The sequence below is a fragment of the Oncorhynchus gorbuscha genome, linkage group LG02, assembly GCF_021184085.1.
Source record: "Oncorhynchus gorbuscha isolate QuinsamMale2020 ecotype Even-year linkage group LG02, OgorEven_v1.0, whole genome shotgun sequence".
In the NCBI taxonomy this organism is placed as follows: Eukaryota; Metazoa; Chordata; class Actinopteri; order Salmoniformes; family Salmonidae; genus Oncorhynchus; species Oncorhynchus gorbuscha.
In genome coordinates, this window is record NC_060174.1 from 65,339,093 (window position 1) to 65,483,271 (window position 144,179).

Genomic DNA, 144,179 nt, shown 5'->3' on the forward strand with positions numbered 1-144,179 from the left:
TGTTTTACTTGCTATATTGTATTTACTTCGCCACCATGGCCTTTTTTTGCCTTTACCTACCTTATCTCACCTCATTTGCTCACATCGTATATAGACTTATTTTTCTACCGTATTATTGACTGTATGTTTGTATTACTCCATGTGTAACTCTGTGTTGTTTTATGTGTCGAACTGCTTTGCTTTATCTTGGCCAAGTTACAATTGTAAATGAGAACTTGTTCTCAATTTGTCTACCTGGTTAAATAAAGGTGAATATATATATATATATATATATATATATATATATATATATATATATATATATATATATATTATATATATTTGGCCAACATACCACAGCTGTATCCAGGCACTCTGTGTTGAGTCGTGTATAAGAAAAGCCCTTAGCCGTGGTATATTGGCCATATACCACACCCCCTCGGGCGTTATTGCTTAATGCTATAATTTCATAATTTCTACATGAATTAATGTTGAACGATAATAATATATTTGTATTCCGTGGTTCCGGCCAGGAGCAATCAACCATAGCATTTCAACCATGGAATCCCATTCTGTGAGAGCCCTCAGTTGAGGATGCTCATTCTTCTGGAGTGAATCACGTACCGGAGGTAAGAGCTGAGAGAAAAGGCCAGCACTAAGGAAGACGAGGTGGGACTGATGTTGGAAATTGTGGTAGAGGGCCGTGTGCTTTCTGCCACAGGCTGCAGAGGCCTGTTCTGTTTGATCTCCACCCTCTCTGGGGTATACTCCCTCCCTCCCTAACTCTCACCTCCTGTGCCTCACTCTCTCTATATACATCCACCTCCTCCCCTTTCCCCTCTCCTCTGGGGTTAGCTACAGCAGTCAGGCCCACAGCAATGGTAGCAGGGTGGTGGGCCCCGTAATGGAGTCACATGTATCACATACCCTGGCTGAGGATGGGATTATCAACCGCAAACACACATACTCACAAAGGACAGACACACTCATTATGAGAGCAAACCATGCGCTGTAATCATGGACAACAACATAAAAATGGTGTTTAAAAAACCCCGTCAAAGAGACAAACAAATAATGATTGATTTAGACTACCCCGACCCCACACCATCCCTCACACTTGTGATGCCCTCCTCCCTCTCTAGGTCCTGTCCATAGTGAGTGGACAGAGGGGGGTTTAGCTCAAACTGCTGCAATCTGCAGAAAGCACCCCTGTGTAAGCAAATGTGCTGGCCAGAGTCTGGCTGCCAGTAGCACCCTGATATCATGCACTCAGCTCTTTCCCTTTGTCACAGTGGATTGTGGATTGGCCATCTGTTTAAAAGAGGGGACCAGGTAGGGGCGGGACAGGAGCGGGAATGGAATGGAGGGGCTCTGGGGGGATGGGATGCTCTATTGAACACTGGTAAAATGCTCTAGCTTGTTTCAGTCTACCACAGATAGAGAGCGAGAAACACAGAGTGAAAGAGAGATGAAGAGGGAGACAAAGAAGGTTTGGAGGTAGAACAGCATGGTTGTCCAAAGTGGGTTGGTGAGACATTCCCAACAGTGACCAACATAGCAACACACAAGAACAATAGTGACGACTTTGATCATTGTTTTGTTTAGACCATTTTGGCTACACTGACACACACACTCATCTGTCATGTAGGTGTGCTCTGCTTCCTACTAGAGTCATTATACTGTGTTCCTAGTCTATTTGTCAAAAGCATAGGTGTAACGTTTCTTATAACTTTCACTGTTTAAATGGAGCAAGTTCTGCCACTCTCTGTCTGCAGTCATTTTAAGACTGTATCATAAAGGTGGATGCTCATGTTCTGAGTTAAATACAGTGACTATCCTGCCTCATCCTGCCTCATCCTGCATACAGGCTCCTGTGTGACTGAGGTTGTTTTCTGTGTGATTGTTTCCCTTCGCAAATAAACTCAACTGGAGAAAAAAAAAGTGTTTTACTGAAATGCATAGGCCTTGGAGGGCAACAGGTTTGTGTTTAGGCTACTGTTCATTGACACACTATTGGGGAGTGTGCCGCTATAATCACACGATATTGATCAGTTGCTATTTCTATGGAGGGTGGAAGGATAGATAAATAGCCTATGGTCCGATTTAAGGGAGAAAAATCGATTTGCCAGGAGGATCATATCGATGTAGACGCGTCAGAATCACACGTTTTGCGATAGTTCCAACACGTGATTCACATACGTATTTTGATCAATTTAGTCACTGGTATAGGCCTACCTGACTCATTACACACAATGTTCAATATTCATCCGCCCCCATAAGAAAAAAAACGTTTCTCTGTTCACATTTGCAGAAAGGATACCGTGTATGCATGGGGTCCACAAAGGAGCCCAATATTGCGACTAATAAACGGAAATTGTTGGGTTGGAAGGCTGAAATTATGAACCAGGGACAGCACCACTCTGGAGGCTTTGCGTGTCTCCGCGGTATGAATGTGATTGACTGAGCGTACTCACCCCCCCCCCCGTATCATTCATTCTTTCTTTCTCCCTCCCTGTTGAACGAGCGGAATTAGGGGACGACCGTCGGAGGTTATCTAGGAAACTGCAGACATCTCTCCGATGCTAACTTATCAACGATTTCGTATATCCTTGCGAGTAGCCTACCACCATTGCTTTGCCTTTACTCTGTCAAATGTAGAGGACTGCCTATGTTTCTGTCAAATGTAGAGGACTGCCTATGTTTCGTATCACGCCGTGCTGCACAAGCAGCGTGAAAAGATCTGACTCAAGGATGCGGATTTAAACAGAAATACACTGCCAACTGGGATTTGAAACATTCACATTGAATTAAGTCACTAATGCCAGTAACCAGATACTCTTTATGTTCGTTTTATATTTGATCAGTGACGCGGTAAAAATATCGAGAGCCAACCACCAACGAAGATAAACCGCGAGAACGGGTAAGCGTGCTTTTTTTCTCTCTCTCTCTCCAACACAGCATCACCTCCGTCACCCAGAACCAGCTAGCTAGCAAACGTGGGCTAATCCTAATATACAGGTAAAGATGTTTTTGGGGGTACCCTTTGTCACTTTAAAAATCGACCGTTGTCTAAAAAAAATGAGCCATACATTAATAAAGCATTTGCTCTCAACTTGGCTATTTAATGTGTATTCTATTGGCTACCTCGCCATGCTGTGTTGCCTTTGTTTGAGTCGATGTTCGCCAGTTAGCTACTAGCTTGATAGCGCCCCTCATCTTCTCGATCGAGTCCGCCAGCCATCCAACCTGACCATATTGTCCAACCAGGCGCTGTGTGACTACCCGGCGTCCCACTGAACATGACATTAGCGTTGGGCAAGGTATCTCGCCCCCAATTAAACTGTATGCATACCCGACTCAAATTATATGAAGCATCTTCATCAAATGTGTGTTTGTATAGCTTTGTAAATGTTCTACTGAGTGAGCTTCGTAGGAGTTTTGATATGTCATCGTAGCTATGGGTAAACCTGGCTGTTGCGCTGTCTCACGACGAGACCAAGGAAACGACACGATCGTTCTTCTCTGGGGGACACTGAGGTAGCCAGCATCATCTGCTGCTTGCTCACCATTGCAATGTTAATTGCCTGTAGATATAAACTACAACCGTTATGCTTTCAGATGGCTGGCCTGTTAAGATCATATCTGTAATGCATAGCTAGCTAAGTGGTGTATTGATGTCAACCTCCAAGTGTTTTTTGTTTGTATTTCTTCCTGGACCGAGCCCGTGTGGTCTGTACGAGGAGGATCAGTTTAGGTAACTTTGATGAAAACACCACGTTGTATATGATTTAGTAGGAAACTAAACCTGTGTTTTGTCAGCTACGGTTTAGTCACCATTTGAAGTATGATTATGACCAGTGGAGACCTGTCATTCAGGGCAGGTTTTGAGCCCTACCCGTTTAGTGTGTATATATATCTTGTTCAAAAGTTTGGAGTCACTTAGAAATGTCCTTGTTTTTGAAAGAAAAGCATTTTTTTGTCCATTAAAATAACACACAATTGATCAGAAATACAGTGTAGACATTGTTAATGTTGTAAATGACTATTGTAGCTGGAAACGGCTGATAAAAAAAAAATGGAATGTCCACATAGGTGTACCGAGGCCCATTATCAGAAACCATCACTCCTGTGTTCCAATGGCACGTTGTGTTAGATAATCCAAGTTGATCATTTTAAAAGGCTAATTTGATCGTTAGAAAACCCTTTTGCAATTGTTAGCACAGCTGAAAACTATTCTAATTAAAAATAAATAAAACTGGCCTTTAGACTAGTTGAGTATCTGGAGCATCAGCATTTCTGGGTTCGATTACTTATTTCTTCTGAAACTCGTCAGTCTATTCTTGTTCTGAGAAATGAAGGCTAATCCATGCGACAAATTACCAAGAAACTGAAGATCTGGTACAACGCAGTGTACTACATCCTTCACAGAACAGCGCAAACTGTCTCTAACCAGAATAGAAAGAGGAGTGGGAGGCCCCGATGCAACTCTGAGCAAGAGGACAAGTACATTAGTCTCTAGTTTGAGAAACAGATGCCTCAAGTGTGTAGCTCAGTTGGTAGAGCATGGCGCTTGTAACGCCAGGGTAGTGGGTTCGATCCCCGGGACCACCCATACGTAGAATGTATGCACACATGACTGTAAGTCGCTTTGGATAAAAGCGTCTGCTAAATGGCATATATTATCAAGTCCTCAACTGGCAGCTTCATTAAATAGTACCCGCAAAACACCAGTCTCAAAGTCAACAGTGAGGAGGTGACTCCGGGGTGGTGGCCTTCTAGACAGGGTTCCTCTGTCCAATGTCTGTTCTTTTGCCCATCTTAATCTTTTCTTTTTATATGCCAGTCTGAGATATGGCTTTTTCTTTGCAACTCTGCCTAGAAGGACAGCATCCCGGAGTCGCCTCTTCACTGTTTATGTTGAGACTGGTGTTTCTGGCCTTTTTTGAGCCTGTAATCGAACCTACAAATGCTGATGCTCCAGATACTCAACTAGTCTAAAGAAGGGCAGATTTCTTGCTTCTTTACTCAGAACAACAGTTGTCAGCTGTGCTAACATAATTCCAAAAGGGTTTTCTAATGATCAATTAGCCTTTTAAAATGATAAACTTTGATTAGCTAACACAACGTGCTATTGGAACACATGAGTGATGGTTGCTGATAATGGGCATACGTAGATATTCCATTAAAAATCAGCCGTTTCCAGCTACAATAGTAATTTACAACTTTAACAATGTCTACTCTAAACTTCTGATCAATTTGATATTTTAATGGACAAAATTTGGATTTCTTTCAAAAACAAGGACATTTCTAAGTGACTGCAAACTTTTGAATGGTGGTGTGTATATACAGTATAAGTACCAGTCAAAACTTTGGACACCTACTCATTCAAGGGTTTTTATTTGTACTATTTTCTACTTTGTAGAATAATAGTGACAACATCAAAACGATGAAATAACACATATGGAATCATGTAGTAACCAAAAAAAGAGTTAACAAATCCAAAGATTTTATATTTGAGGTTCTTCAAAGTAGCCATCCTTTGCCTTAATGACAGCTTTGCACTCTCTTTGCATTCTCTCAACCAGCTTCACCTGAAATGCTTTTCCAACAGTCTTGAACAGTTCCCTCGTGCTGAGCACTTGTTGGCTGCGTTTTCTTCACTCTGCGGTACAACTCATCCCAAACCATCTCAATTGGGTTGAGATCGGGTGATTGTGGAGGCCAAGTCATCTGATGCAGCACTCCCAACACCCTTTCACAGTATGGAAGTGTGTTGGGTCATTGTCCTGTTGAAAAACAAATGATAGTTCCACTAAGCGCAAACCAGATGGGATGGTGTATCACTGCAGAATGCTGTGGTAGCCATGCTGGTTGTGTGCCTTGAATTCTAAATACATCACAAACGGTGTCACCAACAAAGCACCAACTATACATGTGGAGATCATCCGTTCACCTACTCTGCCTCTCTCAAAGATATAGCGGTTGGAACGAAAATTCTAATTTGTATTAATCAGACTAAAGGACAGATTTCCACCGGTCTAATGTCCATGGCTAGTGTTTCTTGGCCCAAGCAAGTCTCTTCTTCTTATTGGTGACCTTTTTTGCAGCAATTTGACCATGAAGGCCTGATTGTCTTTGCTTATCTGAGCTGTTCTTGCCATAATATGGACTTGGTCTTTTACCAAATAGGGCTATCTTCTGTATGCCACCCCTACCTTGCCACAACACAACTGATCGGCTCAAACGCATTAAGAAGGAAATAAATACCACAAATGATCTTTTAACAAGGCACACCTGTTAATTGAAATGCATTCCAGGTGACTATCTCATGAAGCTGGGTGAGAGAATGCCAAGAGTGTGCAAAGCTGTCATCAAGGGAAAGGGTGGCTACTTTGAACAATCTCAAATATAAAATGTATTTTGATTTAACACTTATGGTTACATGATTCCATATGTGTTATTTCATAATTTTGATGTCTTCACTATTATTCTACAATGTGGAAATTTGTTTTTTTAAAAGTGAGTATGTGTCAGAACTTTGACTGGTACTATATACAGTGGGGCAAAAAAGTATTTAGTCAGCCACCAATTGTGCAAGTTCTCCCATTTAAAAAGATGAGGTCTGTAATTTTCATCATAGGTACACTTCAACGATGACAGACAAAATTAGAAAAAAAATCCAGAAAATCACATTGTAGGATTTTTAATGAATTTATTTGCAAATTATGGTGGAAAAATAACTATTTGGTCATTAACAAAGGTTATCTCAATACTTTTTTATATACCCTTTGTTGGCAATGACAGAGGTCAAATGTTTTCTGTAAGTCTTCACAAGGTTTTCACACACTGTTGCTGGTATTTTGGCCCATTCCTCCATGCAGATCTCCTATAGAGCAGTGATGTTTTGGGGCTGTTGCTGGGCAACACGGACTTTCAACTCCCTCCAAAGATTTTCTATGGAATTGAGATCTGGAGACTGGCTAGGCCACTCCAGGACCTTGAAATGCTTCTTACGAAGCCACTCCTTCATTGCCCGGGCGGTATGTTTGGGATCATTGTCATGCTGAAAGACCCAGCAACGTTTCATCTTCAATACCCTTGCTGATGGAAGGAGGTTTTCACTCAAATCTCACGATACATGGCCCCATTCATTCTTTCCTTTACACGGATCAGTCGTCCTGGTCCCTTTGCAGAAAAACAGCCCCAAAGCATGATGTTTCCACCCACATGCTTCATGGTAGGTATGGTGTTCTTTGGATGCAACTCAGCATTCTTTGTCCTCCAAACACGACGAGTTGAGTTTTTACCAAAAAGTTATATTTTGGTTTCATCTGACCATATGACATACTCCCAATCTTCTTCTGGATCATCCAAATGCTCTCTAGCAAACTTCAGACGGGTCTGGACATGTACTGGCTTAAGCAGGGGGACACGTCTGGCACTGCAGAATGTGAGTCCCTGGCGGCGTAGTGTGTTACCGATGGTAGGCTTTGTTACTTTGGTCCCAGCTCTCTGCAGGTCATTCACTAGGTCCCCCTGTGTGGTTCTGGGATTTTTGCTCACCGTTCTTGTGATCATTTTGATCCCACGGGTTGAGATCTTGCGTGGAGCCCTAGATCGAGGGAGATTCAGTGGTCTTGTATGTCTTCCATTTCCTAATAATTGCTCCCACAGTTGATTTCTTCAAACCAAGCTGCTTACCTATTGCAGATTTAGTCTTCCCAGCCTGGTGCAGGTCTACAATTTTGTTTCTGGTGTCCTTTGACAGCTCTTTGGTCTTGGCCATAGTGGAGTTTGGAGGGTGACTGTGAGGTTGTGGTCAGGTGTCTTTTATACTGGTAAGTTCAAACAGGTGCCATTAATGCAGGTAACGAGTGGAGGATAGAGGAGCCTCTTAAAGAAGTTACAGGTCTGTGAGAAATCTTGCTTGTTTGTAGGTGACCAAATACTTATTTTCCACCATAATTTGCAAATAAATTCCAAAAAATCCTACAATGTGATTTTCTGGATATTTTTCTCTCTCATTTTGGGTGTCATAGTTGAAGTGTACCTATGATGAAATTACAGGCCTCAAGTGGGAGAACTTGCACAACTGGTGGCTGACTAAATACTACTTTGCCCCATTGTATATATTATAATTGGCCTATTTTTGCATGTTATTTTTGATATGTGTTACATATCAGTTTGCAAAAAATTGAATGAAATACAAATCCTTCAGTTAATATAGCTGCATACATGCATGGTCTCTTGAGTAAGGCAGCTGCAAAATGCAGGCGTTTCAGCTGAGCTCAGTGCTTTCTGTGGTGGAGGGGCAGCCAGCGAAAGCACAGAGCGTAGGCATTGATACTTTTCTCTAGTTGTGCTGTGATTGGCTCAGTGTTCTGTCACTCATGGGGACACTGTCATCTTATAATCTTCAGGGAGAGCTTGGCAGTTCAAGCCCCGTTGGTTTCTGCCATAGATTTTTTTTATTAGAAGTGCCCATTCAAGGAGGCTTATGGTCATTGGCCACAGATAAAAATGATGTCAAATCACCTTATCTACCGTAGCTTTGATTGGATTGATCATGTCAACATCATACTTTCAAAATCTTAAGAGACAAGCAGTCATCATCATGAATAACATTGACAATCTACTGACAAATCCTTTTCAATCCTTCATATGAATACATTTTTCTTTAACGAGGCAAGTCAGTTAAGAACAAATTCTCATTTTCAATGACATTTCAATGACAAACCCAAATGCTGGGCCAATTGTGCTCCACCCTCATGGAACTCCTGATCACGGCCGGATGTGATGCAGCCTGGATTCGAACCAGGGACTGTAGTGACGCCACTTGCACTGAGATGCAGTGCCTTAGACCGCTGCACCACTCGGGATTGAACATTTTAAGAGGAAATTATAGAATAAATGTATCGGTGCGCAACGGCCATTGGACTTTAAACATTACACAATAAGTCATAAAATCGCAAATTCACCAATGAGTGGTTTGGAAGGAGTCAGTGGTTAACTGCAATCACTATTTTGCTTCCCCTGCCTGCTATTTGGTGGGGAGGGTGTTTGGTCCAAGTCTGGGTTTAAGGATTTAAAATGTCTGTCTGAAAGGGTCTATTTTCCAAGCTTAAAAGGATAAACATTCACACTCGTGCACCATGGGCCAGAAAATGTTGAATACATTAGCAATGCTGTCAATCCAGCATGACTTCTGCTGGGTTCAAAACAACTGTGAACTCAGAACTGGGAAATCTCTGACTTCGGTGCGTTCAACACAACTGGGAACGAAGGAAAAAAATGAGCTCCGACTGGGAAAATACATTTTGAACGGTCACCCAACTCGGAATTCCAAGTCGGGAACTCTGGCCTCTTTCTAGAGCTCTGACTTTCCAACCTGAAGATTGCTGACGTCATGATTCGACCTAGTTTTTTTTCCTGAGTTCCTAGTTGTCTTGAAAGCACCACAAATCCATAGAATGCCAGACTTTGATGACAGTTTGCACACAAGAAGAACTGCCGTGCCACCTTCCTGTTCAAGTATAACAGTGCTAAAATAGGCCTATGTCTTGTATGCTGCTGTATAAATGATGTAATATGCCAGGGATCTATGTATACTGTAGCTAAGTAATAGTATGTGTATGTTGTGTGTTAAGCTGTTAGTAGCCCATGCTAATTTGGTCTATTTACACCTCTTAATTTAGCCTATTCTGATTTGGTGGTGCACATGTAGCCTATAAGCAGTCTTGGATTCATGTAATCATTGAATATTGTAAAAGCGTTCTTTGTCTCCTTATATGCCCTCGTTATTTATCATACGTTTCTAACTTGGTGTACAGGGAGAATACTGTAAGAATACGCAAATGTTCTGAAATCTGTTGCTGTTCATTTCAAAGTGCTGAACAAATAGTTATATTGATTACGTCCATCTCGCTCATTAATGTCATAATTGAAATTACTCCTTGCCTCAGATCCCCTCATCGTTCCCTTGTGTCATAGTTTGTACTTCTCATGTCAGAGTTAGTCATTGTTGAAGGATGCGGTTTTTATCGAGTTACACAAATCCACAAGGAGTCAGTAAAAGCCATATTTATTTAAGCAAGTCAGTCGTATCAGCTATGGTTTTTAAAAAGGCAGTAAATGAGGCTTAATGAACTGTTTGGCTGCCAGACAAGGCCCCGCTGATAGCCAGGTGTAGCGGTGGTAAGGATTCACTTCATGGTGCCGAAATCAAACAAAGCTCTGATGTTGGGACCGCTTTATGTGGGCACCATTATAGTTACATTTATGTATTGCTTAGTGTTGTGTAGTGGCTTTGCTGGCATGCATCTAAAGAAATTGTTACATTTGCTCCACCAAGATTTACATGCTAAAATCGCCACTGATTATGACTGAATGACCACTTACGGAGAACCTTTATGGGCCAATGACAAAAACAGCCTATCGCAAAGCTGTCTTATAACTTTCAAAACCATACCCACCCTTGTGCTCCCCCAGCCTAGACAGACCCACTATTTTCCACTAACATTTTTATGAGTACAGTATTGCGAGCTCTAGATGGATGTAGTCCAGCCATTGGTGCACTGGTGTGTTAATCAACAGGATTTGTGAAATGTAAATGTTTGCATGGTGCATCAGCCTAATTGCCGATGTTTATTTTGTTTGAATGTATTTGGATGTAGCCTATTAGTCATGCTGTTGGGAACCTGTTTATCCTTTACATGTACAGTATATGCTGTTGAGGGGGGTATTGACTAAAGGTCGACCTATTAATCGGCATGGCTGATTACATTGCAATCCACGAGGAGACTGCGTGGCAGGCTGACCACCTGTTACGCGAGTGCAGCAAGGAGTCAAGGTAAGTTGCTAGCTAGCATTAAACTTATCTTATAAAAAAACAATCAATCTGAACATAATCACTAGTTAACTACACATGGTTGATATTACTAGTTTAACTAGCTTGTCCCGCGTTGCATATAATCAATGCGGTGCCTGTTAATTTATCATCGAATCACAGCCTACTTAGCCAAATGGGTGATGATTTAACAAAACCGCATTCACGAAAAAAAGCACAATCGTTGCACTAATGTACCTAACCATAAACATCAATGCCTTTCTTAAAATCAATGCAGAAGTATATATTTTTAAACCTGTTTATTTAAAATAAATTCATGTTAGCAGGCAATATTAACTAGGGAAATTGTCACTTCTCTTGCATTCAGTGCAAGCAGAGTCAGGGTATATGCAGCAGTTTGGGCCGACTGGCTCATTGCGAACTGTGTGAAGTCCATTTCTTCCTAATTAACCGTAATACATTTTCCATAATTATACCATTTGAAGGTTGTGCAATGTAACAGCAATATTTAGACTTGGGGTTGCCACCCGTTCAATAAAATACGGAACGGTTCCGTATTTCACTGAAAGAATAAATGTTTTGTTTTTGAAATTATATTTTTCAGATTTGACCATATTAATGACCTAAGGCTCGTATTTCTGTGTATTTATTTTCTGTAATTAAGTCTATGATTGATAGAGCAGTCTGACAGAGGTGACAGGCAGCAGCAGGCTTGTAAGCATTTATTCAAACATCACTTCCTGTGTTTGCCAGCAGCTCTTTGCAATGCTTGAAGCACAGCGCTGTTTATGACTTCAAGCCTATCAACTCCCGAGATTAGGCTGGCAATACTATAGTGCCTATAAGAAGAACATGCAATAGTCCTACGTATATGAAATACAAATGGTACAGACAGATTCCTATAATAACTAATAACACATTGCATTTTTACTTGTCCAGCACTGCTTTTGTATTTATTTAAACAAAATTGAACACGTTTCATTATTTGAGACTAAATTGATGTTATGTATTATATTAAGTTAAAATAAGTGTTCATTCAGTATTGTTATTGTCAATGTTATTGTCGATTTTCTATATTTCTAACGGCTTTTCTTGGTCCTCCCAATAATCGATATCGGCGTTGAAAAATCATAATCGGTTGACCTCTAGTATGGACTACTTCAGATCTATGGATAGACTATTGGATGGGTTAGGGAGTGTCTTCAGTTGTCGACCCTAGGTGGGTGAGGAATGGATGGATGTTTGGAGAGCGCAAGTTATATGGAGGCTGGGGAATGCAATTGTGGGCCCCCCCCATAGTGCTGATGCTCAGAATCCCTCCCATACAAGCTTGTTTCAACTCCAGCCACTCACAGGATCATTGTGCTGCAGTCATCCATGTCAGTTAAGCTAAGTCATGCCATTATCACTAACAGTGTTATTGTTCTTATCAGATGTGCAGGTCCTGATGCAACAACTCATTTAAACTTTATTCTGCCAAGTGAGATAAAAGGCAAATAGCCTTCAGTTTTTTACCCTTCTGTTTCTGCCTATTCTTTTTTTGGTGGGTGTACAGTATCAACTCGAGCACCTCTTCACATTTCAGTATTGCTCTCAGCCTCTTCAGCAGGATCAATTTGATCTGCCCAATGAAGATTAATGTTATGACATCTCAATATTCACTTTAGAAAAAACATTTCGTTTTTTACAAGGTTGAATATGTGTTGTCATTAGTCCACACAGCTAATTGAAACATTGAGATGGACCAAAATGAATGCCATGGTCTACCTGCATGCTTAAGCTACTTGAGGACAGTGATTTCCTCATTGTCTGGGTTTTGTATGGAGTATTTGAATTGCTGGGCTGTTTATAGTGCTTCAATAAATTGTCCTCTGGGCAATTCCACGTTAACGGACTCAGGTTTTTCCACATAAAATGTATTTTTATTTTTTTATTTTTAAATATATATAAATATATATATATATATAAATCTAGAGCCCTGTAACAATTTACACTGAACATTTTAAATAAACCGATGCAATCCTTGGTAATGTGACCATGTTTTCCAAAAACTCTTAACCATCTGCTCCAAATTAAGATTCACCGATTTGGCTGAAACAACAGGGTGTCAGCTATGACATGACACCTTTTCAATTTGAAAAATAAATAAATATTTTGCAGTGTTTTCCACAAGTACATAGAGTAGCCAGCAAACAGAAAATGCACTCTATTTTGGTGGCCTCTGGAACATTCTAATGACTTGATTCCACCTGAAATACACAACAAAATGATTGAATAATTATTTTCTTTACCTCCCAGGTTGGAAAAATGTGTTGTATTGTCTAGAAAGACATGCCTTTTACAATTTTAAATGACTGACCATTTATGAATTCAGTGTATTGTTGTTTTGGATATTGTCTTGGCCTATATTATCTGTGCCCGATCCATAAAGCATCTCAGTTTAGGAGTGCTGGTCTAGGATCAGGTCCACATCTGTCCATATAATCATATTCATTATGATCTAGAATATTAAACTGATCCTCGCACTCCTATTATGAAACACTTTGTGGATATGGGCCCAGGACTGTTTTCTAAGGGACCTTTTTACATTTAACCTGTCTTCTCTTGAGATTAAAGTCATATTTACAGTTTTACTACACAATATGAATTGCTGCTGATGTTTGTTCACATATTTTATTAAAACAGAAAAATGAAGTAAATATCCCACATTATCATGGAAAAGAAATGAAAGGTTATATTGAAACAATGTAAGGGTTATATCAGTCTTAAGTATTATCTTTCTGATTTTACGTAGCCCCAATTCATGAAAAAGTATTGTTAGGTAGGGCTCTATAAAACCCGTAATAATTTTTGCCTGATTTTGTTTGGTTCTTTCCCAAATTCAATCAATTTTTAAAATAAAACATCCAATCTTGTTGTTTTTCTAAGTCCACACCACGAAGTGGAAGACGCGAGCACCACACATGCAGACGGGCATTCTCGTTGCTTCTTCAGAAAGTTGCACGAACTACGAATCACTGATTCATTGGGTTCATGTCTTATGATAAACTTGAGCAAATTCATAACATTATTAAAACATTTTTTAAATGTTTAGTTGATTCCCTAAGGTCAATACATTTTTGAATATTGTTGAATTCCGTTTTAATGCCTGGATTTCGTGAAGGCCCTAATTATCATATTTGGACCAGAATGAGGCTCTCCACTGCCTATTGTTTCTGTAGTGGTGATTCACAAACTTCATGGAATGTTATCTGCCTAGGCCTACCTGTAACCTATGCAAATTAGGTAGCCAAATGAACTTCTCTCTCACCGATTCGGTAGTCTACATTGACTGACGAGAGGAGTCACTCACTTGTCATTAATTAAGACACTAACAGCTTACAGACGGTAGGCAATTAAGGTCACAGTTATGAAAACTTAGGACACTAAAGAGGCCTTTCTACTGACTCACCAAAAGAAAGGTGCCCAGGTTCCCTGCTCATCTGCGTGAATGTGCCTTAGGCATGCTGCAAGGAGACATGAGGACTGCAGATGTGGCCAGGGCAATAAATTGCAATGTCCGTACTGTGAGATGTATAAGACAGCACGGACAGCTGATAGTCTTCGCAGTGGCAGACCACGTGTAACAACACCGACACAGGATCGGTACATCTGAACATCACAACTGTGGGACAGGTACAGGATGGCAACAACAACTGCCCGAGTTACACCAGGAATGCACAATTCCTCCGTCAGTGCTCAGACTGTCCGCAATAGGCTGAGAGCGGCTGTACTGAGGGCTTGTAGGCCTGTTATAAGGCAGGTCCTCACCAGACATCACCGGCAACAATGTCGCCTATGAGCACAAACCCACCGATGCTGGACCAGACAGGACTTGCAAAGTGCTCTTCACTGACGAGTTGCGGTTTTGTCTCACAAGGGGTGATGGTCGGATTCGCGTTTAAGGTCGAAGGAATAAGCGTTACACCGAGGCCTGTATTCTGGAGTGGAATCAATTTGTAGGTGGAGGTGCCGTCATGGTCTGGGGCGGTGTATCGCAGTATCATTGGACTGAGCTTGTTGTCATTGCAGGCAATCTCAACGCTGTGTGTTACAGGGAAGACATCCTCCTCCCTCATGTGGTACCCTTCCTGCAGGCTCATCCTGACATGACCCTTCAGCATGACAATGCCACCAGCCATACTGCTCGTTCCGTACATCATTTCCTGCAAGACAGGAATGTGAGTGTTCTGCTATGGCCAGCGAAGAGCCCTGATCTCTATCCCATTGAGCATGTCTGGGACCTGCTGGATTGGAGGGTGAGGGCTAGGGCCATTCCCCCCCCCCCCCAGAAATGTCCAGGAGCTTGCAGGTGCCTTGGTGGAAGAGTGGGGTAACATCTCACAGCAAGTACTGGCAAATCTGGTGCAGTCCATGAGGAGGAGATGCACTGCAGTACTTAATGCAGCTGGTGGCTACACCAGATACTGACTGTTACTTTTGATTTTGACCCCCCCCCCCCCCTTTGTTCAGGGACACATTATTCAATTGATGTTAGTCACATGTCTGTGGAACTTGTTCAGTTTGTCTGTTGTTGATTATTGTTATGTTCATACAAATATTTACACATGTTAAGTTTGCTGAAAATAAACGCAGTTGACAGTGAGGAGGCTTATTTTTTTGCTGAGTTTAGATAACACAAACACATCGACGCAGCAGTCTAAGGCACTGCATCTCAGTGCAAGAGGCGACACTACAGTCCTTGTTTCCAATCCAGGCTGTATCACATCCGGCCGTCCCATAGGGCACACAATTGGCCCAGCGTCGTCTGGGTTTGGCCGAGGTAGGCCGTCATTATAAATAAGAATTTGTTCTTAACTGACTTGCCTAGTTAAAGGTCACACACCACACTGACCAAAAAGGTATTTGATAGGCATTTACGTATGTCCCCATTACCAATAAAACATAATGAGTACCCAATGTTTCAATGTACAGTTGTTCAGTCGTTTCATTCTCAACCAGGATTTCTATGGAATGCCGTTTGGGTCTTTGCATGTCAAAAAATGCATGCATTTACATTTTAGTCATTTAGCAGACGCTCTTATCCAGAGCGACTTACAAATACATGTTATATAACTCTATGTAAAGTGTCAAATAAGCTTGTTGACCAATCAGAACCTGAATACGATTGCACGTCATATTATAACGCGTTCATAAATTTATTTATGTAGTTATTACATATTGTTTGCACATGTCACAGCGATTCATCGACACTACTACTATGATGCTGGTAAAGTTGTCTCGTGCACTTATTGCTGGTCATTAAAAACAGCTAGCTAGCTCATGGATGCAAACAATGTTCTTCCCCAAAAACATAGCAAAACGGTGTAACGTTTCAGTAGCTTTTTTAAAATGTATATTTATTTCATTTAACTAGGCAAGTCAGTTGAGAACAAACTATTTGCAGTGACAGCCACAATAGTGGACTTTGTGGTTACCCTTCAAAGTAAAAGTATGTCATTGACAGGGATGCAAATGAATACTAATAGTAGAATTATGCCGTAATTGAATAGATCATGCTAAACGAGGTTGGAATGTTATATCAAATCAAAAAAATACAATTTAGTTAATTTGACAACTATGTTGAAGTCACACTATATATTCTACTGCATTGGGGGTATACTTATTTCACTGTACCGCCTTGCCTATGGATTGTGGATCAATGACATGGGGTATCAGTCTACTCAGTGACACCCAGAGAACATTAGCATTGTAGCTCTTATTGTGGGACTCTGACCCACATTTATTGTCAACCTATGTGTATTGAACACTATTCCAGAGGAAAAACAATACTGCATGGATTTCTGAGTCTAACTCTGAGGACATTGGTAAAAATGTAGAGAGTAGATTGTTACCCCATTTCATTGCTTCACATTCCAACCTTGCTTGGTCCTTCTGTAGCTCAGTTGGTAGAGCATGGCGCTTGTAACGCCAGGGTAGTGGGTTCGATCCCCGGGACCACCCATATGTAGAATGTATGCACACATGACTGTAAGTCGCTTTGGATAAAAGCGTCTGCTAAATGGCATTTATTATTATATTACTTAACATTATCTAGTCTAAATATGGCATGATTCCACCAATTTGTAACCTTCTGCATCACTTTTAAATAGGTACTTTTATTTTGAAGGCAAGCCTCAAATTCCCCAATTGTGCTTAATTGTTATTGTGGCTAGCTTCACAACACAACCCGGTCAGGTTGAGCCTCACTAGCCAGATGAAGCTAGCTGGCTGCTTATAACATTAGCTTTGGACGACAGGGTTAACTTGTTATGGCTGTAATCCCACTAACGGGGTAAGTGTCATCAACAACCGCTGAATAGCATAAATATTACTACAAATATTTATATTCATGAAATCACAAGTACAATATAGGAAAACACAGCTTGGCCTTTTGTTTATCCACCTGTCATTTTGAAATTATGCTTTACAGCGAAAGCAATCCAAGCGTTTAAGTTTATCGATCTCACTACAAAACATTAAGTACACTTAGCATCAGGAAGCTTGGTCACAAATCAGAAAAGCAATCAAATTAATCGTTTACCTTTTGATCTTAGGGTTGTTTTCACTCACGAGACTCCCAGTTACACAACAAATGTTCCTTTCTGTTCCATAAAGATAATTTTTATATCCAAAATACCTCCGTTTGTTTGTCGCGTTATGTTCAGAAATCCACAGGAAAGAGCGGTCACGACAACGCAGACGCAAATTCCAAATAGTTTCCCATAATGTCCACAGAAACATGTCAAACGTTTTTTATAATCAATCCTCAGGTTGTTTTTAAAATATATAATCGATAATGTATCAACCGCAAATGTCTTTCACAGTAGGAGAGGGAAAAGCAATACCTATCCTATCCAAACTCTGACACGATGTTATCTTTCTGGCTGAAGACTGACACCTTTAGGAAGCGATAGGAAAAGGAATCTGGTTGATATCCCTTTAAATGGAGCAAAGGGAGGCTATGGAACATGGAGTTTTCAAAATAGAAGCCACTTCCTGTTTTGATTTTCCTCAGGGTTTCGCCTGCAATAGCAGTTCTGTTATACTCACGGACAATATTTTGACAGTTTTGGAAACTTTACTGTTTTCTATCCACTACTAATAATATGCATGTATTAGCAACTGAGACTGAGGAGCTGGCCGTTTACAATGGGCACCTTTTCATCCAAACTACTCAATACTGCCCCTGCAGCCATATGAAGTTTTAAGTAGCTGACTAGCTATTTATTTTCATGTACTGAAGTTCAATTTCAATAGGCGGACAACAAGTGGCTACCTAGTTAATGCTTACTCACAAGGATTCCTAAATCGTTGCTAAGAATAATGAAAATGACTGCTGTTTCTACTGCTCATTGTTTTCAGGCTGGTTGTATTGGTGCTAGCTGGGTACCAAGCTAAAGCTAGCTCCCCCAGAAGTTGCAGTCAAACAAATAAAGCTTTATTACCGACACGGTATTGTAAACACATTGTTTGTGGCCAGTGTTTGCTTGTTTGCAGAATATATTTTTTTTGTACGGCTTTGACAGTGCTACTGATAGTAGTGGTGGCGCTTGGCTTGCACAGGCAAGTTCAGAACACACAATATTCTATAATATAACTGTTATTTGACGTCAAATAACACCATTTGACACATCTTTTTTTGACACGCAAAGACCCATGCGGCGTTCTATAGTATGTCGTGAAGTGACGCAATTACTCTATAACTCCGGTAGGGCAACATCTGAACAATAGCACACTTGGTAACGTTAATGTGTACCGCTGCTCAACAAGCTGCGAAAGCCAACATCCCCCCACGGCAGAGAACGGTTGATTGTCAAGGGCAATGAATTCCATTATCTTGGCATTAATGGATTTTGACTTTGAATTGTCTCGCTGAAGTTTTCTTAGTCTTTGACATGACTGCTCGAATTCTTGACTGCTCAAATCCACACAGCAGCAGACATTGTGGACTAAGTTAGGAATGCTGTGTTGCACGTCGCCATTACGTCATGTACCTACGTTATATAGGTATGCACGTCAGCTTTGACATCGGTTTTTCACATCAGCGTTAATCTAGACATCGGGCCGATACCGATGGTGACATTTTTAGCTATCGCCCGATTCCCGATATGTTCGCCGATTTAAAAATATATATATTTATATCGTGCATCCCTAACAAAATGTGGAAAAAGTCAAGGGGTCTGAATACTTTCTGAATACACTGTATGTTTGGTCTCATAGGCTGTGAGTGAGATCCTCCTTTCTTTAATTAGTAGTGCTGAAACAACTTCTATTGAAGGCTGCTGCCGTAGGGGAGAGAGTAGGAATGGGCTGGTATTATATTAACTGTGTTTTTAGAGATGATAAAATTGTTAGGTTTAAGCAATTCATAGATGTTGCCCCAAATGAGATTGTATTACGTTGTTGTTTTGCAATGTTTTCTCTTGTATTGAGAAATGCAGTCCCCTGGCAATTTGCTCTGTTTTGGAGATGGTGATAAGTTTGTCCCCCACAACATCTGTCCAGTTATCCAAGGCAGGCAGGAGTTTTGCCGCTCAGGATAGAGGGGGTGGGGGATGTTTTGCAAGTTGTGGACATATCCATTTGCCCTCACGCCTCCCGGCCTTGTGAGTCCAACATTTGAACATGTGTTCCTAATTTTTCCCTGTAGAGTCCATGCTGGGCTTTTGGAATTCTTCCTAAACCCCCCCCATCCACAAGTCCGCCAGAGCTCCTTTTTGAGCCATCTCAAGTAAAGAAGCAACAATCTGTTGAACTGATCGGTCGTCCATCCATTGCCTTAAATGGAGAAGGGCCTAAGGTTCAGAGTTTAGGCTGGGAATGATTGACTGTAAGGAAATCTGCTGAAAGAACCCTATGTTGGGATCTGTGAGGTTTTCTGTGACCGTGAGTAGGCTGGAGGTCTCTTACCCAAGGGGAGCGCCGACCCTGAACTTTCTCCTACGCCTCATGATCCAGGCCCTGTGGGTGGCATTTGTGCTGCAGGTCATGAGTGCAATGGAGTACATTGGATGGCTCACTTCTGCCAGTTTGGGTAAATTACAAATTCTAACCGAGAAACAATAAAAGGGAGGAGAATTGAGAGGATGAGAGTTTCTGTGCTCATAGCTTCATACTAAACTTGAATGTAGCCTAGATGGAGATAACACACAGATGTTGCCCTTTATTCCTGGCCAGTCACGCCATAATTAGCCTATTGCACAGTCATGCCATTTCTGTTATCCAGTGTTGAGTAATGAAACCTAGCTTTAGTATAGTGTTCTTATTGCCTGTCCCATGTGGATAAATGGCTTGTGTGATATGTCTATGTATAGCCAGGCCCATCCTGTACAATATCGATTTGCTCCGGTCTCCCTTCTCTGGGCATTTGAATAAATTGCAGTTGATGTTCTGTGGCTGTAGCCGTCATGGTCTTTCACAGTTGTGATTCGTTTCAGGAAACTAGGCTTATGTCACGCGTCATTACTTCACACAAATCTGGAGACTGAGTCGAAAAGAGGACACACAATGATTTTGTATAAAACATGCATATTAAATCTTCAAACTAAGGGCAACCATGGCATCCATGACAGAGGGGGAAGAAGCGTCCATCCATGTATACTGGTAAGAGTCTAGCTAGATACATTTTCAGATATGTTTCTAATTTTGTCAGAAAGTTGTTTTCATTTCAAGCTAGCGTATTGTTAGCTAGCTACCTAACGTTAGCTGGCTCACTGTCAAGCTGACGTAATGTGTATGATCAGTGTAGTAATATTATTAGTATCTCAGAGCCATTTGCACTGCTAATTATAGCCTAATGTTAGCTAGCTAACATTTAACCTGTTGAATCTAGGGGGCACTATTTTCATTTTTCGAAAAATAACGTTCCCAAAGTAAACGGGCTATTTTGTCGGGCCAAGATGCTAGAATATGCATATAATTGACAGTTTAGGATAAAAACACTCAAAGGTTTCCAAAACTGTAAAAATATTGCCTGTGAGTATAACAGAACTGATATTGCAGGCGAAAACCTGAGCAAAATCCAATCAGGAAGGGACTCTTATTTAGAAACCTCTGCGTTCCTATGCGTCCCTATTGAGCAGTGAATGAGTTATTAACCAGATTCCTTTTTCTATGGCTTCCCCAATGTGTCTAGTGTCACAATACATAGTTTCAGGCTTTTATTTTGAAAATTGAGCCTGAACGTCAACATTGCGTCAGTGGTCAGCTGTAGTCTCTGAGTGTTTTGTGCCTAAAAGACAAATGCGGCCATTGTTTCTCTCTTTCCTACTAAGAAGCCATCTATTATATTATCGAATAGATATTTGAAAAACACCTTGAGGATTGATTATAAACACCGTTTGCCATGTTTCTGTCGATATTATGGAGCTAATTTGGAAAACTAACGGAGTTATTTCGGCTACAAAAATACGATTTTTGGAAAAAAGGAACATTTGCTATCTAACTGGGAGTCTTGTGAGTGAAAACATCCGAAGCTCATCAAAGATAAATGATTTAATTTGATTGCTTTTCTGATTTTCGTGACCAGGTTGCCTGCTGCTAGCTAGGCATAATGCTATGCTAGGCTATCGATAAACTTACACAAATGTTTGTCTTGCTTTGGCTGTAAAGCATATTTTCAAAATCTGAGACGACAGGGTGATTAACAAAAGGCTAAGCTGTGTTTCGATATATTTCACTTGTGATTTCATGAATATTTTCTAGTAATATTTATGTCCGTTGCGTTATGCTAATTCGTGTCAGTTGATGACAATGCTCCCGGATCCGGGATGGGTAGTTACAAGACCTGGTTGGTTAGCTACCTGCAGATTCATGCAGGGTAGTAACGCTATGAGTTGGGATTATGGTTCATTGATTAGCTAGCTAGCTACCTACATGTCTTAACAAAAGACTCCACTATGCAAGTAACTATTTCAATTGAATATTTATGATGTCACTGCGACAACGGTCAATAGCCAGAGTGAATTTACCAGCTACGTCTATCTACTCAGATTTCAGAGCACTCTGGTCTGAGTGTGCCAGAGTGCAGAATAACTGACAAATTTACAAACACTCAACACCTGCTGAATATGACCGGTGTCAGTAAACGTTGGTAAAAAAGCTAAATTAAATCATTGCCAGCTGCACAGTTGCAGTCGCCAGAGCGTCCAGTGTGCGCTCTGAACGCTCCGTGAGCGAAACGCTCTCAATTTACGAACGCCCAGAGCACACTCTGGCACTCCAGATTAATTTACGACCACAACCTTAGTATAAGCCAGCCTTTAGTCTTGAAAACTTAGCCTCGCGTGTGAATCTTTAAAGAGATGGTTGGGGCTAAAGCTGAAGAGCGTGCGAGCGATGCTGAATGGGTGTAGACTAAGAAGAGCTCTTCATTAGGTACAAAAACATTTAAGGGACATTTTTTCAAAAGTGAAGTTACAAGTTTATCAACTTTCAAAGCAGAATTACTTTCCCATTGTTCCTTGACTGTAGTGCATGATATTTCATTTTCTACCTCCGAGTCTCTACTTTTATCCAATGTAAAAAATAAATAAAATAAAAAACATTCAAATTTTGCTACGTAAGACCGAATCCAACCTGTCGGTCACATTTTTGCTAAAAAGGTGTTCAGTTTTAAACACAACTGAATTTGAGCTAGCCACAAATGAGAGAATAGGCCTAAAAAGTCTCTGGTGTGTCACATTACATTACATGTATGCCTATAAGAAACTGTCTTTAGTGTGTCTGTGTGAGTGTTCCACTAGATTAAGCATGTAGTAGATTGTTCCTGTAGAGGTTTATGTGGGTGTTTTTATATGGATAAAAGCCTTGAGCGCCTGGTACGCGTGTTCCACGCGTGAATGCATGACGTGGGTGAGCGCAGCAATGGCATGATGAGTGTCGTATGAGTGAATCAATCTGGCTAATGAGAGTGGGTTTGAATGGCCACTGATGGGGAAAACGTAACAGACGTTTCTTGGAGAGATGTGGGGGTGGTAGAGGTGTTGAAGTGATGGAGAGAGAAATAGGAGAGTATGTCATGGAGAGGGCGTTCTCTCTCTGGAGGACTCTGTGTTGGTGAGCATTCTGGGGTGGGGGGGGTGTGTTTGAAGAATGCGACGCTACAGGCTTCACAATGGGCCGCCGCTGCTCTGTTCAGAAAAGCATTCAGGGCTGGATCAGCGCCTCTGTGAGTGGCCCTCTGATACATGTGTGTGTCTCTGGCCACCTCATTTCTGCAAACAGGAAAGGCGTGAGCTGCTGGCCCCTTGTTCTGCTGACTCCTCCATTGTGTCGGGCCACTGGCGAGGTGGGCTTTGTGCTTGGCTTTTTGGGGATCTCGCCCCTACTCCTGTCCTACTGCATCTGAGCTTGACTGACAGTAGGACATGGAGCCAGAGAGGGGTTACCCCCCCCCAGGAGAGGAGAGGCTGTGGGTAGAGGGGTCTTGCTGCAGTGATTATAATTCCTGATTATTAGCATATAGGCCTAGAACTCAACTCTGGACCTAGAAGCCAGTTTCATTGCATTTTTTCATTGTGCCCCTCCTGATTTAGACCTGGGACACCAGGTGGGTGCAATTAATTATCAGGTTGAACAGAACACCAGCAGGCTCTGGACTTCATAGGGTAAGAGTTGAATACACCTGGCATAGAGAAACATCATCCAGTGCTGTGGGGGGTTTGTCTGGGTGGTCATGCAGCCTCCATCCTTATTTTCCACAGTTCAGCTCTGGGACTGGCAGAACTAAATGATTTGATGAGCGGTGTGTGTGTGGTTCCTATAAGACTGTATTCTCTGTCTGGCAAAGCAAGCTTAAGTATTGTTGTGGTGTTGGGGGGGATCGGATGCATGGCCAGGCTTACAGCCCGTCTGTCTGTCTGGGTGAGGGAGTGAAGTGTGGCCCCATCCCCCGGGCGTAGTGTGGCGCGTGTGCTCATCTGGCATGTTGTGGGCTGGGTTAATTCCCTCCTGGCGACTGTGCTGGGCTCCATTTCTCCCTGATTAACTGGTGCAGTGAAAAACAGACCAGCTAGCGGAGAGGAAAGAAGGTCAGGGAGGGAGGGAGAATGGAGAATGAGGAAAGAGGGGTGGTGATTCTGCCTGTGATGCTGCTTGCTCTGTCCTGCTTTCCCTCGTTCTTCCAAGCTCCCATCGTTCTCCTGGAAGTGATGCCCTCTCCGTGCCAGAACAGCCACCAACACAAGTCTTCCTTGTAGAGCTGGGCCATGTGGACAAATATCACGATAAATTGCCTATATTGATGCGATAATGATAAATACAACCATACGTTTATGGCATTAATGTGGACCAGTTTATTTTTTTTTACTACTACTAATTTGATTGTTGTAGCCATCAATTGTGTCATTAACAATCACCCATATTGAATAGGCTACTTATTGTAATGAACGATATCAAATCAAAATTTGTAATGTCCCGAATACAATAGGTGTAGACCTTACAGTGAAATGCTTACTTACAAGCCCTTAACCAACATTGCCGTTTAAAGAAAATACCCAAACAAAAAAGACAAGAATGACAAATAATAGGAGTCTGCCTGTTACGCGAATGCAGTAAGCCAAGGTAAGTTGCTAGCTAGCATTAAACTTATCTTATAAAAAACAATCAATCAATCAATCAATCAATCATAATCACTAGTTAATTAACTGCACATGGTTGATGATATTACTAGTTTATCAAACGTGTCCTGCGTTGCATATAACCGATGCGGTGCGTATCGTTGCTCCAATGTGTACCTAGCCATAAACATCAACGCCTTTCTTAAAATCAATACACAGAATTATATATTTTTAAACCTGCATATTTAGCTAAAAGAAATCCAGGTTAGCAGGCAATATTAACCAGGTGAAATTGTGTCACTTCTCTTGCGTTCATTGCACGCAGAGTCAGTGTATATGCAACAGTTTGGGCCGCCTAATTTGCCAGAATTTTACGTAATTATGACATAACATTGAAGGTTGTGCAATGTAACAGGAATATTTAGACTCATGGATGCCACCCGTTAGATAAAATACGGAAAGGTTCCGTATTTCACTGAAAGAATAAACGTCTTGTTTTTGAGATGATTTTCTGGATTCGGCCATATTAATGACCTAAGGCTCGTATTGCTGTGTGTTATAATGTTATAACCAAGTCTATGATTTGATAAAGCAGTCTGCCTGAGCGATGGTAGGTAAGCAGCAGGCTCGTAAGCATTCATTCAAACAGCACTTTGTTAGCAGCTGTTTATGACTTCAAGCCTATCAACTCCCGAGATTAGGCTGGTGTAACCGATGTGAAATGGCTAGCTAGTTAGCAGGGTGCGCGCTAATATCGTTTCAAATGTTACTCGCTCTGAGACTTGGAGTGGTTGTTTCCCTTGCTCTGCAAGGGCCGAGACTTTTGTGTAGCGATGGGTAATGCTGCTTCGAGGGTGGCTGTTGTCGTTGTATTCCTGGTTCGAGCCCAGGTAGGAGCGAGGAGAGGGACGGAAGCTATACTGTTACACTGGCAATACTAAAGTGCCTATAAGAACATCCAATAGTCAAAGGTTAATGAAATATAAATGGCATAGAGCGAGAGATTCCTATAATAACTACAACCTAAAACTTCTTACCTGGGAATATTGAAGACTCATGTTAAAAGGAACCACCAGCTTTCATATGTTCTGAGCAAGGAACTTAAACGTTAGCTTTCTTACATGGCACATATTGCACTTTTACTTTGTTCTCCAACACTTTGTTTTTGCATTATTTAATTAATTGAGGCTAAATTGATTTTATTGATGTATTATATTAAGTTAAAATAAGTGTTCATTCAGTATTGTTGTAATTGTCATTATTACAAATAAATTTTAAAGAGTCGGCCGATCGGTATAGGCTTTTTTTGGTCCTCCAATGATCGGTATCGGCGTTGAAAAAAATCATAATCTGTCGACCTCTAATAATAATAATGTCTTGATCACGTTGAGGAAAGTGTGGTGCAAGGACAGCAAATGTCAGGTCTCTGACCTCCTCCCTATAGGCTGTTTCATCGTTGTCGGTGATCAGGCCTACCACTGTGGTTTCATCAGAAAACGCAATGATTGTTTTGGAGTAGTGCCTGGCCGCGCAGTCATGAGTGAACAGGGAGTACAGGAGGGGACTGAGCACGCACCCCTGAGGGGCCCCCATGTTGAGGGTCAGCGTGGCGCATGTGTTATCAGCAAAATGCCTGCGTTAAGTGAACAGTATGGTCGGGGGTGATAATCTTCGGTTTATCGTCCTAGCTCTACCTTCCTCCAATTCTGGAAAGAAGAGCCTGTCCTAGGTCTAGCTAGTAGCTAATTTAAGAGAACAGGTGTTCTGTCACTTCCCCTTTGCATCATCATAGCATTGCAAAATAGTATCCTCTCCTTCTAACTGTTGAAGCAGGGTTTTAATCTGGGGTTATTCTTGCTGGCAGCAGAGCAGGATGAGAGGGTTTGGGAACATTAGGCAATGTAGCTGGCTACATATATACATATATTTTTAATGATAAATATTCAAAATGTGATGGCCATGCATCATTTTTGCGAAAATGTTACTTTTAAGCTAATTTGCTTGTGTGGCTGCTAGCCCTTCTGTCTGTTGTTTCTGCCAAATGTATTGTACTAATGTATTTTTTTATCAAGAGAAACTATAGTTGCACGCCCCTTATCGCTTGAAGAGAAAAAATACTTTCAATATAAAACACAGGCGAAGTGGTTTAAATGCACATTTTGATTGTCATTGTCTGCGTTTTGAAAATGCTGATTTCTGAAAGCTAATGCAAACCCTGCATATTTCAGTCTCAAGATTAGAAAGCCAATGTCCCCTTAAAGTAATGTTAATCTGTAGTGACCTGAAGACTCACTGATCTGTTGTGATCCCTCTCTCTCACACACGCACACTCTTGAGACAAAAGCCCGGTTGACAATTTTTCATGGTGATGAATGGCGAGTACAGGAAGAGTTCCACAGCGTTCAGTATCTACGCACTCCACCATCTTAGCACCCCGTTCTAGCTGTGACATCTTGTTGGTTTATGACCGCCACACTTTTTTTTCCCTTTTCTTTTTTTTCTTCTCCTCTGTCTCTGTTAAAGGGTCACAAGGTGATTTTTATCCAGGACAACCTTGGCACATTTAGTACATCATCCATTTTGGGTTGAGGCTCATAGGTTTGTCCCAGACGTAAACATGCTCTTCCACCATAATGGCTGTCAACACGAGGCAGGCGCACAATGACGAGTAGAGGGGGAATAAAGCTGATATGATTATTACGGGGTCCGCTGCACTGCAGGGAGGAGTGTCACCCAAATTGTCTATACATCATACATTAAGGGTGATTAGGGAGGTGGTAGCGCTTTACACTTGTACCCTTATATACGGGTTGACAATGGCAGATTTGGACACTGATAAGCGCCTTAATTGGGACGCAGTGGCTGTACAGTAGCGTGCTATACATGAGAGCTCGGGGTCAGAGATCGGGGTCTCCGCTTCACAACGCTGTATGGGATTTGTCTGACAGCCGTTCTGAACTTGAGCACCGTGCGACAAAATGTTGCCTCCATCCCTTCTGCTAATTTAGCACATTTCTTTTGTCGTCTGAGTGAGGGGGGGGGAAAGCTATAAATTACGAGGACTCGATGTATTTTGAAAGATGAGGCGTTGAGGATTATAATAAATACTGCTTTGACGGCATATAGAGAAAGTCAAACACCTGTGAGTCCAAAGTTGCACTTCACATTTACATATGTAATATCTTATCGTTTATGATCACTATGTTTGGTGTACAGTTAGTTACAAGAGGACATGGCGTCATACCCTGGGATGACCTGACCAGAATGAGCCCATTTGATGTATTGTGAAGAGAATTTGCCATAGGCCACACACCTGAATGCACTCATGACTCATGCTTTTCTGAATTGCCTTGTGAAAGCTTTCGTCAACAACAAATGTGGCAAAGTACAGTAAATGTAAAATGCTCGTAAAATCAACATTGTAATGTTTGCATTCAGTCTTGTCAGGTGAACTGTCAATTTTCTGAACAGGAACTGAATAATTTCCCCATAATCTCCAAACTGTTCCCTTTTAATTGCTACCAGGGGTATTTGTTTATTTGGATCCCCTTCCTGGGGTCAACTAATTATGCATGACATATTTCTTCATTAAGAAACATTTCAATTTAGCCCAATCCATATAGGGCGGTTTCCACGAGTGTAAGGGGTTAATTTGCTAAGATGGGGTTGGTGGGTGTGAGTCGGAGGAGGACGTGTGTGACGGGAATGAATATGTGCATAAAGGAGGTTATTTGTTGGTATGTAGTTAGTGTATTAAAAGACTGCATGTGTGAGAAAGCGGTAGGCTCTCTATTTCTGGCTTGTGTGTATGGAGCAGACAGTCCCAACAAAGCCCTGTCACCTCATCCCCTGCAGGCAGACACACTCCTCCTGGGTCCTGTGTCTGGCCCTCCCTCCCCAGCTCTAAGCCCTATTGATTTATATCACCTTTATCTGTGACCAGGGGAATATTGTAATTCACTCATTAGATATCAGAAAAGGCCATTTTAAACGGTCATTTTTTAAACTTTATGAATTGCACTTTTCTAAGGCACGCGCTGTAGATATGACTAGTGTGACGACGCGTTTTGGAGGATAGAGGTGGTGGTGACAGCCAGGTATCATGATGAAAAATGTCATATTTTTGCCTCATTAACTTTGTAAAACAAAATTGTGGGATGCTGTTTCGGAGGAGGCTGTGTTCAGAGGTTGTGTGTATTCTAGGCTCAGTGGGGAGGCTGGCTAGGTTCGAAGCTGTGTATATTGGCTAGGTTCGAAGCTGTGTCTATTGGCTAGGTTCGAAGCTGTGTCTATTGGCTAGGTTCGAAGCTGTGTCTATTGGCTAGGTTCGAAGCTGTGTCTATTGGCTAGGTTCGAAGCTGTGTCTATTGGCTAGGTTTGAAGCTGTGTCTATTGGCTAGGTTGTGTCAGACGGAGGCTGTGTGTCGTAGGCTACGTCATAGACTGGGTGTATCGTAGCATGTGTGTTGTACCCTGTGCCCTGTATTGGAGGCTGTGGAAGTGTGAGGGTCTGTGTCATAGTGGGTCAGGGTGTGTGTGTGTCTGATCCAATCAGGAGTGATTAGTCCAGACACTGAGCCCCAGCTCCTCCTAGCCATAGCAGGGATACACCCCCTTACACCCTCAGTCCCCTAGTACCATCTCCTTCCCCCTATTCCCCTCTCCCCCCACCCACCCATCACCATTCCCGTCATACCCCTGCTCCAAGTACAGGAAGTGGTGGTAGCCATGGCCGCCCGTTCGTCCAGGGGAACGCGATGTCCTCCTCTTGTTGTGTTGGCTCCAGGTACCAAGGACCAAAGCTCTTCCAGGCTCTAGCAGGGGCCTGGTCAGTCAGTCATCCCCAGAGGGCCCATCATGGCTGCCTGTCTGTCTGTGGGGAGGTAACGAGATCGGCGGGTCGCGGGGGTGGACTGGAGGGAGGCGTTGCCGACTGTTCCTCCTGTCTTGCTTTAATCCAAGGATAATGACTGAGTTTCTATTCTGAGCCACTTCCTAATCTGACTAATGGGATTTACCCTGCTTCTTCTTCTCGTTGTTTTGATATTTAAATGTGTGAGGAGTGGAGTGCTGCTTGCGCTTGTGTTACGTTATGTGGCGTCTGTGTGTTCTGTCCCCTTGTAGGCTGACTCATTGGGGCGGCAGGGTAGCCTGGTGGTTAGAGCGTTGGACTAGTAACCGGAAGGTTGCAAGTTCAAACCCCCGAGCTGACAAGGTACAAATATGTCGTTCTGCCCCTGAACAGGCAGTTAACCCACTGTTCCTAGGCCATCATTGAAAATAAGGAATTTGTTCTTAACTGACTTGCCTAGTTTTAAAACATTTTTTAAAAGATTTCGAAATGTGATTTCACCGTAAGGCCCTTGATGAAGTATGTTTTGGGCAGTGGAATAGATGGTCCTGTGAGATGTTATTACAGACCGCTTTATTCGGTCCCATCAATCTCTGTCACAAAGACTCACTGCCCTGGTCCATGTTCATCGAACATATTACATCACTAGCTAAGAGTCCCATGAATGCATAACCGTACATTCACTAGTACACCTCACCTAGTGCCGCATTTCCATGGAGACTTACCCCCACATCACTGTGTTGCCAGTGTTTTAAGTTAATATAAGCTCTATAGTGTTGTTGTGGATCCATTAGGCATGTGACATGAAACACACTGAGACTCTCGCTGCCGATAGGTATTTATCACAGTGGGAGGCCGTTCCTTTTATTACTAGAACAAAAGTGGTACCTGCTGCGTGCCAACCCGGGTTGCGACAAACCTGCCATTTGTACTTGTAGAAGATCCCAGACATTTTCCATACACACGCACACAAAGTGTATTTCTCCCAAATGTTGTCCATACATTTGTTTACATCCCTATTAGTGAGCATTTCTCCTTTACCAATATAATCCATCCACCTGACTGGTGTGGCATATCAAGAAGTTGATTAAACAGCATGATCATTACACAGGTTCACCTTGTGCTGGGGGACAATTAAAGGCCACTCTAAAATGTGCAGTTTTGTCACACAACTCAATGCCACAGATGTCTCATGTTTTGAGGTAGTGTGTCGTTTTTAGAAAAGTTTGCAGTACATCCAAATGGACTCACAACCGCAGACCATGTGTAACCACACCATCCCAGGACCTCCACATCCGGCTTCTTCACCTGCGAGATCGTCTATGGGGGAGGGGTGCTGAGGATTATTTCTGCCCGTAATAAAGCCTGTTCGTCGGGGAAAAACTCATTCTGAGTGGGTGGGCCTGGCTCCCCAGTGGATGGGCCCCCATGCCCAGTCATGTGAAATCCATAAATTAGGGCCTAATTCATTCATTCATTTCAATTGACTGATTTCCTACTATGACCTAACTCTGTAAAATCTTTGAAATTGTTGCATGTTGTGTTTTATCACTAGCGTTACCCATAGACTTCCAGTCATTGTGCTATCTACTATCATGCTGGCAGATACCCATAGACTTCCAGCCACTGCCAGTCACACTTCATATGCAATGTAGGCTATGGGATGGCTAAGTGCACAGGCGCAATACACACAACACTATTATAGGAATAGGTGGGGTTTAGCATAATTATGACTTTGTGGCTGTGGTAACTAGTGATGACCCTGATGGATAAACTTGGATCCTCTCAATCATGTGAGACACATTTGACAGAAGTACCGAACGTAACAAAAATTGTAGTACCAAACTTTTTTTTTTTTTCCGTGCAATACAATAGATTAGATTCCATGAAACAGCTGCCAAATTAGTGCAGTGTCCTTAGCTAACTAGCTATGTTGCGCTAACAAGAGAATATGCTAACAATGCTAACAAAACAATGCTACTGCCACCTTCTGGTTTGGAGTATTTTAACAATGCTGAGTGGCTGACGACTTCAAAGTCTTTGCTGTGTGAACACAAAAGAGATTTACTGCCGACACTGTTCAGACGTGCTAAGTACAGTTTGACAATCCTACCGGTGTCTCTGAGCTATAAGAACTCAGGAGAGCAAAATCAACAACCTCTGCTTCATCAAGACTGTTGCTTTGTTAGGGTGTTAAAGTACCGGTGGCCTGGCTTTGGCCCCAGGTAAAAGCAGGTCCACTGGAGCCATGGACCAGTGAGACACGGATGCCGGACCGCATAGATGGAAACAGACAAGTCTCGCCCTTTTGGGTAAAACACTGGGGTAAATCCTGAATGGAAATGCGCCGTAGGAGTGTTCTCTGAGCCCCTACAGACATCCTGCCCTGTCTCACATATAATATATCTTGTTTTAACACCCCATCCTCTGTTCTCTCTGTTTCTGGCCTCTGTCTATTGTCAGTTTATTTGGAGTAGGGACTGGGAATGGCAAATGTTCTTTCATTGTACTATGTCCACATTTCTTACCTTGACGCTTCCTGCTTATTAGAGGGAAACCTTTTTTTGATATAGCTGAGGGAAGACAGACTCAGGAGAAGAGACTGAATACTCCATGTGAGACTGAATGCTCAACACTGCTGGACATCACATTCTGCTGGATCTGCTGAATATATGAGACTTAAGTTCCTCTGTTTTTCCCAGACGGATCCGTCTGTATTAAAGGTGTCATTCTTGGAGTATGGATTTAGCTAGGCCTAATTGATGTCTAAATTAGGGGGTGAGTCAGTGTGTGCATACTTGCCTGCATGCATATTTACCACTATTTTGAAAATGGCTCTCGTATCAGGTCAACTCTCCTCTGGCAGGTCTACTCTTCCCTATTTCCCAGTTCATGTGGTAGAGTGGTGTTGACACTAACTCAGCGGATGAGGGGTCTCCTATAGCAGAGCATAGAGCAGCAGGAGCTGTCTATCCCGGTGGAGGGAGAGCGGCAGCATGCTCTGCCCCAGCCTTCTGGATTAAGACAGCCTCCTGCAGGGAGAGATGGAGCCTGGAGCAGAAGGCCTGCCTGGTCAGCCTGATTTGAGGACAGGGGAGCAGCCTCGCTATCGCTTCGACATAATGATCCCAAGCCTTAAGGCGTCCGCGTGCTTCCCATTCGAAACAGTTCGGAACTGTTTGTGCATATATTATGTCGACCCTTTAACGTTATTGTTCATTTTGGCCTTCGGCAAGGTATTTAAAATGAAAATAAACTTTTGTCCTTTCAGGAGGCCGAAGTCGACGCCCTTTTGTCTGATTGGTCAACAGTAGGGATTCTTCAATGATGTGTTTGTCATTTAACGGTAGACGGCACGTTTTCGCGCACATTTTTCACTTGATAAATAATGCACCAAACATCTTAGTTTAGATGTCAAGTTGTGCAACTATGATCTCTGCAAAAAACTTAAACATTTGTGACCGACGTCTTGAGTTATTTAAGGCGTCTCAAACGGTACTATTGGTACTTTTGTCTTGGTTTTTAAAGCCTTTTTAAGAGTGTATGCGAGCACACTCGTTCGCTTTGCCTGGCCTCGCTGAACCGAAGCATGTGGACGGCCTTTACCACAGCAGCCCTACTACTCAACCCCCACCCCTAGATCCCACTAAGAGCCTTACGACAGACACAAAGCCAGACACAACAGAACAAACAAACATGGCCTTGATAAACAGACAGATCCGATCTGTTATCTGTCCTCATAAACAAACAGGCCGTGTCAGCTAATGGGCCTTTTTTAACTGTCTGGGTTTCAATCTGAATAGATTCCCCACGGGGAGGGGAAGCCATATAGCTGTCAGAGAAGATAGAGGGGGTAGTCACTTTAGCCAGGGAGAAACCTGAAACCCCCCCCCAACAGTTAACCCACTGTTCAACGGGCCCCGAAGACGTGGATGTCGATTATGGAGGCCTCCCCCCCACATCTCTCTGATTCAGAGGGGGTTGGGTTAAATGCGGAATGCACATTTCAGTTGAATGCATTTAGTTGTGCAACTGACTAGGTATCTCCCTTTCCCCTCTCCATGGTGGGGCTTTAACTCTTATCGTGCCACAGCTTACTCAGAACACGGGGAAAGGAAGGAGAGGTTCTGGGAAGGAGCAGTGCACGGCCGTGGCACGTCTCTGTCCTCTCCTGGCTCCTGAGTTCAGTCATTACCCAGAGATCTACTTCTGGACAGTACATGGACGAGTTGGTCTCGTGCACCCACCCACCAACTCAGTGGCCTTGTGATTAGTTTCCGCCCTGAGATTGAAAGGTCGGGAGTTAGATCCTCGGCCGAGTCATACCAAAGACTGTAGAAATGGGACCTGATGCGACTCTGCTTGACACAGTTTTGGGGTAAGGCACTGTGATGTACACTCGCCCGGACAGGACGTTAGTCTTTGTACATCAAGCTGCCTCAGGCTACAGAAACAGGAGAGAGACTCCTGCCCCTATGAGCTGTTCCAGCTTGCACAACCCAAGGCTGGTACAAGGCAACTTACTTACCCACCCATCCCGCTGTATCGAACACCGTATTTGATGTCTGGATTTCAGATCCCTTGTACTTTTTACCCTTTTTTTCTCCCCAATTTCATGATATCCAGTTGGTAGTTAGTCTTGTCCCATCGCTGTAACTCCTGTACGGACTCGGGAGAGGCGACGGTCGAGAGCCATGCCTCCACCGAAACAGAACCCTGTCAAGCCGCACTGCTTCTTGACACAATGCTCGCTTAACCCGGAAGGCAGCCACACCAATGTGTCGGAGGAAGCACCAACTGGCCACCGTGTCAGCCTGCAAGCCCCGGTCCGCCACAGGAGTCGCTAGAGCGCGACGGGACAAGTCCATCCCGTCCAGTCAAATCCTCCCCTAACCTGGATGCACTGGGCCAATTGTGCGCCGCCTCATGGGTCTCCCGGTCGCGGCCGGCTGCGACACAGCCCAGGATCGATAACGGATCTGTAGTGACACCGATAGCACTGTGATGTAGCGCCTTAGACCGCTGTACCACTCGAAGGGCAGTTTTTCCCACTTGGATTCTGATGCTGTTGGTGACGATCAGGGATGTATGTTCTGCAGAGGCATATTGGTCAGGTCGGGTGACATTAGAGATGTACGATAGACAAACATCCATATTACAATAAATGTATAACGATCAATCAGAAATAAATTAAGATAATGTTTTGGGGAGGTGCTAGACCTGGGGCGACATGGACAAAGTTTTATATTGTGATAACTATTTTGCTCGAACAGTAAATACAACCATTTTTATATTTTTCTTCTGGGCTGTTACTTTACATTCATGGTAGGGCTCTAGAATTCTCTCCAGTGTCAGTAAGACAACTGAGGTCGTAGCCTATGATAAAAAGTAAGAAAAGTAAGCTATTCCATCTAACATATTGAGAGAATGCATGCTTGGTATTTTTGATGTGCGACCTGTCAAAATAGGATCCAGAATGATCGGATTTATTTTTTGGCTCTTCAGAGAATTTGACAACATCTTTGTGCATATCGCCCTATAATCTATATTATACACCATCTGAGGAAATGGGAACTCAAAACACCAGGCTAGATTGCCTCTTAAGAGGGGAGAAATAAATGATCTACTCTGAGAGAGCTGCGACTCTCCCCTCTGTAACTAGAACAGCAACGTTGCTTTGAAAACTGTATTTGTCCCAAAATAGCATTTTTAAGCAACGATCATATGCTTGTTCTTCTCAGAATGCATCTCTCCCTCTTCCATGTCACAGTGGCGAGAGTGAGTGATAAGTGGCTCGTTCACACACCAGCCAACAGCCAAAAGGGTACAGGCAGATACTTTCATAGCATTAGTCAACATAATGCATAATGCACTGTTGACCAAATAATGGTTTTAGAACCATCTACAGGAACGTTGTGTAGACAAATGACCTACGCACGCAAAATGCTTCAGGTAAGCGGAAGGTGGAGCAGGTAATTTTCGGTTTACTCTCCCAGTTCTAGGTGACATTGACCCTTGGCATCAGAAATTGGTGTGTGTGTGTGTGTGTTGTGAGGCGTGTGCGTCCTTCAAGCGGATTTCATTGAGAGACCTCACGGTTATACAGGTATTTGCTCCTCGCGCACGTGTGTGGGTGTGTACGTTTTTGTGCGCATACGAAAACCATAGGACTTTCTCATGAAGCTGCTCCTCTTGCCGAGTCGAGATAATACAATCAGCTTCTCTGGTATATGAGAGACGATGGCAATTTTAAATATTTATCTTAAGTAAACGGCCAGTTGCATGGCAGTTAAACTACAACAGGTGCCGTTTGTACCAAGCCATCCCTCACCTTTCTCCGTCTCTGCTTGGCTTCATTTTCACTATCTGTCCCAGCTGATATTTGCATCGGCCTTGTCATACCACGCTAGAAAATGTGGCAAATGAAAGTGTGAGACTATCAGTCTGCAGCTTACTGCGGGAGGTGTTAGAGGCTGAATTAAGGGTTCTCCAAAGTCTACGAGGGACGGGCAGATCTAAGAACTTTTTTGGGTGGGAACGTACCTCCACGTGGTTTCAAGGCACCTCGACTGACCCCCCCCTTCTCTGTTCCCCTGCAGGTTGGATGGTTTTCCCCCAGCCCCGGTCACCATCATGAGCACCATCTCTCCCACAGACTTCGACAGCCAGGAGATCCAGCAGCAGTACAATGACATCAACAACCGCTGGGACCTGGCCGCAGAGACCGACTGGGACAATGAGAACAGCTCGGCACGCCTCTTTGAGCGCTCGCGCATCAAAGCTCTGGCAGGTAGGACGAGGCCCCAGGTGTGTGTGTGTGTGTGTGTGTGTGTGTGTGTGTGTGTGTGTGTGTGTGTGTGTGTGTGTGTGTGTGTGTGTGTGTGACTAGTGTGTGTTCCCAGTCCACCGTCCTGTTGTGGAACATGACCAATGTTCGCTGGTTGCAGTAATGTGGAGGCCCAGCAGAGGGAAGCACCAGGCAGCCAGAGGCAGCATCGGCCACCTCTGTTCTCACTCTACCATTTTAAACAGACAAAATCTCTCTGTGGTCACACATACATACACGCACCCCTACTCACCCCTCAATGCTGGAAGCAGAAACTGACACTACGACTTCAAACCGTGGTATGTGATAGTATAGTGGTGAAGAGAGAGCGCTGTTTAAAAGTTTAGCCTCATCACACATTGAAAAGCAACCATTCTCCTTGTGGTAACAGACTCATTCAGACTGTTGGCTGTTTGTCATCTACAGTAGGTCACACTGAACTGACTAACAAACTAGTGTGACCTGAGTAGTGGATGTGTCTTTTCATATAGTATTTGACAAGGTGTGTGTGTGCGTGTGCTCTTTACTCATCTCCTGGGAATGCCACTGATACCATCTCCTTTTGGCAAGTAGGAGCTTGATGTGCACATTCTTCTCTCTGTCTCGCTCTCTCTCCTTCTACACTTGTGTTCTGTTCTTTCATTCTCTCACTCCATTCATGGGATTCCCCGCTGTGTTCTTATCTGTTGACTAATCCGCTGCTCCCCCTACACAGCGAAGGAGGTGCTAACATCCCCTGTGCTCAGGGTCATTTGCATGGGTTTCTCCCTTGTTTATGTAGACTCATCTATGCACAGCTAGCTCGAACTGTCACGTCCAGGCCTCCGTAGTCTGAGGATTAGAGTCCTCTATGTCAAGTGTAGTCTGTATCTACGGACTACCAGAGCACAACAGCACTGTGACTCTCATCAGCAGCACTCTGGTTACCGGTCTGATTCCTGCCATGGCCTAGGAGTGCCTCCTTTCCTCAGCTGTTCATTTGAATATTTCCTGCTTGTGTGTTGGTGTGACTCATCCAACTGTGTGTGTGTGTGTGTGGCCTAGTAAGATCTGATGTCTTCACAAACCTGTCTGGAGTGTGCAGGTAGGAACCAGGGTACGACACACTGACAGACTCTGAGCTGTCAGAGGGACGGGGAGTAGGGAACACAGAGGGTGTAATGAGGCCCTGTGTAATGAGGCACCAGAACACTGATGCCACTGCACCCCTGTCTCACTGGGCCATGGTTCCAGTGGACCCTGCTCTGACTTGGAGCCAAGGCCTTAAGTACTTTTCAGTTGGTATTTACAGAACAATGGCTGACGGAACTAGATCACCTTCTCACAAAGCAACAGTCCTGAATGATACTGAGGTTGTTGATTCTGCTCGCCTCAAGTCTTTAGTGTCACACTCCTGATGGAAACACAACACTGGAGCTACATTAGCATGAAACACTGCCGGCCCACTGGTGTGGGGTTAAGTGTCATTGGAAAAGCACAGCCTCAACTCTTAACACCGTGACCTGCGGAGAGAGGCATCTGGTTGTTCTTTCTCGATCTCTTGCCCCCCCCCCACCACATATCCTCACTGAGAGGAATGTGCAGAAGACGAACAGAATAGACCCTCTAGCAGCATCAGTCTACAGGCCTGTCTGGGTGATACTCTACATCCTCCTCTATCGTCCATTCGGGGGTTTTAGTATGACCTCTGTGCCTTTTGCAGGGGCAGGAGTGTGCTGAGCTGCGTGTGGGGAATGTTCCCGGGCGCCTCTCTCTGCCTGGGTCTTTGCGGAGGAGTTGCAGGATGTGGAGATGTTTACTCTCAGCCCTGCCAGTGGATCGCTCCTCTGCTCCCCCCTCACATGGTTCACTCCCCCTCTCCCTCTCACTCCTCTGCCCCTCCTCACATGGTTCACTCCCCCTCTCCTCTCATTCCTCTGCCCCCCTCATGGTTCACTCCCCTTCTCCCCCCCCCCCACATGGTTCCGCCCCCTCTCCTCTCGCTCCCCCCTCACATGGTTCACGCCCCCTCTCCTCTCACTCCCCCTCTCCTCTCACTCCTCTGCCCCACCTCACATGGTTCACTCCCCCTCTCCTCTCTGCTCCACTGTCTTGCTCATGTCCGTAGAACGGGCCATTATCTGTAATTGCACCGTGCTTCATACAGGAGCTCTTGCCGAATGCTTCCTCGTATACTCCCCCCTCTTTTAGTTTTCACAAGTTGCAGAAAAGGGTTGTTTATCCAGCTCTCTGTACAGCAAGCGGACGAGCTGTTTTCTAGAGGAAGGAAGCTTCTTTATCCCGAGGCGTGAGCACAGTTACACACACACACACACACACACACACTCAGACCTGCACTCATTACAGGCCTGCATGTTAAGAGGGATGTTTGGTATTTTGTCAGGACAGCAATGAGCGCACCACCGAGCTCTCCTCTCATCACCCCCTGGCGACAGATTCCCTTAGCCCCCCCCCCAGTGAGAGGCCTGCGTCTGTTCTCTGGGCCTCATTAAGCCACTTCCTTCTATAAAGTGCTGGTCACTCTGAAAACCCTGGCCCCCTAGATCTTCTAATGAGAGTAGGCCGCAGGGCTCCTGTACTGTACAGCCTTAACCCAACCAAACCCAAAGTAGTCCAAACCCAGCCTGTAAAACAACAGATCTGAACACGTTCCCCATGGACAGGGCAGGCTGTACCCTTACCTTACCCCCACACCTTAGCGCGCACCCATTCATGCTACACACACACACACACACATCACAACCGCTGCGACCGGACTCTGATTCTGACTTGCTAAATACCACACAGTTATAAACACTTGAACCCCAAATCCCCCCCTTTCCCAAAAACACTTGTAAATATTGAACTATAAATTCTACCTTCCTGTGTTATACTTAAGATACAATGTTTTATTCTATTCCACTGAGCCGTTTACTTTATGTTCATAGTCTTATCTGTTCTCATTTCTTATTGTTGCATTGTCGAGAAGGAACCCGCGTGGAAGCAACTAGTTAGACGGTCCTTCTGTAGCTCAGTTGGTAGAGCATGGCGCTTGTAACGCCAGGGTAGTGGGTTCGATCCCCGGGACCACCCATACGTAGAATGTATGCACACATGACTGTAAGTCGCTTTGGATAAAAGCGTCTGCTAAATGGCATATATTATTATTATTATAACACGTGTATCCTGTACATGTGTATGACGAATACAAAACTTCAAACCTGTATCCTAGGGGCTCCTGTATGAGTTAGCACAGCCACTTGCTCTGACCTGACTTGTGTGGAAAGGACAAGGGTCCCCCCCTGACATTTCATGTAAGAAAGCTCATTTAATTTGTTTCTAGTGAACAACGCGGCTCTGGTGTGTCATATCCAGGTCACTGGAGGACAAGCTGCCGCTGCAGCTAAGTGTTGAGCACAGTACCGAGAGCACTGCAAACGGCTGTCATGTCCACTTATTTCTGAGGAATGCATCGACATTTTTATTTTGGTAGCGTTAAGTCGTTGTGTTCATGTGTATGTAGACATGCGGGAAATCGATGCTTCGTTTTTGATTTGGTGGGCCTCAGTGGACAGTGATTGAGCACACACACACACACACACACACATTCTCTCATCACACTCCGCTGCTCAGGCAGGAAAGAGCGTGTTGCTGCTGCTGACAGTTTCTCAACTACTTCCTTCCTGTCTTAACGCCTTATTTTAGTCCCGTGAAGCGGAAAGAGAAGCGAGTGATCGTGTAAGACTGAGACAGAGGATGAGAACAACAACCGTAGATGCTGGCTTATGTGACACCTCACTGGCTGACCACACCTCCTACACTACCACTGTGGCATTGTGACGGATTGGAATGATCCGTCTTCTGCCTCTCCCTACTGTACCTTGCTGAATGGTTAAGTCCACCTCACCACTCCTCCACCCGCCCCCCACCCCCCTCCACTGATCCAGCCCATCCACCCGCTCTTTTCTCAGGCTCCTCCCTAAAACACACCTTATGCAAATGTCACAGCTTTCCGTGAGCAGCAGGCTCTGTTTACACAGCTATCCGACCACAGCCGGTTCTCCTGTTGTGCTCAAACAAGGTGTGTGTGTGTGTGTGTGTGTAGTGTGTTTGTGTGTGTGTGTGTGTGTGTATGAGGCGGAATGCGCGCTCAATGTTTTGGAGGGAAGAGCCAGTGTTCATTTGACTCTGAATGTGAAGAGGAGAACTTCTACTGCTCTAAAGGTTTCTACTTTGCTCAGAGAAAAGGAGTGTGGCACAGATTCCAGAAGAGGTGAAAGCGACGAGAACATTCTGCTCTTAGTTTTGTTTGGAAAAACTCCTGCACCTCTGTGAAAGGTGGAGTGAAATCAAAGGAGGATATTCTTTTTTTTGTACGTGGGGGATAGCATGGCGTGCTCTGCTCATAATCTCTGCTAGAGGAGAAGGACTGGGATTTGACGAGGGAAAGCGATCCATTAAAAAAGCACATTTTGAATCCAACAGACCTTTCCTCAACCTAAAGCCTGTAGCTTCTGTAGTAGAATCTACAGGTAGATAGCTAGCTCCTGTCCTGTGGACAGCCCTGCTGGCCCTGTGCTATGCTGGAGAGCCCACTGGCCCAGCCACGCTGCAGAGCTCCATACCTGAGGTTGATTTAGGCTGAGCGGGAGGGAGAGAGCGCTCCAACATGGAGCTGGACCACCAGCGAAACAGGGAGCCCTGTCTCTCCCCGGCGGCGTTTGTTAACCAGGTGCAGTACTCCAACATCCTGGAGGGGAGATTCAAACAGCTGCAAGGTAAGAGCTTACTAATAGTCTGGCTCTTCCCTGGGGCAGGCTGGATTAACACTTATTCTGGTGGCTCCTAAACCTGCTGGAATAAGAAATGGAAAGTCTGTAGAGCTTTTTGGCTCCTGATGTAATATGTTATTGAGGGTTAGAAAGTGCAGAAAGTCCATCCAAAAGTCCCCAGTTCAGAGAGATGGAGAATGAAGAAATGACTCCCGCAAATTGATTATTTTTTTTTTTTTCTTCTTTATTCCTGTTGTGCGTGGTCAGCTCTGGCCCCACACCGTGTCTCCGTTTTGTGTGGCCTGTGTTTGAGTATAGCGCAGGGGGCTGTGTAGCTCCAGGCTCCTGGCCCAGGTCTGGCCTGTTCAGGGTAGTTAGAAACACTGGCTGGCCCGACAGACCAGCTCCAACTGATCACCAGGCCACCTGGCCCTCCATATCCAATTACAGGCCTCCGTCAGTTGCCTAAGCCATGCGTGGTCATGGGCAAGGAAGTCACCATTGCCATAGTAAGAAACACAATCAGACGAGTACAACCCAATAGCTGGTTCAAATTGTTCAGGGTAAAGGTTTGAAGTGTTTACCCAGCAGCGATCCATTCCATGGGGCCTCCCCTTGTGTAGATCTGGTGATCCCCCTTTTCAATAGAGCCATAATAAGGTTGAGGTGCTGTAGCAGACTAGCAGTAAGGATCAGTATGGGTTACTGGGTATTTGGTTTGTTTATTTTGTCTATCTGGGTGGGTGTGTGTGTGTGTGACCAGGTGTGCCTGGCTCCTTTTGAGCTGCACACCTCCCTAGCATGTGGCCATTAGGCAGGGTTAGATTAGCAGAAGTGCGATGCAGTCAGTCAATGAAGTTATCACTAAAGAGCATTGTGTTTCATCTGTTTGTTTTTTTTACTCTTAAAGATTTTAAGAAACGCCGTCTGGGATGGAGCATTTTCAAGGAGATGACTTGTGGTGCAAGTCCACACACCCTACATGTTTGATATTCTTTGTGCTTGAACGATATTTCACCTCCCGGATTGGGCAATCTGCCCAGTGTCACTAAGGCAGACGCGCAGGGTTTTGTTTTATTTGACTTGAAATCCCCCAGGGTGTCATGACCTCCTCTTTCCTCTGTTCAGTCTGTTTGAAGTCACCCCCCTTTTTACCAGCCAGTAGGATCTTTCTCCATGATAAACCTGTTTGTCTGTTAGCTTCTCGTGTTCAAAGAAAGTGTTCTGTGTCTGTGACACTCATTCCATCTGCTGGTAGGTGCTGGTGTATCCAAGCTAAGCTTTAGGTACAGGGTCTACACAATGACTTTAGGTGGAGATAAGAGTTATGTAGTGCACGGTGGGGGTATACTATCTTACATGCCCCTTCACTTGAAAAGAGGGAGCCTAAATCCCACCAATCAGTGTGAAGTTCAGCGTTAAGGAGTGGTAGCTCTGCGCCTAGCAGGATCCTCCTCTCTTTCAGATGGCTTGTGTAAAGTCTGAAATTTGCCTCCGAGTCTGACCTTTTTTTGTCAATCATCTCCAAACAGGAGCTCAGTCTGCTGATGCCAGATGAGATGTACACATCACTCGCATACCGCTCGCATTCACTTCACCCACATACCCAAAGATATGAGGTGACAGCATTTAAGTCAACTGTTGACAAACCATTTATTCTCTTAACAGAGCAGCCTGCAGTCTAGACCTATAGCAAGGATCTAGACCTATAGCAAGGCTGATCAGAAATGTATGAATGGGGTTTTCTGCCTAGTCCCGATCCTTCCCACTCTGCCTCCCGATCCCACCTCACCAGTCCTCTGTCTGTCCATGGCATCGCCACCACCCACCCCCTGTAGACACACTTAGGCACCACACTAGAAATTCCAGTCTGACTGCACTTGAGGCTTATGCTTCTTCCTCCCTCTGTTCTTCTCTGACTGGGGACAGGAAAACTGGCCTGTCTGCTGGGACCGCAGCAGTGCGATAACACACAGCGAAATATTTGATTGACATCGGTACACCATAGTTATCGTGTTAATGAAGGCGTCACTGAAGTGATAGGGATGGTATGCTAAAGAAACGGAATGTTTCCTCATTCTTGTTGCGTCACCGTCCCTCAGGCGGTGTGTTTTGCGTTCAAACATGGGGATCAGTAGGCCGTAGGTCACACAGGACAGGAATGTTCGAACCAGTGATAGTCTTTGAGAATTATTTGTGCCACCGTCGTCATTAGCCAATGTAGCAGGGCACATACATTGCCTTCGGAAAATATTCAGACCCCTCAACTTCTTCCACATTTTGTTACGTTACAGCCTTATTCTGAAATTGATTAAATGAAACATTTTCCTCACACACAATACCCCATAATGACAAAGCTTTTTTTTACAAATGTATTAAACATAAAAAACAGAAACCTCATTCACGTAAGTATTCAGACCCTTTGCTATGAGACTCGAAATTGAGCATAGGTGCATCTTGTTTCCATTGATCATCATTGAGTTGTTTCTACAACTTGATTGGAGTCCACCTGTGGTAAATTCAATGGATTGGACTTGATTTGGAAAGGCACACAGTTGACAGTGCATGACAGAGCAAAAACCAAGCCACGAGGTCGAGATAGGATTGTGTCGAGACACATATCTGGGGAAGGGTACCCAAAAGTGTCTGCAGCTTTGAAGGTCCACAAGAACACATTGGCCTCCATTTTTAAATGGAAGAAGTTTGGAACCACCAAGACTCTTCCTAGGGCTGGCTGCCCAGCCAAACTGAGCAATCTGGGGAGAAGGGCCTTGGTGAGGGAGGTGACCAGGAACCCGATGGTCACTGACAGAGCTCCAGAGTTCTTCTGTGGAAATTGGAGAACATTCCAGAAGGAAAACCATCTCTGCAGCACTCCACCATTCAGGCCTTTATGTGGTAGTTGCCAGACAGAAGCAACTCTTCAGTAAAAGGCACGTGACAGCCTGCTTGGGGTTTCTCAAAGGCACTTAGACTGACCATGAGAATCTAGATTCTCTGGTCTGATAACACAAAGATTGAACTCTTTGGCCTGAATGCCAAGACGCGTCTGGAGGAAACCTGGCACCATCACTATGGTGAAGCATGGTGGTAGCAGCATCATGCTGTGGGGATGTTTTTCAGTGGCAGGGACTAGGAGAGACGAGTCAGGATTGAGGCAAAGATGAACAGAGCAAAGTACAGAGATCCTTGATGAAAACCTGCTCAGGACCTGACTGGGGTGAAGATTCACCTTCCAACAGGACAGCAACCCTAAGCACACAGCCAAGACAATGCAGGAGTGGCTTGTCCTTGAGTGACCCAGGCATAGCCCGGACCTGAACCTGATCGAACATCTCTGGAGAGACCTGAAAATAGCTGTGCAGCTGTGCAGCAACACTCCCCATGCAACCTGACAGAGCTTGAGACGTTAGGTTAGTGTGTGTGTGTGTGTCTACACTTTGTAGCCGTTAGTGATGATGCTAATGATAACCTTCTTATGATAGAGATCTAAAGATTTTTCCAAAAACCTTTTTATTTAAACGTTAACTACAAAGTAGCATGAATTTGCATGAATCCAGTGGCTATGTATTCTTTCAAACTCAGCAATAACATGAGCGCTACAGAAACATCGCTAACCAAACAACAACAGTCTCTTGCTGGTGCGCACTTGCATTAACTTCTTTGGGGTACCCCCCCCTTCTCAATTTCCGCCAAAAGACATACCCTAATCTAACTGCCTGTAGCTCAGGCCCAGAGGCAAGGATATGCATATTCTGGGTATCGTTTGAAAGGAAAGGAGAATATAACACAATAGATCTGGTAGAAGAAAATACAAGGGAATAAACATACATTTTCTGTTTTTTATTGTTGCTGCATCATCTTTTACATGACCAAGAACAACCAAACATACAGATAGGACCCTGTGGATGATTTGAATGAAGAACATAAGATGGCAAAAATAGCGGAGCAAAGTTTTGGACAGAACTTCAAAAATGAGCGAGCTACATGACATTGAGCATGAAGTCACCCAGGTGTCACACACAAATGTACCCAAGTGGCCGAATTGGTACAGTGATACATTTTGAAGGAAATAACTATATACAAAATAAATAAATGCTATTCTAACACCCCCCCCCCCATTTTTTATATATATATATATCAAATAAATAATAATAAAACAAACCATTAACAACGTTAACTATTTACTTATTTTCTATTTACAATATTGTGAAGACCTTCAGTCCTCTACACAATATTGTGCTGCTGGTGCCGTGGCCCATAACAGTCTCTTTCTGCTGTAAAGCAAAGGCTTACTGAACAGGTGGTTCAGGTGATGGGGCATTTCCTGTGACAAAGGGCACAACGACGTCTCCCTACTGTGCCCTTTTTGCCCTGAGGTACATTCATGCCGGCAGAGATGAATCTGGGCAGGTGAACACCACTGGTTGGAGCAGAAGGGACAGAGGTAGAGGGGACAGAAGGTGGTACAGTGGACTTGCTGGAGCTAGCAAGCTCCTGGATGAGCTGCTAGCTGTGAGTTGGGGGGGCTGTCCACAGCTCTTAGCCATTTCCTTCTGGAGGATGAAGGCATTCACCACAGCAATGTCAATGAACTGATAGAAAAATGTATTCTACCATTTCATGGTCTTGTGTAAAACATTGTAATATCCTATCAGCGCATCTGACAGGTCCACACCTCCCATGCCCTTGTTGTAGTCCTTCACAGCAGCTGGAATGGGGACATTTTTTGTGGTCCATGCCCCGCTACCATCCTTCACACGCCTGACGACATAATCTACACTGAAGGACTTGTGGATACTGGAGCACATTACCACCTCTCTGGTATCCATCCACATCACAAAGAGCAGGCCATCTTCACGGATCCATCGCATGGTACCCCGCTCAGCCCGCTTAGGCATGTCATTCACCTTGGTTTTCGGAAAGCCCACTCTGTTGGTCCAAATCGTGCCACAAGCCCACACATCCAGCTTCCTCAGGTCTGCGAACAGGGTAGGGCTTGTATAGAAGTTGTCCACAAACAGTTTGTAGCCCTTCCTCAGGTCTGTAACAGGGTAGGGCTTGTGTAGAAGTTGTCCACAAACAGTTTGTAGCCCTTCCTCAGGTCTGTGAACAGGGTAGGGCCTGTGTAGAAGTTGTCCAAACAGTTTGTAGCCCTTCCCCAGCAGTTGAAAATCCAATAACTCCATAACGGAATCATAACTCAGTCCATTACCGGTAGCTAAACTGTTTTTCCCCTCATAAACAAAACAAATTGCTAGTGTAGGCACACGCAGAATCAGCCAAAACAAACAGTTTGTAACCCCATTTGGTTGGTTTTGTTACGCATGTATTGTTTGAGGCTGATTCTGGCCTTTGAGGCTACCATCCTCTCTTCGATGGACAGGTTCTGGGCGGGCTGAAAATAGGTCTTGCAGGCCTCAACGATGTTGGGGTAGAGAGGTTTGGTTTTTGCACAGCCTATCAAACCTTGGTGTGCCTCTCTTCTTGACATTCTCCCCATCAACTTTTTATAAATTTATTTGCAAATTATGGTGGAAAATAAGTATTTGGTCACCTACAAACAAGCAAGATTTCTGGCTCTCACAGACCTGTAACTTCTTCTTTAAGAGGCTCCTCTGCCCTCCACTCGTTGCCTGTATTAATGGCACCTGTTTGAACTTGTTATCGGTATAAAAGACACCTGTCCACAACCTCAAATAGTCACACTCCAAACTCCACTATGGCCAAAACCAAAGAGCTGTCAAAGGACACCAGAAACAAAATTGTAGACCTGCACCAGGCTGGGAAGATTGAATCTGCAATAGGTAAGCAGAGGGACCAGGACGACTGCTCCGTGTAAAGGAAAGAATGAATGGGGCCATGTATCGTGAGATATTGAGTGAAAACCTCCTTCCATCAGCAAGGGCATTGAAGATGAAGCGTGGCTGGGTCTTTCAGCATGACAATGATCCCAAGCACACCGCCCGTGCAACGAATGAGTGGCTTTGTAAGAAGCATTTCAAGGTCCTGGAGTGGCCTAGCCAGTCTCCAGATCTCAACCTCATAGAAAATCTTTGGAGGTAGTTTAAAGTCCGTGTTGCCCAGCAACAGCCCCAAAACATCACTGCTCTAGAGGAGAGCTGCATGGAGGAATGGGCCAAAATAACAGCAACAGTGTGTGAAAACCTTGTGAAGACTTACAGAAAACGTTTGACCTCTGTCATTGCCAACAAAGGGTATATAACAAAGTATTGAGAAACTTTTGTTATTGAACAAATACTTATTTGCCACCATAATTTGCAAATAAATTCATTAAAAATCCTACAATGTGATTTTCTAGATTTTTCTTCTTCTCATTGTGTCTGTCATAGTTGAAGTGTACCTATGATGAAAATTTACAGGCCTCATCTTTTTAAGTGGGAGAACTTGCACAATTGGTGGCTAAATACTTTTTTGTGTGTGTGTGTGTGTGTGTGTGTGTGTGTGTGTGTGTGTGTGTGTGTGTGTGTGTGTGTGTGTGTGTGTGTGTGTGTGTGTGTGTGTGTGTGTGTGTGTGTGTGTGTGTGTGTGTGTGTGTGTGTGTGTGTGTGTGTGTGTGTGTGTACAGGGAACATAATCACTATGGTGAAGGGCTGTTCCATTCCATGTTTATGTAAAATAAATATATATATATGCCATTTAGCAGACGCTTTTATCCAAAGCGACTTAGTCATGTGTGCATACATTCTACGTATGGGTGGTCCCGGGGATTGAACCCACTACCCTGGCGTTATAAGCGCCATGCTCTACCAACTGAGCTACAGAAGGACATTTACATTTACATTTAAGTCATTTAGCAGACGCTCTTATCCAGAGCGACTTACAAATTGGTGCATTCACCTTATGACATCCAGTGGGACAGTCACTTAACAATAGTGCATCTAAAACTTAGGGGGGTGGGGTGAGAGGGATTACTTAACCTATCCTAGGTATTCCTTAAAGAGGTGGGGTTTCAGGTGTCTCCGGAAGGTGGTGATTGACTCCGCTGTCCTGGCGTCGTGAGGGAGTTTGTTCCACCATTGGGGGGCCAGGGCAGCGAACAGTTTTGACTGGGCTGAGCGGGAGCTGTACTTCCTCAGTGGTAGGGAGGCGAGCAGGCCAGAGGTGGATGAACGCAGTGCCCTTGTTTGGGTGTAGGGCCTGATCAGAGCCTGGAGGTACTGATACAGCTCCGTAGGCAAGCACCATGGTCTTGTAGCGGATGCGAGCTTCAACTGGAAGCCAGTGGAGAGAACGGAGGAGCGGGGTGACGTGAGAGAACTTGGGAAGGTTGAACACCAGACGGGCTGCGGCGTTCTGGATGAGTTGAAGGGGTTTAATGGCACAGGCAGGGAGCCCAGCCAACAGCGAGTTGCAGTAATCCAGACGGGAGATGACAAGTGCCTGGATTAGGACCTGCGCCGCTTCCTGTGTGAGGCAGGGTCGTACTCTGCGGATGTTGTAGAGCATGAACCTACAGGAACGGGCCACCGCCTTGATGTTAGTTGAGAACGACAGGGTGTTGTCCAGGATCACACCAAGGTTCTTGGCGCTCTGGGAGGAGGACACAGTGGAGTTGTCAACCGTGATGGCGAGATCATGGAACGGGCAGTCCTTCCCCGGGAGGAAGAGCAGCTTTCTTGCCGATTCAGCTTGAGGTGGTGATCCGTCATCCACACTGATATGTCTGCCAGACATGCAGAGATATACCTGGTCATCAGAAGGGGAAAGGAGAAGATTAATTGTGTGTCGTCTGCAAGCAATGATAAGAGAGACCATGTGAGGTTATGACAGAGCCAAGTGACTTGGTGTATAGCGAGAATAGGAGAGGGCCAAGAACAGAGCCCTGGGGGACACCAGTGGTGAGAGCGCGTGGTGAGGAGACAGATTCTCGCCACGCCACCTGGTAGGAGCGACCTGAGGATGCCCAACTCGGAGAGGGTGGAGAGGAGGATCTGATGGTTCACAGTATCGAAGGCAGCCGATAGATCTAGAAGGATGAGAGCAGAGGAGAGAGAGTTAGCTTTAGCAGTGCGGAGCAATACAGAGGAGAGCAGTCTCAGTTGAATGACTAGTCTTGAAACCTGACTGATTTGGATCAAGAAGGTCATTCAGAGAGAGATAGCGGGAGAGCTTGCCAAGGACGGCACGTTCAAGAGTTTTGGACAAATCACACACACACACAATATAGGCAATGTATACTTTACACATTTCATTACAGATGATATTTTTATATATTGGAAATCAAATAAAATATTTAAAAAAATCTCAAATGAATAATATTTTATATTATTAATTTCGAACAATGACATTAGCATTAGAGTTTACCAATCCAGCATGGCATCCTCGCCATGCAGCAACATGTCTTCTGCCTGGGAGTCAAAACTAGCTTCGCTGAGAAATTCATCTTTCTGAAGCACCTCGCTCTCGCTGTATCTATTTCCTCTATAATTTGGGTTAAATCTGTATACCTAGACTTTGTTTTAGCTTTTCCTGATTTATTCGGCATATTTTAAATATATAAACTTGTTTGAAAATGCTATTGAATATGTACTGCTATGCATAACACCCGTGGCTCCGTCAAGTAGAATTTGCAATGGTGAATCAACCTCTTTTACGCCAGAGTTTACGACAAAGGCTGGTCTTCAAACGTATAACCATTCCATATTGCCGTTTACCTCTGCTCATTGGCTATCTTCCAAGCTAGATTTCAAGATGATCATTGGGCCAAAATACAGTCAATCAACGATAGACCGGTCCTACCATTGTTGCGCAATGATATCATTGATTGGCGTCTTCAAATCGGTTTGTTTCGGTCAATACGTCCCGGGAAAAGAACCATCAAGTATGGTTGTGTTACTAACAACCAGAGGATTGCAATGAAACCAACCATGACTGGATAAACGTTTGTTTAGTGTGTGTAATTACCACGAATGCATCGTCCAAAGTTGAATGAGACGGAAATCATGACTCAAGCGGTTTACAAATGTTTCGTGTTAGGCTATAAAAATGTATTTTATCAAACAAAACGAACATTCACTGTGTAGTTAGGACACTTGGCATTGCCACCAGAGGAAGATCTTCAATGATAAGCTATTTATTTTATTGTTATTTCTAACTTTCATGATGCCAATGCTTGGTTGGAAAATGCTAGTAATACTTGTGTGTGTGCGGGGTGCAATCCTCAGATGTTTGCTTTCGTAGTAACGGCTTTTTGAAATCTGATTAAGACGTATCTTACGTCATTTAAAAGATGAACATGTATTTACAAGAATGTTTACTATAACAAATGGTGTATTTAGAATGTTAGCTCTCTGCAGTCTCACCGGATGTTGGCCTGGTGGGACGTTAGTGTCTCACCCTTTAACCGCTCTAGGGTAGGTATCTACACTTCTTCTTTTATAAAAGAAAAATTCTCCCAGATCTCAAAAGTTGTGGACTTAACCTCAAATGTTGTTTTTCTATGTATAAGGCAAAAATGGAATTTGGGGAGAAACTCAAACGGAATCAGGTAAAAAATCAACTGATTTTCTAGGGCCCTATTTGCAGCTGTTTCTCACGACAGTACAGCACAAATCTGGTGAACTATGTGTTCATCATAATAATTTACATGACAAACACGTCTTCTTCACTTGGCAAACAAAATCATCTAGTTAAAAGCCGTACTGTAACCAGCAGTAAGTCAGCCTTAAGCCCTGTTCAACTGGAGATGCCTGTCTGGGCATCTAATGGGTTCAACGCAAACACACAGGCTAAAGGATACAGTCCATCATCACTGCCTATCTCATGTTGCCATGGTGATAGGCATGGTGAATTTGGTTAGGTAGTGTGTCCGGGTCCAAAGGGTCACTGTCCCTGGTGCCAGTCACCTCTTCCTGCACTTCTGAGTAAACACTGATGTGTGCTTTAGGAGGGACTGCTCAGTAGCCATTAGTAGTGTGCCTCTATTCAACCAGAAGAAAAATAACATATACACTCATTTTAGACACCAAGACACATCTGTTTTTTTTTGGGGGGGGGCGTGACAGATCTGCATATTTCCGTTAGGGGACACCACCTCTGAGGTGGGCGTGTGCAATAACCCAATTTGCCTTCTAAACAACTTTCTTTTTGAAAAACTTTTGTGACGGGTGAATTTCATAAGACTATTGACATCAAACGTTTCATTGATGAGAAAGTTTGCAGAATCCTGGCCAAAATCCATCTCGTTTCATCTTCTCCCACCCTATTATGTAGTGAGTTGAAACCCCAAGCGAATGCTTCACATTTATACATCTGGTAAAATGTCTGTCTCATTGTGCTATCTTTGTCTATAGGCTGGATCTGGCCTACCTGATTTTAAACACACATGAGCCACACGTCAGGCAGATGTTATCGGAGCGTGAGGTCTGGGGAGAAACAGGCTCAGAGACCGTTTCTATCTACAAGCCATCAGACTGCTGAACACTTGAACTGGACTGACCACCTGCTTTGATTCTCCACACCTTAACACACACTCATTCATTCATGCTCATTCATTCATGCTACACACACACACACAAACTCCTGTTATTATGAGTGCACAATTTAACATCTTGACGCTACCCATCTCTTTAGCGGGATAATTGTCATCATCAAACGCTGAATAGCATAGCGCCATAATATTACGAAAACGATTTATATTCATGAAATCACAAGTGCAATATTGCAAAACACAGCTTAGCCTCCTGTTAATCCACCTGTCGTCTCAGATTTTGAAAATATTTTTTACAGCGAAAGCAATCCAAGCGTTTATTAACTTCTTCGATATAGGGGGCGCTCTTTTAATTTTTGGATAAAAAACGTTCCCGTTTTAAACAAGATATTTTGTCACGAAAAGATGCTCGACTATGCATATAAGTGACAGCTTTGGAAAGAAAACACTCTGACGTTTCCAAAACTGCAAAGATATTATCTGTGAGTGCCACAGAACTGATGCTACAGGCGAAACCAAGATGACATTTCAAACAGGAAATGTCCCAGATTTTGAAGGCGCTGTGTTCCAATGTCTCAAAGTACAATGTTTATCCTGTTCTACTGAGCCATGTACTTTGTTTTGTATTGTATTCTCATCTTTTATTTCTTATTGTTGAAGGAACCAGAGAATATGCATTTCATTGGAAATGTATACCATCCTTGAAAACCACTTGATAAAAGGCTGAACATCATTATCTGCCCAGCTGTTGACCAGAGAAGGGAAATCCGAGAATGTCAGTTAGACAGGTGATAAGGGTCATTCCCACACCCCGTGGAATTGATTTGAATAAGGATCTTGCACTGTCGCAGTGACTTATTCTGACAAAATGTGTGGTTTTGATTGCGATATAGGATAACGGCGGAATGCTAGTTCCTATAGGGTAGAATGTAATGGTTAATCCCTTGGTGTTTAAGCCCTGTCTAAATCCTGGATGGGGGGAGCGGGTGTTAAGGTCATACCAAGGATCATTTAGCTATTTGATTTTGAATTGTAAGACCCCTTGAAGTATTACAAAAATATATTTTAATAATTATTTGATGATATATTGAATTTGGCCTTACTGCTATAAAACCAGAAAAAAAATGTATTCTCAACTTTTAACAAAATCTGAGATTTGTCACATCCCTAGTTGGTAGGGCAGAGAGAAGCCATTATTGTGGTTCACTTTGTTCACCGGCAGCCTGTTGCACTGTAGTAGTGTTATTCTAATTTAGATACAGGTCATGTGGCTGTCACCCAATAGGGATTGTTCCTATTCGGAGCGTTTGAGCCCTGTGGAGTAGGTGTAAGTGTTGAGGGAATAGAAGACTTGGTCCAGTCTTCCTTCCTCGGGCGCATTGACACGCTCCATTTCCTCAGCCTTTTGTTCCTTTACTTTTATTTAAGAAGTGATACTTGAGGAGATCTATTTCCCATTTTTCAGTCACATTACAGGTGTAGTAGAAGGCTCTATAGTAGGCTTATCTCTGGATTTACTAAACCTAGTCCTAGAGGCTTCCAGCTTAGATTCACATTTCCAAGGTTGGGATTTACCCTACACACACACACACATGATACCTTTTAACAAGGATGCTTTTGTTGACACAGTTTTTATTTTCAGTTTCCTACTTGGGAAAGCAGCAGAATACTCCAGCTTTGGGGTCTTGAGGGGCTATTAGCTGCTACCTGTTGACGCCCATTCTGTGTCCAGATGTTATGACTGAGGGGTGTCTGCTCTGCCTCCATCCCAGGGGACTGGGCCTTAGCCGTCTTCATCTTCTCCCCGCAGCAGCTGCACAGAGAGCGAGAGAGGCCTGGGTAGGGTCCATACCTCCACCTTCCACAGTCAGCGGGAGACAGGCTTAGAGACCCATCCATACTTTATCGGTTAGCCACGGATAGAGGTGTTCTCTAGAAGTCAAAAGTTGGCACTTTTGCTATAAATTGCCCTTTCTGTTTGCCTTTCAGTGTATTTATTGAGGTTTACATGGACTGAGCTGGCACCAGATCAGGTGACACACTCCATTTGTTTTTATGCCTGTGCCCACAAGCTGTAAAGAATACAAAATAACCGGCGTCACACGTGGCTAGTCTGTGGTTGAGCAGCACTGAGGGTTGGGTCACATCAGCCCTATTCTCTGAAGTCTTCAGCTGTTTGGGCGGTTATGTTATTGTAGAGAAAAGGAAGTTTGCATGTGTGGTTTTGTGCCCTTCTGCATTTTGTCCTTCAGCTCGTTGTCCTTCTGCAGACATGTCAGGGGGAGTCCTTGCCCTGGCGCTTGTAGGATAAATATGACAGCAACACATACTGCACAGCCATTTTGCTGTGCTGTCCTTGGCTAACCCACAGAGGACAGGTGAGCTGTGGCTCACAAAGATGTAGCGTTGTACTGATGGGCTACTATAAATGGTTGCCGAAGAAACATGCTGTCAGTTGAATTGATCCCCTGTACCAATCCGATTTTGCTTTTGAATTTCTTACAACCAGTCTTGCTCAGAGACTCTGTTTTGATGTTGCCTGTTTCCTTCTGCAGCTGTGTGTGGTCTGACCTGCGTTTTGCTCTGACGTCGTTATGGATTAGGGATGCAAATTTCGGTCATTTTTGCTGCCGACTAACCAAATCACATTAACCGGTCAACAAAGAGTAAAACGATGTGACCAACAGAAAACATGCATACAACGAACAGACATATTTCATTAACATTCAACAATAGCAAGCCTATTATTGCACGTGCAACTGCTGTGATGAGGCATCTAATAAAACCTACTTTTAAAGGGGGGTTGCTTGGTAGTGGCTGGTCTTAGCGGCCCTCTTGGCAGCAGAGACAACATTTTGCTAATTTCCTGCAATTTTACACATTTTGCCATGGGGCAGAGAAAACATTGTACAGTTTTTTTGTTTTTTTTTACAATTTTTTTTAATGAGTAACTCTCAATTCCAATTTTAGCATAAACTGGCTATGTGAACCAAACCGTTGCTCAACCTAACTTTGCATTTTCAAATGTGTTTCCCCTTCACAGCCTTTCTTTTTTTTTGTATTACATTATTATAGGTGTCGGAATTAAAATTCACAAAATATGAGGGTTACATCTGTTAGATAAGGAAGTGAGGGATACAAGACACGTGTGTGTGTGTGTGTGTGTGTGTGTGTGTGTGTGTGTGTGTGTGTGTGTGTGTGTGTGTGTGTGTGTGTGTGTGTGTGTGTGTGTGTGTGTGTGTGTGTGTGTGTGTGTGTGTGTGTGTGTGTGTGTGTGTGTGTCATTTCTATATACATTCAGGTACACAATGATTGTCCCCCTTGACAAAGATGAGCTAAAAAATCTTAAGCTATTTGGCCTCGCACACCAGTGGTGGATTTGGCATCGACATAAGGATGCATAAGCTGAAAACAACTCTGTACCTGCTGTGAAATATGGTGGTAGATCTTTGATGTTATGGGGCTATTTTGCTTCCACTGGTCCTGGGCCCTTTTAAGGTCAACGGCATCATGAACTTTACCCAGTGCCCGGACATTTTAGCCAAAAACATGGTTGCCTCTGTTGGGAGGCTGAAACTGGGCCGAAAGTGGATCTACCAGCAAGACAATAACCCAAAGCACACGCAACAATTCATAAAGAAATAGTTAATTGACCACAAAATCATCATCTTGAAATGGCCATCTCAGTCTCCGGACTTGAACCCCGTTGAAAACCTGTGGTTTGAACCGAAGAGGGCAGTCTACTGTATATGCGCTAGGGGTGTGCCGAGTAGTCGGACAAAACAAGTAATGTAACGGATATGGGCTATTGTCCTGATATGATTATGGTCAGAGTAACTTTTTGTTTGATATAATCATATTTTTTTCGGTGCCAGTGTTCATCTTTCAATTAAGTGCGAGGTGTTATGTGGTCTAAGTAACTCAACTTGCTAGTTTGTCTTTATGTATAGAGAAGGGTGGGCTGTACGTTGACCCTGCGGCTCTGATTGGATAGAGCGAAGCCTTATCTCTCCGTTCACTCGCTTTGCTTCATTCACCCGATCACTTATCCTTGCATGTTTCGGTTGGGTCGTTTTAGATTGCTGCTGGCTCCAGTTAGCCTGCTACTATGATAAATCAAATGCTGAGGACGTTTGCGACAAGGTACAGTTGAAGTCGGATGTTTACGTACAGTTTTTCACAATTCCTGACAGTTAATCCTAGTAAAAATGTCCTGTCTTAAGTTAGTTAGGATCACACTTTATTTTAAGAATGTGAAATGTCAGAAAAATAAAGTAGAGATTTATTTCAGCTTTTATTTCTTTCATAACATTCCCAGTGGGTCAGAAGTTTACACACACTCAATTAGTATTTGGTAGCGTTGCCTTTAAATTGTTTAACTTGGGTCAAACAGCTCAGTTGGTAGAGCATGGCGCTTGTAACGCCAGGGTAGTGGGTTCGATCCCCGGGACCACCCATACGTAGAATGTATGCACACATGACTGTAAGTCGCTTTGGATAAAAGCGTCTGCTAAATGGCATATATTATATTTATTATATAAACATTTCGGGTAGCCTTCCACAAGCTTCCCACAATAAGTTGGGTGAATCTTGGCCCATTTCTCAGGTTTGGAGGCCTCCTTGCTCACACACACCTTTTCAGTTCTGCCCACAAATGTTCTATAGGATTTAGATCAGGGCTTTGTAATGGCCACTCAAATACCTCGACTTTGTTGTCCTTAAGCCATTTTGCCACAACTTTGGTAGTATGCTTAGGGTCATTGTCCATTTGGAAGACCCATTTGTGACCAAGCTTTAACTTCCTGACTGATGTCTTGAGATGTTGCTTCAAAATACCCACATAATTTTCCTACCTCATGATGTCATCTATTTTGTGACACAGTCCCTGCTGGTGCACAGTCCCTCCTGCAGCAAAGCACCCCCACAACAGGATGCTGCCATCCTTGTGCTTCACGGTTGGGATGGTGTTCTTTGGCTTGCAAGCCTCCCCCTTTTCCTCCATACATAACAATGGTCATTATGGCCAAACAGTTCTATTTTTGTTTAACCAGACCAGAGGACATTTCTCCAAAAAGTACCTTTGTCCCCATGTGCAGTTACAAACTATACTCTTTCTTTTTTATGGCGGTTTTGGAGCAGTGGCTTCTTCCTTGCTGAGCGGCCTTTCAGGTTATGGTGATATAGGACTTATTTTACTGTGGATATATATATTTTTGTACCCTGTTTCCTCCAGCATCTTCACATGGTCCTTTGCTGTTGTTCTGTGATTGATTTGCACTTTTCACACCAAAGTACGTTCATCTCTAAGAGACAGAATGTGTCTCCTTCCTGAGCGGTATGACTGCTTGTTAGGAATTTTATGAATAATGACTAAACGATATCTAAATTTTAAATAGAAATATAACTAATTAAACATATACTTTGTTTTATTATATCTGATTAACAATATGAATTAATAAGTGAGGGATTGTGGAGCCTGAAACGGTGGGTAATTACATTTGAATAAATACCATTCCAGCCAGGTTGGAGAAGTTTGGAAGTGTTTTTTTTTTTAAGTAAGCAGAAAAGGTCTTTAACCTATGGTTGAACCGACGAAACTTAGTTCTGGGATGTTTTAGATAAGACATTGGGTGCTTTCCCAGGTTTTCTGTTCACTGGAACTGTCAGCTAAGTGGTCATCGATAACGGTGAGGGGTCGAGTTAATTCAGTTATATTGTGTGTCCTGTGTGTGCGCTAGTGGGTCGGAATAAACTTTTAAACTTGCTTTGTCTTGGTCGGTAGGAGGAGATTCATTCTAGAACCAATGACGTCATATTTTGTATACAAACTGTTGTTCGTGGTTACATGGGAGCGTGCTCTGAGAATAAATACTATTATCTAATTTTGATAAGACAGATCTCTGTCTATTTTTTGCAAATAATCTTACACATTCTCATAAAATAGACTAAGTGAATTTAATTTTTGAAAACACATTGGAATAATGTAAATATACTAACACGGCTGCGTGGTCCAATGGTGTTTATACTTGCATACTATTGTTTGCACAGATGAACGTGGTACATTCAGGTGCTTGGAAATTGCTCCCAAGGATGAACCAGACTTGTGGAGGTCTACAATTATCTTTCTGCTGATTTTTATTGATTTTCCCATGATGTCAAGCAAAGAGGCACTGAGTTCGAAGGTAGGCCTTGAAATACATCCACAGGTACACCTCCAATTGACTCAAATGATGTCAATTAGCCTATCAGAAGCTTCTAAAGCCATAGCATCATTTTCTGGAATTTTCCAAGCTGTTTAAAGGCACAGTCAACTTTGTATGTAAACTTCTGACCCACTGGACTTGTGATACAGTGAATCATAAGTGTATGTAAACTTCCGACTTCAACTGTATCAATGTGCTTAGCATCTAACACGCAGTGTTAGTGTAGGGTAAAAATATGAAATGCTCATGCGCATTCTGACTCGGTGACAGCAAACTTCTCTACCCGTTGCAAATTGATGACAGTCTCTCACACTTTGCGTGCTGCTCCAAATCTGGAGCTTTTTTGGCCCATAAACGTGCAGTATTTTGCAAACATCAAGCCTATTTAGGCATATTAAAACACTTCCATGTTTTCCAATCTAACTGTCAATCTACGGATACAGTTATGAATATGAGTATGGCCCGGTAGGTACACCCCTAATATGCACAGATGAAGAATATCAAGGAGCTGGATAGATTCTGTATGGAAGATTGGTCTAAGTCAAGAACCCTCCAATTCGATTAAACCCTGTTTTCTCAGGATTTAAAGTCTTCCATAACACTACAAAACATTAAGAACACCTTCCTAATAGGGCGGCAGGGTAGCCTAGTGGTTAGAGCGTTGGGTCAGTAACTGAAAGGTTGCAGGTTTGAATATCTGAGTGGATAAGGCTCTGTCAATGTGCCCTTGAGCAAGGCCCTTAACCCTTATTTGCTCCAGGGGCACCGTACTACTATGGCTGAACCTGTAAAACAACACATTTCACTGCACTGACCTGTGACGATGAAAAACATGTTTTGCCCTCGGAACAGCCTGATAATAACAACATTGCTATGCAATTTTGTTACTAAAAGAAAATCAGACAACCCCATAGTGAAATAGTTTACCTATTTACCTAGTCGGCTTGTGTTCTATGCGATTTTAAAAACGCCATGCTTCAGACTATGTACATTTTATAGCCACATCACTTCATTAGTTGGGCTACAGGTGATAATGCTTCTTGCTAATAGCACATCTGATAGTATAGACCATGCAAAATTGGGCATCATCAACTCATTGTTATGGATGTATCCAAATGAATGTCAATAGAAAACAGGCTGAACAAATGCAAATGTATCTACTTTGCTGTCATTTTGGATGCAGAGATCATGACCATGTTAGCCGTAGCTAGTTGGCTAGCTAGCAAGCAAGGGACAATAACGTTGCCAATATAGAACCTCCATATATTCTCTAGCAATCAAAAGATGAGAAAGTGTGCATTCTCTTATAAAAATGAAAGTATTACAAATGTTTCATTTATTTCTTCCAGGAAATGTGTTCTTTACTATTGTTTTCTTTGGCAACTGTGCTATACGCTGGATAAACGCCTCCGTTCTGTACATTACCTAGGCTGCGGCGTTGATTAGTCCTGTGAATACAATAAACAAAACCATATAAAACACCAGGTGACCCCCCCCAAAAAAAAACATGTTTAATACAAAAAACATGAATAATTCAGGACATCGTTAATGTGACAAGGCAATGAGACATTAACGGACCTTCAGAGACATGACTTTTCCAACTTTTTAAGTTTCACAGGTTTGAGAGATTTCTAAAATTGTAACAGTTCAATGAAAGAAACTAGAAAATAATGAATTTTTTCCATCCCATTTACATTTGTGAATATATTATTTGGCTAAGAGAATAATAATGTTAATAAAATAGTTGTGATTCTAATTACATGCATAAGCATAATGTCATTTAACATCAAAGTTAAACACAGGTCATTCTTATTTCCCAAGGTGATCTACAGAACGTCGGCGTTTATCCATAACTTATACCATGACACTGTTGAATACTAGTTTCTGATTGGCTTGAAGGACATTCTAGAGCATGTACAGCATATTTGCATGGTACAATTCAGTAGCTATAGTTTCTTACATGTTCTATGTTTGGGCTACTCTTGAAAGCAGAAGTCGAATTGAAAACATTATTGGCATTGTTGAATTCGATTTTCATAAAAGCAAGCTAGGACTGATGGTTTAGTTAGCTTGGTAACCAACCAGACTTGCTAGTTTAGCTAACTGTCATTATCTAGTAAACTTGCTAGCTACTTCAGTGGCCGTTGAACACATTTCTAGCGGCAGTGTGTTTTAAGTTATGGCCATGGTATAAAATGGATAGTCAACTTGTGGCTCATTGCGTTGTCTGGAAAATAATGCAACTCCGTGGAAGGTCAGTTCAACTCCGCTAGTGTGTCTTGGAACACGCCTTCCACGTCATTCCTTATTTTCCATAGAACGCGTAGCCTCTTTTATTATCCCTTACTTATTTTATAGTCTTTTTTTTCTGCGTGTGGGTGGGTGGGTGGGTGGCTGGGCCAGTGTTAATGATTACCCTGCCTCTAGACTCTAATCACAGGCTGTATTGGAGCTGTTTGAGGGAGCTGGCTGAGAAATGGATCCTTAAGCCCAGTTCAGCGTTCAATTACAGAGCTGAAGGAGCAGCGTCTGACTGCACTAACAGTGCCCTTCTGATGAGGGTATTACTCACACGCAGCGCAGGCATACACACACTAATAAACAAACCAACATACGGTAGGCCAATTGTCACCGTGCTTACTCCTCTCACACATTTACACTCCTGGCCCAATTAAAAACTCTTCCTACGGTAGGTATTGATCCCGTTTATGCTCCGTCTACATTACACTGTTATCCAGAGCGGATTACAAGTAAAGGTACATGTTTAATTCCGAGTTGAACATCCACATGAATACAGAATAACAAGCAAACGCATCCGAAAGTAAATGTCACTACACCGAACGTCATTACAATAAACAGAATTGAAATTCAAATAAATGCAGAATAAAGCCTCTGGCAAAACCGATGGCTTCAGTGGAACATTATGTTGTGGTCGTATCTGTCTACATAAATAATAGACAGATTCTTTTTCTCTAGGTACTAGAGCTGAATTTATAAGTCTGGCTCAGAGAGGGCTGTCAGGTAGTGAGGGTGTTTGTAGTGCCCTTGGGCCTTGGACAGGATCCCCATAATAATCCTGTATCAGTAGGTGAGTGTGTGACAAAAGGCCGTAAAGGCAGGCAGACTGACTGACTGACTGCCGGTAGTTTCCTCATTCTTTCTCAGGACGAGGTGACTGGAGGCGCTGGTGCTGGTTACTCAAGCAGGCAGCCCAGTGGTGGTGATACGAGGGAGGGCAGACTTTACAGGGTCAGGGGTAGTGCTGTGGCGGTCATGACATTTTGTCTCACGGTAATTGACCGTTAATTAACATAAACACATTTAACATCTCCTGGCTTCCACGCAGCCTACAAGCCACTGATGTTGACTTTTGGAACATCTACATGTTAAGAAATCCATGTAATATAGCCTACACCTTCACAATAAATCATTTATTTTAGACAGGTCTAAAGAAGCATGATATGAAGAACATTTATTCAATTTCAGAACAGAATAGCATCCTTTTAGTTGTCCTGATCTGGCTACACCAAATGGCTATGGGCTACACTAGTTCATTTAACAGACAAGATTTGCTTAGAACTTATTATTTTATAGTATGAAGAATACAATTGAACGAACGATTTGAGGGAGTGCGCATGTGTGGCTATTCTTGTGGTGTTCGGTTAACAAAACAAAAAAATGCTTGATTTGGAGTTAATGTAACTTTAGTTCTACAAATGTTGGGCTATATGATGTTTGATTTTTAATACATTGTAAGGCTGCATGATGCAACCCCTAATGATGATTTGAAAAAGCTCTGCTTTGTTTCTTTGCGCAGGATGTACACACTTTATCAGTCTCGCAATCATTCACAATTTGACAAGCACTTGATAATGCCTTTGAATTTCACGGTGGCATCCCCTATGTGTGACCGTAATGCACCCTAAAAATGATTGGGTCTTTCTCACAGGCTACAAGTGAAGATAGACAGCCACATTTTATACCCAATTTCATAGTATCCAATCATTAGTAGTTACTCTCTTGTCTCATCGCTATAACTCCCGTACTGGCTCGGGAGAGACTAAGGTCGAAAGTCATGCGTCCTCCGAAACACAACCCAACCAAGCCGCACTGCTTCTTAACACATCGTGCATCCAACCCGGAAGCCAGCCGCACCAATGTGTTTCGGAGGAAACACCGTGCACCTGGTGACCTTGGTTAGTGCGCACTGTGCCCGGCCCGCCACAGGAGTCGCTGGTGCGCGATGAGACAAGGATATCCCTACCGGCCTAACCCGGACGACGCTAGGCCAATTGTGCATCGCCCCACGGACCTCCCAGTCGCGGCCGGCTGCGGCAGAGCCTGGGCACAAACCCAGAGTCTCTGGTGGCACAGCTGGCGCTGCGATGCAGTGCCCTAGACCACTGCGTGACCTGGGAGGCCCCATTTCGAACTATCAATTGCTCAAAAGAACAGGATGACTCTCGGTCGACCAAGATTTGTTTTTAGTCAGGGACAGCCCTAACGTAAAACTATTCTACCATGTGGTTCTCAGATTTTTTTTCTAGTCGGTACTTGTTTTGTTTGTGGAGTTAAAGTAAATGTGGACTGTTCCAGCATTTTCAAATTGTGCCTTGTTAGGAAAAAAAAGAAATTGCATGGCCGCAATGAATTTGCCGTGGAGCATCGCCACAGCTAAATGACTGCAGCTGAAACACTGGAGAGGAGAAGAGATGATAGGAGGGGGAGTGGAAGGGTTAGAAGACTCGAGAGTAATGATTAGCAGACGGCCAACACCAGGCAAGCCTGGCCAGATGCTTGTTCATAAACCCTTGGTTATGTGCGGTGGGGAATGTTGTGAACCAATTCATCTGCAGAGAGCACTGGTCAGTGGTAGGAGGAAAACAGTACCCAGGAATGCATACACACAGGCAATGTTCAGTTCTGATGATATGCTCCTATTGTGTCTAGATATCTATTGCACCACGTTTGTAATCCTATGTCTCCCTCTGGCCAAAGCCCATTCTGTGTCCTGTCCTGAAGTTAGCCCTGTGGGGGAGCCGTGAAGTGGTGAGAGGTGCCGGGTCTGGAGCAACACATCAGTCAGCAGAGATACCTGGCACAGGACTGTACCACTATATGTTCTACTGCATCTGCCGCTGCATGACTGACTGGACAGACTAGAACTGATAAGCCATGACATTGAGTGGACTGTAGAATACAGGAGGATTACTGGATGAAGGGGCAAAGGTGGACATGTTCAATTAGAGGCACAAGGGATAAAAAACACATCAATCATCTCTGTCTCTGGTAGATGTGACGTAATCATCACTACTGGCACAGGGCTAAAGGACTGTTCTGACACAGAGCGTGTTGTGTATACAGTGCCTCATGTTTGCTGTCAATATGGTGTGAAGACATTTTTGAAATGACACCATCTGAGACAGCCATGATAATAGCAGACCCTGAAGTGTATGCCCTTGATGAAGATGCTAGAGATCAGTTGGTTAGTAGAGCTGCTGTCAAGCATTCAGACCCAGCATGTAATTTGCCATGAAGGCGGTCCTAAAGAGAGACCGCTTCATGTTCCATGCCAAGGAACCAGGGGGTAGGGAACTTTTCTCTTTTAAATGATACACCATATCAGTTCAGTCAAGCATCATGTTTTCAAGTAGACCCACTTCCTCAACAAGCCGTCAAAGGACCTGTTGCCCTCATCTATAACCGCCAACTGTCCTTGTCACGGCTTGTCATTATTTCCCCCTTCCACCATTGCTCTGACAGTAGATGACATACAGTAGTGAAAGGTCGTGGCATACTCAAAGGGGTCAAACTGTATGTTAGGTAGGCTACATGTTACAATGCCGTCTACTGTAGCTACCTGCCAGGGAGGTTCACTATCTGCCCATCTGACCTGAAGTCTCAAGCCAAGGCTAAGCCTGCATGGGCCTCACAGACACAAGATTAACACTGGCTGCATTTCTGCCTGGATTACCTTCAGATCACCGTTCTTATCAGTGTTTCAGCACAGATACCATCAGATGTTGTTGGGGTTCAATTGGAGGGTAGCAGGTCGGACTCAAGAATTTTGTTTTTGTATGACCAAGATGGCGCTGATAAACAAGGTAGCGCTGTTTCTTTGCAGTACACTGAGTATACTAAACATTAGGAACAACATTGAGTTGCACACGCCCCTTTTCCCCTCAGAACAGCCTCAATTTGTCAGGGCCTTGACTCTACAAGGTGTTAACCATTCCACTGGGATGCTGGCCCATGTTGACTCCAATGCCTCCCACAGTTGTGTCAAGTTGGCTGGATGTCCTTTGGGTGGTGGACCATTCATGATAAACACAGGAATCTTTGGAGCGTGAGAAACCCAGCAGTGTTGCAGTTCTTGACACCAAACTGGTGCTACTGGCACCTTCTACCACACCCCGTTCAAAGGCACTTACATCTTTTGTCTTGCCCATTCACCCTCACGTACACAATCCCTGTCTCAATTGTCTCAAGACTTAAAAATCCTTCTTCGACCTGTCTCCTCCCCTTCATCTACACTGATTTGAAGTGGGTTTAACAAGTGACATCAATAAGGGATCATTGCTTTAACCTGGTCAGTCTGTCATGGAAAGAGCAGGTGTTCTTAAGTTTTGCATACTCCGTGTAAATACACTGAACAAAAATAAACGCAACATTTAAAGTGTTGGCCGCAAGTTTCACGAGCGGAAATAAGAGCCCAGAAATGTTCCAAACTCACAAAAAGCTTATTTCTGTCAAATTTGTTTACATCCCTGTTAGTGAGCATTTCTCCTTTGCCAAGATAATCCATCCACCTGACAGGTGTGGCATATCAAGAAGCTGATTAAACAGCATGGTCATTACACATGTGCACCTTGTGCTGGGGACAATAAAAGGCCTCTCTAAAATGTGCAGTTTTGTCACACAACACAATTCCGCAGATGTATCAAGTTTTGAGGGAGCGTGCAATTGGCATGCTGACTGCAGGAATGTCCACCAGAGAGTTGAATGTTAATTTCTCTACCGTAAGCCACCAACATTGTTTTAGAGAATTTGGCAGTACGTCCCAACCGGCCTAAGTCGCAGACCACGTATTACTGCACTGTTTGTGCTTGAAACACAACATTTTCACTGCACCTGCGACAACATCTGCAAATCTGTGTACACGCAACTCAAAAAGGTGTTCTTAATGTTTTGTACATTCAGTTTACATACACACTTTATAGTGCGTGTGAATGCCATACACTTTGAATACAGATGATTTTGAGTCATTAAGACAGGACCGTGGTACAGTTTGTTCTAATACATTATGCTTTTAAGTTGAAGCATTTTACACAGCTGATGAAGTGCGTGTGTATGATGAGCAAACACAGCAGAGATGTGTGTATCCTCCTGACTGGGTCTGCTATTAGGAGACGTGGGACAGGGAAGGGTTGAGCCTGGTTTCTGTTAGCTCCCTGTTACCTCCTCCTCCGCAGGGCTGGGTGCTGTCACAACATGACCAGCATCAGGAGGAATGTGCCCCCCCGCCCTCCCTCCCAGCAGTGTAATCCACCTCAGGTGGCTCATTGACCAGGCTTCCTCTGCAGCGCCCCAGCTTACCTCTGGAAAGGTAACCGCACGCTCAGCTATGAGGGAAAACCACACGCTATTGTCTGGCTCTTGTTGTGTGAGAGAGAAGCAGCAGCGAGAGTGAAGCGGCTATTATTACTAGTTTGTTTTTTGGGAGCGCCAGGGCAGATATGATCCCCAGAGGAGGTGGGTGGGTGTATGTGACATGGCTGATGTTCTCACAAAGACCCATGACAAAAAAAGTCACTGTCAGCGAGGCTGTGGCGTCCTATGAGGAGGAAATGCTATTTTCTGACATCTCTGAACTGTGGAAGCCACAGAGCCATTACTGTGGTGTAATGCCATATATTTCTATCCTATCAGTGTTTACCTTGAGTCATTAGGAAGTATGTGTGTCCATGACAACGGTGAGGGTTAAGAACCTTGTGGCTGGGCCTTGAGGAAGACCTCTCTATTACTGACTCCAAGTCTCCCAGTACAGCTGTTTCTACTCAACCTCATCTGTTTCCTGTTTCCTTGAGTCAGGAATAGTGTCGGGAGATAAGTCATTAAGTTTCTAATGTTAATATGTGACTCTCCAGATTCTCTCTCTTATGTGCTCTTCAGGATTTCAATCCTGTGTCTTGATTTGATGAAGTTGTTGAGTGACTTATCACCTGAGTTCAGAGGAGTTTCTTTGACTCCTGGCTCTGTTCAGAGAACACTGGGGTTTGGTTAAGTACAAGCAGTGGTGGGAGAAGTACCCAACTGTCATGCTTGAGGAAAAGTAACGATACCTTTTTAATAGAAAATGACTCAAGTGAAAGTAAAAGTCACCCAGTAAAATTCTACTTGAGTGGAAGTCTAAAAAGTATTTGGTTTAAAATATACTTAAGTATCAAAAAATAATTTCAAATTCCAGATGGCACCATTTTCTTGTTTTTTATTTATTTACGGAAAGCTACGGGCCACTCCAACATTCAGACATCATTTACAAATGAAGCATGTGTGTTTTAATGAGTCCACCAGATCAGAGGCAGTAGGGATGACCAGGGATGTTCTCTGTTTAGTCAGTCCACCAGATCAGAGGCAGTAGAGATGATCAGGGATGTTCTCTGTTTAGTGAGTCCACCAGATCAGAGACAGTAGGGATGATCAGGGATGTTCTCTGTTTAGCGAGTCCACCAGATCAGAGGCAGTAGGGATGACCAGGGAAGTTCTCTTGAAAAGTGTGTGAATTTGACTATTTTCCTGTCCTGCTAAGCATTCAAAAGGTAACGAGCACGGTTGGGTGTCAAGGAAAATGTATGGAGTAAAATGTACAATATTTTCTTAAGGAATGAAGTGAAAGTAGTCAAAAATATGAATAGTTAAGTACAGATACCCCCAAAAAGACTTTAGTTCTGTAAAGTATTTTTACTTTACACCACAAGGGTGGGTCTGTGACTGTTTTTCTATTCCATTCAAGTTCTGTGTTTGTGCGTAGATGCATACGTGTGTAAGTGCACTAACAAATGCTTGTTTGTGTGTCAAGTCCAGGCCATAATCGTCCTTAAGCCGCAGATATTCGATCTGTGTGTTTTGATGGGCTTCTGCTGACTGACAATCACACAGCCAAGCCTATCTTTTATTTAACCTTCATTTAACTAGGTAAGTCCGTTTTAGAACAAATTCTCCTTTAACTAGGCAAGTCCGTTAAGAACAAATGATTATTTACAATGACAGCCTACCCCGGCCAAACCCTAATCCGGGCGACGCTGGGCTAATTGTGTGCCGCCCTGTGGGACTCCCAATCACGGCCGGTTGTGATACAGCCTAGAATCAAACCAGGGTCTGTAGTGACGCCTCTAGCACTGACATGAAGTGCTTTAGACCGGTGCGCCACTCGGTAGCCCACTATCCTACTCCTCTCAATCTTTGTCAAGCCAGACACACAGAAGACGGTGGGGAGACCGAGCAGGAGAGTAAATTGTACCTCCATTGTTCCACAAGCCTATGAAACCCAACACTCATTCACCTAAGCCAGGGGCTTCTCAAGGGTACTAAACTTAGGAGAGGAAAGAAGATGCTTTTGCAGCTGGAAAATGTCACCTCAAACTGTCATTATTCACACCTGAATTAGAGTGAGTTATAGCAGCCGGAGGGTTTTTAGACTGATGTGTGGACATGTCTCATAGTCTGTCATTCCTGTGTCTTTGCTTCTGGTGCCCCGGGAGATGAGGAGGCAGTGGACGTGACGACTAGCATTTCTAATGCTTTTTATCCAGATTCAATCCCAAACGTATCCTACTCCTGTTTACTCATCCTTGTCATTTAGTTTTTCTGGCTGAAAAGTCATTCAACAATAGAGATGCTTTTACCACCAATTTGTTTTAGTTTTTAGGGGGGGATGTGCTCACGAGACTCTAATTTGTTCCATGGCTATCTGTCTCTGCAATCTAGCTGAAGGGTGTGGTTGCCACTGTCATCTTCTTTCCACAGTCATGAGCTCCTTGGAGGAACACTGTGTTTGTTGGGAGATGGTGATGATGAAACATTTATTTCTGTCGTTGTCCCTTCGGCTTGTTTTTTGCAAAGTCTGTAACGCAGGAAAAGGTGCCATTTTCCTTTCACAACAGCAACGGTCTCGCGTCATTCAGTATAGAGCCTTGACAAGAACCTACTCAGTCTGTCCAGGATTCTGCGATTGCATTTTTGTTTTGTAATTCCCCGCATATTATGCAAGCGCTTGCAAATTTGACTAATCACTGCATAAATCAGTCAAATCATCAACGTTATCGCATAAAACGGGCCCATCACCACAGTACAGAAAGAGGGCTTGCAATTTCAATCACTGCAATTTTCCGCCTCAAGTGACTGAAAAGATTTGGCATGGGTCCCCGGATCCTCAAAACGTTCTACAGCTGCACCATCGAGAGCATCCTGGCCGGTTGTATCACCGCCTGGTATAGCAACTGCTCAGCATCTGGCCGTAAGACGCTACAGAGGGTAGTACGTACGGCCCAGCCCATCACTGTGGCCAAGCTTCCTGCCATCCAGGACCTATATACTAGGCGGTGTCAGAATCAATCACATTTATTTATCATGCCCTTCTTACATCGGCTGATGTCACAAAGTGCTGTACAGAAACCCAGCCTAAAACCCCAAACAGCAAGCAACGCAGGTGTAGAAGCACGGAAAAACTCCCTAGAAAGGCCAGAACCTAGGAAGAAATGTAGAGAGGAACCAGGCTATGAGGGGTGGCCAGTCCTCTTCTGGCTGTGCCAGGTAGAGATTATAACAGAACGTGACCAAGTTGTTCAAACGGCAGGTTTGGGACATGTAGCACGTCCGGTGAACAGGTCAGGGTTCCATAGCCGCAGGCAGAACAGTTGAAACTGGAGCAGCAACACGACCAGGTGGACTGGGGACAGCAAGGAGTCATCAGGCCAGGTAGTCCTGAGGCATGGTCTTAGGGCTCAGGTCCTCTGAGAGAGAGAGAGAGAGAGAGAGAAAGAGAATTAGAGCGAGCATATTTAAATTCACACAGGACACCGGATAAGACGGGAGAAATACTCCAGATATAACAGACTGACCCTAGCCCCCCGGCACACAAAATATTGCAACATAAATACTGGAGACTCCAGTCACCCAAGTCATAGACTGTTTTCTCTGCTACCACACAGCAAGCAGTACCAGAGCACCAAGTCTAGGACCAAAAGTCTCCTTAACAGCTTCTACCCCGAAGCCATAAGACTGCTGAACAATTAATCAAATGGCCACCTGACTATTTACACTGCCCCCCTTAACTGGCCAGCAGTGTACCGAGTCCAGATGGAGTGGCCATCCTCTATTTTGATATTCAGACAGTCGTTGTTTCTGACCCATCCCCCTGAGAGAGGCTGTAATGCTGTTGGCTGGAATGATTCATGTTTTTAATTTCCTTCTTTCTAGGACACTTTATAACATTCAGTTACCACTCACTCTACTGCAGCACACCTCTGGGCAACACCTTTAGTATGTTTTAGCTGTTTGGTTATGACTTAGTTAGACAGTAATATATTATCCACCCAGACCATGGAACATATTAATTTATGATGGCCATTCTACTGGAACACTCCTGTGAATAATTAAATTGTGAAAGTGGTCTAAGGCACGACATATCGGTGCTTGAGGCGTCACTACAGACCCAGGTTCAATCCCAGGCTTGTGTCACATCCGGCCGTGACTGGGAATCCCATAGGGTGGCGCACAATTGGCTGGGGCGGGGGGGCTTTACTTGGGGAGGGTTTGGTCAGGGCGGGGGGGCTTTACTTGGCTCATCGCGCTCTAGCGACTCCTTGTGGCTGGCCGGGCGCCTGCAGTCTGATTTCAACAAGATCGAAATTGGGGAGGAAAAGGGGGTGAAATACCAACAAAATAGTTAATGTGATGAAAGACTCTTCCTCATTTTGTTTGGAAGTGATTAGCTCACGAGGAGCATTTATTTCAACTGATTGTTCCGTTTTGAGTGTGTATAGTACTGTGCCCAGTTTCTAGCTGTTGACAGCTACACACCATTTTGCATTGCAAAGCAGCCCTTTCCTGACAAAACAGGTCACCACTGGCACTGCATTGCATTGCACACGTGGCCCTTCTCTCGCTCTGTGCTCTGACTCTGAGTGTTTTCGGCCCCAACCCGACCGTTGTATTTCACAGTGACCTTGTTTAGATCTCTGTGCAGAGTACATTCATGTCCACCATTTCAAGCCTTCTCCTTCTGAGCTGTGGATAGTTTGTTCTATCAACACGCAGGGGATTTATAGGAATGGCACTTGGAACAGCCGATCATCATGTACCGAGGTGAATTGAAGGCCACTGTCTGTCTGTTCCACTCCAGCCAGGCTTGGCCGAGGACCCTGAAGCTGTCAAGTTTGCCAGGCACAGACTCAGTCCAGGAGGGAGAGGTTATCCTCTCCTTTTTGTGCTAGATAACAACCACTGGTTCTGGTCACACGCACGCAGGCGCACGCACGCACGCACACACACACACACTCGAGCCCCCCGAAGATCTCTTCCCGAGTCCCAGATAACTTGAGCAAGTGTTCTGTTGCATGAGCAGCCAGATTCACAGCCGTGGAATTCCATTTATTTGTTAATTGCTCTCTCTATCTCGTGTTTAACAATTTATGGACGTCAAACATCCCATTATAATCCCAGCCCGTCAAACAGTGACATACTGCTGCGCGTCCCCTGTACCCCCTAGCCATGTTTCTAGAGGGAGAAGTAACATTTCAGTCCTTGTCAGGTGTAGTAGAGGGGTACAGGGGAGGTCAGAGCTGCTTCACAGGGGTCACAGGTCAAGCTCAGAGGGGTTTAGGAGAATTTATTTGGGGGGAGCTGGAGCAGATTTCCTAATCAACAACCAGAAGGGCAGAGGGTCACGCTGGGGATCTTTGGTTATTACTTTGTAGCGAAAGAAAAATAGAGAGATGCATTCCAGAATGGGTCCATTTTTATGTGGGTGTCCTGGGTTCAACTTGACATGGGACAGTCAACGTTTCAGTTGTGTTTTGTCTCGTGTGGCTCCAGGGCGGCAACTCGCTGAACTGGTTTCTTACTAAGCTCTTCCCCCTCAGACGTTTAGCATGTCGCCATGGGACGCGCTCAGTAAATAGGGGTTCCGTTAGATGGAATGGTCCGCCATTATCGCTTGAGCTTTCCTGTATCTGGTCTGATGAGAGCAAACCTCAGTCCGTCTCATTAGAAGTAATCCTGCTTACTGTAGAACCCAACAATAGGCTGCTGCTTAGACTGGCGAGGAGCTTCCATTACACTCCGCAGCAGAGCCTTTGGGCATATTAATTATATATCTACTATGACATGGTTTAAAAGATACGTTTGGAGTATATGACGTGTGGTTTTTCTTGAAGTTTGTTTTGTAAGAGTGTAGAGTCACGTTTATCGAGTTAGCCAGGCCTAACTCATTATGCCAACCTCCTCTTCTACCCTCCATAAATAAAACCGCTGCCACAGCCAGACTCTCTGAGATGGTATTTGATGAGTACATGTAGAGCGTTTCAAGTTGAAAACTTGCCTCCTTCCCTAAAAGGGTACACCCATGCCTCACTCCATCCTAGTGTCACCCAACGGGAGCTGGCAAGTCTGCAGGCTGTCATCTCGGAGTGACCTGCTGCTGCCTGCCTGTCAATGTCCCTCCCTCACGCCGCCACTCTCCTCCTCTCCTGAAAAAACCCATTAGCGTTTGATTGAAAGGATCCTCAGCAGGGATAGGGGCGCTTCCTTAAACCTTGTAAAGTGGCCACCTAATCCTTCAAGTACTGCCATAAATCAGCTCAGGAATACCATTTGCTCTGCCATGCAGCCAGCTGCTCCCCGGCCCGGTCGCTGTGCCTGTCATCGGGCAGGGCACCAGCAGGCCACTGGCCAGGCAATGTGGTGCTGCCTATCTCTATCCCTCGCCCCAGTGTAGGGAGCTGTTAGCCTGGACACAGGTGGGGCACGGCTCAGCCTAATGGACCTCCTGCTCCAGGGGTGGGTGAGGCGTGAGACAGCAGGGTAGAGTCCTGGCCAGATGGAGAACTAGCTCCCTCGTCATTTAGCCCCTAGTCACAATGTGACATAACTTTGCCTTGAGGAGAGGTTTTCTGCCAGACAACCTGAGCCTAGGTCACAAGGAACATGGTCCATTAGCATGAGGAGCGTATATCACACGTGGGACATCTCACCCGAAGCTTTCCCTTCTGTGTCTCACACAAATTCTCTCTCACATGGACATCCGTTTCACTGGGTCTTGGAGATGGTGTGACGCTTTCCGTAACAACGTGAAACGCAGCAGCTTGGCTTTGGTTTTTATAGACATGGCAAATTTTAAGATTGTGAAGCCATTACTTTTTTTCTGTTCGGATTTGAAGAGGCTTTCATCTTCACCTTAATTACTACAGTCAATTTCACACGGCTTCAGAAGTCCTCTGCTTTTTTACCTCGCAGCCGCAGGATAGTTCGTCTGATGTTGTTCCGTTGTGTCTACATTTTAGAGTTAGTTTTTTTGTTTGGGCAGTTAATTGTGTCCCCTGATGAAATCGGAAAAGGGATTGTGGATCTGTCTCAGTCTGTTCGTTTCTTACATAAGTCACCCGCGATGTCTCTCACAGCTGGCCCAATTTTGACAAAACTTGGATGAATTATTCATCTTTCCATAGAGATCCGGCATTTATTTGCCCTAGGTGGAAGCTATAGTAATTGCCAGAAATGTGTTACATGCAATATCTGTTGACCCAAGGGGGGGGGGTGTGTTGCCTTGTTTATTACGTGTGTGGGGTCCCATAGCTACTAGATCTAGCTCACACAGACCATGTGACCTAGAATTGAGGTCACCTTGTTTTGGAGGCAGGTTCAGAGTTTTACTCCTCCTGCTCCATATCTCTGCCACTGCTTCATGGCGTCCCCTTTATCTTCCTGGAATGTTATAGTGACGTGTTCTCCTTTTTTAAAACCCAACGCATTTCATCCCGTCTTCCTTGACCCTCCTTCACCCAGGGCCTGTGTTTGTTTTAGCCACATTGTGAGCCGTCAGTGTGGCTGTTCAAGGCCGGTCTCCCATCCAGACTGTCTCAGCAGCCCAGTCACGTAGGTTCAGTTAGGGGCCTAAAGAACCTTCTGCTAAAGCTGTCTGTCAACTCGACGATCCCAATGACCTAGTGGCATAGCTTATCTGTGAAATGAAGTGCTACGTACCGGAGCTCAGGTACCCATGAGTTACTGACCCTGTCATCAGTCTCAGGGGTGATTCAGGCTTCTCAATGGCCTTATACGACTACATCAGTGTTTGTCTTGTGAAGAATTGCATCCCCTCTATGTATTTGCCTGACAGTATTGGACGTAGGTTATTACAAAGCAATGAATGACTTCACACTTGCTTCCCAGTCACTATGAGCTGGCTTAGGATTGGTTTACCCCCCCCCTCCCCCCAGGCTGTAACCCACCTTTACCCTCTGCTCTCCTCTCCAGATGAGCGTGAAGCGGTGCAGAAGAAAACCTTCACTAAGTGGGTGAACTCTCACCTGGGCCGTGTGACGTGCCGCATCGGGGACCTGTACACTGACCTGAGAGATGGACGTATGCTCATCCGCCTGCTGGAGGTGCTGTCAGGGGAACAGCTGGTCAGTAACTCCCTCTGTCCTACTAACTCTGACTCCTGACCCTAACCCTGACCTTAACCCTGACCCATCACTCATGACTCACCTTGTTGGTCCTGAACAAACACCCCTCTCATTCCTTCATTCTTTTCCTCATTTGAGCCCTCCACCCTGCTTAACATGAAATCTGTCTTCATTCCTGTACGCCCTTCCTCTCCCTCTCTGTTATCCATGTCTCTTTCCAGCACTCTCTCACACAACCTGACTCTCCCCCGTCTCTCTCCAGCCGAAGCCCACCAAGGGGCGTATGCGTATCCACTGCCTGGAGAATGTGGACAAGGCCCTACAGTTTCTCAAGGAGCAGAAGGTCCACCTGGAGAACATGGGCTCTCACGACATCGTGGATGGGAACCACCGCCTCACCCTGGGTCTCATCTGGACCATCATACTCCGCTTCCAGGTACCGTGTGAATCCTTGTAATGTTCTATACAATGCCTTTCTATATGCCTTTCTAGAGAGTAGAAGGTGCATGTGAATATTACCCCCCCGGCCAGTACTGGCCTGTTCCTCACCTACACCACTCTTCCTAGTCCTATCATGTTCCTCTACCCCACCTGGGTCATCCCACCCTGCCAAGTCCTGTCCTATTCCTCTACCCCACCTGGGTCACCTCGCCCAGTCCTGTCCTATTCCTCTACCCCACCTCGGTCACCCCGCCCAGTCCTGTCCTATTCCTCTACCCCACCTGGGTCACCCCGCCCAGTCCTGTCCTATTCCTCTACCCCACCTGGGTCACCCCGCCCAGTCCTGTCCTATTCCTCTACCCCACCTGGGTCACCTCACCCGTCCTGTCCTATTCCTCTACCCCACCTGGGACACCTCGCCCAGTCCTGTCCTATTCCTCTACCCCACCTGGGACACCTCGCCAAGTCCTGTCCTAATCCTCTACCCCACATGGGTCACCTCACCCGTCCTGTCCTATTCCTCTACCCCACCTGGGTCACCCCTTCCAGTCCTGTCCTATTCCTCAACCCCACCTGGGTCACCTCGCCCAGTCCTGTCCTATTCCTCTACCCCACATGGGTCACCTCGCCCAGTCCTGTCCTATTCCTCTACCCCACCTGGGTCACCCCTTCCAGTCCTGTCCTATTCCTCTACCCCACCTGGGGCACCCCTTCCTGCCTACTCCTGTCCTATTCCTCTACCCCACCTGGGTCACCCCTTCCAGTCCTGTCCTATTCCTCTACCCCACCTGGGTCACCTTGCCCAGTCCTGCCCTATTCCTCTACCCCACCTCGGTCACCCCGCCCAGTCCTGTCCTATTCCTCAACCCCACCTGGGTCACCCCGCCCAGTCCTGCCCTATTCCTCTACCCCACCTCGGTCACCCCGCCCAGTCCTGCCCTATTCCTCTACCCCACCTCGGTCACCCGCCCAGTCCTGTCCTATTCCTCTACCCCACCTCGGTCACCCCGCCCAGTCCTGTCCTATTCCTCTACCCCACCTCGGTCACCCCGCCCAGTCCTGTCCTATTCCTCTACCCCACCTGGGACACCTCGCCCAGTCCTGTCCTATTCCTCTACCCCACCTGGGACACCTCGCCCAGTCCTGTCCTATTCCTCTACCCCACCTGGGACACCTCGCCCAGTCCTGTCCTATTCCTCTACCCCACCTGGGACACCTCGCCCAGTCCTGTCCTATTCCTCTACCCCACCTGGGTCACCTCGCCCATTCCTGTCCTATTCCTCTACCCCACCTCGGTCACCTTGCCCAGTCCTGCCCTATTCCTCTACCCCACCTGGGTCACCTTGCCCAGTCCTGCCCTATTCCTCTACCCCACCTCGGTCACCTTGCCCAGTCCTGCCCTATTCCTCTACCCCACCTGGGTCACCTCGCCCAGTCCTGTCCTATTCCTCTACCCCACCTCGGTCACCCCGCCCAATCCTGCCCTATTCCTCTACCCCACCTGGGTCACCTCGCCCAGTCCTGTCCTATTCCTCTACCCCACCTCGGTCACCCCGCCCAGTCCTGCCCTATTCCTCTACCCCACCTGGGTCACCTCGCCCAGTCCTGTCCTATTCCTCTACCCCACCTGGGTCACCCCGCCCAGTCCTGCCCTATTCCTCTACCCCACCTGGGTCACCTTGCCCAGTCCTGTCCTATTCCTCTACCCCACCTGGGTCACCCCGCCCAGTCCTGCCCTATTCCTCTACCCCACCTCGGTCACCCCGCCCAGTCCTGCCCTATTCCTCTACCCCACCTCGGTCACCCCGCCCAGTCCTGTCCTATTCCTCTACCCCACCTCGGTCACCCCGCCCAGTCCTGTCCTATTCCTCTACCCCACCTCGGTCACCCCGCCCAGTCCTGCCCTATTCCTCTACCCCACCTCGGTCACCCCGCCCAGTCCTGCCCTATTCCTCTACCCCACCTCGGTGACCCCGCCCAGTCCTGTCCTATTCCTCTACCCCACCTCGGTCACCCCGCCCAGTCCTGCCCTATTCCTCTACCCCACCTCGGTGACCCCGCCCAGTCCTGTCCTATTCCTCTACCCCACCTCGGTCACCCCGCCCAGTCCTGTCCTATTCCTCTACCCCACCTCGGTCACCCCGCCCAGTCCTGCCCTATTCCTCTACCCCACCTCGGTCACCCCGCCCAGTCCTGCCCTATTCCTCTACCCCACCTCGGTCACCCCTCCCACTCACTGGGAATGTAATGAAGGAAATAAAAGCTCAAATAAATCCTTCTCTCAACAATTATTCTGACACTAAACATTCTTAAAATAAAGTGGTGATCCTGATCCTAACTGACCTAAACAGGGAATTATTACTAGGATTAAATGTCAGTGATTGTGAAAAACTGAGTTTAAATATATTTGGCTATGGTGTATGTGAACTGTCCGACTTCAACTGTATATGAATAATGTGTCAATCGTATTTTTGTTGTCTCTTGTCGTCTTTCCTTTATTACTCTGTTTAATTTAGTGGAATCGTATATTTTGTCTTTCTCTTCCGTACTTTGTCATGTATTTGTACAATTTATGTGGAGTTAATGGGGTCCCTAAGAAACGTAACTAAACCTCCATTCTGTGGTATTCTGGGACGACGGTGGTTTCAGATTATGTAAATTATTCGAATGAAATTTCACTGTTCAATTTCTTTCCTTTTCTTTTTTTTAAATGACATAATTACAAAAAAAACTAAAATGAATCGGCCCTAATCTCTGCTCTCTTGTTAGACTGATTGGATTGTGATTTATCATCAAACCTAATACAAAGCTGCATGGAAGACTGATTTCAGTGAAGTCTTAATTTCCCAGAGAGCGAGAGCTGGCTGAAGTGTTAAGCAGGCAGTGTGTCTAAGAGAGTACTCTGCTCTGCTAACAGATCCAGGACATCAGCGTGGAGACTGAGGATAACAAGGAGAAGAAGTCTGCCAAAGAGGCCCTGCTTCTCTGGTGCCAGATGAAGACCGCTGGGTGAGAAGGGAGAGAGAAACTGGGGAGAGTGAGAGGGGTGGGGCGAGACATGTTCAAGGATGTGCAAGCAATGTGAATGTATGATAGAAGTGAAATGATTTGAAGAACGTTGGGTTTCGAGAGTTTGGGACGACAAGGTTCAAAATGTAGATATTGACATAGCCTTGTTTTGTTCAGTGTTGTCCACTCTATATAGTACACGAACTACCACAATTCATGTTCAGTTCAAAAGAACACAAGAAACATTTCTGACACCATTCAAACCAATTAGGGTTCGGCGATGGAAAGCCAATTATCTCAGAATCATATTTTTGCAGATGGAACCTTATCTTCCCAAGTCCTTGGTTTGTCAACATCAAAATAGCCTCGGTTCTGTGTCGATGATTAATGAGCTGTGACCTTGTCCCTGCAGGTACCCCAACGTCAACGTTCACAACTTCACCACCAGCTGGAGAGACGGCCTGGCGTTCAACGCCATCGTGCACAAACACAGGTCAACGCCCTTCCCCTCTGACAATGTGGCCCGTCACACTGTATGAAATGCTTCAGTCACTCATTTCAACAGTCGGCGCTGACATTGTCCATCACCTGACACGCTTTCCTGTGTGTTTTGATATAAATCAGTCTGTCCAATACCGTACGTAGCCTGTTGTACTTGCAGTGCGTTTGAGAAATGGGCTACCTGTTATGACACACAACCTCCCTGGGGTGACTGTATCCCCGTTCTCTATTTTGGGTTTGACCCTCTTTTCAAACCCTCTACAGTTTGGATAAGTGGATACGAATGAATTGGAATAAGTTGACCTAGATAACAGAAATAAAACCCACTGGTTTTAGCATGCAAGGCAATGCCTGTTGACTCAACGCTGTCCACTGCTGGTGGCTCCTGCGTTACAGTGGGAGACGGGCCTCTGGAGCGACGGGCCTTTTTAACATGACTACAACTCTAACAAATGGAAGACCATGTATTATTCTCATCATTGACTCTTTCTTTCTCAACTCGAGTCTCAAAGTAGGAGCAGATTTGAAATATGCTCTGAATGTGCTACAAGGCAGTCTTGTCAGTTCTGTCACTGCCCTTTTTTCTTCTGATCTCATCCTATTCAAAGTGGAGCCGAGGGAGTGGAAGGGATGATTAGAACTGCTCTGAAGAAACAATGTCGTCGTCATGGTCCACAGTTACCGTAGAACAGAATCGTGGTGGCATGTTGATGAAGATGCCATCTGTCAGTCAATTGAAATACATTCATTAGGCCCTAGTCTATGGATTTCATATGACTGAGCAGAGGCGTAGCCATGCGTGGGCGGTGGAGGGCATAGGCCCACTGACTTGGCAGCTAGGCCCAGCCAATCAGATTGAGTTATTCCCCACAAAAGGGCTTTATTACAGACAGATACTCCTCAGCACCCGTTACGTGGTAGTGAGGCCGGTTGGACGTACTGGCAAATTCTCTAAAATGACATGAGACCAACACTATATTTTTGTTCAGTGTGTGTATATATATATATATATGCAATTCCTTTCATTAAAAGCGACACCTGTGTTCCCTTCCAGACCGGACGTGATTGAGTTTGACAGCCTGAAGCGTTCCAACGCCCACTACAACCTCCAGAATGCCTTCAACACGGCAGAGAATAAGCTGGGCCTCACCAAACTCCTGGACCCAGAAGGTGAGTATCAGAGCTCTGAGAGAGGACATGGGTTGAGCTGTGTGTGCCCTCTGCCTTCCCCCAATGGCTTATGGTGTGCTCCTGTCCTGTACCAGGATAGCTGGACATGGTGTGTGGGGAGGGAGGATTACTGGAATGTATTAAAGCTTAAGTGAGAATAGGTGCCGTGTGGTCTGGCTGGACACGGGGCAGGGCTTAATGATGCCCTCTGACCACAAAGAGGAAGTCCATACATGGTGAGGTGTTGGCAACGCTCCAGGGCCATCAATCAGGGCAGATTTAGAGAAGAGCACCGTGTGTTTAAGTTTTTAATTGATTGGGTTGAGATGGGAGTTTGTGTGGGCGACTGTGCGTGGGCGACTGTGCGTGGACGCGTCTGCCTGTGCGTCTGTGCGTGGGCGCGTCTGTCTGTGCGTGGGCGCGTCTGCCTGTGCGTCTGTGCGTGGGCGCGTCTGCCTGTGCGTCTGTGCGTGGGCGCGTCTGCCTGTGCGTCTGCCTGTGCGTGGGCGCGTCTGCCTGTGCGTGGGCGCGTCTGTGCGTGGGCACGTCTGTCTGCGTGGGCTAGAGGTCGACTGATTATGATTTTTCAACACCGATTATTGGAGGACCCAAAAAATCGTCTGATTTAAAAAAAAAAATATTATAATAAAATAGTAATAAAAATAAATGTATATACAGTGGGGCAAAAAAAAGTATTTATTGAGCCACCAATTGTGCAAGTTCTCCCACTTAAAAGATGAGAGGCCTGTAATTTTCAAATCCAGAAAATCACATTGTAAGATTTTTTATTAATTTATTTGCAAATTATGGTGGAAAATAAGTATTTGGTCACCTACAAACAAGCAAGATTTCTGGCTCTCACAGACCTGTAACTTCTTCTTTAAGAGGCTCCTCTGTCCTCTACTTGTTACCTGTATTAATGGCACCTGTTTGAACTTGCCCCACTGTATATATTCACACACACATTTTTGTAATGATGTCAATTGCAACCATACTGAACAATGAACACTTTTATTTTAACTTAATATAATACATATGGGCTTTTTGATGGGTGTTCTTAAGATGATTCCACAGGTTGGTGGTATTGTTTGATTTAGCCGTTGCTGACCCCATGCCCATCTTTATCACAAATAAGACACCTTGCTTTCCCTGGTGCCAATTCCATGTAATAGTCCCACACTGGTGCTCTGCTTTTCACTGCCATCTGTAAAACACACACAGCTCTGAAGTGACAATGATACTGAAGAGTCTGCTTAGGAGACAAATACTCTCAACTGTTTGAATAAAAGTTACCTGTGATGAATGTTCATCAAAACTGTAATTTCTATATGCAGGAAATCCTATTTTAATAATGGACATGGTAAGAATTGACTACCAAAAGTGCTAGTCATAATTCCTATGACACCTTCTAGCAAAATCTGAAAAGCAGTTCCTTCATTCATTTATTCCATAGGATATTTTTAGATTCACTTAAAATAAGGTCTGTGTTTCGTGTAGGCTTACACCACCTTGCTAATTTTATAACTGTGTAGATATCCATAGGACAAGGTAACTCTGATCAATATTGGTTAAATATAATGAAGATCATTTTTTTGTAGAGTGGATTTATGAAAATATGTTGACAAACGTTACCTTATCCTAGTGAGATTTACACGGGTATCAAAACGCAGAGGCGGTTTAAGCACGAAACACAGACCTTATTTTAAGTAGATCAAGACATTCTCTATGGAAGACATGAATGGTAAAATAACGAAGGAACCCCTTTCAAATTCAGCCGCAAGTTATTACAGGAATTATAACGTGTAGACTATTTCTCTCTAAACCATATACCTTTGACTATTACGAGCCTGCTGCTGCCTACCACCCCTCAGTCAGACTGCTCTGTCAAATATCAAATCATAGACTTAACTATAATAAACACACAGAAATACAAGCCTTAGGTCAAATCCGGATACTATCACCTCGAAAACCAAAGGTTTATTCCGTTCCGTATTTTATCTAACGGATGGCATCCAGGAGTCTAAATATTCCTGTTACATTGCACAACCTTCAATGTTATGTCATAATTACGTACAATTCTGGCAAATTAGTTGGCAAAGAGCCAGGCGGCCCAAACTGTTGCATATACCCTCACTCTGCGTGCAGTGAACGCAAGAGAAGTGACACAATTTCACCTGGTTAATATTGCCTGCTAACCTGGATTTCTTTTAGCTAAATATGCAGGTTTAAAAATATATACTTGTGTATTGATTTTAAGAAAGGAATTGATGTTTATTGTTAAGTACACATTGGAGCAACGACAGTCGTTGATTGATTTTTATAAGATAAGTTTAATGCTAGCTAGCAACTTACCTTGGCTTACTGCATTCGCGTAACAGGCAGGCTCCTCGTGAGGCAGGTGGTTAGAGCGTTGGACTAGTTAACTGTAAGGTTGCAAGATTTGCCTAGTTAAATAAAGGTGTAAAAAAAAGAATGCCGCCCAAAAATACCGATTTCCGATTGTTATGAACTTGAAATCGGCCCTAATTACTTGGCCATTCCAATGAATCGGTCGACCTCTAGTGTGGGCATGTCTGTGTGTGTCTGTCTGTGTCTGTGTGTGTCTGTGTGTGTCTGTTTGTGTCTGTCGGTGTCTCTGTCGGTGTCTCTGTCTGTGTGTCTGTCTGTGTGTCTCTGTCTGTCTGTGTGTCTGTATGTGCGTCTGTCTGTGCGTGCGTCTGTCTGTGCGTGCGTCTGTCTGTGTGTGCGTCTGTCTGTGCGTGCGTGCGTCTGTCTGTGTATCTGTCTGTCTGTGTATCTGTCTGTGCGTGCGTACGTCTGTCTGTGTATCTGTCTGTGCGTACGTCTGTCTGTGTATCTGTGTCTGTCTGTGTATCTGTGTCTGTCTGGGTGCGTGCGTCTGTCTGTATCTGTGTCTGTCTGTGTATCTGTCGTCTGTCTGTGTATCTGTCTGTGTATCTGTGTCTGTCTGTGTCTGTCTGTGTATCTGTGTCTGTCTGTATCTGTGTCTGTCTGCGTCTGTCTGTCTGTCTGCGTCTGTCTGTCTGTCTGTCTGCGTCTGTCTGTCTGTCTGCGTCTGTGTATCTGTGTCTGTCTGTGTATCTGTGTCTGTCTGTGTATCTGTGTCTGTCTGTGTATCTGTGTGTGTCTGTGTATCTGTCGTCTGTCTGTGTATCTGTGTCTGTCTGTGTATCTGTGTCTGTCTGTGTATCTGTGTCTGTCTGTGTATCTGTGTGTGTCTGTCTGTGCGTGCGTCTGTCTGTATCTGTGTCTGTCTGTGTATCTGTGTCTGTTTGTGTGTCTGTCTGTGTATCTGTGTCTGTGTGTGTGTCTGTGTGTGCGTCTGTGTCTGTCTGTATCTGTGTCTGTCTGTCTGTGTCTGTGTCTGTCTGTGTATCTGTGTCTGTCTGTGTATCTGTGTCTGTGTCTGTCTGTCTGTGTCTGTCTGTGTATCTGTGTCTGTCTGTGTATCTGTCTGTGTCTGTCTGTGTCTGTGTATCTGTGTCTGTCTGTGTCTGTCTGTCTGTGTATGTCTGTCTGTCTGTCTGTGTGTGTGTGCTGTCTGTCTGTATCTGTGTCTGTCTGTGTATCTGTCTGTCTGTGTCTGTCTGTGTCTGTCTGTGTGTCTGTGTGTCTGTCTGTGTATCTGTGTCTGTCTGTCTGTGTGTCTGTCTGTCTGTCTGTGTGTCTGTCTGTCTGTGTATCTGTGTGTGTCTGTGTATCTGTCGTCTGTCTGTGTGTCTGTCTGTGTATCTGTGTCTGTCTGTGTATCTGTGTGTCTGTCTGTGTGTGTCTGTCTGTATCTGTCTGTGTATGTGTGTCTGTCTGTCTGTCTGTGTGTGCGTCTGTGTCTGTCTGTGTGTGCGTCTGTGTCTGTCTGTGTGTGCGTCTGTGTCTGTCTGTGTGTGCGTCTGTCTGTCTGTGTGTGCGTCTGTGTCTGTCTGTCTGTCTGTCTGTCTGTCTGTCTGTCTGTCTGTCTGTCTGTCTGTCTGTCTGTGTATCTGTGTCTGTCTGTGTATCTGTGTCTGTCTGTCTGTCTGTCTGTCTGTCTGTCTGTCTGTCTGTGTCTGTCTGTCTGTCTGTCTGTCTGTCTGTCTGTCTGTCTGTGTATCTGTGTATCTGTCTGTCTGTCTGTGTATCTGTGTGTCTGTCTGTCTGTCTGTCTGTCTGTCTGTCTGTCTGTCTGTCTGTCTGTCTGTCTGTCTGTCTGTCTGTCTGTGTATCTGTGTCTGTCTGTGTATCTGTGTGTGTCTGTGTATCTGTCGTCTGTCTGTGTATCTGTGTCTGTCTGTGTATCTGTGTATCTGTGTGTGTCTGTCTGTGCGTGCGTCTGTCTGTATCTGTGTCTGTCTGTGTATCTGTGTCTGTGTGTGTGTCTGTGTGTGCGTCTGTGTCTGTCTGTGTGTGCGTCTGTGTCTGTCTGTGTGTGCGTCTGTGTCTGTCTGTGTCTGTCTGTGTGTGCGTCTGTCTGTCTGTCTGTCTGTCTGTCTGTCTGTCTGTCTGTCTGTGTCTGTCTGTCTGTCTGTCTGTGTATCTGTGTCTGTTTGTGTGTCTGTCTGTGTGTCTGTCTGTCTGTCTGTCTGTCTGTCTGTCTGTCTGTCTGTCTGTCTGTCTGTCTGTCTGTCTGTCTGTCTGTCTGTCTGTCTGTCTGTCTGTCTGTCTGTCTGTCTGTCTGTCTGTCTGTCTGTCTGTCTGTCTGTCTGTCTGTCTGTCTGTCTGTCTGTCTGTCTGTCTGTCTGTCTGTCTGTCTGTCTGTCTGTCTGTCTGTCTGTCTGTCTGTCTGTCTGTCTGTCTGTCTGTCTGTCTGTCTGTCTGTCTGTCTGTCTGTCTGTCTGTCTGTCTGTCTGTCTGTCTGTCTGTCTGTCTGTCTGTCTGTCTGTCTGTCTGTCTGTCTGTCTGTCTGTCTGTCTGTCTGTCTGTCTGTCTGTCTGTCTGTCTGTCTGTCTGTCTGTCTGTCTGTCTGTCTGTCTGTCTGTCTGTCTGTCTGTCTGTCTGTCTGTCTGTGTATCTGTCTGTCTGTCTGTCTGTGTATCTGTCTGTCTGTCTGTCTGTGTATCTGTCTGTCTGTGTATCTGTGTCTATCTGTGTCTGTGCATGCAGAAGTGTGTGGAGAGGAAATGTGGAGCACAGTGAAAGGATCAAGTGTAAATGAACTTCAGTGCTGAAGTAGTGCATGTCTCTCTTTCCAGATGTCAACGTTGACCAGCCGGATGAGAAGTCCATCATCACCTACGTGGCCACCTACTACCACTACTTCTCCAAGATGAAGGCCCTGGCTGTGGAGGGCAAGAGGGTTGGCAAGGTGGTGTACAACGGCTGTGGGTGTGGGCTTGTTACTGTTCTTGGGGCCCATCTTACCCCTTCTCTCCCTCCCAGGTGCTGGACTATGCCATTGAGGCTGACCAGCTGGTTGGGAACTATGAGAGCCTGGCGTCAGAGCTGCTGCAGTGGATCGAGCAGACCATTCTGACCCTGAATGACCGGCAGCTGGCCAACTCCCTGAGCGCCGTGCAGAACCAGCTGCAAGCCTTCAACACCTACCGCACCGTGGAGAAACCCCCTAAGTAAGACACACCGCTGGGGGGGATTTAAGAACTGGGATGATGTTCTAGATTAGAACATAAATCTCAGCAGGTTGGAATCATAACTGCAAGTATTCCATGGTAGGTTAGGTGTCTGACCTGGCTGTGTTGGTGTTCCTCAGGTTCACAGAGAAAGGCAACTTGGAGGTGCTGCTGTTCACCATTCAGAGCAAGATGAGAGCCAACAACCAGAAGGTGTACATTCCCAGAGAGGGCAAGCTCATCTCTGACATCAACAAGGTATCACTGTGACTCTGTTGTCCACCCAATGGCAAGAAGATTCTACAGAACAAATTGTTAGGCCCCTCCCCGTTTGTTCCATTTGCTTCCGTTTGGGGTTCTGTTTGGTTCCTAATGAATACACCCTCCGGTGACACTGATGCCTTGTAACAAGGTGCAGTTACTCCCTGTTTAAATGCATGACTAGAGTAGAACGTTTAATAAACACCAGTTGACCCTACAGCCGTCTAGGATCATGAATAACACCCCTGGTTTAAGAGACACCTCCGACTTGCTGTGTTCTGATTGGCTCTGCAGGCGTGGGAGCGCCTGGAGAAGGCGGAGCACGAGCGGGAGCTGGCGCTGAGGAACGAGCTGATTCGCCAGGAGAAGCTGGAGATGCTCGCCGCTCGTTTCGACCGCAAGGCCGCCATGAGGGAGACCTGGCTGAGCGAGAACCAGCGGCTCGTCTCTCAGGTAACACACACACACACATTCACTCCCCTGACCTTGAACTGGCAATGTGTTCAAACTGGGAAGGCAGGTGAGGAAGGATGGCGGTTATATTGTTTGTCTCTCAGTTGTCCACAACCCAGAGTTAACTGTAATCGTAGGTGATGGTTGTGATGACTTTATTTTGATGGAGTGGACAGGCTTAGCGTCCTGCTGTCCTGCAGACAAGCCACTGTAATTATCTCAGTGAGGCAGGGGGGAGGGATTATATACGCTTGTTCAGTAGCTTTATCATAATTGCTACTGTCATAAGGTTATTCAAAAGGCTACAGTTGTATGCATTTGAACACACTGACCACGTTGACCACCTCTTCTCACCTCAAACTGTCCTCTTGTCCCACAGGACAACTTTGGTGTGGACCTGGGAGCGGTGGACGCTGCGACTCGTAAACACGAGGCCATCGAGACGGACATCGGGGCGTACGGGGAGCGCGTGGCAGCCGTGGAGGCGGTGGCCAGGGAGCTGGAGGCGGAGAATTACCACGACGTGCGCCGTGTGCTGGCGAGGAGGGACAACGTGCTGCGGCTGTGGGAGTATCTGAAGGAGCTGTTAGCCGCTCGCAGGGAGAGACTCAACGCACACCGTGACCTGCAGAGACTGCTGCAGGAGATGAGATCCATCATGGACTGGATGGGAGAGATGAAGGTACTGGAACATATCAACACACCCGATGTTCTCCCAGTGTAGAAAATGCACACTTTGGTCATGGACATGCTGTACATCTTACACTATCAACCCTGCATGCCAGTCCAAACTCGAATGACTCCTTTCAAAAATGGCGGCTACTCCTGAGTGTGATGGTTTACAGAGGTCGACTGAGGTGGTCCTGACTGGGACAGTCTGACAGTGTATTCTTAGCTCTTCCCTTTCCCCTGCCTATCTTAAAGGGGATACTTCGGAATTTGGGCAATGAAGCCCTTTATCTACTTCCCCAGAGTCAAACTCGCGGATACTATTTTTATGTCTCTGTGTCTGGTTTGAAGGAAGTTAAGAGGTAGTTTCGCGAGCCACTGCTAACTGGCGTTACCCATAGACTTGGTCATTGCGCCTCAGAGAGATGGTATTGGGATTCAGAGAGCCTCACCTCATCAAAACCAAGTGAGCACTCTGTTTTCTAAAGATAAAGTCTCACTTATCAGTCAGCACAAAAGCTGGCCCCTCATTTACAATATTGACGCCGTGACTTAATCTATATCTCTTAGTGACTGCTGCAGCTATGTCTTTTACTAATGCCCCCTGCCGTTCACATCTCATTAGCGCCATTTATTAACTGCGGGCAATCCAGACTTAGTGAGTGAGTGCGTTTCTAACCTCTTCCTGCTCGGTGCTCTCTCAGGGTCGTCTGCAGTCCCAGGACAGTGGGAAGCACCTGCATGATGTGGAGGACCTGCTGCAGACTCACAACCTGGTGGAGGCAGACATCTCAGCCCAGGCAGAGGGGGTCCGTGGGGTCCAGGGAGCCGCTCAGCGCTTCACCTCGGACCAACAGGGTGAGACTACAGATCTGCGCCCCCTCACTAATATACACTTGACAGTCAGTTACTGTGTACGTGTGATTATGGTAACGATGGCGTTCAACGACTACGCACTGTGCAGCTTTCATGCGTCACGTAACTTATGAGGAGGATGGAATTTATGAATTTATTTGGATGCCTCTTCGCCGATAACCATTTAGCTAATTCTCCTTATCTCTCTCAGTCTACAAACCGTGTGAGCCGGCGCTGGTGGGAGAGAAGGTGTCTCTGCTGGGCCGGGCCTATGAGGAGCTGGGCCAGCTGGCCGGGGAGCGGAGGGTGCGCCTCGAGGATTCGCGGCGCCTCTGGCAGTTCCTGTGGGAGCTGGGAGAGGAGGCGGCCTGGATCAGAGAGCAGGAGCAGATCCTGGCTGGAGGAGACTGTGGCCGCGACCTCACCTCCGCCCTGCACCTCCTCAGCAAGCACGAGGCCTTCAGGGACGAGATGGCAGCCCGCTACGGCCCTCTGGGCAACAGCATCGCCGCGGGACAGACCCTGGTGGAGGAGGGACACATTGGAGCCCCAGAGTGCACTGAGAGGATCAGGGACGTCCGCGCTCAGTGGGCACACCTGGAGGAGGTGAGCAGGGAAAGGAGGTTGACCGGTCTGGAGAGAGAAAATGAATTGATCGATTTCAGAAGGGGTTCCTCTTGTTTATATACTGATTCCTTCTCTCCCCCTCCGTCCCCAGACGTCCCAGCTGAGGGAGCAGCAGCTGAAGGAGGCAGTGGCCCTGCACCAGTTCCAGACGGACGCCAACGACATGGAGGCCTGGATCCTGGAGACGCTGCGCCAGGTGTCCAGCCAGGAGGTGGGCCACGACGAGTTCTCCACCCAGACCTTGGCCCGCAAGCAGAGGGAGGTGGAGGAGGAGATCCAGAGCCACCGCACCCTCATCGACTCCCTGCACGAGCAGGCCCTCACCCTGCCCCCGGTCCATGCAAACGCCCCTCAGGTCAGTTACCCCTGGAACAGCATATCAACCCACACTCACTAGGCACCGTGCTGTTTCTCCCTCTCTCTCTCTCTCTCTCTCTCTCTGACACACACAAACACTGGCCCATACACATTACAGAAAGACTCCATGTCTCCGATTTTAAGTGAGACATATTTTATTTATCGCTCCCATTTTGTGTTCCTTGACTTGTTATTGACTCTGCTCGGAGGGGCGTCCTCTGACTGAGTGGTTGTTGCCGTCTGGCTGTGTGTAGGTAGAGGGCCGTCTGCCTGCCATAGAGCAGCGTTACCACGAGCTGGAGGCCCTGTCTGCGTCGCGGCGTCAGGCCCTGGAGGGGGCGCTGGCCCTCTACCGCATGTACAGCGAGGCGGGCGCCTGTCAGCTGTGGGTGGGGGAGAAGGAACAGTGGCTGGACGGCATGCAGATCCCCACCAAACTGGAAGACCTGGAGGTGGTGCAGCAGAGGTGAGCTGGGGAAGGGAGGAGTGTTCCAACGATGGGATAGGAAGGAAGAGGTGGTCTTTAGGCTGTGATTTGAATAGCCTTTATAATGATTTGGTATTGATCTGTGTACGCTGATCATTGTGCTTCGTTGAGTGGATATCAAACTGCTCCTTTTTACAGTACAGATGTAAAATTGGGTGTTTTTCTTTTGTGGAATGGCAGAGCAGCGTTTGGGGGATAGAAGCTCTTCCTATGATATTTCCCTTCTAATCTCCATTGTAGAGGTAAAGCAATGGGAACATGATACCGAGTGTTGAATGTACATCCCTGTGTGTGGGCTGCAGGTTCGAGACCCTGGAGCCTGAGATGAACAACCTGGGGACTCGTATCTCTGATGTCAACCAGGTGGCTCAACAGCTGCTGGGATCAGACAACCTCAGCAAAGAGCAGATCAACCAGACACAAGACCAGCTCAACAACAGGTGAGTAGTTCTCAACGTGATGCCTCTCAGACATGCAAATAACGCAGCCCAAAACAACTACTTTTATTTGAATGGTTATTTGTGAGAACCAAATTGTATTTGAGAGTATTTTCAAATACCTGGGTTAAATGCATGGGACTGTTTTTGACTCTGTGTATTTGAGTATTTTCAAATACATTAAAATATTCAACAGCTTTTCTTTTCAAATAAAATATATCTGAATACTTACTTTCAAGATCTTTGAATTAGCATTTGAACCCAAGTCTGATACACTCACATGAAAAACACATATACCCTCTGATGCATAGCCAATACACTGTATAAAGTGAGCACTGGAAACAGGTGATTGACACTTCCCCTTTCTCTGGTCCCCAGGTGGAAGGAGTTCCAGCGTCTGGCGGACCAGAGGAAACAGGCCCTGGAGTCGGCCCTCAACATCCAGAACTACCACCTGGAGTGTAACGAGATCCAGAGCTGGATGAGAGAGAAGACAAAGGTGATCGAGTCCACCGAGAGCCTGGGCAACGACCTGGCTGGTGTCATGGCCCTGCAGCGCAAACTCACCGGCATGGAGAGAGACCTGGAGGCCATTCAGGTACGGTGACGGATCAAAGGTTATGGAGGTGGACAGCTAAATCACCGCATCAGATCCATGTTTAATAGCGATCGGTTGTGTCAATAACTGGTTCACGTCAATACTTTTGTATCATTTTATGCCATATGATGTTGGTGACACCATTTGTTTATTTTCCTTATCTTTTCAGGGTAAGTTGGACGACCTGAAGAAGGAGGCAGAGACGCTGGCTGAGGAGCACCCGGACCAGGCAGAGGAGATCCATGCCCACCTGGGGGAGATCCAGGAGGTGTGGCAGGAGCTCAATGCCACCATGAAGCGGCGCGAGGAGTCTCTGGGCGAGGCCAGCAAGCTGCAGGGCTTCCTCCGGGACCTGGATGACTTCCAGTCCTGGCTGTCCCGCACGCAGACCGCCGTGGCGTCCGAGGACATCCCCACCTCGCTGCCAGAGGCTGAGCGCCTGCTCTCCCAGCACGAGAGCATCAAGAACGAGGTGGACAACTACAAGGAGGACTATGAGAAGATGCGGGCGGTGGGTGACGAGGTGACTCAGGGCCAGACGGACGCCCAGTACATGTTCCTGGCCCAGAGGCTGCAGGCGCTGGACACCGGGTGGCACGAGCTGCGCCGGATGTGGGAGAACCGCCACAGCCTTCTGGCCCAAGCCTTCGACTTCCAGAGCTTCCTGAGGGAAGTCAAGCAGGCTGAGGGCTTCCTCAACAGCCAGGTGAGGACCAGGACACCAGTGGAGAAGAATCAAACACGTCTATTGTCTATCTCGATGATGTTACTAATAGTTCTCTCTCCTTCTGTAGGAGTATGTGCTGTCCCACACTGAGATGCCCTCCAGCCTGCAGGGGGCAGAGGAGGCCATCAAGAAGCACGAGGACTTCCTGACCACCATGGAGGCCAGTGAGGAGAAGATCACGGGCGTGGTGGAGGCCGGACGCCGCCTGGTCAACGACCTTAACGCCAACTCTGACAAGATCAGGAAAAGGCCGACTCCATCCAGGAGAGACATCAGAAGAATAGGGAAGCTGCAAATGAACTCCTGTCTAAACTGAAGGACAACCGCGAACTTCAGCACTTCCTGCAGGACGGACAGGAGGTACGAATCGCCAAACTGTTACAATAATAATGGTGGTGTGATACATTTTATTGACACTGTTTGTCTTGTAGTAAAACATAAAAATAAAACCGCAGTCAAAGGAATTATCCTGAGGCACATGCATTGAGTAATATCATTCGTCTCGCTCTTTCTCTCTGCAGCTGACTCTGTGGATCAATGAGAAGATGCTGACAGCTCAGGACATGTCGTACGACGAGGCCAGGAACCTCCACAGCAAGTGGCAGAAACACCAGGCCTTCATGGCTGAGCTGGCCTCCAACAAAGACTGGCTGGATAAGATCGATAAGGTATGATCATAAAACTATTATACAATGAAAATAATAAGTGGGAAAAGCAGTGCGAAAGATGTGGGTGCCAGTATTTTTGCTTTTTCTGACCCCTTTCCCCCATGTCCCTGTTAGGAGGGCCAGGCCCTGGTGACAGAGAAACCGGAGCTACAGCCTGTAGTCCAGCAAACTCTGGAGGGCCTGCAGAGCCAATGGGAAGAGCTAGAGAACACTACACGCACCAAGGCTCAGTGCCTCTTCGATGCCAACAGGGCAGAGCTCTTCACCCAGAGCTGCTCTGCTCTGGACGTGTGGCTGAAGAACCTGTCAGGGCAGCTTCAGAGCGACGACTTCGGCAAGGACCTGACCTCCGTCAACATCCTGCTCAAGAAGCACCAGGTGGGTGACATTACACCGTCGAAGCCCGTTCTCAGTTGTCGTACTCCTTAGTGACCATTTGCGTGGAGAAGTGTCCGTATCGAAATGAAAGAGTAATAACAAACATCCCTGTGTGTGTGTGTGTAGATGCTGGAGCACCAGATGGAGGTGCGTGAGAAGGAGGTGCAGTCACTGCAGTCCCAGGCGCTGGCGCTGTCCCAGGAAGATGCTGGTGGGGCCGTGGTGGAGGTGGATGGCCAGCAGAGACGTGTCACTGACAGCTTCTCCCAGCTCCAGGACCCCCTCAACCAGAGGCGGCAGCAACTGCTGGCCTCCAAGGAGGCCCACCAGTTCAACAGAGACCTGGAGGATGAGATTGTGAGTGGGGCCAAATACAGAGATGTTGTACAGAATCATCATCGTCGTCTTTTAATGCACTTCCTCCTGTCTGTCGGTCAATTAGCTGTGGGTGAAGGAGAGGATGCCCCTGGCCACATCCACCGACCATGGGAAGGACCTGTCCAGTGTGCAGCTGCTCATCAAGAAGAACCAGGTACACAGACGAGAGAGGAATTTTATGGAAGAGTCTGGACAGTAGGAGGAAAAAACACTGCAACACTGTTTTGTTTTCCAGACTTTGCAGAAGGAGATCCAGGGCCACCAGCCCCGTATTGATGACATCCAGACCCACCGCAGGGGGATGTCCCCAGGGCAGGAGGAGATGGACGGGGAGAGGCGGTCTGCTCTGGAGGGCCGTCTGGCGGAGCTCCGGGACTCCTGGGCCCAGCTCATCGCTGAGACGGACGAGCGCCACGCCCGGCTGGTGGAGGCTAACCGCGCTCAGCAGTTCTACACCGACGCTGCAGAGGCCGAGGCCTGGATGGGAGAGCAGGAGCTACACATGATGTCAGAGGAGAAGGCCAAGGTGAGAGGAGAGGCAGGCGGAAGTTAAGCTCCGTCTGTCCTAATGGCGTCTATTGTGCACACTAGTGCGGTGTCCCTGGCTTAATGGTGCTAACTCCATCTCTGTAACGTGTGTGTGTGTGTGTGTGTGTGTGTGTGTGTGTGTGTGTGTGTGTGTGTGTGTGTGTGTGTGTGTGTGTGTGTGTGTGTGTGTGTGTGTGTGTGTGTGTGTGTGACCCAGGATGAGCAGAGCGCTCTGGTGATGGTGAAGAAGCACCAGACGTTAGAACAGACCTTGGAGGATTACGCCCAGCCCATCCACCAGCTGGCCAACAGCAGCCGCACCATGATGACCAGCGAACACCCAGAGAGGTGAAGGGCACCAGGGTTAACGGGGAGGGGGAGGGGCGGTTAAAAGCTAAGTACATTAAACTAATGCCACTTCACAATAGGATTTAACTACAGCCACAATGTCTCAGTCATTACAACTGGCCTGACTCACTCACTCACATATATATATATTCCCTGCTGTTAGCGAGCGTATCAACCTACGGCAAGCCCAGGTGGACAAGCTGTACGCAGGGCTGAAGGACCTGGCTGAGGAGCGTCGTGGGCGTCTCCAGGAGAGGCTGAGGCTGACCCAGCTGAAGAGAGAGGTGGACGACCTGGAGCAGTGGATCGCTGAGAGGGAGGTGGTGGCCGGATCCCACGAGCTGGGACAGGACTACGAACATGTCACCGTGAGTGGCTTTCCTTTCACTTCCTCATACGTTCAATTACGTACTAACACACACACACACACACACACATGCTTAGAAACACAACACACACACACGCGCTTAGCAACACACACGCGCTTAGTAACACAACACTCACACATGCTTAGCAACACCAACACACACACGCGCTTAGCAACACCAACACACACACGCGCTTAGCAACACCAACACACACACGCGCTTAGCAACACCAACACACACACGCGCTTAGCAACACCAACACACACACGCGCTTAGCAACACCAACACACACACGCGCTTAGCAACACCAACACACACACGCGCTTAGCAACACCAACACACACACGCGCTTAGCAACACCAACACACACACGCGCGCTAGCAACACCAACACACACACGCGCTTAGCAACACCAACACACACACGCGCTTAGCAACACCAACACACACACGCGCTTAGCAACACCAACACACACACACGCGCTTAGCAACACCAACACACACGCGCGCTTAGCAACACCAACACACACGCGCGCTTAGCAACACCAACACACACGCGCGCTTAGCAACACCAACACACACGCGCGCTTAGCAACACCAACACACACACGCGCGCTTAGCAACACCAACACACACACGCGCGCTTAGCAACACCAACACACACACGCGCGCTTAGCAACACCAACACACACACGCGCGCTTAGCAACACCAACACACACACGCGCGCTTAGCAACACCAACACACACGCGCGCTTAGCAACACCAACACACACGCGCGCTTAGCAACACCAACACACACACGCGCGCTTAGCAACACCAACACACACACGCGCGCTTAGCAACACCAACACACACGCGCTTAGCAACTTAGCAACACCAACACACACACGCGCGCTTAGCAACACCAACACACACGCGCGCTTAGCAACACCAACACACACGCGCGCGCTTAGCAACACCAACACACACACGCGCGCGCTTAGCAACACCAACACACACGCGCGCGCTTAGCAACACAACACACACGCGCGCGCTTAACAACGCAACACAACACACGCGCGCTACGCAACACACACGCGCGCGCTTCGCAACACACGCGCGCGCTTTAGCAACACAACACGCGCGCGCTTTAGCAACACAACACGCGCGCTTTAGCAACACAACACGCGCGCGCGCAACAACACGCAACACAACACACACGCGCGCGCTAGCAACACAACACGCGCGCGCGCTTAGCAACACAACACGCGCGCGCTTAGCAACACAACACGCGCGCGCTTAGCAACACAACACGCGCGCGCTTAGCAACACAACACGCGCGCGCTTAGCAACACAACACGCGCGCGCTTAGCAACACAACACGCGCGCGCTTAGCAACACAACACGCGCGCGCTTAGCAACACAACACGCGCGCGCTGCACACACACACACGCGCGCTAAGCAACACAACACACACGCGCGCGCAGCAACACAACACACACGCGCGCGCAAGCAACAAACACACACGCGCTTAGCAACACAACACACGCGCGCTTAGCAACACAACACACGCGCGCTTAGCAACACAACACACGCGCGCGCGCTTAGCAACACAACACACGCGCGCTTAGCAACACAACACACGCGCGCGCTTAGCAACACAACACACGCGCGCGCTTTCAGCAACACAACACACGCGCGCTTAGCAACACAACACACGCGCGCTTAGCAACACAACACACGCGCGCTTAGCAACACAACACACGCGCGCTTAGCAACACAACACACAACGCGCTTAGCAACACAACACGCGCGCGCTAGCAACACAACACACGCGCGCTAGCAACACAACACACGCGCGCGCTTCGCAACACAACACACACGCGCGCGCAGCAACACAACACACGCGCGCTTCGCAACACAACACAACACACGCGCGCGCGCGCTTCACAACACAACACACACACGCGCGCGCTTCGCAACACAACACAACACACGCGCGCGCGCTCGCAACACAACACACACACGCGCTAATTGCTCACCGACAACTCTTTTTTTTCTCTGTCAGCTACCTTTAAAGAAGTATGGCAATAACCTGGGATTGTTATCCATATTTAAACCTCTTCTCCTCTCAGATGCTGCGGGACAAGTTCCGCGAGTTTGCTCGGGACACCAGCACCATCGGCCAGGAGCGTGTGGACGGTGTTAACGGGCTGGCCGATGACCTCATCGAGTCGGGTCACCCTGAGAATGCCAGCGTGGCAGAGTGGAAGGACGGGCTGAACGAGGCGTGGGCCGACCTGCTGGAGCTGATCGACACGCGCACCCAGATGCTGTCCGCCTCCTACGAGCTGCACCGCTTCCACCAGGACGCCCGCGAGGCGCTGGGGAGGGTCCGGGAGAAGAAGGAGGCGCTGCCCTCTGACCTGGGTCGTGACCTCAACACCGTCCAGCACCTCCACCGACAGCACACCGCCTACGAGCACGACATCCAGGCCCTCAGCGGACAGGTAGGCTGCTGCTCTTTTAAACTCCTGGCTGCACAATGAATTTCCCTTCGGGACAATAAAGATATTGAATTCAATTGGATGAACTCGGCACCATACCACCAGTGTACAGGGATACTTACAGTAACACTAGTGGTAGAAATAATGTAATTACACACACTTTTACACACCATCCCACAGTAGAATATTAGATTTAATGCATTGTGAGGGCTGCTTTTCAGACTCTTACTGGGGGCTATCAGAAATGTGTCAGAGCACATGAGGGGGCAGGTTAATGGTTTTCAGGATCCCTTCTGAGCCGGCTGCCTCCTCCAACCCCAGGTGAACCAGGTGCAGGACGACGCGGCGCGGCTGCAGAAGGCCTACGCCGGGGAGAAGGCGGAGGAGATCCACCGGAGCGAGCGCTCTGTCACTGAGGCCTGGGAGGGTCTGCTGGGGGCCGGCCAGGCTCGCCGTCACCTCCTGCTGGACACCGTGGAGAAGTTCCGCTTCGTCAACATGGTGCGTGACCTCATGTTGTGGATGGACGGGGTCAACCTGCAGATCGACGCCCACGACAGCCCCAGGTGAGACCTGACCTTACCTCTGTTCTCTCATCGTTGTTCTCAATGTTTTTACTAAGGTTTTACGCTGAATTTCTGTCGTTCGTCCGTCCCGTCCCCCATCCTCTCTCTCTCTCTGTCAGGGACGTGTCCTCTGCAGGGTTGGTCATAGCCAACCATCAGGACATCAAGTCTGAGATCGAGACCCGGGCAGACAGCTTCACCACCTGCAATGAGATGGGACACTCTCTCATCAACAATAACCACTATGCAGCTGATGAGGTATGGGCCATGTCACCGTTACGTCACATACTGAACACCCACATTTGGATTTTGTCACGGGATTAGGACAAAAGCAAATGTAAAAGGTGTGTTTATGCAAATCAAATCACATTTATTTAGTCACATGCTACGTAAACGACAGGTGTAGGCTAACGGTGAAATGCTTACTTGCGGACCGTTCCCAGTGATGCAGAAAGAAAGATCTAGGAGAATAATAACACGAGGAATAAATACCGAGTCGATGTGCAGGGGTATGCCTGTAATTGGGGTAGATGTGTACATATAGGGAGGGGTTAAGTGATGACTAGGCAACAGGATAGATAATAAACCGTAGCAGCAGCGTATGTGACGAGTAAAACGAGTTCGGGCAAAAGGGGGTACTGCTTTCCGGGCGGAATCCGAGAGAACGGTCTATGGCTTGGGTGGTTGGAGTCTTTTTCCGGGCCTTCCTTTCACACCGCCTGATATAGAGGTCCTGGATGGCAGGGAGCTTGGTCCCAGTGATGTACTGGACTGGCCGCACCACCCTCTGTAGCACCATGTAATCGAGGGCGGTGATATTGCCACACCAAGCAGTGATGCAGCCAGTCAAGATGCTCTCAATTGTACTGCTGTAGAAGCTTTTTAAGGATTTGAAGGCCCATGCCAAACCTGTTCAACCTCCTGAGGTTTCTTCACAACTGCTCGCGGACCATTTTAAAGTTGTTAGTCTCACTGACGTTGAGGGAGCGGTTGTTCCGGCCCCACACTGACCAGGGACCTACCGCCGTCGTGTCGGCGTTAGCCCTGAGTGTGTGGTGCTGCTTGTTCGTGTAATGTTACTGACATACCTGTTGGCTTTCCCATAGATCCTGGAGAAACTGGACCAGCTCCAGGGTAAGAGGGACGAGATCAGCAACAAGTGGCAGGACAAGATGGACCACCTCCTGATAGGTATGTGGACTTCAGGGTGGTTTTTTTTTCAGTTGAATTAATGAATTAATTTAGCGTTTGTCTGTTTTAACACGTTTTGCTCGTGATCTTTTCATGGATGCTCATTATTTACTGGTTTCTGTCTCAGTTCTGGAGGTGCTGCAGTTTGGCCGGGATGCGTGCGTGGCAGAGACGTGGCTGGCAGGCCAGGAGCCCCTGGTGCGGGGGGCCGAGCTGGGCTCTAACGTGGACGAGGTGGAGAGCCTGATCAAACGCCACGAGGCCTTCGAGAAGCTGGCCGCCGGCTGGGAGGAACGCTTCACCCTGCTGGAGAAACTCACCACGGTGAGGAGGACGGGGGTGGTTTGCAAATGGGAAGACGTTGGGTTAGCAGGAGTTGGGAGAATGCATGTACTTGGCGTTGTTAGGAAGGTAGGGTAACGTCTCCTCTGAAAAGCCACTAACCTGGGCTTCCAATTCAGCTGGAGGAGCAGGAGATCCAGAGGAGGAGGGAGGAGGAGGAGAGGGCGAGGCGAACCCCCACACCACCCCCGACAGAAGAGGTGGCCCCGTCTGAGGCCGAAACACATGATGCCAGGTAAGACTGGAGGAACTCCTAGTAATCAGAGATATTTGATTGCCCCCCCCGTTCTCATGCTCATTTCCCCTTCTGTGTAACCCAGGACCAGCCTGGACCAGACCACACTCAACCAGTCAGTATCAGTCAATGGAGTCCACAGCTACCAGGACACATCCCAGGTGAGAGAGGACATTGAGACATACTGTATCTATCTAATCAAAGGTTCTAACCTCCTGTTTCATGCACTCAAATTAAACTACTGACTGAAATAGTTCCAGATTTTCACCGCAGTATAAAGTGTGGGGTTTTTTTTGTTTCATGTTTTTGTCTTTTTCCTCTTCATGTTGTCCTGTTCATATGTTTGAGGAGATTTGAATGAAAGATTTTAAATGTTCTAAGTGTGAGAGACGTTACGTCTTTGACATAACTGTAACCAAGCCTGTATATGTTCGACGTGAGTCCGTTTCCCCATGTCTGATGTGATTGTGTCCCTTTGTCGTGCGCGTGTCAGGCTGTTTCAAACGCGTTGGCACAGGGTAGCATGCTATCTCCTAGCACCAAGGACTTCTTAACAATGACTTGTTGCGTCTTTACCTGCAGTCGTTATCAGTATCATCAGTGTCAGTGGAAAAGAAAGAGAAGTGTGAACCTGTCTCTAAACCTGTGTCTAAGCCAAAGCCTCCGCTGCGCGTGAGTACCTATCCTAGCCTAGCTTCCTCATCCCACCCCCCCCATCACCGCCTGCTCTCAGCTCCCGCAGTACCTCAGCATGACCTACTAGAGGGCGCCATCGTCCTGTCACTGTGCCATTGCTTTGTTTGATTTTGAAGACATACAGTCCCCGCAGCTGTTGAGCCAATCATGCCTCACACAGATTCATGATATCATTTGGTGTCACCAGAAGCATCAAAGGCTCTTATGCCTTTCTTGGGGTCTGTTCCATTTGTAACCATCTTCAAAATGACCAGCACGTGAGGGTAGTTTCAGTTCCAAGCTATTGTTTGTGTGAGGTGATGAGGATTGCCCCTAGCTGGCAGGTCCCTGGGTAGGCTGTACCTAGCTTGGTGGGGTTGTTTTGAATGGGGTGTTAGTAGGGAAAGTTTTTTTTTTTTTTTAAGCATTTTTTTTAAAGAGAGGAAATGTTGATTTCCTTTCAAATTGAGTTTGACGTTTTGCCAGGAAACAAAGATAACAATGCCACACCCCCTCTATAAAAAGCTAAGTGTATCTTAGCAACAGTATGACCATGCTTTCTGCTGCGTTTGCCATGTTCCATTAAGGCTGTGAGTGACATTCAGATGAGGGTTGAACCTCCTCCTGCGGGGTTGGAGCTGTTCTCCATGTGTCTGTCGTCTGTTAACGTGTGTCTGTGTAGTCCTGTATGTGTTTTTTGTCCATCCTTTTCAAAGCTACCATCTAATGCATGTGTGGATATGGACATTCAGCCGTTGTCTCGTTTTGTCAAGTTCCGACAGACAGTCAATGGCTGGTATTACGCCGCATGGCTTCTAGGAATCGTTGTGGCCATGTGTCCTGACAGCCGTGTGTCTTGGATGACAGGGTTCTGAGTCTGACTCTGTGAATGGTCCGGGGAGGGACAGCGGGCTGGCGTCTTCACGCCTGGACCCGTCTGCCACGCTACCCAGCAAGGGAGATAACGCTGGCCCAGACGCCATGGAAGGCCTGCTCTACCGCAAGCAGGAGATGGAGACCCACGCCAAGAGGGCAGCTAGCAGGTGAGATACCGCGACGTGAGATGAGCAGGGGGCATGGAGGGGCGTCTTGGAGTGAGCGTGGGTGTGCCATGAAGGGTAAATGGAGAGCCCTAGGTTATATAGACTCCGTCTGTTGAAGGATGGAATTAATACGAGCAAAAACAACACCAGCATAAGTAGTTATAAGTAGGATTTTGGAGTGTTTTTTTTTTCTTTTGATAAAGAAAATAGCCTTTTGTGTGTCACCATGAACTCTTTGATGTCCCTAACCTTTTCAGGCGCATGCCTGCATGCCTTCCGCCAACAGCTTCTCTCTCTCTTCCCATAGGTCCTGGCAGAATGTCTACTGCGTTCTGCGTAAGGGCAGCCTTGGCTTCTACAAGGACCAGAAGAGCGCCTCCGGCGGGATCCCCTACCACGGAGAAGTCCCCATCAGCCTGGGAGAGGCTGTGTGTGAGGTGGCACACGACTACAAGAAGAGGAAACACGTCTTCAAGCTACGGTGAGAGAGAGGAAAAGAGAATAGTCTTGTAAACTCAATTAAATTGTGATAAATTGTGATGTGCATCTATACTGACCCGGCGTTTCTCTTGTGCAGGCTAGGGGATGGTAAGGAGTTCCTGTTCCAAGCTAAAGATGAGGTGAGTGTCACATTTGAACCCAAACCAGATTCTGATGCTCCTCTAGTGTTTTCCCCCCTACTGAGGACTAACCCTGCGTTTGTCTGTCCCAGCCGGAGATGGCCTCGTGGATCCACTCCATTCATAGCTGCATCCCAGCAGGGGGGTCAGGAGACCGCTCCCCCGGAGGCCCCAGGGCCCTGAGCCGAGCCATGACTATGCCCCCCATCTCCCCTAGCTCAGCAGAGGCTGCAGGGGTCACCATGCGCAACAAGGAGGGCAAGGAGAAGGACCGCGAAAAGAGGTTCAGCTTCTTTGGCAAGAAGAAATAAAAACGTCTGGAGAAGAACAACATCAAGGGAAATGATATTTGTCGAAATTCCACCAAACTGAAACGGGCAGAAAGGAAAACAGTCTTGTGGCATAAACGCATCGCTCTCAGCCTTGGTCCTAAGGAGTTTGTCAACAACTATGTGGCACACACAGAGCTTGCTCTTCCTCCCTCTCTTCCTCCCTCTCCATTTGTCTTCTCTTTCCCTCTCATATCGCTCTTTTCCTTTCCATTTCTCACATTAGATTCATCCTACCAATGTAAGCCCTTTTGCATCAATGGCATTTTCAGACAAGAAGCTGTGTTTGTTGATCAGTCACTAATAAGAACTCTTTGACCTCATCGCTGGGGGGAACCAAGGTGTTTGTGGGGAGATGAGAGGCAGGGGTGGTTAGCATTGGCAGAGCCAAGAGGCTATGAGGCCTGTAAGAGTCCATTCTCTTCCATTCACCCACATTGGATTCTGTTTAAAATGAGTTCTTCCTCGACCCGTTTTTTAGATGGCTAATCTGCTCTAATGCTGTTTTACCACGAAAAGAGAACCCATGGACCACAGTAGAGAGTGCTGTCCCCTCACGTCCCCTCTCCCAGTCTCTCTCTCCCCCTCCTTGGGAAGGACCACATCATTTTTGGGACGTTTGCGTAATTAACGTTACCAATAATTATTGCTGTTATTATAATTCATATTTATCTTTTTGCTGTTGCAAGCTTGAGGGGGGGGGGGGGTTATTTAAAGAGTACGTCAGTGGATGTATTGAGTCATGTTGTGAAACAACAATTTGGTTTAATTCACGGGACCACGTTGGTCTTGTTTCTGTTTGTATCGTTGTCAGTTTGAGGTGGGGTTTTTTTTTTTTTTTTAAAGAAAGCTCAGTAAATTTTAGCAGTGTGCAGTTAAGTGATTTTCACCAGTGCAGAATGATAGATATATTTAAAGTGGTTTTATTTTAACTTGGAAATTGTACCGGTTTGATTTTGTTCTTCGACGGGATTATTTCTCCTTTGATTGTGAGTTTCCTTGTTTCTTTTGGAAGCAGAGAGTTTTCTAGTGAGAGTGAGAGTTGTGGTGCTGTGGGTTTTGCACGTTTCTGTTCTAAATCAGACGTGTCCAGTTGGATGCTGCTTTTCTGACTTAACACACACACACACACACAGATAAACACACACTTAAAGAAGTTGTTGGGATGGCTTTCTAGAAGTATTCTTAAAATGTAGATGACAATGTGCTAATGAATGAATTAAACGTTCCTCCTAGATGGTTTTCAGACTTCCGTTTCACTCTTCCCTCACCACCACCTCCTCTGTCTGTTGTTTCGCTATGTGATGGCAGAGGGGTACGTTAACACTGTTTAACACTGCCAGTGCCCAACACTAGAGATGATTGTAAGCAAAAGCACATCAATGTGGCATGGGGTGGTCTGGTAGGAGGGGGGGTCATTACAGGTGGGTTAGGTTCGGGGCGCTGAGGGGGGATGATGAGAGTAGAGAATCAGAAGGTAGTGTGCTGGGAGAGGAGGAGTACTGAGCCTTACTGCAGCCCACAGACTTAAGAACCCTTTATTAGCTCAGTCGTTCCTTGAATAGCGCTTAATCACAAAGGGAGCTTTTTCACTCGCGTAACAAATCTCTGAATGTGCCCTTTGGCGTTGACGCTGCATATGTCTATGGATTCTGTACCCAGGTACCATAGGGTGCATGGAGACGGGCCCAGCCGCAACAGCGATTTGAAGGAAGTGAAATGCAGGCAAAGCTCTGTTGGATTGGAAGAGGCGTAACCATGGATCACTTTCCTCACTTGATTGGTAAATGATAGAGAGAATAGTCTTCCGGTGTTTTGCCGGAGAGCTTGGAGCTCCTCCGCGTGTGGCATGACCTCATGTAGGATTGTATGCGTCTCGTTTTTCTCTCCAATTCTCACCTAGTCAGATGTTCTAGGTACATGAGATTTCCTCCGTAAGCCATGTATGGCATGATACCATGAAGCCCATGCTGTGGAGGGTGGAGTATTACACAGGTGTATCATTAGCAGTTTGGAAAGAATTCACAAATGGGCAAAAAGAAAATGGTTAAATGATATTAAATGACAGTAAAGGTGACATTGATACGTAGATGGCGAGTCCTGGCACAGTGAGTGATTTTTATTTCCTTGTCTGAGACGAGTGGAAGTTTTTCCTGTATAAGACAGCTCTAAACATGGCAGAATCCTTGAGCCTCAATTATTGCGGGCAAAATGATATCTGTTACTCGACGATAGGCTTATCTGGGGTGAGGGTGTGGGCGTATCAAAGCCCTGTTAGGTTATTGTATGACCGATGGCTCACCCTCAACCAGAGAAGGAAAGAACAAGTGGCTGGCTAAGTGTCCGAAATGTGCAGCTTTCCAACAGGCAAGACTATTGAACTATTGGCCTTTCATTCCAATACAGTTGGTGTGATTTGGGGTAAATAAGCAAGAGTTGACCCATAATACCTGAGGCTGTAGAATATGCAGTTGACTCCTTTGTCTGCCTTGATTTGTATCCCAACTGTGAGCCTGAGCGATTGGTCCCAGCCGAATGTACTGAGCTGAGCCTCTGGCTCCTTAGTCACAGGTCAAAGGCCGCTGACCTGTTCAATGAGGCAACAACAACAAAGAAGTCAACGACGCTCAGAGTAGAACAGAGTGAGCCTTGCTGGGTCAATATTCACTGTGACAAACTACTACCAGGGCAGCCAGTGCTGGATCGGCCACAGCACTTCAACAAGTAGCTTGTGTAGCCCTCTACTGTGCGTACTGCTCCAACAGTGACCCAGTTGTAGACACGAGCAGGTTCCCCAGGCCCATTTGAAGTCTCTGAAGATGAGTGTAGCGCTGTATGTTCTAGTATAACTTCTTATGAATGTTTATGGCTCAGAAGGTGAGTTGGGCCAAATTGGTCATGTGACGCAAAAGGACATGTTACTTGGAGCCACTATTTCACATACTTTACATGCATACACACTACCTTTCTCTCCTCTCTCGGTCTCACTCTCACACACACACACACAAACACTCTGATATACTAAGGTAGAATGACTCTGGCCTTCCAGCCAAGCAGAAATATGTGGAGCTGGTTGTGATTTGGTTCCAGACTTGGGTTGTTGTTCAGTCTCTGTGTGTTACTGGTGAGCTTTGACCAGAAAAGGATTGTATTATTGAGGGTGTTGAGATAGGGTTTTTATGGGGTTTTAAAAGTTAAAGTGGAACACCTGAAAAGGTATCTTGGTCTCTTATTTGAAGAGGAAAATAAATACAGTATACATTAACCAGAGGGCTGATGGCAAATTTGAGCTTCCTTTTTCTAGAGTTAGACAGCAGATGTGCTGTCTCACGGGGTTCTTGTATTTTCTCATCCAGTGGTCTGATCTGTTCTGCAGTGTTCGATAAGCCGGTTCACCCACTCTCATTTCAAATTTCTTTGAATCTAAGTTCCTTCTTCTGTGACTTAACTAATTCCAAGCTAATACCACTGCTATGATGTATTATTATTGCTACTGTTATTACTACTACTGTTACTCCTGTTACTTATTACTTTAACTAGAACTGCTGTCCATTTTTCAGGTATGCGTCTGTAATACCAGACCCTTCCACAAGATGTCAGTGTGCTGTGGAGCATTTTCATTACAGATTGAAAATAATGTTTGTTGACTTGTATCTTCATATTAGGAATAATAAAACCTGGTTTAAAAGAAAACAACGAAGTACAGCTGTGGTGTTATTTCTTATTTCTGTCATTGTGTTGTCGGTAATCGTCACTGTGTTTTGATTGTAGTCGATTTCGCTAAAGTTATTAACGTGTAAAAAAAAAAAAATGTATTCTATACAATTGTGTTCGAGGAGTTCTAGTCCCTGACCTCTTCCGTGACCAGCCTGTGTGGAAAGGGGACTCTTGTGAACAGGGTCTGTGTGGAGATGCATAGTGCCCAGGTGAGGCTGACAACTTCTGTAACTGAAATAGCAGTCATTTTTGATTGGGTGTGCATTCTGTGCTATATACAAGCTCAAAGTATTGGGACAGTGATCTATTTTTTTTTTTTGTGTGTGGCTCTGTACTTCAGCACAAATATCATACCCACAAGACAGGCTAACCTCTCATCATTACATAACGGGAGGTTAGCATTTTTGGTGGGGGTATGATATTTGTGCATCTAACTTTCTTGCTCATCATTATTCACTATTCGTTCAGGATTATCCATATTCATGGTAGCATCCACATGAATGTAGAAGTGTTTAGAAACATGATATTCTTATTTAGAATAAAAGTCACTACAAAATGACACTACATTATTTACCATTCATTTCTTTTGGCCACAAAATAATCTGAAACACAACCAAAACAAACAGCAAATGTATCAAGTCACAAGCTTGATGTAGTTTTGTTTGCATTTACATTTTTAAGTCATTTAGCAGACGCTCTTATCCAGAGCGACTTATAGATTGGTGCATTCACCTTATGACGTCCAGTGGAACAGCCACTTTACAATAGTGCATCTACTGCTTTGAATATGGGACCAAATTCTTAACTTTTTACTACTTTAATACACATATAACTGAATTTGTCCCCTAAAATGGAGGGGGGGGGGTCTATGTACACAATGTGTGGTAATTTGTAAACAGTACACCTCAAATTAAATCTGACATTCTACACTTTAACCTCCTAGTCATTGTATCATTTAAAATCCAAAGTACTGGAGTAGAAAGCCAAATCTACTGTAAAAAAATATATATATATGGGTCACTGTCCCAATACTTTTGCAGCTAACCATGTATTTATTCTGATTGGACATTGGTTGGTGAAACCAAAGTTGTCCGTGTGCTTTTAAGGAAAAATAGTCATATCCTTCAAGCGTATGACGCAGACAGCAGAGGGAGGAAAGGGATTTGGGATATATCCTGTTTTTACGTTGGCTGGACTGGAACAAACAGCTCTGTAAAAAAAGTACTTATTATTCTTGATTTTCTTTAACTTGGCTGCACATACCCTGCTCTGTCTACATTTGTAGTGGTGTCTGAAGCACTCCGATCATTTTCAATGCACGTCAAAAGTCCCAGGTTACAGGACTTAATCAACTGAACTGTTGCTCTTCGCGGGCTTCTCCACAAACACCTCCAGTAGAAACGTCCTACTGCAGTCTGCAGGTGTTTGTGGGGAAGAGCAGGAACTGAGTTGGTTTGATTATAGTAAGGGTCTGTATAATATTTCAGCATGCTCAGTTGATATCTTTATTTAACTCTACCAATAGATCAGTGTTCATTAATTGGACGATTTAATGAAGACCCCTCATTCTCTGCTTCATAACTCTAATGCGAAGAGGAGGCTTAAACGGCGTGTACATGGTGTTGTAAGAGCCTCCAGGCATGAAATAAGATCATCTAAATAGTAACGGTCGCATTTCCATCTTCATTATTTCTGTTAAAGACGTGTCAATGGCCATAACGACCTCAAATAATCAAGTGCCTTGGATACCTTGGAAACTAGCTACAATATATTGAAGGACATTTAAAAGAGCACAGCCCTTCATTTAGCTCCCCACAGTATTCACCCTATCAATAGCCTGTTACCCAGCGACCGTTAAAGCTCCTAGACAAAAGACAAGGAGGTCGTCACAGTGCTGTCGAAGCATTCAGCGCTCCCAAGACAATTAATTGTCTTTGGCATGGTAGCCTACCGATCAGCCTAATATCAACATTTAAAAACTTGAACCTGCTTACAAAAGAAAACATGACACATTTTGTCTAACGGAGCTATAAAAAAAAAGAAGGAATAAATTCAGTATGTTGTCTAACTCTTGTTTTTCATACCTTCGTGAAATGTTGACGATATGAATGCCTCCACTGGCCTGATTTTGAACTCAGGATCCTATTCAATCAAACTGGTAGCCAAGTTCATCAAGTGAATCATACATAATGTTCCTTGAGTGCTTAGAGAAAGCATATGTGATTTAAGCAGTTCGTTTTTTAAATGATTTATTATTATCTTACACTGAAAACATTGTTTTCTTGAGTATAAATGGATTTATGCATTCTTGCAGTGATAAACATGTGTTTTTGATTTACCAGAAACCTAGTGAATAACTTGAGTTGAATTGGGTCCTTAATCACTCATACTTTATCTCTAGTAAGCAAAAAAGCTGTGGGCATGTGTTGCAAGACTCTTTTTCTTAAGCCCTCTTGCATTATGCATGACAAGAACTGGGTTGGGGGCCTGAGCAGTCTGAAGACGGGAGCTGAAAGTGCACTTGTCTTTTTTCGGCTTAACAAACCGAAGGACCTGGTGGGAAAGGGACTGAGAGATAGATCCCGAGAGGACTAAAGCTCAGGCTACCTCATGAACACAGATTGGTGAACATGCCTAACATCTGGGCTGTATTTAGAGGTGTATGGAAAGGAGGAAGGGGAAAATACAATAGGTAGTCTGCCCTTATCCGGAACAGAGCTGTTCTCTCTCTACAGCCTTGTTAGTAGGCTTCTTCTCAGACTCTTTAACTAAACCATGTGTAGGCTTCCCTCACATTGTATGGCCAGCTTTGTTTTTACAATTTATGAAATCTTTCAAAAATGGCCTGCACATGCTTTGGTAGAAGTTCACATGTCATTCAGGGCTCCCGAGTGGCGCGGCGGTCTAAGTTACTGCATCTCAGTGCAAGAGGCGTCACTACAGTCCCTGTTTCGAATTGGCCCAGTGTCGTCCGGGTTTGGCCGGGGTAGGCCGTCATTGTAAACAAGAATTTGTTCTTAACCGACTTGCCTAGTTAAATAAAGGTTACTTTTTTTAAACGAATGAGTGTAAAAGCGCTGTTGCATTTTTTGAAATGCTGCGGTCATTGCACCATGCGCCTCTTATGATCACCACGTTTGCTGTCCCTTCTAGAAGAGTACGGAGTATTGATCACTTATCTTTTCTCATGTCACGGACAGTGTTTTGTGTGGTGAGACGTTTTAAAGAAGTTTATAATTGGCTGTATCGATGTATTCACATGACCATAACAAATTGTTGGGTTGCATACTGTAGGCCTACATCGGGTCGAGATTCAATGGGAGCAGGTAGTTTACTCCGGTGGGAGCCTAGATGTTGGCATAATCAGCTGCGTTATAATCAAAGAAACGTGATTATTGTAGGCCTGTGGGACTAAATATTACCTTGTGTTAATAATAGAAGTGCTAATGCAGACATTTTGACTGTATTAGAATTGCATTATCTCTGCCAATTATTAGTAATGCCCACCCACCCCCCTGTCCTTTACTTGGCCTAAATAAGTCTATTTAACACTCATCTTGCTGGGCACACACTGGTTGAATCAACATTGTTTCCATGTCATTTCATCTGTGCCCAGTGAGATATGTTGTTAGAATTTCGATATCATAAACAGAATTCGAGTTATAAGCAGTTTGACAAGGACATGTCATTCCACCTTCTGCCCCTCATTCACTGTACAGCTGATGATGGCCCATCAAATCACAACTAGTTTCCACACACTTAGGTTGGAGTCATTAAAACTTGTTTTTCAACCACTCCACAAATGACTTGTCAATAAACTATAGTTTTGGCAAGTCGGTTAGGACATCTACTTTGTGTATGACACAAGTAATTTTTCCAACAATTGTTTACAGACAGATTATTTCACTTATAATTCACTGTATCACAATTCCAGTGGGTCAGAAGTTTACATACACGAAGTTGACTGTGCCTTTAAACAGCCAGAAAATGAAGTCATGGCTTTAGAAGCTTCTGAGAGGCTAATTTATATCATTTGAGTCAATTGGAGGTGTACCTTGTGGATGTATTTCAAGGCCTACCTTCAAACTCAGTGCCTCTTTGCTTGACATCATGGGAAAATCATAAGAAATCAGCCAAGACTTCAGAAAGAAATTGTAGACCTCCACAAGTCTGGTTCATCCTTGGGAGCAATTTCCAAACACCTGAATGTACCACGTTCATCTGTTCAAACAATAGTACGCAAGTATAAACACCATGGGACCACGCAGCCGTCATACCGCTCAGGAAGGAGACGCGTTCTGTATCCTAGAGATGAACATACTTTGGTACGAAAAGTGCAAATTAATCCCAAAACAACAGCAAAGGACCTTGTGAAGATGCTGAAGGAAACAGGTACACATGTATCTATATCTACAGTAAAACAAGTCTCATATTGACATAACCTGAAAGGCCACTCAGCAAGAAAGAAGGCACTGCTCCAAAACTGCCATAAAAAAAATACAGATTACGGGTTGGAACTGCACATGGGGACAAATATTGTACTTTTTGGAGAAATGTCCTCTGGTCTGATTAAACAAAAATAGAACTGTTTGGCCATAATGACCATCGTTATGTTTGGAGGAAAAAGGGGGAGGCTTGCAAGCTGAAGAACACCATCCCAACCGTGAAGCACGGGGGTGACAGCATCATGTGCTTTGCTGCAGGAGGGACTGTGCACTTCACAAAATAGATGGCATTATGAGGGAGGAAAATTATGTGGAAATATTGAAGCAACATCTCAAGACATCAATCAGGAAGTTAAAGCTTGGTCTCAAATGGGTCTTCCAAATGGACAATGACCCCAAGCATACTTCCAAAAATGTGGCAAAATGGCTGAAGGACAACAAAGTCAAGGTATTGAAGTGGCTATCACAAAGCCCTGACCTCAATCCTATAGAATATCTGTGGGCAGAACTGAATAAGCTCAGTTACACCAGCTCTGTCAGGAGGAATGGGCCGAAATTCACCCAATTTATTGTCGGAAGCTTGTGGAAGGCTACCCGAAACGTTTGTCCCCAAGTTAAACCATTTAAAGGCAATGCTACAAAATACTAATTGAGTGTATGTAAACTTCTGACCCCACTGGGAATGTGAGTAAATAAATAATTATATATTATTCTGACATTTCACATTCTTAAAATAAAGTGGTAATCCTAACTGACCTAAAACCGGTAATTTTAATAGGATTAAATGTCAGGAATTGTGAAAAACTGAGATTAAATATATTTGTCTAAAATGTATGTAAAACTTCTGGCTTCAACTGTATGAAGAGATGGGCCAGCGCAGCTTGGAATTGACACAGAGGATGGGGAAACAGATCACCAAAAAGTGACTTTTTCAAATCTTCCTACAGTCAGATGCAGGTAAGACGTTTAGATTTTTATACAGTATCATCAGATTCTGATGCTTCCAAAACACTTCCCTTTTGCCAAACAGACCTAACTCTCAAAATTCAAGAGATGATTTCAAAATATAACTTTGTACAAGAATAACTGCTGTTCCATGTGCCCCACAAGTGATGAGCACACAGCACTATATACCCCTGTCTACTACGCACAAGACTAGTAAGATAATACAAAAAAAAGTGTTTTCTAATGTTACCTTCATAAACACAACCAAATTTTTATGAAATGTTGGCTATTAGACTGTTAGAATGTCAAAATGATTGGTCACCGGCTCAGAACGGGATGGCTCGAGGCCAGGCTTTTCTAGGAACATTTTAGCTGCTGACCACATCCAGATTTTAGAATGACACAGTATAGACTGATGCCTTTCGTGGGGGTTGCATGGCAGTCTTTTATGGTTTCAGTTGGCACAGGCAGTGCCGTTTCTAGGTATAAGCAACATAAGCAGCTGCTTACTTACTGTTAGTGAGGGTAGTAGAACACACAATTTTGAAATGTGGTAGTCCATCAGCAGTTATCCTCTTGTTATGTCAGTCACTGACATTTACTCGATTAGCCCATGTCAGTTAACATTTTATAGATAGCTGGCTAGACTAACTTACCTAGTAATGTAAACCTTGTAGTATTCATGACCCCATTACTAATTTCTCTAATTCTCTCCTTCTCTCTTTCTTTCTCTCTCTCGGAGGACCTGAGCCCTAGGACCATGCCCCAGGACTACCTGACATGATGACTCCTTGCTGTCCCCAGTCCACCTGGCCATGCTGCTGCTCCAGTTTCAACTGGCCTGGGCCCTAGGACCATGTCCCAGGACTACCTGACATGAGGACTCCTTGCTGTCCCCAGTCCACCTGGCCATGCTCCTGCTCCAGTTTCAACTGTTCTGCCTTACTATTATTCAACCATGCTGGTCATTTATGAACATTTGAACATCTTGGCCACGTTCTGTTATAATCTCCACCCGGCACAGCCAGAAGAGGACTGGCCACCCCACATATGCTCTCTCTAATTCTCTCTTTCTTTCTCTCTCTCGGAGGACCTGAGCCCTAGGACCGTGCCCCAGGACTACCTGACATGATGGCTCCTTGCTGTCCCCAGTCCACCTGACTGTGCTGCTGCTCCAGTTTCAACTGTTCTGCCTTATTATTATTTGACCATGCTGGTCATTTATGAACATTTGAACATCTTGGTCATGTTCTGTTATAATCTCTACCCGGCACAGCCAGAAGAGGACTGGCCACCCCACATAGCCCGGTTCCTCTCTAGGTTTCTTCCTAGGTTTTGGCCTTTCTAGGGAGTTTTTCCTAGCCACCGTGCTTTTACACCTGCATTGTTTGCTGTTTGGGGTTTTAGGCTGGGTTTCTGTACAGCACTTTGAGATATCAGCTGATGTACGAAGGGCTATATAAATAAATTTGATTTGATTTGATTACTAACCGGGCACACAAGGCATGTGCCCAGGGACCCTGATCTGTAGAGATTCCCGGTTGATTGTGTTATTCACTCTCCACTCAGATATCATATTAACATGGTATAAGTTATGGAAAAATGTGTACAATTGCAGGAAATTTGTTTTAAAACTGCAAAAATCTCTCTGGCCCATGGAAAAACTGGGGTACCAGCCTCCTCTGTTCTCGTCCCAGCTCGCCGAGTCCAGCGTTCCCTCCGCTCAGGCGTTTGTCCAACGCCTGAGGAGGGTGAGGTCTGCACTTTGCCGTTACAGGGCGCAGACTGTGAGAGCTGTCTGGGGAAATGAGGACCCAAAAGCGACTTAACGAAAACAGAGTCTTTATTCCAGTATATGACAAAAGTAATAATCCTGGATATATCAAGGAGAAAACAAAACAGGAAAAACTGAAATCCACTCGTAGTTGCGAGGACTGACTGGAGACTCGACCATAGACTGCAGGTTGCTTCGGGAAGGCACCGACCGTAGCAGACTAAGACACCTGCTCATACGCAGCATCTGAAGAAGATAAAACACGACAGGGCGAGACAAGGACACAGAACAGCGAACATCATACAAGGATCCGACAAGGACAGAAGCGGAAAACAGAGGGAGAAATAGTGGCTCTAATCAGAGGGCAAAATAGGGGACAGGTGTGAAAAGAGTAAATGAGGAACAGCTGGGAGCAGGAACGGAACGATAAGGAGATAGAGCGAGAGAGGGAGAGAGGGAGGGGAAGAGAGGGATAGAAAGAGGGAAAGAACCTAATAAGACCAGCAGAGGGAAACGAATAGAAGGGAAGCACAGAGACAAGACATGATAACCAATGACAAAACATGACAATCCCTCCTGTTTCTTCTGTCCCCTCTTCTCAGGAGGAACCTGGTGATTTGACAGGAGTGCCGGAGGAATATCATGATCTGCGCACGGTCTTCAGTCGGTCCAGAGCCAACTCCCTTCCTCCTCACCGGTCGTATGATTGTTGTATTGATCTCCTTCCGGGGACCACTCCCCCTCGGGGTAGACTATACTCTCTGTCGGCTCCCGAACGTAAGGCTCTCGAGGATTATCTGTCTGTTTCTCTCGACGCCGGTACCGTGGTGCCTTCTTCCTCTCCCGCCGGAGCGGGGTTTTTTTTGTTAAGAAGAAGGACGGTACTCTGCGCCCCTGCGTGGATTATCGAGGGCTGAATGACATAACGGTTAAGAATCGTTATCCGCTTCCCCTTATGTCGTCAGCCTTCGAGATTCTGCAGGGAGCCAGGTTCTTTACTAAGTTGGACCTTCGTAACGTTTACCATCTCGTGTGCATCAGAGTGGGGGACGAGTGGAAAACGGCGTTTAACACTCCGTTAGGGCATTTTGAATACCGGGTTCTGCCGTTCGGTCTCGCAAATGCTCCAGCTGTCTTTCAGGCATTAGTTAATGATGTACTGAGAGACATGCTGAACATCTTTGTTTTCGTTTACCTTGACGATATCCTGATTTTTTCACCGTCACTCGAGATTCATGTTCAGCACGTTCGACGTGTACTCCAGCGCCTTTTAGAGAATTGTCTCTACGTGAAGGCTGAGAAGTGCGCCTTTCATGTCTCCTCTGTCACATTTCTCGGTTCTGTTATTTCCGCTGAAGGCATTCAGATGGATCCCGCTAAGGTCCAGGCTGTCAGCGATTGGCCTGTTCCTAAGTCACGTGTCGAGTTGCAGCGCTTTCTCGGTTTCGCTAATTTCTATCGGCGTTTCATTCGTAATTTCGGTCAAGTGGCTGCCCCTCTCACAGCTCTTACTTCTGTCAAGACGTGCTTTAAGTGGTCCGGTTCCGCCCAGGGAGCTTTTGATCTCCTCAAGAAGCGTTTTACATCCGCTCCTATCCTTGTTACTCCTGACGTCACTAAACAATTCATTGTCGAGGTTGACGCTTCAGAGGTGGGCGTGGGAGCCATTCTGTCCCAGCGCTTCCATTCTGACGATAAGGTCCATGCTTGCGCTTATTTTTCTCATCGCCTGTCGCCATCGGAACGCAACTATGATGTGGGTAACCGCGGACTGCTCGCCATCCGCTTAGCCCTAGGCGAATGGCGACAGTGGTTGGAGGGGGCGACCGTCCCTTTTGTCGTTTGGACTGACCATAAGAACCTTAAGTACATCCGTTCTGCCAAACGACTTAATGCACATCAAGCTCGTTGGGCGTTGTTTTTCGCTCGTTTCGAGTTCGTGATTTCTTATCGCCCGGGAAATAAGAACACCAAGCCTGATGCCTTATCACGTCTCTTTAGTTCTCCTGTGGCTTCTACCGACCCCGAGGGGATTCTCCCTGAAGGGCGTGTTGTCGGGTTGACTGTCTGGGGAATTGAGAGACAGGTAAAGCAAGCACTCACTCACACTGCGTCGCCGCGCGCTTGTCCTAGTAACCTTCTTTTCGTTCCTGTCTCTACTCGTCTGGCTGTTCTTCAGTGGGCTCACTCTGCCAAGTTAGCTGGCCACCCCGGCGTTCGGGGTACGCTTGCTTCTATTCGCCAGCGGTTTTGGTGGCCTACTCAGGAGCGTGACACGCGCCGTTTCGTGGCTGCTTGTTCAGACTGCGCGCAGACTAAGTCAGGTAACTCTCCTCCTGCCGGTCGTCTCAGACCGCTTCCCATTCCTTCTCGACCATGGTCTCACATCGCCTTAGACTTTATTACCGGTCTGCCTTCGTCTGCGGGGAAGACTGTGATTCTTACGGTTGTCGATAGGTTCTCTAAGGCGGCACATTTCATTCCCCTCGCTAAGCTTCCTTCCGCTAAGGAGACGGCACAAATCATCATTGAGAATGTGTTCAGAATTCATGGCCTCCCGTTAGACGCCATTTCAGACAGAGGCCCGCAATTCACGTCACAGTTTTGGAGGGAGTTCTGTCGTTTGATTGGTGCTTCCGTCAGTCTCTCTTCCGGTTTTCATCCCCAGTCTAACGGTCAAGCAGAGAGGGCCAATCAGACGATTGGTCGCATATTACGCAGCCTTTCTTTTCGAAACCCTGCGTCTTGGGCAGAACAGCTCCCCTGGGCAGAATACGCTCACAACTCGCTTCCTTCGTCTGCTACCGAGCTATCTCCGTTTCAGAGTAGTCTTGGGTACCAGCCTCCTCTGTTCTCGTCCCAGCTCGCCGGGTCCAGCGTTCCCTCCGCTCAGGCTTTTGTCCAACGTTGTGAGCGCACCTGGAGGAGGGTCAGGTCTGCACTTTGCCGTTACAGGGCGCAGACTGTGAGAGCCGCCAATAAACGTAGGATTAGGAGTCCTAGGTATTGTCGCGGTCAGAGAGTGTGGCTTTCCACTCGTAACCTTCCCCTTACGACAGCTTCTCGCAAGTTGACTCCGCGGTTCATTGGTCCGTTCCGTGTCTCTCAGGTCGTCAATCCTGTCGCTGTGCGACTGCTTCTTCCCTGTCTTCCATGTCTCCTGTGTCAAGCCTTTTCTTCGCGCCCCCGTTCGTCTCCCCCCCCCCCCCCGTCCTTGTCGAGGGCGCACCTATTTACAAGGTACGGAAGATCATGGACATGCGTTCTCGGGGACGTGGTCACCAGTACTTAGTGGATTGGGAGGGTTACGGTCCTGAGGAGAGGAGTTGGGTTCCATCTCGGGACGTGCTGGACCGTTTGTTGATTGATGATTTCCTCCGTTGCCGCCAGGGTTCCTCCTCGAGTGCGCCAGGAGGCGCTCGGTGAGTGGGGGGGGTACTGTCATGTTTTGTCATTGATTATCATGTCTTGTCCCTGTGCTTCCCTTCTATTCGTTTCCCTCTGCTGGTCTTATTAGGTTCTTTCCCTCTTTCTATCCCTCTCTCTCCCCCTCCCTCTCTCCCTCTCTCGCTCTCTCTCTCTATCGTTCCATTCCTGCTCCCAGCTGTTCCTCATTCTCTTAACTACCTCATTTACTCTTTCACACCTGTCCCCTATTTTGCAAGCTGATTAGAGTACCTATTTCTCCCTCTGTTTTCCGCTTCTGTCCTTGTCGGATCCTTGTTTGATGTTTGCTGTTCTGTGTCCTTGTTCCGCCCTGTCGTGTTTTTGCCTTCTTCAGATGCTGCGTGTGAGCAGGTGTCTATGTCAGCTACGGCCTGTGCCTTCCCGAAGCGACCTGCAGTCTGTGGTCGCGTCTCCAGTCGTTCCTCTCTACTGACGAGAGGATTTCAGTTTTCCTGTTTTGTATTTACCTAAGATAATTTTCCAGGATTATCGTTTTTGTTTAAGACTGGAATAAAGACTCTGTTTCTGTTAAGTCGCTTTTGGGTCCTCATTCACCAGCATAACATTAACCCAAAGGCCAGCAGATAGCGATATTCAGTCGTTTCCATTTTACCGTCCAAACGCATTGTATGCAGCTGGCAATACACTCGTTAAACCCGTGGACCGGTTCATACATAAAACATTCTCCATTCAGGCTGCATAGGCATCCATTTAATCCTTACCTAGATTTAATGGTTAGAAGGCAGAAAAAAACGGGGGAAATATGCCTACTTTTTTTAATGAAACACCATTTTAAACCACCATGCTAAAGTAGCTAATGCCTTAGTAATTCTAGTCCCAGATGTTGGGTATCGCCTTCAGTCAATCAGGTTGCAGCAGTCTTGTTTACCCTGGCTGCATGCATGGCACAACACCAGTTAGTAGAATGAGCTGTTATTGGTGGTGGGAAATTGTGTTTTATACAGAAAGTACACTTTTTCAGTTTTTTCTGCTTTTTTCCGCCTTCTCGCTGTTAAATTTAGTTAATGAGGAAATCGAGGCCTTGCAGCCTGAATGGAGAGTTGTTTATGTATGAACCGGTCCACAGGGGTTAGGAGTGTATTGCTTGCTGCATACAATGTGTTTTGACGGTAAGATGAAACCATCAATACCAGATCGATATCGCCATCTGCCCGCCTTTGGGCTAGCTATACCTCAAAATTGTAAGACGCGAAATCCAGTGCCGAAGTTTCCGGTATGAGGACGAGAACGAAAAGGGGTGTAAGCGAATCTCTCGGATTCTACCATATCTGCACATAGTCGCTGTAGCAGCCTATGGAACAGGCGATGTGAAGTGGTTACGTTTTGTGATGCAGGCACCTACGCATCGCCAAGCAGTGGGACTTTTTCGGCTTTTTACACAACCTTGAATAGCCGACCACCGCTCTGGGCAGATGAGAGATATTTTTGGTGAAAGTCAGGGCTGTCATAACGGATATCGGGAAACTGGGAGGTAAGCGGGTCTTTGGATATATTCTACCTTCTTGAATGTTGCGCACAGCGCCTATGATAAACCGACATGTATCCAGTATAAGTTATATAAAAGATAGCCTAAGTTATCATAGAAGAAGGTGAATAGTAGGGGTACTACGGAAAGACTGTCTGGCGAAGGTTATGTCATCTTGCCTGGAAACCAGACGTTGAATTGCATAGATTCTATGTCGGGCAAAAATGAGCGTTTGAATCAGATAAGTTTCCTCTACATGCCATAATGTTGAATACAATTATATTTCAATATATTTTACCGGTTGTCAATGCGGTTTGCCCTTTTTGGCGGTAGGAATGTCATACAATATATCAACCGGTAAGTATAACTAGGCTACATCAACTTTTCAAAGCACTGGTAGTACATTCCGATTTGTATCACCAACACCATGCGCACAATATGAAAAATACATGCACGCATAATTGCCTTGCTCGTGTACATGTTTACTTGGTTCTGCCTCAGGTGATATAAATCTAAATGCAATAAGAGTGCTTTTAAAATGGTATGTAATTATACTTTCCTGTGGATATATCTCATAATCCTACCGCCAAGAGGACCAACTAAAGGACAACCGGTAAAGTACCTTTTTAAAATGTAATTTTATGCAAAGATGCTTTGTTGAGGTCATGAGAGCAAACTTTCCTAACTCAAACGTACATCTTAAATTTCTATGTGGCCTACTTTCTAAGAAGCTAAGTGGCCTACTTTCAGGCTTACTGACAATGTTGAATCTGACCAAATGGGACTCGTATCTTATTATGAGGATTCCACATTTCTGTTAGCCCATTAGTCATCCCTTGTGGGAGTGTGTTTTGTCATACTGCAGCATATCTCTATTATAGCTAGATTAGTGGACATTTCTAACAATATAGGAAATCATTCATGTGTTGGGCGGATGAAACATTGAGAATCTCGCTCCTGTTCCCTTTGCTCTCTCTTCCTAGGACAGAGGTGGATATTGGGTATTGTGCTACGATCCTCAAATCAAATAGTTGTATATGTTTATGCAAATTCTGTTTCTCTATTGTTTACCAAACCTCACACTTTCACACAACGTTCGAGGGCTAGAGGAGTATTCCCTAATTTCTCCTTAATAGGTGAGGATTTTAAAAATAATTTTCGGCAGGGTTCTGTTTGTATCATGAGAAAGGAATCTAAAAATGTTACGATCCAAAGATCCTTCAGCTCCACTTTCCTTAAGGCTCGTGAAAGCAGATGTTTTTCACTAACGCCTCCATCACACCGACAGTGACTTTGGTACACCAGAAGTACATTTGTTTCCAATTGAACGTTGCGTTCTGTGTGGTGCATACATCGAACGTCTGCATCAAATTGTATGTGTAGATTGCTTGACAGAAAAGGTAGCAGAAAGTGAATGTGGAACTTTTGTTGCACACATCCAGATGATGCTTTCTGTGTGATCAAGACATAACATCTGACTTCTTTCAAACCACAATTCTCCCGCCCTGCAGAAGTAAAATGATTTGAAACGCAGAATGAAGTTATCCCTTCAGCTGTTGAGGCCTGTTGTCTTTCACTGGCCTCCTGTGACAGAACAGTTTGAATGGTGACACTGTGAGCATTGTTCCAAAAAGCGCTTGGTTGCAGTTAACAGTATGTGCTGGGTGAACAATGTCCTTCTTAGACCTTTGACAGTGCTCTTTGTGTGAACTCGCAATGGCAGCCTGGGCCAAAAACGTTGTGACAGTATGTTCCATGCATTATCTAACAAATGAACAAGCCTTTCAAGGGCTTCACCAAGTGCTGTGCAATCTCATCTGTGGCAGTTTAAAAAAAACTGTCTGATAAAGCCGGGTAATTTTATGGATTAAGCTCACACCTTGTGTGTTGAGGAAACAAGTTGAGACTCAAGAAGCTACACTTTTGGACAATATGAAAAACAGACACTCAAAATTCCTGTGTTTTATTTTTCCTGTTTATTTTTTAACCTGTTTGAAAGTAAAAGTGACTATTCCATTTCTCAACTGGAACTGAACTCGAGGAAAATATAATGCATGATAAAATGGCAGAAAACAAAGATTTGTGTGTCAACATATTGTATAACATGTGTCAAACTCATTCCCCGGAGCATCGAGAGTCTGTGGGCTTTCGCTCCTGCCTTGTACTTGATTGAATTATGGTCACTAATTAGTAAGGAACTCTCCTCACCTGGTTGTCTAGGTCTTAATTGAAAAGAGAAACAGGCAGTCACTAGGCCCTCTGTAGAATGAGTTTGACACCCATGTTGTACAATCACCCAGCTTCTGACACACACTTTTTACAATGACCCCCCCACACACACACACACACACACACACACACACAAAATATAACCTCTGGCTGCTTTTTTTGGAGACAACCAAGACATGTCACAAGATTGTCCCCACAACCTTGGCTCCTATCAACTTGATAAGTGGTGTCTCACACCACTTAGATGGCCATTGTGTGTGTGAAGGAATGGCTCCGGGAAGCTGTCCCTTAGCTGTGTCCGTTGCTGTGTCTGTGATTGGGGTTTATAATGGCCAGCCTGCCCTCCAGACGGTTGCAGTTCAGCAGAACCGGAGCAAAATGACCTTATTAATATCATGTGACCAGTATCTTTAAACTCAGGGGTCTACCAAGATCTTGGCCCCTTTGTTATGTAGGCAAAGCATTCTTTAAAATATGTTTAACACTCCAGTTTGGGGAAAGACAGGCCTTGGAAACGGCTTACAATGTTCTGTGAATGTGCTGTGTGTTTGAGTGAATAGGCCTATGAAAGGGGAAGAGCGAATGTGTTTTTGAGCATGTTAAATGTACATCAAGTTTAAATGCAGTATGTGTAAGTCATTATAACCTGCTGTGACCAGGGTTAAATACTATTGACCTCAGATAATGGTGATCTGTTAACTCTGACAAATGGATTTTATGGAGGCAAAGGCATTTCATTACTCTGGTAGGCATATGTATAGCTGTTCCATACGAACACAACAGAGGATCTAAGACAAGGCTAGAATCTCATTACAATGTTTTGTCCAAACCTTTTAAGTGATTAGATAGTATCCTACTACATTATTGCATTCTAATCGTCCTGATGCTTCGTTTCCCCTTCTCATTTGAATTAAATAGATTGATTGTGTGCTTTAGACCGTTGTATAGTATTCACGTACACAGTCTGGGTCCACAATGGTGCCCCTGAGAGTGGCTTCCTCACTATGGCCAAATGGAGCAGAGCGCAGCTAGGAGATGAGGCGCTGCTCTCTTTTTCTCTCGGTCAGTCATTATCTCCACAGACCAGTCATTCAGTTGGCACTGCTATCCCCTTTTTCTTTCTCTCTCCCCTCTCGCCTTCCTTTCCGCTTCTCTCTGTCTCTCTGTCTCTCTGTCTCTCTGTCTCTCTGTCTCTCTGTCTCTCTGTCTCTCTGTCTCTCTGTCTCTCTGTCTCTCTCTCTGTCTCTCTCTCTGTCTGTCTGTGTGTGTGAGTTAACAATGTGTGTCTGTGCTATTGTGAGAGGCATCTGTCACCACCCAGAATGCACTCTGTTCAGGCTCAGCAGAGCCCCAATCAAGTTGGTTGGACCAGCTCCTCTCGCTCTGCAACCCTGACGTCATGTGACATTATATTGTTCCCGCTGGTGCCTTTTTGTGGCTTCAATTCGGTATCACTCTACCATTGTATACTTTGTATGCACGTTGAGGTCAGCTATTGTGTTCCGTACGCAGGCGTGGTTTTGTTTTTGTTGCAGAGTGATCTATGCACAGTCGCTGACAGCAAACGTTAAAGGAAATCCTCTGTGAGTGACTGACGCTCAGGCTCCTCCTGTGCACGCAGTGGTGCTACTGTATAGCTGTCTCATAACTAGAACCTAAGAAGCTTGAGTTAATGTCAGCGACATGCAAGTCATGCCCTCTCTCTCTCATCCTCCTGCTCTGCTTGGCCTTGGCCCTGTCTATCTCCTGTGCCCTCGGGGCCAAGGCCCTCACTGAGAAGCAGCACTTTAATCTGCCTCCATCAGACACCAGCCTGACACAAACAGCTGCTTCACTAAAGCTCCCTAAATAGGTTTAAACCAGGTTAACCTCTCTCTCGTCCTCTAGACATGCTACTAAAAATGTCCTCCCTTATTCACACCCTCACATATCTCCCTACCACTCCTCCGCAGTGGATCAGGATTCATTCATTCCAGGATTCGTCAAAACTAGAAAAGCCTTTATTCCCACGCTGCGTTGCCAACAACAATAGACAGAGTCATTATTTTCTGTCCTGCCCTCATATGATATGACGGAACTATGGGTTTATCTTATCTCAACTCATTCAACTCTGTGTGTTTGGTCAGCGTAAATAACGGTTTCTGAAATGCTAGTCAAATTAGGCTTAAGGGGTCCCTGGGTTTTTACATGGTCACTGTTGTTTCATGCTAGAGGTTTTCCCCTCCTGTATCAACGCCTGAATGTTCATAATCCCTATAGATTATGTTTCAGAACATATGAAATGAAGTTCTCTCATGGCGGAGGATGATTCCTGCATGTTTATAACACGGGTTTTGTAATAGTTTTCTGTTCTAATGGCTTTCTTCTGCTTCTTTCTGCAGTTGATTAAAACTGTGGACATAATCCTTTTACCTCACCAAGAAACCTCCTCCGCAGCCAAAGTGTCAACCCTGCATCCTGCTCACTGAAGCTCTGTTCCAAGAGAGTGATCGAGGCTTTGTTTGGTACTATTCATCATTTTAAAGCTGACTGCAGAGGTAGCAGTCCTCCCTGATCACCAGACCTGATTTGACCTGTTAATGGTTTAGCTCAGCCAGCCAGCATGATTCCTTCTCCCTGTGTCTGATTCAGAGAGGAGCTCTGCCCGGCCTCCTCTCCCCACCACCTCCCCTCACGTTGTTGCAGGAGCTGAGCCTCTGCTGCCCAGGGAGGGCTCCCGATATGTCCACCAAGGCGCCCATCTATCTGAAGCGGCGGAGCAGGAAGGGGAAGAAGGAGAAGCTGCGGGACATCCTTTCCTCTGACATGATCAGTCCTCCGCTGGGGGACTTCCGCCACACCATCCATATCGGGAGCGGCGGGGACGACGACGACCTGTTTGGGGACCTGTCCTTCCTGCAGGGGAAGTTCCACCTTCTACCTGGGCAGCAGGGCCACAACCTGTCTCAGCGCTCCTCCATGTACGCAGAGCCCTTCCAGTTCAGCCGTACTGCCAGCGACAGCGGACACACACCCTCCTCAGAGAGCTCCCCCCTGCTGAAGAACGCCCTCTCGCTGCCCGTCATCGAAGGGGTGCAGGCCATCACCCTACCAGTCACCTCTGCACCCTCCTCGGCCCGCCCCCATCCGCCTCAGAACGCGCCCCCTCCACCCAAGCCTCCCCGACTGCACCTGGATGACGAGATCCTGACGCCCCATCACCCAAGCCTGGAGTCGTCTTCTCCCTCAGCACAGGTTCCCAGCAAGATGTCCCAGTTCTGCCCGCCCTCCCCCAGGTTGTCATCAGGCGAAGATGTGTGTATCCAGGACCCTTATCTGGATGATGGGGACCAGGAGCGCCCCTACCTGTCCCACGCAGGCTCCCTGCTCTCCCTGCACCTGGACCTGGGCCCCTCCATCCTGGACGACGTGCTGCAGATTATGGATAGCCAGCGCCTCAGTGGCCTCAATGGAACCTGTCTGCAGGGAGGGCGGCAGGAGCTCTACACCTGACCATGAGAAGCCCTCGGCTCTCTGTCCTCTTACTGACCCCCTTAGCGTATAAGAGGAGGTTCTGACCTCAAACAAGCCTTGCTGGATTACAAGGCTGGATTTGTACAGTAGTACGCTCATATGAAGTGCTTTTTTCCCCTGGAACTTAACTTCAGTTGCTGTTAGTGTTTTAATTGGTATTGAATATCTTTCTACGCTTTTCCATGCAAATTACTTAATATAGTAAGTATGAAATGAAGTGACCATGAGCCAAAAGCTGACACTGTTAAATCTCCTCTACCCTTCCCCCAAAGAGGATATGAAGAAACCGGTGAAAGAATATACTGCTGGTCAGGAACTGAGGTCAGCATGTATCTGACTGGGATCATATTTGTCAGTGGGACTGAAAGGGTATTGTAAAACCTGAAGGTCACAGTTAGATTATTTATTTTTTTACTGCACCTGAGCTGTGGACTACTGTCCGTGCTCCTGAGATCACAGTTTGGTGTCTGTGTCACACAGATTTATCCAGCTTACAAAGCTGTTCTTACAAACTGGAACTGACATTCTATTCATGGTTGGATACACATGATCAAAGACACGCTTATGGAAAGATGAACTGTACAACAGGGAGGGTGTCTGCCGAGTGGCGCAGCGGTCTGAGGCACTGCATCTCAGTGCAAGAGGCATCACTACAGACAGCCTGGTTAGATTCCAGGCTGTATCACAACCGGCCGTGATTGGGAGTCCCATAGGGCGGCGCACAATTGGCCCAGCGTCGTCCGGGTTTGGCCGGGGTAGGCCGTCATTGTAAATAAGAATTTGTTCGTAACGGACTTGCCTAGTTAAATAAAGGTTTACATATATTAGTTTTAAATGTCTGCAAGGACAAAGATCCAGAGTGGTAGAGGAGGTCACATCCCTGAGTCAGATGTGTCATTTTCCTTTTGTTGTTTTTAATGCAAGAATGTGAATGCTGTAACTTTGCATCAGGAGAGACTATGAGTTTTAGAGAGCTCAGTTCTATATCTTTTGACTTTTCAGCAGATCTACAGAGAGCTGCTTAAACTGGCCCTCATGCTCTGGTAATTGAGATGTTGAGCACGTTTGGAGATTATCTCACCGCTGTAGCCCTCCAAGTCCTTGTGTTGCTCAAACTATCTCTGTACCAACACAGCAAAGTTCTGAATCAGACTTTTACCAATGTTATTTGGAATTCTTGTTACAAGATACAGGGAGAGGGTTTTAATTTGAGCCAGTTTGCTACAGCAGGAAAATAATACTGCAGCAACAGGAAATGTGAATTATTACGTGGATCATCATTAATGGACATTCTTGTAGGGGTTGATACATTTTAAATCTGAAATTTGTGGAAATGACAAACTAACACAGTACAGGATAGAGTTGCCAGATCACCGTTTGCTTCATGGGGTATACAGTACCAATCAAAAGTTTGGACACACCTACTCATTCAAGGGTTTTTCTTTATTTTGACTATTTTATACATGGTAGAATAATAGTGAAGACATCAAAACTATGAAATAGCACATGTAATCATGTAATAACCCAAAAATATATTTGAGATTCTTCAAAGTAGCCACCCTTTGCCTTGTTGACTGCTTTGCACACTCTTAGCATTCTCTCTACCAGCTTCATAGTCACCTGGAATGCATTTCAATTAACAGGTGTGCCTTGTTAAAAGATAATTTGTGGAATTTCTTTCCTTAATGAGTTTGAGCCAATCAGATGTGTTGTGACACGGTAGGGGTGGTATACAGAAGACAGCTCTATTTGGTAAAAGACCCAGCCTATATTATGGCAAGAACAGCTCAAATAATCAAAGAGAAACGACAGTCCATCATTACTTTAAGACAGGAAGGTCAGTTAATCTGGAAGATTAAAAGAATTTAGAAAGTCTCTTCAAGTGCCGTTGCAAAAACCATCAAGCGTCATGGTGAAACTGGCTCTCATGAGGACCGCCACAGATTACAGCCCAAATAAAATTCAAGTAACAGACATATCTCAACATCAACTGTTCAGAGGAGACTGCAAGAATCAGGCCATCATGTTCGAAATGCTGCAAAGAAACCACTACTGAAGCACACCAATAATAAGAAGAGACTTGCTTGGGTCAAGAAACACGAGCAATGGACATTAGACCGGTGGAACTGGTCCTTTGCTATGTCCTTTGGTCTGATGAGTCTAAATGTGAGATTTTTGGTTCCAACCGTTGTGTCTTTGTGAGACGCAGAGTAGGTGAACGGATGATTTCCGCATGTGTGGTTCCAACCGTGAAGCATGGAGGAGGTGTGGAGGTGCTTTGCTGGTGACACTGTCTGTGATTTATTTAGGCACACTTAACCGGCATGGCTACCACAGCATTCTGCAGCAATACACCATCCCATCTGGTTTGCGCTTACTGAGGCTATCATTTGTTTTTCAACAGGACAATGACCCAACACACTTCCAGGCTGTGTAAGGACTATTTGACCAAGGAGAGTGATGGAGTGCTGCATCAGATGACCTGGCTTCCATAATCACCCGACCTCAACCCAATTAAGATGGTTTGGGATGAGTTGGACCACAGAGTGAAGAAAAAGCAGCCAACAAGTGCTCCGTAAATGTGGGAACTCCTTCAAGACTGTTGGGAAAGCACTCCAGATGAAGCTGGTTGAGAGTATGTCAAGTGTGTGCAAAGCTGTCATCAAGGCAAAGGGTGGCTATTTGAAGAATCTCATATAAAATATATTTTGATTTGTTTTAACACTTTTTTTTGTTGCCTACTACATGTGTTATTTCATAGTTTTGAATTCTTCACTATTATTCTACATTGTAGAAAATAGTAAAAAATAAAAGGAAAACCCTTGAATGAGTAGGTGTGTCAACTTTTGATTGGTACTGTATATATTTCTTTCAATGTAGCAATCAACTAGAAAATGATAATGGGTTATTGATTCTTCACAAACCCAACAATAAATGCATGATTACTTGCACCCAGAGGTGCAAGGATTCACTTTAACATTGTAGAAAATATTCTGGATGATAGATCATATAATATAGAACATAACGGTGGACGTTCTTTGATAACGGTGGACCAATGATGGTTAGGTCCATCTTGAGGATGGACCAATGGCACAAAACGTTGGATTCCTCGTTAACACATTATACCAAGATATACCATGTTGTAGGAAAACAGACTACATTTGAGCCTAACGCTTAACAATATCATTATAGTCTCAGATTACATGTCTTGATACTTTGACAAACTCACTAAAGCACTATAAACCTTTTCCTGCACAATAAAATGTTAACATTTACAACTAAACCTGTTGGCAAGCATTGTAACAGCATAGTTCCAGCATTGTTCCATGAATTACAGCTTTTAAACTGCTCTAATTTCTATGTTTACTTTTGGATCTCAACTCATCAGGCCATATCTATCAACATATAATGTTCTCATTCCATAGAATCCACCCTGTGCATGGTTTATGTGATTTCTAAATCAGCTGGAAAAGACTCCATAGCTGACATTTTGGGAAGAGGACTGTGTTAGTAGACATATGCTTCAACTCAGAGAGAGAGAGAGAGAGAGAGAGGGAGAGAGGATGTGATAAGATGTACTGCAGCACAGTCTGTCCGTAGCCCGAGCCTGGTCCAGATACTGGAGCTGTCCTGCTGACTGTGGCCAGGCCAGGATGGTGTTACGTAAGACTGTGTCTGTTTACTCTGGAGCTCTGCTGGCAGACATGCAGCCAACTCCTCAGTACAGTACACCAGCCTCCTCTGCATCGTGAAAGACTGTTGATGGACTAATGTTGACACTAATAATCTTCGCTGGCTTTTACAATCTAGTTGAAGTCGTCGTGTACAGTATGACTATGTAAGTCGCTCTGGATAAGAGCGTCTGCTAAATGACTTAAATGTAATGTAAATGTAAATGAATATACTTTGGTCTTCCTTTTTTTTAAGCTGTGAAATATGCTATGCCTCCTACGATAATTGAACTCAAGTTATTTTGGCATGTTTCACATTGTATCTATCTACTTGTCCTGACCTCCAAGTAGCTGTTGGTTGTTTTAGAAAGGGATTGCAGCATACAGAACCAAACACATATCGGAATCACCAGATATGAGGCTACACGCAGGGAACTATAGGCACCAAACTTATCAAAGTTTTGTAGATGTCTCTTACATCATAACCTTTGCTGATCTTCCATTTTTGCACAATAATTATGTGTTTGATGATGACTTATCATGCTGCTATCAATTGGCGTATTTTACGTACTGGGACAAATTATTTACTGGCGTCACAAAATTGATTACAAGCTGTAATTGAATAAATGCAATATTATGATTAGAAGAAAAACGATGTCCATGTTTTGTATTTTCTGCTGTGTTTGCCATGGCCCATCCAGTTTAATAGCTCTGGGAACACCACTGAGACGGGCCCTGCAGGAGGAGGCTCTCCGAGGAGACGGTGGTGAAACCACCGGTGCAGATGAGGAGAGGGACAGACCAAAGAGATTTATTTGTAACCTTTTCTCTCATGGTGTATTTCTTATCAAAGCAAATAGTTGCAGCAAACAAGTTAAAAACAACACTGTTTCAACTGTGTTTTCAAAAAGCTTGTTGTAAATTTGTTTTCATCTTGATATTTTTTTCTGCCCCTTTGAGCTTGAGTCTTCAAGGAACTTCAGAAATGGAAAGATATTGAGCTCCCGAGTGGCACAGCGGTCTAAGGCACTGCATGTCAGTGCTTGAGACATCACTACAGACAGCCTGGTTAGATTCCAGGCTGTATCACAACCGGCCGTGATTGGGAGTTCCATAGGGCGGTGCACAGTTGGCCCAGCGTTGTCCAGGATTGGCCGGTGTAGGCCGTCATTGTAAATAAGTTAAATAGAGGTTACATTTTTTTTTATATAAAAAATAATATTCTAGTGCAGGGGTCACATGTATACTGTAATAGTTTTGCAAATTAAAACCATGAGAGGAGTTGGGTTTGATGCTTTTGTGCCATTCTGGGAATGCCTGGATGTCCTATATGCACCGATCCAGATCTTCTACACAAGCGCTTTTGTTTCTCTACAGAGAAAGTGAAAAACAGCGATTGGTGCACCAGCAAAGACATGCCTGGAGATTTCCAAGGTGACCTCCAGAATATACTTGTGTTGATTCTTGAACCGCACAATCTTTTCCTCTCTAAGTTAATAATACTCAAAACCTCACGCTACAGTATAAGTGGAATGTGTCCCCACTGGCCTGGATAAATGATGTAACTGCAAAACAAAAACACCAGTGGCATTCGAAGGAGACCGCTGGTAAGTTTCGCAATCAAACAAGTGTTTTTCACCGTGTCCCTCATTGGCTAGGAACAACAGCCGTGTGTCTAGGTCTAGAAGCATGGTATACACATATGTGTTGAGGGGATGATGGAAAGGCCTGCCGAGTGCCCATGCCAGCCTCTTTCTCCCTGGCCTGAGTTTGGACCTCCGCTGGGGTGATATAGCGGGATGAGGTTGTCATGAATAGAGGAAAGGTTTTTAACATGAAAGATGCTATTGTGGGGCACTGACAGGTCTGAAATTGGGTAGCATTCAGTGAGTTTGACGGTTTACATGTCAGAAGAGCTACCTGAAATCTTTGGCCAGAATGATCCTTTCCTTCCACTTGGTTACAACTCCATCTGCTGGACATTTTAGTATATCACTAGAAGTAGTGCATTAATCAGTTATAATAGTAACACTGAAGTCTAAATTTACATTACACAAGACATGATTTAATCACGTTGCCTGAAATTGCGTAGTGCCTAAAACCCATAGCTGGCTATTGGACCCCCTCCCCCCCGCGCAGGCGCAAACTAACCACGTCAAAGCAAACCAAGATGGCGGCTGTTGTTGAGAATGTTGTCAAACTGTAAGTACTGTTCTTTTCCACCTAGTTAAAGTACGCGAATGTGTTTTACGTTTAAATATAATACAGGTCGGTGGTAGCAGAAACAAGTATATGTTATGGTAAATTGCCGAACATGTTCGTTAAAGGAACCGAGTAACTCACTTATCAAACTGAGTAGTTGAGCTTTGCGGACTATAGGAAATGGCTAGCCTGTGGTGTAATAAACCGATTATCTTGCAAAACGTTGTCTGTTGCAACAGAAACCGTTTACTTCAAACGGAAAATGCAAACGAGAGTTTATATTGGAATCATCTAGTTAGGTCCCTCCCCGTTTTGTTCTTAAACGGCAAACGTTATCCGTAATTAATTTAACCCCAGCTAGCTAGCCATCTGTATCAGCACAGAGACAACACTCAGCAGGTCAGCTAGCTAACGTTTTGTCAATAGTTGTGGTTAATGAACACATTGAAAGGAACCAAATCTCATTATGTAACCAAACATCGGGTACGAGTTAGCAAATATACATGAAGAATTGCAGTCATTGTGGTAGCGATTTAATGTTGCTAACTAAAACTATTGTAAACTAGATAGCTAGCAAGTCACTGTCCCGGTTTACTTTCACGGTTGGTGTTTTCAAACTCCCCTTGGAATTAGTCGGATTACGGATAGGGAGTTGCGGATATCCCGTTGGCAATTTGGTTGTTACGTTTAGCTTCTTAGAGTGCATAGAGGCTATTGTTGTAGTATGTACGGTTGGGCCTACTAGTTAGAAATTAGACCAGGTCTTGTACCATATGTGTTCTGAATTGATCATCTGACACTCTGCAGATGTTGTCCTGGCATACTTTTATGTGGAATGCATGTTTTGTTGCGCTTTCCAACAGGAAATTCATGTGTCACCACAATACATTAGTCACTAAAAAAGTCATGTCTTTGGGGCAGTGTTAAAAATAACTTTTGCCGAAGGAGTTTGATGATATGAATCAGATGTGGTTTTCATCAAGACAATAAAACCAATTTCAGAAAATTCCCATGAAACAAATATAGTTTAAAACACGAGAAGAGTTATTATGTATATTTCCCTAAAGCTTTCATATCACTTTGCATAAAATAGAAAATTATACTACTATGAAGCTTTTCAGGGCACCCCACAGAGCATTTAGTAAAACAATGGGTTTCACTCATGCTGATTTGTGTTGATAATCTGAACCAGCAGAGGCTGTGCTTCCTCTACCAGGTAGACGCCGTTGCCAAGCCAACAAAAGAGCACCTGCTGACACATTCTCACCAGCTACTAAGTCCAGGGACACAATTACATAGTTTGCTTGCCTGCTGCTCTGAGGTGCCAGCATAAAAGGGACAAAAAGGGTTTTAGCTGAGGCTGTGATAAAGGCTTTGAAGTTTTAATTATTTGAAGCCTATTTTACAGCGTAGTAGAGATGTCGCCTAGAATTCAGACAGCATGATTTGGCTTAAAGAGGTGGTAGGACCACATACCACACCTACCTCTATGGCAGAGAAGCGCACCAGGTACTGTCAGTTGTTGAACTGATGCATGAATGTATACTTATCACAGTACACACAGGCAGTCTGTTTCCTAGTGCTAACTTGTCCCTGGCTGCTGCTCTCTGTGTGTGGGTGCAGGCTCGGAGAGCAGTACTACAGAGATGCCATGGAGCAGTGCCATAACTACAACGCCCGGCTATGTGCCGAGAGGAGTGTCCGAATGCCCTTCCTGGACTCTCAGACTGGAGTGGCGCAGAACAACTGTTACATTTGGATGGAGAAGAGACACAGGGGACCAGGTTAGAAATACTGTGTGCATACACACTAACTGAAGTCGTGTAGGAGTTTTCTTTCAGAACTACTGAGTTCACAGATTCGAGTAGTAGGCTATATCATTCACCACCTTCTCATGATCTGGAGATGAGCACGAGAGAGCACTGTAGTTAAAGCCCTCTGGACAACTTGGGTTGAGCTATGTATGCTGAAACATTAAACCAAGTCCTTTAGATATGTCACAGTTAATGCCTTTTTGATAGGTCTAGAACGTATTTAGTTGTAAGTACACTTCAAATGTATTATTTTTACATGCTTCGTAAACAACTTTTGTAGACTAATACAGTACCCAAAACCGTCCGCGCCATCGTGCGCAAATTTATTTTGTCCCCCCCACACTAAACAGGATCATGACACACAGGTTAAAATATCAAAACAAACTCTGAACCAATCAAATTAACTTGAGGACAGGTCAAAAAGCATTAAACATTTATGGCAATTTAGCTAGCTAGCTTGCTGTTGCTAGCTAACTTGTCCTGGGATATAAACGGTGAGTTATATCCCAGGTGTATTGTCTGTAGATTGACAACGATTTTTAAAAATGTAATACATTTTAGAACACGGCTGTAACGTAACAAAATGTGGGGGGAATATCAAGGTTTCTGAATACTTTCTGAAGACACTGTATGTATGTGCTGTCACTGGGGACATAGGGTTCTCACTAACATGCAACTATCTGTCATCTCCCAGGCGTGGCCCCAGGACAGTTGTACACCTACCCATCCCGCAGGTGGAGGAAGAAACGACGATCCCACCCCCCAGAGGATCCCCGACTCGTCTTCCCTCCTCTAAAGTCAGGTACGTCCTTATCATGGCATACTGCTCTGCTTAATAATCCTAAAGCTGTGTTGACACGTTTGTGTGCCTCTCTGTTCATCATTTTCCTGTTTGTTCTTCACTCATTTGTAAAGGTTGTTTGTGGTTCTCCCTGTCTGTAGAGCTGGACTTGGGGTTAAAGAAGGATTCCCTGTCCTCTGATGGCAGCAGTCTGGAGGCCCTGCTGAAGGGAGAAACCCTGGACAAACGGGTTCCTCCGGAGCTCCGAGGGCCTGAGGAGGAGTCCAGTCTGACAGACTACACTGGTGGGGCGGTCACCCCTGCAACACGCGTCAGAAAGGTACCGTAGCCTGCTGTGGTTGGCTGGATTGTGTGTGATACCTAGCTTGTTTACTACTCCTCCAGTGACACTAGCTACTAAAGCTACATGCTTTCCTCTGTCAACACAGAGAGTCCTGGAGCCAGATGACTTCCTGGATGACTTGGAGGATGAGGACTATGAGGAGGACACCCCAAAAAGAAGAGGGAAAGGAAAGGGAAAGGTGAGAGAAGCTATTCTAAACCAATAATTGTTAGTGATGTTAAGGGCATGTCTTCTGAAATGGTGTCCAGTATGGCAACATGACTGTAACTATGATATTGGGGATGGTGTGTTATGACAGCGTGTTTGTCCGCAGGGTCGTGGAGTAAGCAGTGCCAAGAAGAAGCTGGACGCTGCGGCGGCTGCGCTGGAGGACAAGGACAAGCCCTACTCCTGTGACAGTGAGTCCCAGGGGGGTGCAGCATAACCTGGGAGGGAAACAGTGGGAGTACAGATGGGCTTTTGCAAAGGTGGGCTACTCTCTAGGAACTCTGTTGCTGGGAAGCAGTCAAAGTCTGTTGTTTTTAGCTCCTGTAATTGTCATCTCTCGCAGCTGAAACTCAGACACTCGGGCGCATTGTTGATGCCTTTCTGATTCTTTCTGTCTGTGACTGTGCTTGTGAGTCTTTCTGTCTATGCTCTCTCTTCTCTCTTTCAGACACTTTCAAACAAAAGCATATTTCAAAACCTTCCGAAAGAGGTATATTTCTCTCGCATTCCTTTTTCCTCTGCCTCCAGTCCAGTCTGCTTAATGCCTGTTTGTTTTTCTCTGTGTGTGTTGGCTCAATGTATAGAACACTGAGATTAGTTGAACCCATAGACTAGGCTAAATGTAGAACACTGAGATTAGTTGAACCCATAGACTAGGCTAAATGTAGAACACTGAGATTAGTTGAACCCATAGACTAGGCTAAATGTAGAACACTGAGATTAGTTGAACCCATAGACTAGGCTAAATGTAGAACACTGAGATTAGTTGAACACATAAATGTAGAACACTGAGATTAGTTGAACCCATAAATAAATGTAGAATACTGAGATTAGTTGAACCCATAGACTAGGCTAAATGTAGAACACTGAGATTAGTTGAACCCATAGACTAGGCTAAATGTAGAATACTGAGATTAGTTGAACCATAGACTAGGATAAATGTAGAACATTGAGATTAGTTGATCCCATAGACTAGGCTAAATGTAGAACACTGAGATTAGTTGAACCCATAGACTAGGCTAAATGTAGAACACTGAGATTAGTTGAACCCATAGACTAGGCTAAATGTAGAATACTGAGATTAGTTGAACCATAGACTAGGATAAATGTAGAACATTGAGATTAGTTGATCCCATAGACTAGGCTAAATGTAGAACACTGAGATTAGTTGAACCCATAGACTAGGCTAAATGTAGAACACTGAGATTAGTTGAACCCATAGACTAGGATAAATGTAGAACACTGAGATTAGTTGAACCCATAGACTAGGATACATGTAGAACACTGAGATTAGTTGAACCCATAGACTAGGATAAATGTAGAACACTGAGATTAGTTGAACCCATAGACTAGGATAAATGTAGAACACTGAGATTAGTTGAACCCATAGACTTGGATAAATGTCGCTGCCTCCCCTCATCCACTAAATGGCTCTCATTTAAGGTACAATTCAATTGACTTGAAGTCAAAGTTAACTTTAGAGTGGATTGTAAATGTGTGGAGATGCCTTTTCTGTGCTTGGTTTCCAGCACAGTTTAAGTAGCAGTGTAAATGTGTTATTTTTTCCTAAATGACATTTCGGCTACTCCAGCAGTAGTTTGTCTTCAGGACTGTCTTGGCTCTGTATGGCACACTTATTATTACACACACTACAGCCAATCAACTGTTGGCTATATGCTTGTCATAATCTGGCTTTGTGTCTCTTAATTTAGTATGTCTCATTTGCATTTCTTTAAAAAGATAGAGGGCTGCACACTCATTTGCATTTCTTAACTCCATTTATATTTTCTTAACACATCTACGTTCTGTCCTGTCTCGTCCTCCTCACCCGTTTCTTTAGAGTGAAATAGTGCCTCTGCTTTTGTTTTGAACCACCAGTTTGGGGCTGTGTGGGTCCTGGTGTGAGAGCGCCTATGGGGGGGGGGGGGTGTTAAGAGCCTTGTCCATCCAGAAGTATACTAACCTGGGTTCTGCATCATGGCCTTTGACTGGCAGGCTGGGAAAGGGACAGGGAGCTGACCTAGTCAATAATCTTGCCCCTCTCGAAATCAGCTGAAGAAATGAGTGTGATTGAGTGGAGGGATTAAGAGAGCGTGGGAGGGAGGAAGTGTTTGGTCTGCTGGTACATCTTATGTTAGACCTGAGGCTGGGGCAAAACACTGACATCTTTGTTTCCACGACTCAGACAATCCCACCACAAATCCATCTATTTATAACCCTGGGTATTAGTCTAGTCTAGACTCCTCATGCCATTCCCAAAGCACCAGAGTTCTAGTCTGGCACAGGAAGAGTAATCTTCATTCAAGTTATTAGTACTAATCTAAACTGTTTGGTCCATTCATTAAAACAGACTCCATCAGGCTAAATTCTAGAAGCTAGATTGAGATCTGTCCTATGGTTTTGTCTGCTGAAAAGATTCATTCCCACGACCGGATCTCGCCTTCTCCGCTCCAGTTGAAATTGAATTACACAATTGTCATTCAGGGCCACAGATGGTCTCTCGCCTCCAGCTATTGAGTGCAAATTGAAACGTCTGGAAACGTAATATCACTCTTCCAAGATGAGCCCGTGCAGACTGGAGGGTAGCAGAGTTATGGACGTGCTGAAACTGTTTGACTAAGTGGGAGGATAGGCAAAACAGCAGGCCATTCAGAGGACAGGAGTGCATGGATATGATTTTTCAGCATCAGCAAATGCCACGGCAAGGTCAGATCTGAGCGATTAGGAAACAATGTTGTACTCTGACCTCGTATGAAGGCTACTTAATAGTTTACGTATGTTTTTGTTTTCACACGTGTTGTGTTTGGGGGGTTTCTCTGGCAGTCTGTGGGAAGCGTTACAAGAATCGTCCGGGCCTGAGCTACCACTACACCCACTCGCACCTGGCTGAGGAGGAGGGAGAGGACAAGGAGGAACCTGAGGTCCACACCCCCACTCCGCCCCAGCCTGAGGAGCCTAAGAGTAAGTGACCAGTCATTGGTGACCAGTGGGGTCATTGGTTGGCCGTGTCCGAAATCTGTCTTGCCTACTACTTACTAAAAATAAATACTGTGTATAATTGTGCTACATACTATTTAGAACGTACTGTTTAGTACAACAATGCAGTAAGCAACAAATATCCACATCCTAGGCTTTCCAATCCTGAGTATACATCATCTAATACTTCAATTGTCTTGATTCCCGCCATTCATTCATTTGGGTACAGAGCGTCCCGTTATCTCATTATCAGCTGTAGTCAAACACACGCGAGTCTGGAAAGACGGTCCTCTTCCTCAAGTGTGCAGCAAATCTTACTAGATGAAAATCCAAAATTAGTATGAATGACATCCTGACATTTAAAGCATACAATATTTTCTGAATTTCACATAAAATGTTCTAAAATTGGATTTTTTCCAGCATACTGAAAATGCCTTCTATATAGAACGCAAGTATAGGTATTCGGACACGGCCAATGACACTGGATCCTTGTTAATCAATAACCTTTGAATACGTTCTTATACGTTGTTTTATTCTGTCTCTCTCCCTCACAGCACCCAAGAAAGGTCCAGATGGTTTGGCGATACCCAATAACTACTGTGACTTCTGCCTGGGAGACTCTGCCCTCAACCAGAAGACGGGCCAGTCAGAGGCGCTGCAGTCCTGCTCAGACTGTGGACGTTCAGGTAACCGCTTCACCCCTGGCCTTTACACTGAGAGACCGGGATAACCTCGGCGATTTGAGACCATTTTGTATGGGCGTGTGTGAGTGGTAGACTTTTTACTTTAAGGTCCGTGTTGAGTGTGTTCAGAGTCAGACGCATGATGACATAGTTACAAAGACCAGCAGTAATGACAGTGGCAGACAGGGTTTGTCCTGTGAGACCCATTCTCTGTGTCCAACCCAGGCCACCCGTCCTGCCTGCAGTTCACCCCCGTGATGATGGCTGCAGTGAAGACCTACCGCTGGCAGTGCATCGAGTGCAAGTGCTGCAACATCTGTGGCACCTCAGAGAACGACGTGAGTTGACCTGCAGGCGTCATGCTTATTACTGTGGGATAAATTAAGTGCACTGTATATTTAGAATGAAGTGGTGCACTGAAAAACTGCGTTGTATAATGAGCCTGTGGTCTTTTGTCCAGGACCAGCTTCTCTTCTGTGATGACTGTGATAGAGGCTATCATATGTACTGTCTCAGCCCCCCTATGGCTGAACCTCCAGAAGGTAAGAGCAGGATGTGAACAATATGTCCCACAATGTTGGTTTAAATGGGCTTTTTTTTTTACACTGCCACTGCCCCATTTGCCCGTCTACTCTGAGTCAACAGCTTTTTTGGTAACGTGTGTTGTGGGTTTCCTCTCCGTAGGGAGACAGATTTATCTCAGTAAATTTGGCAGAGCCGAGTGTCCAAGTAGAGCTCTCGGGCAGCGTAGACAGACAACGATAGCATGGCCAGGTGTTTTACTGATGAATCACCTCGTTCAGCACTAAGCTAGCGTGGAAATGCTTCATCAATGCAAAGTGTTAGTTCACAGAATAGCCTCTACCTTGAGACCCACTGACTTCAACTGGGCTAATGACATGAGGTTGGTCCATGGAAGAAAGAGGATATTTATAGGACTAAAAGTCTGAGTCATTCACCTCTGTTTCCTTGTGTCCTCTAACAGGGAGCTGGAGCTGCCATCTGTGTCTGGACCTATTGAAAGACAAGGCGTCAATATATCAGACCCGTAATGTCCCTCCGTCGTGATGGACCCCCATCCTCACATTACAACCCTCCCTCCACAGTGAGGTTCTTTTTCTGTGGTCAGTCGAGCGGAGGGGGTGGGACACATGACTTGTGAAAAGGGAAACGTACCTCCCCCCCGCTGAAACACGCTTAGGTTTGGTTGTTCTATGACTGTTGCACAGTTCCAAGCTCAAGTGACCCATGTAGGCTTTTGTTTTCAACTATTTGTCAATATATCAAACTCAATGTGTAATATCCTGAACTTGACAATACATCAAGTATGTTTCTTTAAATGTGGCTTTAACCACAAACACAGCTTTTACCAGCCAAATTACACACAATCTCACACACACACAGTGCATTCAGAAAGTATTCAGACCCCTTCACTTTTTCCACATTTTGCTACGTTACAGCCTTATTCTAAAATTGATTTAAAAAATACATTTCCTCATCAATCTACACACAATACCCCATAATGTCTAAAAAACCTTTTGCATTGTAATTTTTGCCAATTTTGTAAAAAACAACTGAAATAAATTATTTACATTGGTATTCAGACCCTTTGCTATGAGACTTGAAATTGAGCTCAGGTGCGTCCTGTTTCCATTTATCATCCTTGAGCTGTTTCTACAACTTGATTGGAGTCCACCTGTGGTAAATTCAATTGATTGGACATGATTTGGAAAGGCACAGACCTGTTCATATAAGGTCCCAAGCCATGAGGTCGAAAGAATTGTCCATAGAGCTTCAAGACAGGATTGTGTCGAGGCACAAATCTGGGGAAGGGTACTAAAAAATGTCTGCAGCATTGAAGGTCCCCAAGAACACAGTGGCCTTCGTCATTCTTAAATGGAAGTCATTTGGAACCACCAAGACTCTTCTTAGAGCTGGCCGCTCAGCAATACTGAGAAATTATGGGAGAAGGGTCTTGGTCAGGGAGGTGACCAGGAACCCGATGGTCACTCTGACAGAGTGTCTCTGTGGCGATGGGAGAACCTTCTAGAAGGACAACAATCTCTGCAGCATTCCATCGACAAGGCCTTTATAGTAGGGTGGCCAGGCGGAAGCCACTCCTCAGTAAAAAGGCACATGACGGCCTGCTTGGAGTTTGCCAAAAGGGCCTTAAAAGGACTCGGACCATGAGAAACAAGATTTTCTGGTCTGATGAAACCACGATTGAACTCTTTGGCCTGAATGCCAAGCATCACGTCTGGAAGAAACCAGGCAGCGCTCATCACCTGGCCAATACCATCCCAACGGTGAAGCATGGTGGTAGGAGCATCATGCTGTGGGGAAGTTTTTCAGCGGTAGGGACTCTGAGATTAGTTAGGATCGAGGGAAAGATGAACGGAGCAAAGATCCTTGATGAAAAACTGTTCCAGAGCACTCAGGACCTCAGATTGGGGCAAAAGGTTCACCTTGCAACAGGACAAGTCTCTGAATGTCCTTTAATGGCTCAGCCAGAGCCTGGACTTTAACCCGATCTGATATATCTGGATAGACCTGTAAATAGCTGTGTAGCGAAGCTCAGCGCTCCAACCTGACAGGGCTTGAGAGGATCTGCAGAGAAGAATAGGAGAAACTCCCCAAATACAGGTGTGCCAAGCTTGTAGCGTCATACCCAAGAAGCTCGAGGCTGTAATCGCTGCCAACAAAGTACTAAGTAAAGGGTCTGAATACTTACGTAAATATGATAGTTAAGTTTTTTTTATTTTAAATACATTTGCAAACACTTCTAAAACTGTTTTCACTTTGTCATGGTTTTTGGTTGTCGATGGGTTGGGGGGGGATACATTTTAGAATAAGGCTGTAACGTAACAAAATGTGGAAAAAGTTAAATTGTCTGAAGAATCCGAAGGCACTGCACATGCACACGACTGCTCCGTATCCTACTTTTATTCTGCAAAATATCTGTTTTGCGTGGAGAGGAGAGAAATAGTTGAAATCAATTAGCATGCCAATGCTTGTTCATAATCAGAAAAATGTTTAAGGTTTTGTATATTTATATATTTGTATAGCATATTAAAGGTGTGAAATGATTTAAAAGCTGCAATAATAGGTTGGTTCTGTAGTCTTTGTGTAGTGCCCATATTCAATATTAATGAATAATCTTCCATCTCCTGATGTGGAGGCAACATAGAGTTGGGAAAGCATAGAGAGGGCCTTACCATTACTTAGTACCCATCCACCTCTATACCTCAGAGAGAGGAACAGGACCTTGGCGTAACTCTTTTTAAGGAATTGATATTGAGTGTTTACTGCATTGAAGGAAAGTGAGTCAAGTGGTTGCTGGTTGGTTTAAGTGAATTTGAGTGTATTCTACAGTCGTGGCCAAAAGTTTTGAGAATGACACAAATATTAATTTCCAGAAAGTTTGCTGCTTCAGTGTCTTTAGATGTTTTTGTTAGATGTTACTATAGAATACTGAAGTATAATTACAAGCATTTCATATGTGTCAAAGGCTTTTATTGACAATTACATGAAGTTGATGCAAGCGCCAATATTTGCAGTGTTGACCCTTTTTTTCCCCCCCAAGACCTCTGCAATCCGCCCTGCATGCTGTCATTTAACTTCTGGGCCACATCCTGACTGATGGCAGCCCATTCTTGCATAATCAATGCTTGGAGTTTGTCAGAATTTGTGAGTTTTTGTTTGTCCATCCGCCTCTTGAGGATTGACCACAAGTTCTCAATGGGATTAAGGTCCTGGCCATGGACCCAAAATATCAATATTTTGTTACCCGTGCCACTTAGTTATCACTTTTGCCTCATGGCAAGGTGCTCCATCATGCTGGAAAAGGCATTGTTCGTCACCAAACTGTTCCTGGATGGTTGGGAGAAGTTGCTCTCGGAGGATGTCTTGGTACCATTCTTTATTCATGGTTGTGTTCTTAGGCAAAATTGTGAGTGAACCCACTCCCTTGGCTGAGAAGGAACCCCACACATGAATGGTTTCAGGATGCTTTTCTGTTGGCATGACACAGGACTGATGGTAGTGCTCACCTTCTCCAGACAAGCTTTTTTTTCCGGATGCCACAAACAATTGGAAAGGGGATTCATCAGAGAAAATGACTTTACCCCAGTCCTCAGCAGTCCAATCTCTGTACCTTTTGCAGAATATCAGTCTGTCCCTGATGTTTTTCCTGGAGAGAAGTGGCTTCTTTTCTGACCCTGACACCAGGCCATCCTCTAAAAGTCTTTGCCTCACTATGCGTGCAGATGCAATCACACCTGCCTGCTGCCATTCCTGAGCAAGCTCTGTACTGGTGGTTCCACGATCCCGCAGCTGAATCAACTTTAGGAGATGGTCCTGGCTCTTGCTGTACTTTCTTGGGGCGCCCTGAAGCCTTCTTCACAACAATTGAACCGCTCTCCTTGAAGTTCTTGATGATCCGATAAATGGTTGATTTATGTGCAATATTACTGGCAGCAATATCCTTGGCTGTGAAGCCCTTTTTCTGCAAAGCAATGACGGCACGTGTTTCCTTGCAGGTAACCATGGTTGACAGAGGAAGAACAATGATTCCAAGCACCACCCTCCTTTTGAAGCGTCCAGTCTGTTATTCAAACTCAATCAGCATGACAGAGTGATCTCCAGCCTTGTCCTCGTCAACACTCACACCTGTGTTAATGAGTGAATCACTGACATGATGTCAGCTGGTCCTTTTGTGGCAGGGCTGAAATGCAATGGAAATGTTTTGGGAGGGGGGATTCAGTTCATTTTCATAGCAAAGAGGGACTTTGCATTTAATTGCAATTCATCTGATCACTCTTCATAACATTCTGGAGTATATGCAAATTGCCATCATACAAACTGAGGCAGCAGACATTGTGAACATTAATATTTGTGTCATTCTCAAAACTTTTGGCCATGACTGTATACCGACAGCCAGCATTTTACCAACAATAGTTAAATATTCCATTGGTAGGCAACACAGGTCCTAGAGAGCTGCACTAGTCCTGAACCCGACCCCTTGTTATGTGTTGGGAAATGGCTACCGAGCACAGGACTTTGTTTCCCTTCCCATAACTGATCTACACTCCCATTCAGTTATAGCCACAGGAGGGCAGTAATGAGCAATACAAGTGCTACAGGGACTGTCAGGGGGATAATGTTATTGGAATGATGGGGGAGCCATCGGAGGATCTAGTCAGACAGTGGTGTGTTAACACAAACTGCAGACTGGTGTGTGCACCTGCATTTGCTATACTGTAGCATTTTCCTTCGAGGAAAAATGTATTGACATTGTCATATATAGGTCTACATTTATATCATTTGTAAGATGGGCACAAAGCGATTCTAAGGTGAACCTTAAAGGCACATTTCTGAATCAATTGCATGTCTGAGTTGTTTGTCTCATGGAAAGGGAACACCTGTTTTTTTCCCTTGTATTTTCTCAATGCTCTTCTCCCCCAAAGCTGGGCACAATGCTCTCCACAGGTCTGGCACACAAATTACACTAATTACAATTAGCGAAGATGTTTTTACCTTAACCAGTGACAGTAAAAAACACAGGATACATTGACAGACATGGTAAGAAAGGCAAAACAGTCAAGCAAGTGCATGATAATGTGTGCTAATGGTATGCTCCGATTTGAATTGATCAAAGTGTAAAGGGAAGTTGTGTAATATAATTTAGCTATACTATCATGTTATATCAATAGCCAACTAACAAATACTAAAGCGTTAAACAAGTATTTCTCATGACACTTTTTGGGGTGTTTGTTTAGAGGCGGTTTCCAGGAACATAACGGTTTTTGTTTTGCCGTCATATTCAGCAATGATATTGATTCAGTTGATGTAGAACAGTTTTGGGACTTTATTTGAGTTGTGAATGAATATTGCCTTTATGGTAGAAGGTTTTGTCTTTTTTTTTTTCCCCCAGGAAAATAAAATATTTGTCACTGGCTGTATTTGGTGCCATGTCCTCTTTTCTCTATTGCAGCAGTGTGCATTCAGGATCACTGAAGCACTACAGTATCAGTGATGGAATCTTAGTGTCTGTTATATTTTTACCTTTTTCTATTGCAAGTTCCTGGTGGTGATTTAACATTGAGGCATATGGACCAATTCATAACCCTGTTTCAATAAACATGTCATAAACAGAAGCCATTTCATGGCTCTGGCCCGAAGTCAAAACGGGCAGTCCAACAGCTCCATGGAGAGCAACTGAAGGGGAGGGTGAGGAAGGAAGGTTTGAAGACAGTCATGGGCAAAAACAGACTGCATGATTATCATAGATCTATGCAATGGAATGTTCTTAAGAAAGACTACTTTGAGGCAATACCCAGCGTAGGTTTTCTGCTATTGACTGTTATGCATGTCAATGCCCATCATACTTAGCATGTCTGTTTCTTTTTCCTTTTTACCGAACAGTCAAAAAGCAATTCCTCTGCCTTCTTCAAACAAATCATCCCCTTGCATGGATTGTCTTTTACTAGGGCAGGTCTGACTCTTCTTAAGCTAGAGGGTAGTGTCTAGCTTTGAAGAAGTTCAGACAGTACTGCTGGTCTTGTGTGTCCTGAAGGAGGCATGGTTGGCGTTATAAGCCATTCCCCAGTTCCTCTGTCCCGGCCTGCAGAGCAGCAGCGTCTTAAAGGTGACTCTGAAGTGCTCGTTGCAGAGGGCGTAGCAGACTGGGTTGACGGTGCTGTTGATGTAGCAGAGCCAGTAGCCAAGCTGCCACAGCTTCTCGGGCACGCAGTAGGAGACGGACACCAGCACCATGATGTTGTACGGCGTCCAGGTCAGGATGAAAGCCAGCAGGATGGCACACAGGGTCCTGGCTGCCTTCTTCTCTTTGACAATTGTGTTCCTCCTCCTCTTGGCTTTGGGCTGCTTGTGGCGTCTGGAGTCTGATGTGGAGCCCCTTAGGGGGGGCTGCCTGCCCTGTGGCCCTGCTGTACTGTCCTCTGCCCTGGATGTCAGGGGTTTGATGGCCCCTACGGTGTTTCTGCCCTGGGCATCTCTGAGTGGGATCATGGCTTTAAGGCTTGTCTTAGCGCTCGCCCCCTGCTGCGTCTGCTCTGGTTCTTCCTCTGAGGAGGAAAGGGAGACAGTAGGCTCTTCCTCATCTATGTTACAGGTGCTGTCTCTGCAGCCCTCCCTGTAGGCCCCCTTGGTGGGAGACAATGACAGTATTGCTATTCTCCTCTCACTGCTCTGTTTAGGCTCCTCTCTCACAGGGAAGCAGCCCTGGGACACCTCACTGCTCTGCTCCCTGCCCACAGGCACCTCTCTGGAGCTGCTCACACTGCTCTTGGTGCTGCTGGAGTAGACATCCCTTCGCCCAGACACCTGGGAGGCCCCCTCACTGCTCCCAGACCCCATTAGCCCCTCCAGACCCTGGGCTCGCTTCTCGATCTCCCAGTAGATCTTCCAGTACAGGATTCCCATGATGGTGACAGGAAGGTAGAAGGCAGCGATGGCCGTGCCGAATGTGAGAGCAGGCTCGGTCAGGAATGGGATAGAGCATTCACCCGCGTCCTGTGCTTTCCTGCCCACTACATGGGGCCAGAACAGGATGGCTGGCCCCCAAAGGATGAAGGAAACGGCCCAGGCCAGGCCGATGGCTGCGGCTGCCCGGCGTGTGGTGCGCTTTGCCCGGTAGGTGAGAGGTCTGGTGATGGAGTAGAAGCGGTCAAAGCTGATGACCAGCAGGTTCATGACGGAGGCGTTGCTGGCTACATAATCCACAGCCAGCCAGACGTCACAGGCAAGGCTGCCCAGGGTCCAGCGTCCCATGATAATGTAAACAGCGTAGAGGTTCATAGAGACTGCTCCCAGGATCAGGTCCGCAACCGCCAAGCTCAGCAGAAAGTAATTGCTGAAGGTGCGCAGCTGCCTGTTGACCCGGAAGGAGATCACCACCAGCAGGTTACCTATGATAGTGACCAGGGAGAGAGGCCCTGTGATGAGTACAATCACCACCACCTCCCATATCTCATGGCCCCCCAGTGGATCTGCTGTCACATTGGTGGTGTCACTGGTCTGGGAGAGACAGGAGTGGTTCATCTTCCACAGAGCGACGCAGAGTTAAGCTGTGGAGCAAAAGTCATTCTTCTTCACAACAGGGAATCGCTGATGTTGACATCTGGCATGGAGTTACCGTCTCAGGGCCAACTGCAGAACAAGAGAACAGTCATGAGATGGAGCACATTGCTAACAACCATGACCTTTATACACATATTTTGTCAATAATTTAGAGAATTTGTTTAACTGGTCCATTGATATAATTAGAAAAACGTCATCCCGGTAAATGACATTGTCACATCTCCAGTAAAGGCAGTTCTGAGAAACTCATTACGTTTACCCGCCATGTTCAGTTTACCCACCATGTTTGATATCCTGCCTTTCTGTTGACTCACAGACTAGGTGACATGCTGTAACTATGATACATTTTTCATAACTTTTAGTGCTTAATGAGTTTACTGCTGAATGCAAACAAGAGGATATACTGAACAAAAATATAAATGCGACAATTTGAAAGATTTTACTGAGTTACAGTTCATATTAGGAAATCAGTCAATTTAAATAAATAAATTAGGCCCTAATCTATGGATTTCACTTGACTGGGAATACAGATATGCATCTGTTGGTCACAGATACCTTTAAAAACAAAAAGGTAGAGAAAACCAGTCAGTATCTGATCATTTCCCTCATGCAGTGTGACACATCTCATTTGAATAGAGTTGACCAGGCTGTTGATTATGGCCTGTGGAATGTGGTCCCACTTCAATGGCTTGCTCGAAATTGGTGGGAACTGGAATGCTCTGTCGTACACTTCAATCCAGAGTGTCCCAAACATGATCAATGGGTGATATGCCTGGTGAGTATGCAGGCCATGGAAGAACTGGGACATTTTCAGCTTCCAGGAATTGTGTACAGATCCTTGTGACATGGAGCTGTGCATTATCATGCTGAAACATGAGGTGATGACGGCGGATGAATGACACGACAATGGGCTTCAGGATCTCGTTACGGTATCTCTGTGCATTCAAAATAGGCCATCGATAAAATACAATTGTGTTTATTGTCCGTAGCTTATGCCTGTCCATACCATAACCCTACCGCCACCATGGGGCACTGGTCACAGCGTTGACATCCGCAAACCACTTGCCCACATGTGGTCTGCGGTTGTGAGGTCGGTTAGACATACTGCCAAATTCTCAAAAACCACATTCGAGGTGGCTTGTGGTAGAGAAATGAACCTTCAATTCTCTAGTACCAGCTCTGGTGGTCACTCCTGCAGTCAGCATGCCAATTGCATGCTCCCCCAACTTGAGACGTCTGTGGTCATTGTGTTGTGTGACAAAACTGCACATTTTAGAGTGACCTTTTATTGTCCCCAGCACAAGGTGCACCTGTGGAATGACCATGCTGTTTAATCAGCTTCTTTATATGCCACACCAGTCAGGTGGATGGGTTATCTTGGCAAAGGATAAATACTCACTAACAGGGATGTAAATAAATTTGTGCACAATATTTGAGAGTAATAAGCTTTTGTTGATATAGAACATTTCTGGCATGTTTTATTTCACGTCATGAAACATGGGACCAACACTTTACATGTTGTGTTTATATATTTTTTCCATTGTAGATTAATAGGGAGAGGAATGTGTTGAAATTGAAAATCAGTTTACATCATTTTTGTAAATAGTGCAGGTATGGGGGCAGTTGTCATAGTTTTGAGTTGACTTGCATTGATTGTAGGTAGAGCTACTGCAACTCTCGTAGTAAAATCGATAGTGTTTAATCTCCCAGTAAGCAAAATGATGTTGAAAAGACTTTATACGTCTTTTCCAGACAACGTCATGTGTATTTCAGGTGCTGAATGAAAGTTAGACGTCTTTTCCGGATGTGAAAAATACATCTTATACGGATGTCGAAAATAGGTATTTTCCAGGCGTTGAACATACAGTACCAGTCGAAAGTTTGGACACACCTACTCATTCAAGGGTTTCTCATTATTTTACTATTTACTGCATTCTAGAATAATAGCGAAGACATCAAAACTATGAAATAACACACATGGAATTGTGTAGTAACCAAAAAAATGTGTTAAACCTATCAAAATATATTATATATTTGAGATTCTTCAAAGTAGCCACCCTTTGCCTTGATGATAGCTTTGTACACTCATTTTCCAACAGTCTTGAAGGAGTTCCCAAATATGCTGAGCACTTGTTGGCTGCTTTTCCTTCACTCCGTGGTCCAAATCATCCCAAACCATCTCGATTTGGTTGAGATCGGGTGATTGTGGAGGCCAGGTTATCTGATGCAGCACTGCATCACTCTCCTTCTTGGTCAAATAGCCCTTACACAGCCTGGAGGTGTGTTGGGTCATTGTCCTGTTGAAAAACAAATGATA

The 144,179-nt window shown here is 45.4% G+C and overlaps 3 protein-coding genes and 1 pseudogene across 8 annotated transcripts in view; 3 read left to right on the forward strand and 1 right to left on the reverse strand.

Moving 5' to 3' along the window:
- The first annotated feature begins 2,479 nt into the window (after nucleotides 1-2,479).
- On the forward strand, nucleotides 2,480-103,208 carry LOC124007394 (annotated as a pseudogene). Its single transcript, XR_006833920.1, has 39 exons — nucleotides 2,480-2,899; nucleotides 35,878-36,068; nucleotides 73,046-73,197; nucleotides 73,460-73,633; nucleotides 76,556-76,647; nucleotides 77,060-77,140; nucleotides 78,203-78,318; nucleotides 83,508-83,620; nucleotides 83,695-83,882; nucleotides 84,023-84,140; nucleotides 84,438-84,596; nucleotides 84,976-85,278; nucleotides 85,970-86,123; nucleotides 86,332-86,726; nucleotides 86,839-87,102; nucleotides 87,359-87,570; nucleotides 87,894-88,031; nucleotides 88,407-88,626; nucleotides 88,796-89,332; nucleotides 89,421-89,713; nucleotides 89,875-90,021; nucleotides 90,136-90,399; nucleotides 90,526-90,756; nucleotides 90,842-90,931; nucleotides 91,013-91,303; nucleotides 91,523-91,653; nucleotides 91,817-92,021; nucleotides 94,136-94,510; nucleotides 94,829-95,073; nucleotides 95,193-95,331; nucleotides 96,180-96,264; nucleotides 96,392-96,588; nucleotides 96,726-96,841; nucleotides 96,927-97,002; nucleotides 97,424-97,513; nucleotides 98,384-98,559; nucleotides 98,867-99,040; nucleotides 99,137-99,179; nucleotides 99,272-103,208. The product of XR_006833920.1 is annotated as a spectrin beta chain, non-erythrocytic 1-like (transcript).
- Nucleotides 103,209-114,854: 11,646 nt separating this feature from the next.
- LOC124007421 (cdc42 effector protein 2-like) lies at nucleotides 114,855-122,575 on the forward strand. The gene is made up of 2 exons (XM_046317966.1): nucleotides 114,855-115,328; nucleotides 119,933-122,575. The coding sequence occupies exon 2, from the start codon at nucleotides 120,273-120,275 to the stop codon at nucleotides 121,041-121,043; it is 771 nt and encodes a 256-aa protein (XP_046173922.1). The 5' UTR covers nucleotides 114,855-115,328; nucleotides 119,933-120,272; the 3' UTR covers nucleotides 121,044-122,575.
- A 4,273-nt stretch (nucleotides 122,576-126,848) lies between these two features.
- On the forward strand, nucleotides 126,849-135,460 carry LOC124007402 (zinc finger protein ubi-d4-like). Of its 5 annotated transcripts, none has more exons than XM_046317931.1 (12): nucleotides 126,849-126,937; nucleotides 128,561-128,721; nucleotides 129,446-129,553; nucleotides 129,694-129,872; nucleotides 129,982-130,074; nucleotides 130,210-130,294; nucleotides 130,552-130,593; nucleotides 132,927-133,064; nucleotides 133,634-133,765; nucleotides 133,988-134,100; nucleotides 134,223-134,304; nucleotides 134,748-135,460. In XM_046317931.1, exons 1-12 carry the CDS (start codon nucleotides 126,906-126,908, stop codon nucleotides 134,828-134,830), a joined length of 1,248 nt encoding a protein of 415 aa, XP_046173887.1. In that variant the 5' UTR covers nucleotides 126,849-126,905; the 3' UTR covers nucleotides 134,831-135,460. The 5 variants fall into 5 exon arrangements, 4 of the variants coding, with proteins under 4 accessions (XP_046173887.1, XP_046173905.1, XP_046173878.1 ...); XM_046317922.1 differs by lacking the exon at nucleotides 126,849-126,937 and adding an exon at nucleotides 128,333-128,446; XM_046317949.1 differs by lacking the exon at nucleotides 130,552-130,593.
- A 3,118-nt stretch (nucleotides 135,461-138,578) lies between these two features.
- LOC123993817 (muscarinic acetylcholine receptor M3-like) overlaps nucleotides 138,579-144,179 on the reverse strand; it is an 8,399-nt gene continuing 2,798 nt past the window's right edge. Inside the window, exon 2 of the mRNA XM_046296289.1 lies at nucleotides 138,579-141,931. Within this exon, the coding sequence (XP_046152245.1) occupies nucleotides 140,303-141,823 (1,521 nt within the window). The 5' untranslated portion in view covers nucleotides 141,824-141,931 and the 3' untranslated portion in view covers nucleotides 138,579-140,302. The remainder of the gene's footprint in view (nucleotides 141,932-144,179) is intronic.

Coding starts and splice junctions, on each gene's coding strand:
- LOC124007402 (XM_046317922.1), top strand. CDS start 128,379: ATGATTTGGCTTAAAGAGGTGGTAGGACCACATACCACACCTACCTCT. Junction 133,065..133,633: donor CCAGCCTGAGGAGCCTAAGA/GTAAGTGACCAG, acceptor TCTCCCTCACAG/CACCCAAGAAAGGTCCAGAT. Junction 133,766..133,987: donor CTCAGACTGTGGACGTTCAG/GTAACCGCTTCA, acceptor TGTCCAACCCAG/GCCACCCGTCCTGCCTGCAG.
- LOC124007421 (XM_046317966.1), top strand. CDS start 120,273: ATGTCCACCAAGGCGCCCATCTATCTGAAGCGGCGGAGCAGGAAGGGG.